The sequence below is a fragment of the Prionailurus bengalensis genome, chromosome C1 (genome assembly GCF_016509475.1).
Source record: "Prionailurus bengalensis isolate Pbe53 chromosome C1, Fcat_Pben_1.1_paternal_pri, whole genome shotgun sequence".
NCBI classification, from domain to species: domain Eukaryota; kingdom Metazoa; phylum Chordata; class Mammalia; order Carnivora; family Felidae; genus Prionailurus; species Prionailurus bengalensis.
This window is the reverse complement of record NC_057345.1, coordinates 194,072,648-194,207,264: the sequence shown is the minus strand read 5'-3', so window position 1 is coordinate 194,207,264 and position 134,617 is coordinate 194,072,648. Positions and strand designations below refer to the sequence as shown.

Below are 134,617 nucleotides of genomic sequence, written 5' to 3'. Positions count from 1 at the left end.
ACTAGAAAACATTTCTACAGACAAAACTTATTCATACAGCAACTCAAAATCAGTGAAAAGTTTATACGTTTATAAGTTAAACCCATTGGGTGGTTTTAAATATAATCCTCACATAATTGAGTTTCCATAATCCTTGTAGGCAATCTGTTCCAAAGTATGATGGTCAGACATTTCAAGCTTACCTTCAATTATTTGGTTTCAATATAATCCACGATGAATCAGTGACTTTATAGCAAATATGTGTGCTGTCGTATTCTGACATCTTTCTTTTAGTAAACAGCCTACCATCTCACCTTTTCCTTATTTTATCATCCCTTGATTGTTTTTATTGCAGCATCTATTTTCTCAGGCTCTTGGGGTGCCAATTCTGCCATTCACTGTCTCCTGACTTTCTCTCCCGTTGGATCATTTCCTCGTGAGGTCTGTAGTTTTTCATTGTGAGCATATCTTTAGCAAGATGCATTGTTTCTTCTGTTGTTGCATGTGCTTTGAGTCACAAAAGTGCCCTCAAAGAGAGATTTTGCATTTGCTTCTGGCGTGGCTCTCTGGGATTCCATTCCATTCAGGACCCACTTTTGTACTAATTTCTGGGCTCGGAAGCCCCATACCATGTGGACAGTATAAATTTAGATCTTATACTTTTGCACGGGTTTCTATTTCTCAAAGGAAACTCCCTCTTACACACAAAGCACGCAGGGCACGAGCTTCCTGTAGGCCATGGGTGTGGTCTGTCTAACATTCTTGTCACCGAGCGGTCAGCCCTCCCTGGACTCTGCTCTGCAGCAAAGGTTTTGGTTCCAGCTCCCAGCTGGTATGAGCCCTCAGTCACAGCCTTCCTCTTCACAAAGATAGCACTAAAATGCCAGCCCATGGCCATTAGGGCCGACGTCTGGGTAACAGTGTCCCTGGGACTTCTTTGTTGTCTCATACACCAATTGCTCTCATTTTGAGTTCCATCTTTTGTTTTGGTACCTGGCTGTTTCCTTTCAAAGGCCACACACACACACACACTTTTAGGGTTATTACATTTTTATTCAGGAATCCTATGGTGTGGAGTGGAAAGAATTGCCTCAGCTAAATTTCAAGTCCTCAAGAGGTTTTTGGGAGAAGAGCACCTCAGACCGTATCATTAGCACACCCGGTGTGTTGCTGTCCCTTTTGAGAAGACTCACAAGAGACTAGTCATTAACAACAGAGCATCTACGTTTTTCCAATTTTTCACCTTTTAAAATAAGTTCAAGGCTCGAGGAGCCTGGCTGGCTCATCAGTTGAGTGTGTAACTTTTAAAAATCATTATTATTAATGTTTATTTATTTTGGGGGGGGGTGGGGACAGAGGGTGAGCCGGGAGGGGCGGGGAGGGAGAGAGAGAGAGAGACACCGAATGTGAGGCAGGCTCCAGGCTCTGAGCTCTCAGCACAGAGCCCGAGGCGGGGCTCGAACTCACAAGCCATGAGATCATGACCTGAGCTGAAGTCAGACGCTTAATCGACTGAGCCACTCAGGCGCCCAGAGTGTGCGATTCATGCTCTTGGGTATTAAGCTCAAGCCCCACGTTGGGTGGAGAGATTACTTAAAATAAATAAATTAATTAAAAAAAATAAATTCCAGGTTCTTCATGTATGATAATATGATCTTCATTTCCTTAAATTCTTTTGTTAGAATTTTTTTAGTGTTTATTTATTTTTGAGAGAGAGACAGAATACGAGCGAGGGAGGGCAGAGAGAGGGAGACACAGAACCCGAAGTAGGCTCCAGGCTCTGAGCTGTCAGCACAGAACACGATGTGGGGCTCAAGCTCGCAGACCGTGAGATCGTGACCTGAGCAGAAGTCGGATGCCTAACCGACTGCGCCACCCAGGCGCCCCTCCTTAAAATTCTTTACTGGGTAGAAATGCTCTAGGAATGTCATCCTTTATGTGTGTTGAGGTGGGCAAAAAAGCTAAGAAGTTTCTCTGGACTGTATCCACCATCCTCGTAGTATCATCTGAAGACAGCTTCAACACCAAACCATGGTCAAACTAATTCTTAAAAAGTAAATACCAGGCTTCATAATGGCCAGCAGAAAACTAGATTTACTTCCTGCATCTTTCCCAGGATTTTTCTTATGATTAATTCCAAAGGGCAGTGTCACCCAGATGAAACATAATTTATAAAGTATGTGCTGTGGCTGCCCAGGTACCGTAATAGGGAAGTGAACTGGGCTTCCTCCCTCACCGTGAGTTCAACCCTGGCTGAAGGGAAGAGCCCAATAGAGGGAAAATGAAACCTACCTTAATGGGGGCACCTTGTGCCTCTTCTCCAGGCCGGGGGTCAATCTCGCTCCCGAGATCGCTGGCATTTATAGCCACATCCTCCTTATTGGTGGAGAAAAATTTAAGGTGGGGGGGATGCGGGGAATGCTGGATACAGATAAGCACAACCCAGGGGTAATTGATCAATAGGTTCTGATTTTTATCTGCATCAATAAGATGAGTTTTCCTCCAATGCGTGGACACCTCAACAGAGAGTAACGTTTTTCAAAAAGACATAAAACTTGTTTCTTGCTGGGGATAGAACACCACCAAGATTTTTGGAAGCTCTTTTTGCCACCTGTCACCTCGTTGGCTTGTTATCACTCATTTCACTGCAGAAGTTGCCAGGGCTGAAGGCCCCCAGGTGTCCACTGGGCAAAGCCGGGGCACCAAAGTTAGCACTGCCCTGCAACCTTCCCTGACACAAGTTTCCCTTTGCAGCCCTGAAATTGGTTCGGTGCTTCTGTCCAGATTTCCTTGCTCGTAGCTCAGTGGGCGGGTCTAACCCTCTCATTCTGATCCGTCCGTGTCTCCGCTCCATCACTACTGGAATTTCCACTCATATCGCTGCCCTTCCACCGTAAATCTTCCCCTCGTTATTCCTGAACTCAGTCCACATGGGCTTTCACATGAGCCAACAGCACATTTGCCACCTCCGCTTGTGTTAACTATTGGCCGCAATCTTCTAAGTGCCAACAGATGAACCAGTGTGATTCAGGCAGGAAAGGTAGAAACGACTGTGACAGATCTTTGAAAGCCAAACACTACTTGGTACCTCACTTGTGATGGGAAAATATTCTGATACACAAGAGGCATCTGAATTTATTAGGCTGGCACAGCTATAACGTAACTACTGATAGCTGGGGTTTTTCTCACAGTCTGATAACAGCTTTGTTGCATGATAGCCCTTGGTCATTTATTGCTTCCTGTGGCGAGACACACAGAAAAGAGCGTAATTATGCCTTGACTGGCTGACTTGGATTTGTGACTCATTTGATCAGAAATGTGTGCTCTAACCATAGCAGTTTAATTCATAGTCGCAGTTGGCCTGAGAGTAGATTTAAAAACAAGACTAGAGAGCACTTAGGAAAAAGAGCTGCTTCCCTAAGTTAGTGTTTCTGCTTTGCTTACTATTTTAGCCCCAAACACGCTTGAGTTTTGATTTTGGCCCTGTAACTTTGTAAAAGCTATACAGGTAAGTCCAAAGGGCTAAATAGGGGGGCACCTGTGTGGTTCAGTCGGTGGGGCGTCCCATTTCGGGGATGGTTCATGACCTCACGGCTTGTGAGTTCGAGCCTCGCGTTGGGCTCTGTGCTGACAGCTCAGAGCCTGGAGCCCGCTTCGGATTCTTTGCTCTGTCTCTCTCTCTCTCTCAAAAATAAATAAACATTAAAAAAAAAAAAGGGCTAAGTCGGGAATTAAAAGGTCATAAAGTCTCTTCACGTTGCTTCAGCCTGGAGAGATGGACCTGTCCAGGATCTCCCATGTGTGAAGAGCAAGAAACAGCAGGGAGTGGAAGAGGAAGGGGTCGTGAGCAACAGGTCTGTGGTACAAAGATGAACGTAGCTGTGTCAGTGACAGAAAATGGGCAGAGAGGAGACAGACCAGGTCCCCGGCTTTGCCCCACGCCCGGGCACAGGAACGGTGGTACAGCATCGGCCCCAAGAGAAGATGAGAAACCCAGATCCGCAAGGTCATGGCGCTGAGAGGTCGCTGGTGTGGAACATTCGTAGGGTTGGTCTGGGATCATCTGAGGATCCCAGCGGCGAGCAACTGAATCTGGCGGGAAAATAACTGTGAGTGGAATTATTGATTTCTTGACCACACTTTGTAGATATACTGGATGTTGTTTCATCCAGTTGTTTGTTGTTTCAATCAGAGGATTGAAGTCAAGACAAGGGCTTGTGAGAATGGGTGGGAAATCTGGAGTCGGCACGTAGAGGTCCTTATTCAGAAATCTCATAAAAATCAGGAGTAGACACAAGATAGAAACATGAGGCACGTTGACAAGGACGAGCTGAAAAACGGTGAAGAGGTCAAAAGATAAGACACTGAACACCCTTCAAATGGGATTTCTCCCCGCATTTGAACTTTTTGAAATCTCACTATCCTCAGGCAATCCTCAAAGAACATAATTTATTTTCTACTTAATGACTGACAAAGGGGCTATCAATTTCCCATAGAGGCCATGTGATGGTGAATTTTATGTGTCAACATGACCAAGCTAAAGGATGCCCACGTAGCTGGTAAAACATTATTCTGGGTGTGTCTGTGAGGGCATCTCTGGAGGAGATCAGTATCTGATTCCATAGACTGCATAAAGGAGATTCATCCTCACCGGTGTGGGTGGGCAACATCCAATCTGCAGAGGGACTGAATGGGACAAAAAGGCAAAGGAAGAACAAATTCTTGGCTTTTTCTTTTTGAGCTGAGGTGCTCACCTGCCCTTGGCCATGAGCGCTCTTGGCCTCAGGCCTTTGGACTCCAGGACTTACACCAGGTCCACCCCTACCCACTACACACAGTTTACAGGCCTTCAGACTCAGACTCAATTATACCACTGTTTGTCCTGGTTCTCTGGCTTGCAGAGGACTGATCATGGGACTTCTTGACCCCCATAGTTACGTGAGCCAATTCTTAGAATTCCCCAAATTCCTATGATGTATATTATGATCTATACATTCACACATTTCATATCCTATTGGTTCTGTTTCTCCAGAGAACTCTAATGCAGGCCATTTCTTCACATAAAGTCTTCTATTATAGGGAGAATAAAACCACATTTAAAAATACAACCAGGCTTCTTCTTCTATTCCCTTTCCTTCTTTTCTCTTCTCTTCCTCAACAGTTCAGTCTTAAAGCCATGGGGTGAGCAAAACAAGAGATGTGTCTGTGGGAGTAGGGGGCCGAGTGGGGAATGGCCCAGGGTGGGGTACCAGAGTCTGCACGGAGAGAGCAGGTACCCCGTTAGAGGGGTAGCCTGGCACAAATGTCAGAGCCCTCGTGGTGTGCCAAGGCTATCCCGTGGAGACCAGTTTTGGTATAGTGGAGGTGGAGGTTCTAGCCTGAGTAGGGTGAGGAGGTAAGGTTGCCAGATTTAGCAACAAAACAAAACAAAACAAAACACACCAAAAAAAAAAAAAAACCCACCCCCCCCCGAAAAAAAACCCAAAACAAAACATGACACTTGGTTAAGTTTGAAGTTCAGATAAACAGTAAGTAATATTTTTAGTATGAATATCTTGCATGAATTCTTTGAAATTTCTCTGAAATTCAAATTTAACTGGACATCCTATATTTTGCCTGGTAACGGGATGATGGGGGACATCGACCCAGAGGGTGGCCTGGCGTGGGGGTGTTGGAGCTTGAGTGGGGTGGGGAGGGCATCCATGAGGATGGGGAAGTGGCCCAAAAGGAGGGGGTCAGAGCTGGAGTAGGGAAAGGAGGCCCTTGGCGTGGGAAGTGGAATGGCAGAGGAGTTGTGAGGTTCTTGGGGCTGCTGTAACAAATGACCACAGATCTGGGAGCTTCATGCAACAGAAATCTATTCTCCCCCAGATCTGAAGGGCAGGGGTCTGAAATCAAGATGTCTGCTGGCAGTGCCACATCCAAATACTCTAGGGGAGAATCCTTCCTTGCCCCTTGCCTCTTCCAGCTTTGGGTGGCCACAGGCATATTTCGCGGCTTGTGGCCGCACAACTCCAATCCCTGCCTGGGTCTCTATGTGGCTTTCCCCTCTTCTCCCTGTGTGTCTCTCCCCTGTGTGCATATCCTTTCTAAATTTATTTATTTTTGAGAGATAGAGAGAGAGAGCATGAGCAGGGGAGGGGCAGAGAGAGAGGGAGACACAGAATCCAAAGCAGGCTCCAGGCTCTGAGCTGTCAGCACAGAGCCCGATGTGGGGCTCGAACCCACGAGCCATGAGATCATGACCTGAGCCGAAGTCGGACGCTTGACCAACTCAGCCACCCAGGTGTCCATGTGTATATCCTTTCTAAAGACAGTGGTCATTGGATTTAGGCCTCACTCATAATCCCCAAGCCCCCTTTTCCAAATAAAGTCACATTCACAGGTTTTAGGGGTTAGGATGTGGACATGCCTTTGCGGGGTGGGGGGGAGGGGGAGCAACCATTCAACCCAGTCTAGTAACATATAGGGAACTGATCAAATAAGAAAATATTTTAAAGATAATGCAAGTCTGGGGGTGCCTGGGTGGCTCGGTTGATTAAGTGTCCGACTTGGCTCAGGTCAGAATCTCACAGCTCGTGAGTTCAAGCCCCACATCGGGCTCTGTGCTGACAGCTCAGAGCCTAGAGCCTACTTCGGATTTTCTGTCTCCCTCTCTCTGTCCCTCCTCTGCTTGTGCACTCTCTCTCTGTCTCTCTTTCTCTCTCAAAACTAAATAAACATTTTAAAAAATTTTTAAAAAGATAATGCAAGGTGTAAGAAAGTGGTCTGGTTTCATTCTTCTGCATGTTGCTGTCCAGTTCTCCCAGCACCATTTGCTAAAAAGACTGTCTTTTTTCTATTGGATACTCTTTTTTGCTTTGTCAAAAATTAGTTGGCCATATATTTGTGGGTCCAATTCTAGGTTCTCTATTCTATTCCATTGGTCTATGTGTCTGTTTTTGTGTCGATACCTTACAGTCTTGATGATTACAGCTTTGTAGCAGAGGCTAAAGTCTGGGATTGTGATGCCTCCCAGTTTGGTTTTCTTCTTCAATTAATAAACTCAAAATGTATGAAAGACCTAAATGTGGGACAGGAAACCATCAAAACCCTAGAGGAGAAAGCAGGCAACAACCTCTCTGACCTTACCGCAGCAATTTCTTGTTCAACACATCTCCAAAGGCAAGGGAATTAAAAGCAAAAATGAACTATTGGGACCTCATCAAGGTAAAAGCTTCTTCACTGCAAAGGAAACAATCAACAAAACTAAAAGGCAACCGACAGAATGGGAAAAGATATTTGCAAATGACATATCGGATAAAGGACTAGTATCGAAAATCTGTAAAGAACTTACCAAACTCCACACCTGAAAAACAAATAAACCAGTGAAGAAATGGGCAGAAGACATGAATAGACACTTTTCCAAAGAAGACATTCAGATGGCCAACGGACACATGAAAAGATGCTCATCATCACTCATCATCAGGGAAATACAAATCAAAGCCACACTGAGATACCACCTCACACACGTCAGAGTGACTAAAATGAACAAATCAGGAAACTATAGATGCTGGCGAGGATGTGGAGAAATGGGAACCCTCTTGCACTGCTGGTGGGAAAGCAAGCTGGTGCAGCCATTCTGGAAAACAGTGTGGAGGTTCCTCAAAAAATTAAAAATAGAACTACACTTCAACCGAGTGATAGCACTACTAGGAATTTATCCAAAGGATACAGGAGTGCTGATTCATAGGGACACATATACCCCAATGTTTATAGCAGTGCTTTCAACAATAGCCAAATTATGAAAAGAGTCTAAGTGTCCATCAACTGATGAATGGATAAAGAAGTTGTGGTTTATATATACAATGGAATACTACTTGGCAATGAGAAAGAATGAAATCATGCCATTTGCAGCAACATGGATGGAACTGAAGGGTATTATGCTGAGTGAAATAAGTCAGTCAGAGAAGGACAAATATCATACATTTTCACTCATATGTGGATCTTGAGAAACTTAACAGAAGTCCATGGGGGAGGGGAAGGGGAAAAATAGTTACAAACAGAGAGGGAGGGAGGCAAACCACAAGAGACTCTTAATACCGAGAACAAACTGAGGGTGGATGGGGAGTGGAGAAGAGGAGAAAATGGGTGATGGGCATTGAGGCGGGCACTTGTTGAGATGAGCACTGGGTGTTGTATGTAAGCCGATTTGACAATTATATTAAAAAAATAAAAAATAAATATGCACCCTTAACAAAAAAAGATAATGCAAGCCTGGTTTTTCCTACAGAATAGTTTGAAAAGACATTGAATTGGAATTGGGTGTATCACTGTTAACTGATGGTTTTCAATATATATAGGTAAGGTCAGAAATAATTCTAGATGTAAATGTCTGCCTGTGGGTGTGTTTGTGCTGTCTACTGGCCAGTGACACCCCAGGAGCAAGAAGTACATCCAGTGACCAGATCTTGCCTTCCAAACACCATTTCCCAGTAAAGGAAATCAGGTTTCCTTGGAGAAATAGTTGATTCCAGGGCTGGTACAAGGAAAGTACAAAGCAAGCCTAGAATATTTTGCTATACCAGAAAACAAAAAGGTACTTAAAGAATAAAGTGGTCGTGTTAAGGACACAAAAGTCAGCTGGACAGCTTCCAACTACCAAATCAGGGACAATTTGAGCATCAACACAAATGATGAAAAAAGTGAATTACAATGCAACATCTAAAACAAGAATCCACAAGTCCACACTGGTATACATGGATGAATAAATCAATTGCAAGTTTAATAAGAAATGGGATTTTTTTCATACTTTTAAAGGACCATCCCACAAGATATTTATCAGCTACAAAGGGGAAAAGAGCAATTTTACAATGAAGAGGTCTGGCAGACACTATCTTAATCAAATGATCAAAGTGGCCGTCATCAGTAACGGGACAGAGTTACATCATGCACCACCTGGTAGGATGCAGAGAGAACTCAGCATCAGTTCTGTGCTCTTCTTGCCAAAAATCCATGCTAATCTTAAGTTTAATCATGAGGAAACAGCAATTAAACCCAAATCGAGGATCATTCTACAACATAGCGGTCTTGGACTCTTCCACAGTGTGAAGCCAATGAGAATAAAAAAAGGCTGCACCAGGGGCTCCTGGGTGGCTCAGTCAGTTAAGCATCTGACTTCAGCTCAGGTCATGATCTCAAGGTTCGTGGGTTCAAGCCATGCATCGAGCTCTCTGCTGACAGGTCAGAGCCTGGAGCCTGCTTCAGATTCTGTGTCTCCCTCTCTCACTGTTCCTCCCAGCTCATGCTCTGTCTCTGTCTCTCAAAAATAAATAAATGTTTAAAAAAAAGAAAAGGCCGAACCAATGTTCCAGGATGTAGGCCACTAAAGAGATACGGCAACCACATGTAATACCTGATTTGGAATTGGATGCTTCTGCTGTAATGGAATGGTTGGAATGTAATTTTGGTCAAACTTGAATGAGCTCTAAGTATTATTTTTTTTAATGTTTATTTTTGATAGAGAGAGACAGAGCATGAGTGGGAGAGGGGAAGAGAGAGAGGGAGACACAGAATCCAAAGCAGGCTCCAGGCTCCGAGCTGTCAGCACAGGGCTAGACGTGGGGCTCGAACTCACAGACCGCAAGATCATGACCTGAGCCGAAGTCGGACACTCAACCGACTGAGCCACCCAGGCACTCTGAGCTGTAAGTATCATTAAGTGGTAGTGGAGTATCAGTGTTAATTTCTGGATTTTGGTTGTTATTTTATGGTCATGTAGGAGAGTGTTCTTAGGAAAACACACAGAGAAATATTTAGGGGTGATGTGCTAGCAGGTTGATATCAACTTACTCTCATGATTAGGGGAAATAAAATTTTTTGAACAGTACTTGCAATTTTCCTGTAATTGTTTCAAAAATTTAAATCTATTGTTATTTCAAAATTTCACAACTGAAAAACATACAGCTGGAAAGGCCAAGAATTCTGTTCATATATGTTCACTGCAGCGTTACTTACAATATCAGAAAACTAAAAACAATGAAAATGTGTAACAATTTGTACAGAATGATTTCAACTGTATTTAAAAAGATGGAAAAAAAGATTAGAAGGAAATGTATGAAAATGTCAAGATTATGTTATCTATCCGGAAGGGTTTCCTTTTTTTGCAGGGGCATGTACAATATACAGAAAGGTTCACTAGGACTAGATAGTTGAAATTAATCACAGGCTGAACAGAAGTGAGGAAAGTGATGAAGTGAAATAATCTGAGGTAAATAGAAGAATTTAACAAGACTATGTAATCGCATCATGTATGTCTTTAATTTCTGACAAGTCAACTCTGCACACTCAAATTGTATTTTTCACACAATCTAGGGCTGAAGTGCAAGCCAACAACTTCATCTGTTACCCTAGCAATAGAAACAGTGATGGACTCCTGAAAGAAAAGCTGGCTGTGCTACATTTATTAAGAAATGGTAAAGGGGCGCCTGGGTGGCACAGTCGGTTAAGCGTCCGACTTCAGCCAGGTCACGATCTTGCGGTCCGGGAGTTCGAGCCCCGCGTCAGGCTCTGGGCTGATGGCTCAGAGCCTGGAGCCTGTTTCCGATTCTGTGTTTCCCTCTCTCTCTGCCCCTCCCCCGTTCATGCTCTGTCTCTCTCTGTCCCAAAAATAAATAAACGTTGAGAGAAAAAAAAAATTTAAAAAATAAAAGAAATGGTAAAGGGGGCACCTGGGTGGTTCAGTTGGTTAAGCGTCCGACTTCGACTAAGGTCATGATCTTGCAATTCATGAGTTTGAGCCCCTTGTCAGGTCTGTGCTGACAGCTCAGAGCCTGGAGTCTGCTTCAGATTCTCTGTCTCCCTCTCTCTCTGCCCCTCTCCCACTCATTCTCTCTCTCTCAAAAAAGAAAAAAAAATTAAAAAAAAAGAAATGGTAAAGAATATCCTAATCCTGACTATTACTATACCCTGGGCAAGTCAAGGGATTTTCCAGAGTGATTGTCATACAGCAGATACAATTTTCGTTTGACATGCTGTGTAAAATGAAACCTTTGTTGAAACAGTGACTCTTGTCTTGATTTTAGAGTACATTTCAACATTGACTTTAATTCCTTCTGGGGTTCTTAACTAAATAGCCTGAACTTGTTTTTAAGTTGAGATATAATTCACATAGCATAAAATATATTCTTTTAAGGTATATATTTGGTTTTAATGATCAGTTTAACATGGCACAAGAGAACTACAGAGCAAAGAGAAATTTCATTTTAAGTAATTCTACAGATTTTCTTAAAGAAAAGGACATTCAGATTCTAACATTTGGACAGGAAAGACCAAGCCGATGGGGAAAGATCTGACTGGCCCCTTCACTGACATGGCAGGGGCTCCTCTGAGCCTGGCGACCCTGAGCCAAAGTAGACGTACACAAAATTTGTTTTTAGTGCCCCTCACCCCTCACCCCTCCACTCTCTTTTTCTCCTTCCCTCTCTCTTCCCTCACTTTCTTCCATTTTGCCTGGCCTCTGGACAAACACTCTTTCCCTGACCAGAATCCACCTTGGGGTGAGGAAGAATGTGTGGAATCACAGGTAAGGCTGGAGCGACATTTTGTCATTGGTGTTATTTTCCGACAATCAGTGCTGACTGGGCAGCCACTGTGTCTGAGGCATTCTGTCCTGGAGCTGTGGGGATTCACACTCCATGGGGCTACACACCTCGGAATCAAGTCCCTACCTGTCCTGCCCAGGCCACTTCATGGTCTCCCCAGTGCCAGAGGCAGCCTGGCACCCAGAGAGGGCAGCAGTCTGGGGGTCAGGTAGGACTGGCTGGAACTTTGCTTCGTGGTTTGCTGTGTATAAGATCCTGGCCGATTGCACTCTCTCTCCAAGCCTCACTTTCTTCCCGGTAAAATGGTAGTAAGGGTAGTCCCAGCTTCTAAAAGATGTAGATTTTTTAAAGGATCCCTCAATGTTACTTCTGTTTTGTATTAGTTTCCTGTTGCTGCTGAAACAAATTACCAAACAACACAACTTTGTTGTCTTATAGTTCTGCAAGTTAGTTTAACATGGGTCTCACTGGGCTAAGACCAAAGTGTTGGCAGGGCCACATTCCTTCTGGAGGCTCTAGAAAAGAATCCATTTCCTTGCCTCTTCCAGCTTCTAGAGGCTGCTTGCATTCTGTGGCTCATTGCCTCTTCCCCCCATCCCTCCAGCCTCTGCTTCTGTGGTCACATCTCCTTCTTTGACCCTCTTGACTCCCTCTTGTATACAAGGACCCTTGTGACTGCACCGGGCCCAGCCTGATAATCCAGGACGATCTCTCCCTCTCAAGAGCCTCAACTAACTCACACATGTAAAGCTCCATTTGCCATGGAAGGTGACATATTCACAGAATCTGGGGATTAGAACATGAACATCTTGGGGGGGAGGGGGCATTATTCTGCCTACCATACTTTTTCTTCCCTCCCACATTTCCTAACCCCACGGGTGTCCCCAACCTGGCCCAAACCTCCCTTGACTGCTTGACTTCTCTTAGGTTCCTACTCATGCCTTTGCACTTCCAGCCATCACCTTCTCTTTCTCTTCCAGTCCAAATCTGACACATTCCATGAGTCCCACCAAATCATGAGTACTCTGGCGATGCCTTCCCAGGCCATCCAACCCACAAACACGGCTTCCTAAACCCCACCACATGGAGTTAGCAGCACCATTCATTTGGTAAACCCTCTGCCTTCCTGTCATGTATTCATGCCACACAAGTGCTGCAAAAGTGTTGAATGATTGGAAGAAGCTCCACCACCAGACTCATTAGCAAATTGAGAGCCATGCCTTTTCGCCCCAGCTTTATTGCGATGTAATTGACATATAACATTGTGTTAGTTTAAGGTGAACAGTGGTATGATATGATATAGGTATATATTGCAAAATGATCAACATAATTAGGTTAATTAATGCATCCATCACCTCACATAATTACCATTTGTGTGTGTGCATGTGTGAGAATAGTTAAGATCTGCTCTTTTAGCAATTTTCAAATACACAATGTGGGGCTCGAACTCACAAACTGTGAGATATGACCCGAGACGAAGTCAGACACGCAACCGACCGAGCCACCCAGGTGTGCCTGTTTCTTTAGTTTAGAGCAACCCCAACTCACCTCTTGCAAAAACATACCTAGGGCATACCTTCTTTTTCATTTGGCGTTAATGACAACCTTCAGTAACAATTTTGCCTCAACCTTTCCTATCCAACTTCTTATGGTGTCTGGATTTGATACCCATGTGTATGGTCAATAGAAGCTCTTCTAGGAATACTTGTGGCACCCCTGAGAAGTGCTCTGGAGGCCACCATGGCCTGTGGGGGGTGGGGGAGAAGTCAGAAGTGAGAAGCCTCCTTAAACCTTCTCATTCTACTGCAGGATGACCTTCTTCAAAATGTGTGGCCTTCCTTAGTTTACACGTTGCTAGTGTATTACTTAGGCTAACTTATTTTTCATTTTTTAAGGGTTTTGGAAAAGGGGCTCAGTGACTGTGCATCTATTATTCTATCTTACCCCCAAAAGAGGGATATCACTGTTTCATGCGTCATTTGGCTTTTCTAGACCAGGAAAATCACTTTCTGTGTGTATGTATTCTACATGTTTTTCCTTTGCTATTCATATTTTGAAAAATACCTTTACTAGAACTTTTTCATCATCGGCTAATTCCATTTATTGGGCAACACTTTCTCCCAGTCAAGGAAAGGGACAGGGCATTTCTGGGTTGCTCGTGGCCTTAGGATTCTAACTATAAGCCATAAATTCACATCAATGTGCACCTCATAAAACACTACTTGTTGTCTCCCAATTTTGAAAGATGAGTTGAAACCTTTTTAATATAATTCGGCAAACATTTACTCCAGGAACATTTTGCTGGGATTTTGTGGAATAAATAGATGAATAAGAGCCAGTCCTGGCCATCCTAGGGAGATAAGACACAAACACAGATAACTGCACATGAACTATTTCAGGCATCCCTTCTGACTCACCACTGTTGATACACTGGGCCTGAGACCAAGAAAAATTGAACCCAAGATTTAAGAAAAAAAAAAAAAGCCCTTTCAACTTAACTACAGATTTCTCAGGTTTTAAATAACATCACAAAGACTCCTGACCGCTTGGAACTTGGCTTTTCTAAGCAATACAAAACCGAGCAATAGAAAACAGCATTGCTTCTGTGACTGTGTTTTACAGTGGAGCACAGGTGTGGGGTTTTGCTGGTGTTCAACCACAGAAGACGAATATGTAATGTTCCCCCTTCCCTTTAAGGAAAAAAAAATCAGGAAGGAACTTAAATACAAGGCTTTTCCTCCCATTTTACATTCAAACATGCCTTGCAGGAAATGAACAAATAGTCATTCTCAAATGTAACATTGTGCTCCTTGCACTGTAGCACAGAAAGAGCTTTACAGGAATTTCGTGTGTTCCGGAAGTTGAGTTTTTAAGGACAAACGTGGAACTTGGATTGTCACTTCCTGTAGTGTTGAAATGCCAAATTCTTGAGCCCAACACGTAAGATCTCCAAAATCTCATCCCGACTCGTTGCCGGCCTCCTGTGTGTGTCCTTCTTACTCCACCAACCCTGCCATGTTTTCATTAAAAACTAAAAACTAAACACTACTTAATAGCTTTCAAATAAAACTTGAACATAGCTTTTTGAAAAGGGCAAGAGGTTCTTTCAGAAACAAAGATATGGTACATTTGTGCCTTTAAATACTTTCACCAATAAGAAAAAGAGAGATGGAAATTCTAGCCAACATAGGAAACAGTAACAAGATAGAGTTGTCCCGTGGACCACCAATAATTATTTCTAAGAAATAAAGGAAAAAAGAAAAAGAAAAAGAAAGAATTAAAAAGCTAGAATTACCTTTAAAAATGAATGTAGCCCAGAAGAAAAAAATCAAAACCATTTTAAAGGGAGATTTAAAAAATGACATATTGGGGGCACCTGGGTGGCTCAGTCGGTTAAGCATCTGACTTCAGCTCAGGTCATGATTTCATAGTCCGTGAGTTCGAGCCCCATGTCGGGCCCTGTGTTGACAGCTCAGAGGCTGGAGCCTGCTTCAGATTCTGTGTCTCCCTCTCTCTCTGCCTCTCCCCCGCTCATGCTCTGTCTCTCTCACTCTCAAAAATGAATAAATGTTAAAGAAAAAATTTAAAAAATAACATATTAATGTATGTCATGCTCCTATAAATTTTCCTCCAATTTAGTACAAATATTTATTTTGTATTTGGCTAGTTCTACCTGATATTAAAATAAATAAAAGCTGCAATAATTCAAGCAGATGTTATTGGAAAATGACTGGAGAAGTAAGTTAATAGAACGGAACAGATAGCTCAGAAATAGATCCTAGTACATAGAATACTTTAGAAATTTATGAAAAAAGAGAGGATTTTTCAATAAAGGGGGTTGAGAAGATCTTAGCTCTTTAAGAAGAAATTCCTCATCTCATACTCTATAATCAAATGTGTTCCAAGTGGTATTTAAAAACGAAAGGTTCAAATAAAATAGTAAAGCCTGCAGACAAAGTAGACAAAGTGAACATTTATCCAACATCAGGAGGAGAGGGTTCTTTGAGTTCGGAAGTATGAAGAGGAATCAAAAGAAGAGCAGCGTAATATTTGATCACAGAACTCCCAAACTTCGCATATTAAATTCAAGCAGAAGTAAACAACCAATGTCCAGTCAAGTGGTGCAGCAACCTCATGCTTGACAAGCTGTCCCCTCCTACCTCTGTCCCCACACCCGTTACAACCCACAGCAATAGTAAATAGGACATTAAAAGGGAAAATGGGTGCCTGCGTGGCTCAGTCGGTTAAATGTCGGACTCCTGATGTGGCTCAGGTCATGACCTCACAGTCTGTGAGATACCCAAGGCTTCAGCTCCCGCAGGTTCATGAAGACTAACCACCTCTAGCAGATCTTTGAGGACACAGACCAAGCTGGAGCTCCCCCTTGTCATAGGAGACTGAAGGAAGGTTGCTCACACATTGCTTAGAGGTATGGATTCATTAAAAAGCTGCAAATGTTGGGAAGTAGGAATTCAGACAAGCTTGGTGTTGAGAGGGAATCTGTGACATCCACGATAACAAAGTTAACCAGGAATACCAAAATACTACTGTGTAGTCAGTTCTGAATTGGGGGTGCCGGGGTGCTGTGAGGCACAAAAGCAATATAGTCACACAGGAAGGCGTGATCATGGAGGGAAAGAGAAGGAAAGAAAATAAAAGATTAAGCACTTTTCTATTAAAAATGAACCTCCTGAAAAATAAAATTCCAAAACCATATTAAAATATCTAACATAAGAAAGAGTGTGAGTCCTACCTTCCCACTCTAGATAAAATTGATTTTATGAAATTATTCAACAAGGAATTCAAAATAAAAAATGCTGATGATGCACTAAGAGATAAGTGAAAGTAACCTTTGTATTCAAAAAGAACAGGGGTGCCTGGGTGGCTCAGCTGGTTAAGCATCTGACTTTGGCTCAGGTCATGATCTCATGGTTTGTGAGTCAGAGCCCTGCGTCCAAGTTCTGTGCTTAGAGCGCAGAGCCTGCTTCAGACTCTCTGTCCCCCTCTCTCTGCCCCTCCCCTACTCATTCTCTCCCTCTCTTTCTCTCTCTCTCTCAAAAATAAACAATAAAAAGCACAAAAATTTGAAACAAAAAAATCAATAATGAAACAAGAAACAGGTGGATCTGAAAGAGAAAAAATAGAAATAGAAAATACAGACATTAAAATTAAAAGATCAATTGAAAGGATGAATTTTAGGCTGGAAATATTTAGAGAGAGAATTGGAAGAGAAAAATTCACCCAGTTCCTGGCCAAAGAAAAGAAAAATAGGAAAGAATGATGAAGCAGTACTGAGGATCTATTGCAAGGATTCCAGAAGAAGAAAAATGAAGGGAAAGAGCCAAAATCCTCAGACTGAAAGTGTATTGTACGTACCAAAAAGATAAAAAAGTTAAATTGCAGGGTGAGTTCAAAACAGCAAAGACAACAAGAAAATCTTAAGGGCTATCATAAGTAAAAGACAGGGTGTGCAATTAGGCAACAGTCTTCCCATCAGATGACCCAAAAAAGCCAGTGAAGTAATAGCTTCAAGGAACTGAGAAACATAGATGTCTACACTGCTAAACTCTTGCTATGTGTATGCAAAAATGAAACCATTTCAAATAACCAAGTGTAAGACCAAGAGATTAGCCACCTGCAGACCGGGGCTGATATTTATCCAGTATGGCACTGGCGTGAGCAAAGAGGCTGCTTATGGTTAGTGTCTGTTACTGTTGATGAGTACCCATGCTATTCTAGGATGTGATATCTTTAATATCACCTCTGAACACTTCCTTACTGGTTAGTAAATACTGTTGCCCCAAACACTCAGGTGCGCTCCGGCCATCTCAATCCTGCTCAGACCTATCCACGATTTTACAGCTAAAGCCTTAATGGCCAGTAACCCAGACAGAAGATCCGACTTTGGCTCAGGTCATGATCTCACGGTTTGTGAGTTCAAGCCCCATGTTGGGCCCTCTGCTGTCAGCACAGAGCCTGCTTCGGATCCTCTGTCTCCCTTTCTCTCTGCCCCTTCCCCACTAGTTCTCTCTGTCTCTCTGTCTCTCTCTCTCTCTCAAAATAAATAAATAAACTTAAAAAAAAGAAGAAAATCTAGTCACATGCTACAACATGGATCAACCTTGAGGCCGTTATGCTAAGCAAAAGAAACCAGTTGCAAAAGACAAATATTGTATGATTCCACTAACGTAGTTAAACTCATAAAAACAGAAAGCAGACTGGTAGTTGCCAGGGGCTGGGTGGGTAGGGGGAAATGGGGAGATGTTGTTTAATAGAATTTCAGTTTTGTCAGATGAAAAAGTTCTGGAGATCCATCACATAACAAGGTGAATATACTTAACACTACTGAACTGCGTACTTAAAAATGGGTTCAGATGATAGATTTTATGTTATTTGTTTTTTGTTTTTTGTTGTTGTTGTTGTTGTTGTTTTTACCACAGTACAAAACAAAACAAAACAAACCTAAGCAATTCTAACTTAGTATCTTTGGGGACAGGTGGAGTGCAGGGAGGGTAGGCGGTGAATATTTTTAAAAACCTCTCGGGTGATTTTTAATGTGCTGCTAAGGTGAAAGCCACTGAATTATGCCTAAAATTAAACCATATGGAATTTGAAAGAAAAAAAAAGAGAATGGGAAAGAGAGCAGAGAGATTAAAGACAAAGAGAGAAAAAGGGGAAATACTGTTTTTAAAAGCCCGTGCAGCAGTTACAGTCTTAGACAAAATAGAATATGAAGCAAACCCTTAGATAAGCTGGGATGCCACACCAGGATCAAGGGGGAAAGCCATGTGCCATCATGAATGGTATGGGCTCAACAACATAGTTACTACATATGGGAAGCAGGGACTGACAGAATGGTAGGAGACAGTTACAAATCTAAAATCATGGTGGGAAATGTTCAACGCCTTGTTCAGAAACTACTAGATCAAGAAGACAAAAATTTTGGGCAAGGATAAAGAATATTTAGAAAGTAAAGCTAGCAATCTTGATCTAGTAGGGATAGGGAGAACCTGGAAGGGTAAAAACAGAGACGGTTTCTTCTTTTCGCAAGCACATGAAGTGATTATAAAAACTGGCAACATACACAGAGGAAGGCTCCAACAAATTTCAAAAAAATATCATATAGATTACAAAAATCGGTAATTTGTAATTTTTCATTCTTAAATTTTTTTTTCAACGTTTATTTATTTTTGGGACAGAGAGAGACAGAGCATGAACGGGGGAGGCTCAGAGAGAGAGGGAGCCTCAGAGTCGGAAACAGGCTCCAGGCTCTGAGCCATCAGCCCAGAGCCTGACGCGGGGCTCGAACTCACAGACCGCGAGATCGTGACCTGGCTGAAGTCGGACGCTTAACCGACTGCGCCACCCAGGCGCCCCTGTAATTTTTCATTCTTGAGACGTTTCTGAAGTTGCAGCAAAATATTATTTGATTAAGTTGGATGTAGGTTCATGAGTGCTTGCTCTATTATTCTCTAGAGGCTTCTTTATGTTTGCAACATATGAATAAAATATTTTTAAAAATTCAAACCACTAGAAAGGTATGTTTCCAACAAATACAACAGCAAGTTAATACCACTTTATATAAAGAGCCCACAAAAAGATAAGAACAAACTCTAAAGGGTTTATATTCAAGTGCACAAAAGACATGGACTAATATTGAACATGAAAAACAAGTACTTAAATGGAAAGACATTCTTTCTGAGTAGAGTCAAAGAAGTAAAAATTAAAATTGTGAAGTGCTGTGCTAACCAAGTTTAAAAGACCAGTTTAAAAAACTGATGATACCTACTGTTGGCAAGGAGGTGATAGTACATTCCCCGTCATTCGCTTGAGGTGGGAATCTAATTTGGTTAAAACATTTTGGAAAACAATTTAATAATACGCAACAAGAGCTACAAAATTTCCCCTGTGTTTTGACTCTGTAATTCCATTTCTGAAAATCTGGCATAGTGAGATGGTCCGAAATATATTAAAATCTTTATGTACAATGATGCTCAGAGCCATGTTATTTATAAGAATTAGTAACAAATTAAATACACAAATATCAGGAAAACAATCCCATCAATTATGACATATCCTCTAGAAATATCTTGTAGCCATTACAATCTTGCCTACTAAGGTTAGGTAATAACAGAGAACATGCTCACAACAGCACGTCAAGTGAAAAGACAGAATTCAAAACCATTCGTTATGATTATTAATATTTGTAAGAGTGACGACATCAAAATGTTAGACCTGGTTATTTTTTTGGATGATGGGCCATCCTTTTTCTATTATTCTTATTTTCCTATTGTTCTTTGTGTTGATATTACTTTAATAATAAACTTTACACGGGCTGCTTTAATGTTCCTGCATTTTTCCCAGGTCGTGACTGATTGGCAGATTGTTAAATATAAACTGTGGACTTTCTCCCCTTGTGAGGCGCCTACCAGGACCTTAGCAAAACAAAGGCTCCTTCTTCGGGATCACGGTTTTCCCCTGTTGGTGGAACACGTTGAGGCCCTGGCTTGGACTCAGGTCCTCAGCTGGCTGCAGGTGACAGCCATGGCCTCAACCCTCCATTTGCAATGGACGTAATCGCCCTGCTTCTGACCTGGGATGGGAGAGGGGAGACGGATTTGCACATGTGTTCAGGTGGAAGACAGGGAATCTTGAAACTCAGGCTATACGGGCTCCCACGTGATGAAATGTGAAAGTTAAATCATTCCCGTAATTTAGAACAAAGCAGCAAGTCAAAGGATCCTAAAAGGATTTTAATTACTGCAAGAGTACAGAGTCCCTCCACATAGATTCCTTTTCTAAAAACTCTGGGGGTGTAAATGTAATACTGAGACCACACAGAAAAGTGAGATTACAAAAGAGAACTAAGTAATTTAAACAAAAATTTTCCACAAAAAGCATCTTTTCTTTTCAAGTCATCAAAATATTTTGGCCTGTCTTCGCGACATTCTTGGACATTTTCCCCATGGTTTTCTCTAAAGAGAGACGGCATCTCCCAGGCAAGAAATTATATTTTGCAAGCATTTGAATGAAAACACTTTCCGAATCAAACATTTGTTTTGTCTTAATGATTGAAATAGGTTCTCGTTTCATAAAGGTGTATTTGATCCTCCTACCAAATAAAGCATGTTTTGATTATTACAATGTTTGCCAATGTAGCTATAGTCCGAAAGAACACGTCCAGTGGCTGAAATCAGCTTTCCTCTCTCCCTCTCTTCCTTCCTTTCTTCTTTCCTGTCTTTGCTGTCTTCCTTGAGTTACAAACTCAAACCAGTGTAGGGAGTGAGGGGGCAACGGTGAAGCAGACAGCACGGGCCCCACGGAAAGTGGGAACTCACTGGTCAGCAAGAGCCACTAGGCGCCTTGCAGGAACGCAGGCCCAGCTCCTTAGCCCAGGCTAAGAGGCTGTCCCATTTTTTTTTTTTTTTACAAAAGAACAGGATTCTAGATAGTCTATCAGGTTTGTAAATGGCTGAAACTAATTCAAATATTTGTTTCAACTGAGCAGGCCAATAGTGAATGGCCAGTTTGCAGTTTCTCACTTGACCTGTTTAAGCTGAACAGTCCCTTGCAAATCATGGGGTTATTATATGGATTAATACTTTTTAAAAATAACAAAAGCTATATTCATTAAGTATTTACTTTGTGCTAGGCCATTTTTTTTTAAGTTTATTTACTTTGAGAGAGACAGAGAGAGTGAGAGAGGGGAGGGGTGGGGGGGAGAATCCCAAGTTGGCTCTGCGCACTGACTGCACACTGCAGAGAGCCCTACGCAAGGCTCGAATGCATGAAACCATGAGATCATGACCTGAGCCGAAATCAAGAGTAGGACTCTTACCGACTGAGCCACCCAGGCGCCCCCTCCCCTTTCGGTTTTTTTTTTTTTTAATTTTAGAGACAGAGCGCACGAGCAGAGGAGAGGGGCAGAGGGGGGTGTGTGGGGAGAGAGAGAGAGACTTAAAAAAATTTTTTTTAATGTTAATTTATCTTTGAGAGAGAGAGGGAGACAGGGAGTGAGCGGGGAAGGGGCAGAGAGGGAGGGAGACACAGAATCCGAAGCAGGTTCCAAGCTGTCAGCACAGAGCCCAACACGGGGCTCGAACTCGCGAACTGTCAGAACGCTTAACCAAAGTCAAATGCTTAACTGACTGAGCCACCCAGGTGCCCCTGGTGAGAGAGGATCTTAAGCGGGCTCCACGCTCAGCATGGAGCCCGATCCAGGGCTCAATCCCAAGACCCTGGGATCATGACCTGAGCTGAAATCAAGAGTCGGATGCTCAGCTGACTGAGCCCCCCAGGTGCTCCATGTCCTAAACAATGTTTGAAGTGCTTTACAGGTATTCATTTTGTCCTCATATCTACCCTATGATGAAAGTAGCTTGTAGCCTCATTTGGTAAGAAATTGAGGTACAGAACAGATGAGATGATGCACATCAGCATGCTTATGAACATCAGACTGTGTTACAGGAACACAAGGCAGTACTATAATTCTAACGGAGGAGAAGACGACTCTTTTGAAGCATTTGAGGGAAAGTTGAACAACAGTATTCTGAAAAGCAGGGTCTAGATGTGTTCTAGTTATCTTGCTGTGTAACAAATCACCTCAAAACTTAGTGGATTAAAACAACAATTTATTGTTATCTCTCATGGTTTGGGGTTTGATGGACTCATCTGGGAAGTTCTTCTTGGGGTCACTCATGCAGTTATAGTCAGATGGCTTCTGAGAGTAGACTCATAGGAAGGATTCTTCACTCACAGGTTAGTCACTTGGGCCAGGATGGCTAGGAGAGCTGGGTGCTGTTTGGGCATGTTTCTCCACAGGATCTCTCCAGGTGGTTAGCTTCAGCTTCCTCACAGCATGGCGGCCTCCAGGTAGCTGGACTTAAATGGTGGTTCAGAGCTCCAAGAGTGCACCTTCCAAGAGACAAGAAGCAGAAGCTGCCAATCTGTGAAGACCTAGGCACTGAAACTGACATGGTCACTTCCATTTATTCTATCAGGGAAGGGACATATTGCCCAGATTGAAGGAAAGGAACATAGACTCTGCCTCCTGATGAGAAGGCTGATATAGAATGAGTGGCCATCTTTAATCTGCCAAGAAATGGCAGCTGAATGGCCAATCTCCATTATCCTAGTGGATAGGTTACCACTGGGATGAGTCACTGGCAATTTTTGGCCTTGTTCTGTCTGAGTTCTATCTCCATGAGAGTGTGATTATCCAGGCCAAGGAAGGGTAGGCCCCCTTGATCACAGTCCAACCAAGGACATACAATAGCAGAGCTGTGGTTCCTCAGAAGAAAATCAATGTGTTCTCAACACGAAAAGGATGAATGGATGCTACAGAGGTTAAAAACAATGTTTGCTTCCAGCATTTATTGTTTTAAATCTATTTTTGTCCGACAGGAGAATCTTCACACAAACCCACGCATCTCACTTCATCCCCTTCACGCTCATAACTTATTCTCTGTGTTCCTTGTTTGATTCAAATAACAAATGTCTACTTGCAGCAACACTAGGCAGGTGTAGGCTCTGTCAGGGGGATCAGAGATGAGTCAGACCTGGAGCTTGCCCTCCAGTTGTTCACTCTCCAGTATGGGGAAAAGAAAGTAACAGTAACATCAGTGAGAAAAGGGCAAGCGCCATAAGAGGCATAGATAAAGCGCTCTGGAAATTCAGAGGAGAGAGAGAGATTACTTCCAGCTACCCTTAATCACATACTGCCTCACAACATCTCTTGTATTGTTGTCTTGTCTGGTTATTAAATCCTGTATTATTGAACAACAGCAAACCAGTCATGCTGAATAATTCACGGAATCGCTCCTTCCTCTGCCTCCAGAGCGTCAGCTCCTCTGAGGCAGGGGAGAAGAACTGACAGGCATGTGGCAGGGGCTAATACCTTAAGAATATACTTAAGAATCCCAGCTTCAACAGAAGAGAACATCAATAAAATATTATCTGAATAAAGCCTTTCTAGCCCCATAAATATAGACCTTTATTAGGTTACGAAAATTTCTCCAACGAATTAAACAAAATAAGAAATTCAAAGGTTGCCTTTCTCCATTGTCCCTACTTTTATTTTCCCGGTAGGAGGAAATGTCTTTCTATTGGCATCTCCTTCCAGTTACTGACATCTTAGTTGCGTGTGTTCTCCCACCTTGGCTACGTAGAAATGCCAAATAAAGGTGACTGACTGCAATAGTAAAACACATATTGGCGATGGCTCTAGAAGTCATCTACATGTAGTTAATCCCAGAATTCTTCGCAGGAAGTCCTTTTGTGTGTGTAGCATCACAGTATTGCCTTTTGGCATCACATCCAAGTCCTTCTGGAAAGTGTACTGTTTTCTTTTTTTCTTCTTCTTCTTATTTTTAAATGACAGATGGTTAAGAAATATCTTCTGCACTCTTATAATTATTTTCCTCAGTTTTTCTCCATTAAACGGCAATTACCTTCATGCATAATCTTTCTAAGTAGTTATTTTCTAGCTCCTGAAGAGAATAATCACAGTGAAGGCATTCATCTTCTGTACTTCATGGTTTTTCTCAGCATGAAACTTCTATTGAATATAATTTGTACCACAGTAACTAACACAGACACTTAAACATGCTTGGCAGTTAATTTTTTTAAGTGGACCAAGTTTTCAGATGAAACATTCATCTGTTTTACAAAGGGTAGTTCTCCTGGATTCTATCCAAAATTTCCTTCAAAGAAAATTAGGTATATGACTGCTGTACTTTAAATATTTTCCAAGGGAGATGTGGAGTGAAAACATTTTTTCCCCATGGGTTAAATTTATACTGTGCTAAGCATTTTACAAAACATGCAAATGATCTGCTTTCTAGAGAAGGAAAACTCCCTTTGGATTTACTTCTTGGTGCTAGCAATATTGAAAAATGATTTAATTTACATTACACCAAAAAACCCACTTTAGATAGATTTGACAGTTAAACATATAAATCAAGTCATAGCAAAGTAGCAGAAAACAGAAACTAGTAGTTATGATATCTTTAGAGGAACTGTAATTTACCTAAGCTTGGAAGAAATAAATGAAATATCAAAGGACAAAAACAAGAAATTTGATAATTTGTAAATTGTAATATTAAATATGATTTTAACAAGCAATGTTATTTTACCAAGGTCACTCATGATTAATTTAGAAGAAATTATTCTTGGCATTTGGTATTCAGTGATGTCCACATTTCATAAGTAATTCCAAAAGCCAACAACATAAAGAACTATGCTATTTTGTTGAGGCAAAATATGAATTGTGCTGAGAACATGGTATGCCTGACAGAGTCCCTCACTGGAAAGTATCCTGACCCCCAGCACCTGACTTTGAGGGTGGCCTCATCCTTCAAGACGCCCACTGACTGGGACACACCCAGTCTCAGAAATCACATGTTAATGCATTGGTATGAAGGGAAACATTCACTACAATGGTTTTTCTCAAATGTGGAGATTCAAAAAGCTTTCACCCAGGATGCATTTCTGGAGGATGATATAATCACTGGAAAATTCCCTAGAATCAGATAGAAGAGAAATAAATAGAAAGTTACCGAATTTCTAGAGATATTTCCTGAATTAAGACTCTCTTTAGCTGGCTTTAGGAGAGTTGCAACTTTGAATATGAAAGATGATGTACTAGGGAATCGGTACTACTGTTAAAAAAAAAAAAAAAACAGAAAAAAGGGAAAAAAGGAAGAGAGGGAATTATAGTGGAGAGAGGACCCTGTCTCGGAATCATAGAGAACAACCACCACAAGCAGTTAACGTGATTCCTGGCAGGAAGTCCTCACGATCTCTTTGGGCAATATACTAACACACCAAGTTGGACAATGCCCAGAATTGCGCAGGCGGAATAATGATAGTGTTCCCAGCCATACCTGCATTCCTTCGTACTGCCACATCTCCTTCCTGTTTCTTTCTGAGCTTGTCACACTCTCATCAGCCCATGTCTGGACCCTCAAAGTCCCTCCAGCTGGTCTCCCCAGGCTCCAGTCTGTTCTATCACTGATCTGGAAAACGCTTTCCCCAGAGGCTACTACGGAAAATTCAAGTGTGGCCATGTGTCTCCCAGCTTTAAAATGCTCCAGGGAATGGTCCACTGCCTTCAAGAGACTGTTTCCAATCCTCTCTTTTTTATTGTGGTAAAAAACACATGACATGAACTTTGCCATCTTAGTCATTTTTCGGTGTACAATACTTAAGTGTTAACTATATTCACATTGTTGTGTGATGATAGATCTCTAGAACTTTTTCACCTTGCAAAATCGAAACTGTACCCATGAAACAATAACTCCCTCCTGTCTCCCCATAGTTCCTGGCAACCACCATTCTATTTCTATGAGCCTGACAACTTTAGATACCTCACATAAATGGGGTCATGCGGTATCTGTGCTCGTTACTGGTATATTCCACTTAGCACAGTGTCCTCAACATTCATCCATGTGGTAGCCTGTGTCAGAATTTCCTTCCTCTTTAAGGCTGAATAATATTCCATTGTACATGTTTGCCACATGTTGCTTAGCTATTCACCCACGGATGGACATTTGGGTTGTTCCTACCTCTTGGCTATGGTGACCAATGCTGCTGTGAGTGTAGGGGTATCAATACTTCTCCAAGATTCTGCTCTCAATTCTTGTGGATAAATACCAAGAAGTGGGATTGCTGGATCATACGGTAATTCCATTTTTTAATTTTTTGAGGAATTGCCATCCTGTTTTCCATGGTGGCTATTCTATTTTACATTCCTGCCAACAGTGCACAAAGGTCTTAAGTTTTCCACATTCTCACCAACACTTCTATTATCCTCACTAATTGTCACCCCCTGGTGACTTTTGAAATGGAACATCTTTTCATGTTTGTTGCCCATTCGTATGTTTTCTTTGGAGAAATGTCTATTCAAGTCCCTTGTCCATTCTTTAATCGGCTTTTTTGTTTTCTTGTTGTTGAGTTGTCATTCCTAATTCTTAAGCCTGGTCTGCATCCCCCATGATCTGGTTGCAAGCCTCATTTCCCTTCTCTCTGTACCTCATATGCTTCTCTGTGGGGAGCTCATTTTCATGAGGTCTTCTAATGGAGGAGCCGTGTTTTGATCTTTTCACATGTTGTTCCTGACAGGGTGCTCCCCTCCCTACCTCAAACACATCTTGACTACTGGAGCAAAATCTATCCCTGCCAGAAAGAAAAATTACCTTGAGGGAATTGTCCTGGGTAGGACTTCTGTCACCACGTCCTGAAGCGCACTCTTTCCTCCAACCACTGTGTTCTCTCACTTCTGGACCATCAATTTACCCTGTGTGCAGGGCTGATGAGGTGGGTTTGCGATTTTTATTATCTGTCTCTCCTACCAGACAATAAGCTACCTAAGGTCAGAGTCAGTATCTTATTTAATATTCAAACTCTGATGCCAACCATGGAGACTGCCACGTAGTGGCAATATTTTCTGAAGGAAGGGAGGAGAGAAGGAAGAAGGTCTGGCAGGCAGGTGAGCAAGCCAGCACGGAGGCAAACACATAACCAGGCTTCTCCTCTGTGCTTTGACTCCCTGCGCTGCCCACTTCTTTTCCCACTGGACAAGAGAACTCCAGAGACCCAGTGACATGGCCTGCCATATTCGGGTCCCGCCCGAACCGCTGTCTCAACTTCCCAAAGCTGAAATGGCTCAGCCCTCACAAAGCTTACCCTCTGCTTCTGATGCAGGGTCCAAAATGGGAGTTTAGATCCAGGGACTACAAACTGATGACGGTCCAGTGCGGTCTGGCAGATAGACGACCAGGTCTTGGATTACTGTGTAAAGTATCATTTAGGAAGCATCTACCCCAAGGCAGCCAGCATGCAAAGGCCTTCAGATTTGTTGCCACTTTTCAACCCCTTTCCAATCCTTTGACAGAAGAGTTATTACCCTCATTTTTCTAATGAGGGAAGTGACACCCGGCCAGGATGGTAGCCAAGTTACTTTTAATGCTAAGGCTCTCTCTTCGTTATATCGTGAACCTCAAGGTCAGAGTTGTTTTAGATTTACAATAGACATGGTCGTTGTTTTGATAATCATTTATTAGGTATGTGCTATACGGTTCACAGCCTTAGAGTCTTTTAAGCCTGAGAGACACCTTAGAGAACATCAAGTCTAATCCCCTCAATTTACAAATGAGGAAGCTGACCTGACTACAGTGAATAAAATGATATAATCATGCTCTTCAGAGATTTTTCTATTTGATTTTTAAGGTTCTTTTCTGAATTTAAAAGCAGTACAAGCTCAGTGCTGAGAAACCGAAATTTAAATGAGAAAGATTTTAAATCCATAATTCATATTCCAACAACCCTAACACTTATTGATAGACATGATTTTAGACTTAGCTCATTGGTACCTCATTTTCAGCCTTAGAAAATAGATGTATCTATTAGACAAATGACTATATATTTGTATGTATACACATGTACAAATATAAGTTGATATTATATTCTTTATAAAACATGGTATTGTTCTCACTGAATATATTTATTTTATTAAAATTATTTATAAATATTCTTAAATGATGGAAAGAATTTTTACCATAATCATAAAAATAATACTTTCTCAGTGGGGATAAAATTTTTAAATATAATTCCAAAGTAAAAACTACCTATTATCCCATCATCAAGGGATAACCATCATTAAGGTCCCCCCCCAACCCCCCTCCCCCCCCACACACACCGTGGAGAATGTTTTCTGCTCTGTGTGTGTGCATAATTGAGATAAATGGAATAGATGTATGTATGTATGTATGTATGTATGTATGTATTTATTATTTATTTTAGAGAGAGAGTGTGCATGAGTGGGGAAGAGGGGCAGAGGGAGAGAGAGACAGAGAGATTCCATGACCCTGGAATCATGACCTGAGCCGAAATCAAGTTGGATGCTCAACCAGCTAAGCCACTCAGGCACCCCCGAATAGACATTTTAAACCCTTGATACATTTTGCCAAATTGCTTTCCAGAAAGTTTGTGCTTATTTAAATCAATAGCATCAGTGAATGACTGTGTTCATCTCACAATGTCCTCACCAACTTTAGATATTTAAAAAAAATCTTTTGCTTATTTTATGATGGGAAAAATGCTTATGAATGTGAACTCATTAACATATTGTTGTGAAAATTATTGCTTTTAATTGTCTCATTTTATCAGGCAAATAAGAGCTCTGTATAAATTAAGAGCTCTGTATAACTAAACTGTAGCTTCTATCATGCCTATTTAGACTATGTTTTTAATGTTTATTTATTTTTGAGAGAGAGTACAAGCAGGGGAAGGGCAGAGGGGGCGGGGACAGAGGATCTGAAGCAGGCTCTGTGCTGACAGCAAGGAGCCCGATGTGGGGCTCAAACTCACAAATCGTGAGATCAGGATCTCAGCTGGAGTCGGAGGCTCAACTGACAGAGCCACCTAGGTGCCCCTATTTAGACTATTTTCAACCAAAGTAACAATGGCTTAAAAACAGTTTTGCAGGGGTGCCTGGGTGGCTCAGTCGGTTGGGTGTCCGACCTTGGCTCAGATCACGATCTCGTGGTTCATGGGCTCAAGCCCCCCATCGGGCTCTGTGCTGACAGCTCAGAGCCTGGAACCTGCTTTGTGGATTCTGTCTCCCTCTCTCTCTGCCCCTCCCGTGCTCATGCTCTGTCTCCCTCTCTCTCAAAAATAAATAAAACATTAAAAAAAAAAGTTTTGCAATAATCACATTACATTAAATGAAAGTCAACAAAATAGGTACCAGGTAACAACATAGGTCAAAGAGCTTCAAGAACAAATGCTATAGAAGATGAAGGCTGCACGTCTCTGTAGTCTGTCTGTCTGCCTCTTTTTCTCTACCTCATTCCAAAAAGGGAAGATACGTGAGCACAATGAAGACAGAGCCCACCTGCAATCAGAATTTCTTAAACAGCCCATTTGTGTATATTTTAAAGCCACTGCCAACTTTAAAGCCACAGGGATATACAGCAAAGTCACGATTCACACGACACTACAGTTAGAAACCTAAATTTAAGCCTATAGAAAAACTTCAGCTTCTGGTCCAGTTACTGCTTTCCTGAAGCTCCCCAACGTCATTGGATGTGCCCCTCCTGTCCCTTTGCATCTGAATGTTTTTAGACAAAATATTTCTACCGGTTAAATTTCCGGTATGATTTATGTGTCAGCGTTGATCCTGACATTGTAACTACAATGCCTGTTGAAGATGAAGGGAAATCCCATTTATGGAGCATGTAGTGACTGGGGTTGGTATTGACGAGAGAAAAACTCTCTACAGACCTGACATATAAGGAAAGCCACTTTAGGTTTCTAAGTCAGCATGAATGTACATAAACTTTATACCAAAAGCCTGATTTATGGCCCACCAAGCATATATTGCACATTTGCTTTGTCAGCGAGTGCCCTAGAGGAAAACCATCCTGTCCTTACAATATCGACCGATGCTCTCCCACTCCCCGCATTCCTTGATGTTAGAACTTGTGATTCCTGCTTATATGTTCATCTATAATCTTTTGAGTTTTCATAAGATGTAAAAAAGCATAGAGTTCTGTTAATACTATTCATTCTCCGGAGCACTTGCTTCCCTGTAAAGAGGATGTTTCCTGGGCAGCTGTCCTAACTTGGGCTCAAATAAGACTTTCTTACTTTTTAGAGATTCTAAAAATGTTTGTTCATTTTGTGTCAACAGTATTCAGACCTCACAGCCCTGGAAAGGTCTTCTGCCCCACCCAAGGGGAGGTGCCTGCTGATTTGTGATGCCAGCCTGTAAAGCTACCCTCAGCGTCTCTAGATAACTATGTGAGATAATCCTGGGTGAAGGAGCAAGGGTGAAATGGAAATGTTTGGATTGTATTTTGCAAATAGCAAGACACATGGGAACAGATGCAAACTTCTGAAATCTTTTACAGCCTGTGAATGTAATATGATGCTGTCATTAGTGTTACCATTTGAAAAATGAAATTCTTTCACAGTGAATGTATTGTCTGGTCTGTGACTGTTACTTGTTGGTGATTAATGCTATCATTGTTTTGGAAACTTTGTGTTAAAAATGCATGATAATCATGATAAAGGAAGCATAGAATTCCAACTCTTTATCCCGACATTCAGGACCTTACATAACCGTGACCTAACAAAACTTTTAAGCTTGATCTCTCCCCTATGCAAATCTATGTTCCAGGAAAAGCAGTTACCCAACATTCCCTCCTCACCTCCATGCTTTGTTAGTGACAATCACACCATCCAGAACGCCCCTCTTACCAACACGGTCTGGCAGGTCTGTCAATCGAAGATCATCCCAAATGCCACCTCCTGCATGACATTTCTCTCCAGTGGACTTTTTTCTCTACTCTGACAAAGGTTCTTTGAAGATAGAAACTACATCTTACACAATAGGAATAACAGAACTCTCCCCTCCTTCCTGAGTATAAAGTTGTTGCAAGGAAGTGACTATCCAGCCAGGGACCATATTGGCCAATATCCTACATACAGGTCTGCCCAAGTGACTTGTTCTTACCAGTTGAATGCCAGTGGAAATGACAGGTGTTGCATGTGGGCTGGGTGTTTTAAGAAGTGTGCATTCTTTCTTTACTCTCCTACCTCTTAGGCAATTTGAAGCAAAGATTCTGATGTGCTAGGGGTTGGCAGGAGCTCAAGACAGAAGGAGCCCAAATCCCTGAATCACCAGGTGGAAGAAAGTTGCCTGCTGACGTAGGACAGCATCATTGAGCTCTTAAGTGAGCGTGAAATTAACTTCCATTAGGTTAAGCCACTGAAATCTGATGTTTTCTTTCTTATAGAGCTAGAGCCATTTCCTGACCAATATAGCTTGGTAGCCTTTTAGTGTTTGGCTCATTCTATTTTATACAGCAGGTGCTCAAAAAGTATTTGTTAAATTGAAGGGAAAATTCAGAGACAAACACAAAAATTATGAATTATATTGTTAGAACACAGTTTGAGATATCTGTTGACATCAAAATGCTCTTCCAACCCTATCTTCTTAAAAAATACTCCCCGCTCAAGTCATTTGTTTTACATGATGAGTGCTTCCACGTTGAGATCAGTTGTCACTTTGTTCTTGGCAAAGAGAAAATAGGATGTTTTGAAAATTGACGGTCATTCTAGTTGGATGTGGATGCCAAGTTTCTTCTGGTTATATGAGCCAGATGGCATAACTGTGAACAAATAATGGTAAAATGAAAGATAATCCTCTTTGATTGTCAGATTCTTGGGTCAGGTTTTCCAATAAGACATAACTAGTAGATAGGAACCTTGGCCACTAGCACTTCTGTTCATACTCCCAATTAGACTTTCATTGTAACATGATGATGTTATTATTGCTGGTGTTACTTCTTAGGTTGTGCTAAGTCATACAAAAGGGAGCGGTTAGCTCTAAGCTCCAATTGCCACCAAGTCAAAACAAGTATGGGTCATCAGCTCTCCAAATGGAACTTCAGGCTGATTCAATATAACTGGGTATTTATTGGATATCGCATTTAAAAATCAGTGTGTAAAGCTTGACGAGTAAGAAGGTGATAAGGTAACCAGAAATTTGTTATGTCTGGCCTTTTTCTCCATATTTCTAGTACTCAGTATGGTCAAGGGTGAGATCTTTATCTCATCATGTGGATTCAGTTACTGTCCAGGGTCATTGCGTATAGCCCTCAGGACTCTCTGGACCGTTTCTTGCAGGGCAGGTCTACTAGTGACAAATTTTCTCAGGATTCTGTTTATATTTGTGTATTTGAATGTCTTCCAGTAGTACATTTTTGAAGGGTAGTTTGCTGGATGTACAATTCTGTTGTTTTTGTTTCAGCACTTTGAATAGGTCACCCCATGGACTACCGGCCTCCAGTTTCGGGCAAGTCTGTTGTTAATTCACGAAGGGTCACTTGTACATAATGTGTCATTTCTCTCTTGCTGTTTTCAAGATTCTCTCATCTTTGGCTTTAGAGAGTTTGTCTATGATGTATTTCTGTGTGGATCTCTTTGGGTTGATCCCATTTAGAGTCTGTTTCTAGGATGTGCAGATTAATCCTTTCCATCAAATTTAGGAAATGTGAGCCATTATTTCAAGTATTCTTGCTGCTTCTTTTTTCTCTGTCTCCTTGTGGACTCCCATTATACATGTGCTGGTTAATTTCCATTTCCATATTAAATTTTTTTCATGCAGGTATAAATACTCCTATAGGTATATCCCTATAGATAAAATTGCTAGGTTATGGCAGTGACATTAAGAGTTTTGATAGATACTGCTAAGTGCCTTCTCGAAAGCTTGTAATAAAGGTGCCCTTGTACCAACAATGTCTGAGTAAGCCCATTTCTCTTAGGGACTTTTTATTGATTTTGCTGGAGATTCTTTTTAATATTGGATGAGATACTTATTTTTAGTTGGGCAGTAGTTCCTTACATAGTCTTACTGCCTCTGAGAATCTTCCATCAATGCCATTGTTACCTGCTTTGCTAGTTTCTCCTTGAGTCATCCTCAGAAAACATTCATGAAATAGGAAAAATGATGGGCATATTTCCCAATGCTTTGTTGTTCTATTTTGTTTCTCACTAAAAAGAAGTCTGTTCATTCTAAATTACCTCTGTCTCAAATGCTAGGCTAAACTGTGACCCTTCTCTGGGCACTCAAGGCCGTGATGAGACATACAATGTACACACAGTTTTGATAACTGTTTTTTTCCCCAAACCACCTGATGTGAACACTTTACAGTGTCTTCTACGATATAGTTTCTAATGGTTGCACAGGAATTCATAACTGCAAAACAACAAACAACACTGATTTTGGTCATTTCGTCAGTTTCTGATTTTTGCCTATTATAAATAACACTGTAATAATGATCATTAATGATCTTTAGGAGAGCAGAGCCCTATTTTATTTTTTTGTTGTGTGACAGCATCTAGCACAGAGTCTGCCTCAAAAAAGATACCAGTGTGTGTAGAATTAAAAAGTGGAGAAAAAAATAAGCTTTTATGTATTTAAACCTTTATTTATACAAAGTTGATTATTTTCTTCAAAAAGTGCCTAGAGGAGAAATTGATGGTTAGGGAGATCTGTGTATTTTTCAAACTCTTGGTCAGTATTTTCAAATTGCCAACAGAAAGTTTTCGCCCATTTACGTACCCACCGGGCGTGCAGGGATTGCCTGTTTCTGCACCCTGGCCGACTAGTGATTTGTTGAAATCTATGTAGTTGATGGTTGAAGAACAGGGTATTCTTATTAGTTTTAATGCACATTTCTTGTAGGACAAGTGATGTTGAACTTTTTAAATGTCTTTTATTATTTGCTCCTTTGACCAGCAAAATTTATTGCTTGGGAAGGAGGGCTGGTCTCTCTCAGGGTCCTGGGGGCCACAGCCCAGGGCTACTCAGGTAACAAAGCGGCAGTTCTGTGACTCACAATCCACCTGCTTCTCAGGCAGTTTCACAGGGTATCATCCTCAGTGGGAAAAAGAAAAGCAGGGAGACGTCCAATTGTACCTTGCTTCTGGCAGGTTCACTTCTCCCTGCACCGTGACCCAGGCAATTTGAGTTTATTTTTTGGATCTTAGGAATCCAGGGGCAAGCTTTTGTCACCACCTCCTCTGATACTCACCTTCCTCTAGGCAGAGAGGCCCCAAGATTTTTTGGTTTTGCACCTATGTTGGCAATTTTCAAGCATGTTTTTCCAGCTTACATCTACTAACAAAATCTATGCATGTATTATAATACCCATGTATTAAGTACATATAAACCTATTACATGAAACTCAAAATTTTAAAGGGTGAGATTAAAAAGACATAGAGAACTGGCAGTTCCAATGTTCCTTCTTGCTGCTCAGTGATACTGTCTTTTGGGCTCTGCACGTTAGAATGCAGCCCTCTAGGGTACTTGCAGGAAAGTGGGTTGTCTCCTGTCTGAGCAGGTGGACTATTTATACATTTCTTAGGCAGCTAGACCTCCTCTACCGCCGAGCAGCTGGCTGTATAAGTAGGCACTTTCTATGGGGTGCTGTAGATGGACACTTTTTTTTTTCACATTTATTCATTTTTGAGTGACAGAGAGAGACAGGGCGTGAGCGGGGGAGGGGCAGAAAGAGAGGGAGACACAAAATCCAAAGCAGGCTTCAGGCTCTGAGCTGTCAGCACAGGACCCAACGTGGGACTCGAACTCATGAACTGTGAGATCATGACCTGAGCCAACGTTGGACACTTGACCAACTGAGCCACCCAGGCACCCCTAGACGGGCACTTTAAACTACTGTTCAGTAAAATGAATGCTGTGCCCTCTGATGCAAACTTTCTATGAGGGCCAAGTCCAGAGAAGCCGGACTACCAGAAGCCTTTCTCGCTCTACTTATTCTCTGCTATCTAGCAATCAGTGGCTAATCTGCTTGTTCAAAGACTGCCTTGACATTTGAGTAAAGGAAAGTGAAGCAGAAGCACCATGAGGACCCACCCTTCGAGGTTAGATTTTGCATCAGAATGATCCAAGTGAGTGAAGTATTTATTGTGCAAACATGTGAAGTCTCTGTACAGAGAAGGAATGAGAAAGTCAGGCCCAGGGCCTGCTGATGCCACCCTGAAGGGCCATGCGGTATCTGAAAGGGCAAGGGTCTTTGGAGCCAGACAACTGGATTGGAACTAGCTTTGGATCGCAAGCCTGCCGTATGCTGGCAATATAACCTTTGATATTGAGGTTTTTCAGTCTCCAGGGAGGGGAGAAATCATCTCATCTTAGCAACATCATGAAGGTCAAACAAGAGGATGCCTGTCACCCATTCAGCATGTGGTAGCTGCTCAATACATAGTTGTTCATTCCCTCCTCACCCTCACTGGGCCATGGAAATTTCTTTCATGCCTGCAACGTGCCCTAACTTCAGGGTTTGCTTCGTTTTTCTTTCAGCATTAATGATGTAACTCATTTCTCAGAGTTGCTTTAGCTACCTAAAAAATGCCCTTAATATGAAACTCCTATTAAAATTTTTTTTTAATGTTCACTTATTTTTGAGAGAGAGAAAGAGACAGAGCACAAGCAGGGGAGGGGCAGAGAGAGAGGGAGACACAGAATGCGAAGCAGGCTCCAGGCTCTGAGCTGTCGGCACAGAGCCCGACGTGGGGCTCGAACCCACAACCATGAGATCATGACCTGAGCTGAAGTCGGACGCTTAACCAACTGAGCCACCCAGGCACCCCTGGAACTTCTATTTTAAAAGTCTGTGCTCCATTTGATCATGTCTATGTCTGTAATACAATCAAGTGGGTTTCTTTCCTTTTTTAATGTTTATTATATCTTGAGAGAAAGAGCACAAGCAGGGGAGGGGCAAAGAGAGAGAGGGAGAGAATACCAGGCAGGCTCCTCTCGGTCAGTGCAGAGCCTGACCTGGGGGCTTGATACCAGGAACCATGAGATCGTGACCTGAGCCGAAAGCAAGAGTCAGATGCTCAACTGACTGAGCCACTGAGGCACCCCCCCACAGGGGTTTATCTCTGATGAAGTTAGTGGCCTCAGGCACTTCCATAATATGACTGGCATCAGAACTATTTTTGGCATCAGAAGCTGTTCTTTGTTTGTTTGTTCAATTACAGGCAACTCTAGTGTTCTACAAATTCACATATACTGCAAAATGCACACTCACACCCACTGAAAAAAACCTGTTTTAGGAGAAAACTTCTCCATCCAGCTTTCTGTTCGGCTTTCCATTGCTCCTTATTCCGTTCTGTAAATACAGGTTTATATTTAGCCCTTTTTTTGATTCCCCATATGTTCCTTCTAAAAACATTCCCTGTTAAGGGATTTTCCCTAGTTGATCTCTTGGAGAACCACTGAGTGAACACAACCCTGTGTAGGTATGACTGAGGTTTGCATGCTGGCGGCCTCACAAATAAACCAAGAGTCAAGGAAGCTCTGACAACAAAATCGTGCCCCATAGCTCTCCCTCTTTTGTGGAAAACTTGCTGCTGATGGAGCAGAGGGTCAAACACCGTGTGTGTGGAGGCCGATTTCATGCCCTTTTCCCCATGTCTGTTCTGTGGGGAGTGGGCAGCCAGAGGGTGGGAAAGGTCAGGTCACAGCATCACAGACCCCAGGTAGCCAGCGTATCAGCAGGGAGAGGCCAGGGCCAGCAGCAGGGCAGGCTGCAGTTCCCAGTTCCCAGCCCTGTCAGGGCTCTGACCCAGCCCTGTCAGGGCTCTGACTCAGCCCTGCAGCTCTCTGAAGGCCCTGCCTTGGCCACCTCGCTGGCCTCAGCCTGCCCCTGCACTCGGGGAAGCAGCTTACTCTTGGCCAAAAGGACAGGCAGGGAGGGGGAAAGGGCTTTGGAGCCGTTGACACTGGCCCTGCAATCCCTCCACTGGCCCCATCAGATCAATCACTCGGGGCCTCGGTTTCTTCATCTCTCAAGGGGTTAACGTTACGTACTTGGCACGGTTGGGAATGTGTGTGGCTCTTACCAGCCCTCAATGAACAAGCTTATGCCTCCGTGACCGGCCCCCAGACTCTACTGGTGGCCAGTCTATGTTGGGGCTCTCTCTTGTTTTCCTGCAAGTTTAGTGCCTATATCATAAAGTACATCTTGGATTCCCTTTCAGTTCTTTGTCTTTTTATTCTATTGTTCTTGTTTTCAATGCCTTTCATTCCAGTTGATTTACCCCAGTAGATGGTGAGTGCTGCTTCTTTCTTTCCAGAAACTTTGTTTCCATGGTTGCTGAAGGTTGCCACATTTACTTACCTTGATCTAAGGGCCCCCTGAAGAAAATCACCACAAGCATGGGAGCACATCCCGAGTTCTATGCTTAGCTTGTCGAGACAAGGAATCTTCCTCCAGCCTTCATCAGTCCCAGTGCCTTTGAGGGCCAGGTCAGTGAGGAGTGCTCCCTCCCTCCTCTGGCAGTTCCTTGACTGCCATGCTCTCTGCCCTCTGACGTGCTCCGCGAAGACAAAACTCCTGACATGTGGATCGGTTCTGTCCCTTTTCTCCTGGGGGGGGGGGGGGGGGGGGGGGGGGGGGGGGGCAGGCGTGCACGCAGAACCTCAGCTCTCTGCCTCTGCTCCATGCTGTAAGAATGACGTGGGAGGCCTGTCCTGATCCAGCGACCCCTGAACGTAGCCGGCTGAGTCAGCTTGGTTTTGCCTGACATAAGCCATGCCTTCCAACTGCTTCGTTCTCAGTGAATAAAGGAGATGTTTTTTGCTTCCAGTTTTATATACTGTCTTATTTCTCAGCTTGTTTAGGACCCAAGGAAGAGCAGAGATGCTATTTATTGGGGTCCCTTCACAAACCCCAACAGTATTGTCAGTGAATGAAGGCGGCTAAGGGCAAAGCAATAAGGAACGGGGATGGGGGGGGGCGGGTATTGCAGCAAACTGAAGAGACAGTGTACCGTCCAGTGAGGGCAGGGCCGGCTCAGCTCTAGCTCGTCGCTATCTTGGGCATTTGGACCCACTTTGGCCAGATATTTCAAAATTTTTAAAGAAAGCCCAAGACCCTGATTTTTACCTGATACCTCCCTACTCTTAAATGTTGACAATAAAACTAAAAAAACAAAACACCATGGTGTCGGAGATACAAAAGGCCTCTGTAGGCCAAAGCTGTCTGAAGGTTGTGGACAGCTGCCTGCGTCCTGCCCTGGACCCTCAGGGCCCCATCCTCCCTGGTCACATGTGCACGTGACTCTACCTCCATCATCCCACCTGGAAAACATCCTTATACCCATCAGGAAACTCCAAATGCCCTGCATCTTCTGAGGAGGGGCGCTGCTGTGAGTTATTTACATGAGAGAGGGAGGGCAGAGAGAGAGAGAGAGAGGGAGAGAGAGAATCCCAAGCAGGTTCTGAGCTGCGGGCACAGAGCCCAACTCGGGGCTCAAACTCGTGAAACTGTGAGATCATGACCTGAGCGGAAGCCAAAAGTCATCTGCTTAACGGATTGAACCACCCAGGTGCCCTGATGACCTCTTTTGATCTCATGTAAAATGTATCCACTTTGATGGTTACACATAAATTAACAAGCACAGGCAAATGAAAGGCCAATGGTTTCATCTCTTTCCCCAGAATCATCAAAAGATAAAGTTAACAGTTCCTTACCCAAACGGCACCACCCCATGGGTATTGCTGAACCCCAGGCTGTTAAAACACGTGTAAAAGATGAAAGCTGTTACGAACTCTTAGGCACCGTTGACTCAGAAGTGTCTAATAAGTGGAATCTGAACTAAACACCTTTGAAGTAAGGTGGGCAGTAATGTGGTATGATGGTTCTGGTTCTGAATCGTAACATTCATTCCTTCGTTCATTCATTCAACAGATATTTACTCAGCAGTTCTTTCAATACCATAGCTGTGTTTTCGAAACCCACCGGGACGCAACACTGAAAACTTCCCCAAGTTGCTGCCTCCATTGTGCTGAAGAAGGAGAACATGGGGCTCACGGGCCAAAAGGCTGTGAACAGGTGTTCCTTCCCTGGCAGAATGAAAAACCCACACGTTGCTATTACGTTGCACATTCCCTCAGAGCACGCTGCTGGGTGGCTCCCCTCTGCTCTGCGGCAGTGAGGCCCTATGAAAACTTGGACACTGAGAAGCTACAGAACTTGAGAAGGACGGTGGTGAATGTGGTAATGCCGGGACTATATACGCTTATCTTTTACTGACACCAACCCGATCTTTATTCCTTAGGCTTCGTGCATGTGCTTAAGACCGTCACTGTTTGAGTGTAGATGAGTGTCATCCAGGGCAGCCAGCCTCACCCCGCGGTGTCACGCAGGGCTCTGTGGCTCCCACAGAGGGTCTGGGTAGATGATGCAGAGACGTTTCTCCCACCTGCTGCAAGCTGTTAGTGGGGTTTGGGGACCACAAAGGTTTCAGTGGGACTTAGTCTTCACAGTGGTCTCATGCCATGTCCCCCTTGATTGAGACTGGTCTCTGGAAAGTTTCTCCGCTTGGCCGGGGATGGGGGTCAGGGTGCGGGGGTGAGGGAGGCTTTTGCATTTTCTATTCCATGGCTGGGAATGCCTCCCTGCCCCCACTTTTAGGGAGACTTTTCCTTCAAATCTTCTACGCTCTGAAACTTCTAATCTTTTATTTTTATTTATTTGTTTGTTTGTTTGTTTATTTATTTATTTATTTATTTATTTATTTTAACATTTATTTATTTTTGGGAAGAGAGAGACAGAGCATGAGTGGAGGAGGAGGAGAGAGAGAGGGAGACACAGAATCTGAAGCAGGCTCCAAGCTCTGAGCTGTCAGCACAGAGCCCGACGTGGGGCTCAAACTCATGGACCATGAGATCATGACCTGAGCCGAAGTCGGACGCTTAACCGACTGAGCCACCCAGGCACCCCAACTAATCTTTTAAACTTCCATTGAAATGTCATCCCCTTAGAGTCCTCTCCTTCCACTCACATGGCCGGTCCTTGTGTATTAGTGAAGAGAAGCCAGGCAACAAACATTGCAATAGTGAGTAAACTCCAAAATTTCAGTGGTTTACCACAACAAAGGTTTATTTCTTGCTCACGTCACAATCCAGGGACTCAGAAATCCAGCTCCTCTAGTTTGTCCGCCTCTGAGGGTGTGAAATGGGCAAGAGAGGGCTTGGGGTGAGGGATGTGACATGGCCCTCATCCTAGTGGCCACAGCCCAGCTACACGGCCCCAAGTTACCTGGGAGGGGGCTGGGAAAGCCCTTCCCTTACAGAGATTATTTCAGTTAATCCTTACAACAAGCCTCTGAGGTCAATGGGAATAGCCTGTTCATTTTATAGACAGGATACTGAGGTTGAGATGCTACATGACTCCCTCAAGGCCATGCAGTTAAGTGGCAGACCTGGGATTAGAACCCAGGACACCAGCTTCCAGAGTCCCCTCAGACACAAACTCTTGTGTTGCCTATGTTGTTTCCATGTTAAAGAGAACAGGAAAATTGATAACATATCTAATATATATATATATATATATATATATATATATATTTAGTGTTAGAAGCTCAGAGTTTTACAAGTATTCTTATTATTTATTCCTTAGAAGCAGTAGTTTGGACAAAAAACACAGTTTTGCTATGCAGATGTAGGAATGGTTTAGATGAATGGTTCTCAAAGTCTGGCCTTCAGCTCCTGGGGAATCCTGAGACCTTTCTAGAGAGTCCACAAGATCAAGACGATTTTCATAATAATACTAAGATGTTTGTTATTTTGCTCATTCTCTCAAGAGTATACTATGGAGTCTTCCAGAAGTGCTCTACACACGATGATGTCATTGCTGTGATGCTAATGTGTAACAGAAGTCAAATTGTTACCTTAAAATGAATTAACAATATAATTTACCATGTTGGGTTTTTTTTAATTTTTTGTAATGGTTACTTATTTTTGAGCGAGCCAGAGGGGGGGGGGAGGGGCAGAGAGCGAGGGAGACACAGAAGCTGAAGCAGGTTCCAGGCTCTGAGCTGTCAGCACAGAACCCGACACGGGACTCAAACCCACGAATCGTGAGATCACAACCCGAACTGAAGTCGGACGCCTGACTGAGCCACCCAGGAGCCACCGCGTTAAGTTTTAATTTCTTAAAACTTAAAATTTCTAATATGATAAGTATCAGTAGATACAACCCATACAAAGAAAAGTTCTTTGGGGTCCTTAATAATTTTAAAGAGCATAAAGGATCTCGAGACCAAAATGTTTGAGAAGTGCTACTGGGTTAGAAGTTAAAGGCAATGTGTTTTTTGATAACACTTTAAACTCTAGTGTATGGCAATTAAGAGTCTCAGATTAAAAAATATCTTTTGAGGGGCACCTGGGTGGCTCAGTCAGTTACGCATCTGACTTTGGCTGAGGTCATAATCTCGCAGTTTGTGGGTTCGAAGCCCGCATCAGGCTCTGTGCTGACAGCTGGGAGCCTGAAGCCTGCTTCAGATCTGTGTCTCCTTCTCTCTCTGCCTCTCCCTGGCTCACGCTCTTTCTCTGTCTCTCAAAAATAAATAAATGTTAAAAAAAAAAATCTTTTGAAAATGTCTATGTCTCAATTTATCTTTCTACTCTTTTAAAATTTTTTTTACTTTTTTATTTTAGAGACAGAGTATGCACACATTGAGGAAGGGCATAGAGAGACAGGGAGAGAATCTCAAACAGGCTTCCTGCTCAGCGAGGAGCCCAATGCGGACTCCATTCCACGACCCTGGGATCATGACCTGAGCCAAAATCAAGTGTTGGACACTCAACTGACTGTATTACCCAGGCGCCCCTCAATTTCTTTATCTTTAAAATGAGGTTATAGTACAACTATAATACTAATCTATATTACGTTAAATAAAAGATTAACCCAAAACCTTCATCATAGTAGCCTGGATTAGAATCAAGCATTCTAAAAAATATGGAGAGGAACATTAACAATAAATTTAAAGAAATTTCTTCAATTTTCTGTTCCTTTTCTCAACTCCATGCTTTCTCAAGAATAGTAGAAAAATGTGTCCAATTTGCTTTCACAACATTCAGTCCCTGAAGGCTTATACTTTTTGGAGATTAGTAGTCTAACCAATTTGTCTTGGCCCACATTCGTGAAAAAAATCACCACAGGTGAAATTTCACGGTAACAAAATTCATTTTAACTGCATACTGTGTAGACAGCTCTTGAACTTGGGTGATGGCTTGGTGTTGTCTCATGCTGCTATCATTATGGCAAATTTCAGTTTAAATAAATCAAGTGGCCACTCTCTTCCTGTTCACTGCAGTGGCTATACAATGCCACAATGGCTTGATATTTATAGTCCATTTTACCTTCACATAGAGGGTTACCCATGTGAGCAGATCATTCACTGTAATAGAATCCAATGTCAAAAGAACTTGATATTTATAATCCCTGTTGCTTTAACAGAAGGGGAACACAGAGTAGCCCATTTACAAAATGACAGATAAGACCTGCCTAAGCGCACAATAATGTTTTGATTTAAGGCTGTTAACAGAGTGGATTTATTTAAAGTGTTCTTGTTTTTGGAAATTTTAAGATTCTAAATGAGAAATGGAAAAAAGTAAACCAGAATAGTCAAATACTGCTGAGTTAATAATAGATGGTCTTATTAAGAGATTACTATATGCAGGGGTGCCTGCGTGGCTCAGTCGGCTAAGTGTCTGACTTTGGCTCAGGTCATGATCTCACAGTTCGTGGGTTTGAGCCCCGTGTTGGGCTCTGTGCTGACAGCTCGGAGCCTGGAGCCTGCTTCAGATTCTGTGTCTCCTTCTCTCTCTGCCCCTCCCCCACTCACACTCTGTCTCTCTCAAAAATGAATAAACATCAAAAAAATTTTTTAAAAAGATTACATGCAGGTATTGTATGTGGTGATTGATGTTATAGCTCACTGACCACCCCCTCCTCCAAACAGTCCAATGATGTGGGCATTACTATTATTCTACTTTGACAAAAAGGAAGGAAACAGATCTTTGCAGGATTTCAACTCAGACACTATGACCCAATAACCCACATTCTCAACCACTATCCTATTCCAGTTTCCACTACAAAATGGTGAGTTTTAGTCAAATCCAGAGTTAAAAAACGCTTTTCGTTGAATTTTTGTCCTCATTTGTTCTTGCTGCTTTGGCTGTTATGGGTTGAATGGTGTCCTCTCAAAAGATATGCTGAAGCCTTAACATCCAGGACCTGTGAATGTGACCTTATTTGGAAATGGGGTCTTTGCAGATTTACTTAAAGATGAGGTCGTACTGCATTAGGGTGAGCCCTAAATCCAATGACTGGTGTCCTTATAAAGACTGGGAGAGTTGGAGACAGAGCCCCAGGGCGAAGACGGCCACACGAAGATGGAGGCAGAGCCCTGGGGTACGCTGCCACGAGGCAAGGAAGGCCACGGGCCACAAGAAGCTGGAAGAGGCAAGGATGATTCTTCCCATAGAGCCTTTGGAGGGGCTATGGCTGGCCTACACCTTGATTTCAGACTCAGCCTCCAGAACTGGGAGGCTGTGTTTTGTAAGTTACCCAGTTAGTGGTCCCTTATTATGGCAGCTCTCAGCAACTAATACACTGACTTCATGGGCTGGAGGCCCAGCTGAACCAAGACCCTAAGACTGAGGTCTCAACTGCAGTCCTGTGCCCAGCACAGAGTAGATGCCCCCTGGAGAGATCCCCTTCAAACCAACAGATGACAGGACCAAACTGAGCTAATAATTTGGTATGAGTTCTAAAACTATTTTGAAGGTCTAGTTTTATAGTGAGATCATGGAGAATATTAAAAAAAAAGAAAGAGAGAGAGAGAGATACTGCCTTAAATATTTTCTGGAACAAGGCAGAATATAAAGGAAAACAAATGAGGTCTTTGAATTTTGATGCAGTGAACTTGTAGGTAATGGAGAACCACTAAAATGCATAGCTATAAAGATCATGTGCGGGCCGAGTGATGGCAGTGGGCTTCTAGAAGGAGAGGTGGCAGGGTCATCCAGCAAGACAGGGCACTGACCCATGCGGTGGTGGGGTGCTGGCTGGGGAGTCAGGCCTCAGGCAGGCAGCCAAGCAGTACTCCAGTGTGTGTGTGTGTGTGTGTGTGTGTGTGTGTGTGTGTGTGTGTGTTGTTTGTTTTTAATTAATTAATTTTTGAGAGAGAGAGAGAGAGGAGAGAGAGTGCGCACGCAAGCAAGCAGGGGAGGGCAGAGAGAGAGGGAGACACAGAATCCAAAGCAGGCTCCAGGCTCTGAGCTGTCAACACAGAACTGGACAGGGGCTCAAACTCACCAATGGTGAGATCATGACCTAAGCCGAAGTTGGAGCCACCCAGGTGCCCCCCAACCTCCCAACTCTTGCACTGCACTGCGGTGGAGGTGGCACTTTTGGTATAGGGAGGGGCCACCTCTTCCTCCTAGAATGGGCAGAAAGATGTCTCCGGAGATCATGCTTCCATTCCACCAACATTTATCAAAGTCTGTGCTAACTCTGGTCATCTGTTGACAGTGAGTGTGGAGAGGAGACTTTTGTCTTTCAAACACATGTTCATCTACTAGGATCGTTATCTGTTGTTTGGCAAGTACGACAGTAAGCTAGCTATGGCTAAATTATACACCGGGATCTTACAGAATGTTTACATTGGTCTACTTTGCACTTTCTAAAAACAAACAACAGAAAACATACTACTCATCATGACTCTTGTGTGCATCAGGCACTCAAGCCAGCTTAAGCAAGAGAAGGGAATGTATCATCAGGTTACACTTGTGGCCCATGGGCCCTGGGAACCCAGGTGCAGCCAGGAAAGGCTGTGGACAGGAGAGCCCCCAGCTGCTCTCTGCAACCCCATACACACTCCACGCACACCATGCTGATGGACTTTACATCTCCTTTGTTCAATGGTCCAGCCCAGACTGAATGCGTCAGGATTGTTTTGCTTCTGCAGGGGACAAAAGAAAGCAGTTCAACCTGGCTTAAGCTAATTAGGGAATTGAACAGCTCAAATAACTGAAAATTCCCAGCCAGCTGGATCCTGGTGGTCACAGGGCACTGTAAGAGGCAGCCTCCCCCTCCTCTGCTGGCTCAGCCCTCTTGGGACCAGGTGACCAACAGGACCTCCAGACTTTATATCCTTTGCCAACACTCTGCTTTTTGGAGAGTCCCAGCAGGTCTTAGGAACCGCTGTAGGTAAGCCCAGCTTTGGTCACATGCCCGCTTCTGGACCACCCACAGGCAGGTGGAAGGAAATGCTCATTGCCCAGGCCTGGAGCCGGGGCCAAGGTCAGCCCTACCCCAAACATATTAACAGCAAATGCTACATGAAGTTGACTGTTGGGTATGGTACTTTAGATAAGTTAAATTGTTTTAAACTCAGCATCATGTCTGTTTACTAATTGAATCGACACTTTATCCCCTTTTATAGGTGGGGAAATTGAGGCACTTATGAATGCATCTTGGTCAAGGCCTCAGAGTTGTAAGCTGCAAGAGCTGGGGTTTGACCTAGACTCCCAGGCCACAAAGGCCGGGCTCTTGACCACTAGCAGAAGGGATCTGCTACCAGCCAAATGGGACATGGATGCTGGGCTGATCACAATAACAGATGTCCAATAGCCATTCTGAACTCTCGCTCTGTGGAGAGAACTACGTCCCCAGCCTGCTGGCCCAGGGTGATATCATGTTGTACCAAGGTGGCCGCTTCTGCTATGACCTAGTACATGGACTAGTTCCAAAAAACAGAAGGGACAATACAATAAGCACTCTTCCATCATTATTCTCTGGGGAGGTGGTTGGGAAAAGGCAATTTCATCATGGGGATCAAAAGAAAAAGCTATCAACCCTAGGCCTCTGGGTGTACTTACTTATATTTTATCCCATCCAAAGTTTTGTCTCCTACAAGGGGGTGCGTGGTCATGAAGAGGCCAACAGTCTAGGCCAACAGTCTGCATAGGGAACCCACTGGGCTGGAGGAGATGCCCAAACACGTTCCCTTTTCAGTTGTCTGGGTCCAGGAGGGGACCCAGAAAAGAATCCCAGTTCCCCTTGCTGTTAGGAAAAAGCACAATCATTTACAGATTGTTATGGTTGAACTGCACTTTGAAATTTGGATCATGGAGAAAGTGAATCTATTTTTTGCATATCCCCAGCAAGACTGTCAGGAGAACTGTCTTCAGGTCTTAGAATCCCGGATGGATAAAGGTGGTCTGTAGTCTTAGCTGATGCTGCCACTGGGGGCCCAGGAGTCATTATGAGCTAGGCAGAGCTCCAAAACAAGATCTACTTTACTGGAAAGCTAAACTACGCCACCCACTCAAAACTTCTACCTAATGCTTGAAATTTCCATCTCTTTCACACCTGTGTTCTGTCAGCTTCTGCTATTCGATGTACTGAGAAAAAGTGAACGACAGCTTCTAGATAAACTGTAAGTAAATACAATCAGACAAACGTCCTATGTGAGTGGAGTGCTGGAGAGGTTGTGAAGGTTTTGTTTTGTAAAGCCTTCGGTGTGATTTGAGAATCAACAGCAGAGAGGAGGGAGAAGGAAGGAAGGAGGGGCCAGGCTTTATATACGAGGAGCCTGGGGTCTAGGGAGCTTTAGGAGTTACTTGTCATCCCAATTAAAGTATTAGAGGCAGAATTTACATTTTCACCATCTTTCTTGTGCCCCATCCTGGTTCCCCACAGGAAAGGGACAAAGAGAGAGAAGAAGAAAATGAGAAGAGAGGAAAGCTGAGAGGCAGTAGCAGCACAGAGACGTAGAGGAGGTAAGAGAGAAAGGAGACCCCAGGAGAGGGAAAAGGAGAGGGAGAGAAGCCCAGACAAGAAAAAATAATATTGAAGGAGAAGGCAGTTGGAGGACTGCCTCCCTGACTTCAGACTTACTATAAGCTGCAATAATCAAGACAGAGAGGTACTGGTGAAAGAACAGACCAACAGATTAGTGGAATGGAGAGCCCACAAACAGACCTACATAAATATAATCAACTGATCTTGGACAAAGATCTTGGAAATGACAATACAATGAAGAAAAGACAGTCTTTTCAACAAATGGTGCTGGAACAACTGGACATCCACATACAAAAACATGAGTCTAGACACAGACCTTGCACCCTGCATAAAAATTAACTCAAAATGGACCACAAACCTAAATTAAAATGCAAAGCAATAAAACTACAAGATAACACAACAGGAAATGCAGATAACCTTGGATTTGGCGATGCCTTTTTAGATGCAATGCCAAAGGCATTATCCATGAAAGTAAGAATTGGTAAGGTGGACTTTATTATAACAAAAATTTCTGCTCTGCAAAAGACACTGTCAAGAGAATTAAAAGACCAGCCACAGACTTGGAGAAAATATTTGCAAAAGACATATCTGATAGAAGATTGTTATCCAAAATATACAAAGAACTCTTAAAACTCAACAATAAGCAAATCATCAGATTAAAAATGGAGGGCGCCTGGGTGGCTCAGGCAGTTAAGCATCTGACTTCAGCTCTGGTCACGATCTCACAGTTCATGGGTTCAGCCCCACATCGGGCTCTGTGCTAACAGCTCAGAGCCTGGAGCCTGCTTCAGATTCTGTTTCTCCCTCTCTCTCTGCCTCTCCCCCCCTCAAAAAGATGAATAAACATTAAAATATTTAAAAAAAAAAGGGGCCAAACAACAGGTACATGAAAAGATGCTCAGCATCACTACTCATCAGGGAAATGCAAATCAAAAGCATTCTGAGATATCACCACACATCTGTTAGAGTGGCAATTACCAAAAAGACAAGTGATAACAAGTGTTGGAGAGGATGTGGAGAAAAGGGAACCTTAGTGCACTGTTGGTGGGAATACAATTTGGTACAGCCACTACGGAAAACAATATGAACAGTGTGGAAAGCTCCTCAAAAAGTTAAACAGAGAGCTACCTGTGATCCGGTAATCCCACTTCTGGGTTTATATCTGAAGGAAACAAAATCACTATCTGAAAAGATACCTGCACCCTCATTATTTACAGCATTGCAAATATTACTTATTGCAGCATCATTTACAATGTCCGAGACATGGAAACCTAGTTCTGTTGACAGACGAATGAATAAAGAAAATGTGGTGTATGGTGTGACATATATATCATATAATATATATCATATGTATTAGAATATTATTCATCCATAAAAAAGAAAGAAATCCTGCTATTGGCAACAACACGGTTGGGTCTTGAGGGCCCTATGCTAAGTGATGGAAGCTAGACTAACATTCTATAATATGACTTATATGTGGTATCTATTTTTATTTTTAAATTTTTTTTTCAACGTTTATTTATTTTTGGGACAGAGAGAGACAGAGCATGAACGGGGGAGGGGCAGAGAGAGAGGGAGACACAGAATCGGAAACAGGCTCCAGGCTCTGAGCCATCAGCCCAGAGCCTGACGCGGGGCTCGAACTCACGGACTGTGAGATCTTGACCTGGCTGAAGTCGGACGCTTAACCGACTGCGCCACCCAGGCACCCCATGTGGTATCTATTTTTAAAAAAGCCAAACTCATAGAAACACAGAGTGGAATGATGGTTGCCAGGAGCTGGGGGTGGCGGAAACGAGGAGATGCTGTTCAGAGGGTACAAAGTTATAGGATGAATAAATTCTAGGCATCTAATATTCAGCATGGTGATTACAGTTAACAATATTGTATTATGTACTGGATAGTTGCTAAGACCGTAAATCTTAAATGCTCTCACCACACAGATGCACAAAATTATAACTATGTGAGATGGTGGATGTGTTAACTAACCTTACTGTAGTCATCATTTTGCAGTACATACATGTATCAAATCATCACCCTGTGTACCTTCAACTTAAATATGTCAATGATACCTCAAAAGAGCTGGAAAACAAATAAGATAGGATAAAGAAAAAAGTGGGTCAAAGACTTAGCAGACACTTCATTAAAGAAGATACACAGTGGCAAATAAGCATATGAAAAGATGCTCCACAACCGTAGGTCATTAGGGGATTGCAAATTACGACAACCACAACACACCCACCAGAATGGCTAAAATTCACAACACTGACAACGCCTGAATACTGACAAGGATGTGGGGCAACAGGAACTCCAGGAACTGTCATTCGTTGCCAGTGGGAATGCAAAATGGTACGACCAGTTGGGAAGTCTGGTGGCTTCTTATAAAACTCAACATTCCTTTACCATAAGATCCAGTAATCGCACTCTTTTGTATGGACCTATCATAGGAGTTGAGTAAAAAGATCAGGGGTTACGGAGGAGGGAGGGAGAGAAATGGGTGGAGCACGGGTTTTTTTAGGGAAGCGACACTTTTCTACATGATGCTATAATGGTGGATATATGCCATCATAGATTTGTCCAAACTCATAAAATGCTCAATACCAAGAACGAACCCTAAGATAAACTATGGACTTTGGGTGATAGTGATGTGTCAATGGAGGTTAATGAATTGTAAAAATGTCCCACTTTGCTAGGGGATATTGATAATGGGGGGAGGCTCTGCATGTGCTGGGGCTGGGAGTGAATGGGAAATCTGCACCTTCTTTCCAATTTTGTTGTGAACTTAAGACTGCTTCAAAAATAAATTCTCTTACAGAAAAATTTTTTAAATAAAAATAAACTGAGCAAAGAAAAAAAAAAGTTGGTAAAAGACCTTCACTGCTGATCTTGGAAGTTCACTTAAGTCCGCTTTGCAGCCCCAGCCTTCTGCTGGAAGGTTAAAGAAATGCCTACAGAGGCCGGCCCGCCCCCTGCAGGAGGGGAGGGGTGAGGTGAGGCGAGGGGATGGTTTAGGGTTGGCCTGAGGCTCTTAGAGCCGGTCTCAAGCGGAATTACCAGGAAGCTCTTAAAAGTACCAGTGCTCGGGTCTCCTCACACTGAGACTTAACCTTGGCAGAGTCCAGGCAGGGGGAGGTGAAAAGCGCTCTCCTACATTCTAACGTGCAGCCGGGGCTGAGAATCGCCGTGACCGAGCGGCGGTGGGTGGGGGACGGGGCTGGAGGTCAGAGTACTGGAAGGAAAGGAAACCTTTCCCGAGAAGAGGACACCGCTGCCCGCGCTGTCGCACGCTTGGGTGCTCACTCCAGCCGCGCTTTCCAAGGGCCAGCAGCCTAGGTCAGTGGCTTTCACGTCAAACACAGGTGTCGCATCGGCAGGTGCACCAACGTGAGCACTGGAAGGAGGGAGACTAGAGCCTTGGGACTGCAGCAACGCCCGGGACCGGGTGTGGGGCCAATTGCGCGTCCCCCGGCTTCCCTGCGCCCCCGGAGCCCGTTTTACTATGGAGGCCCAGGCGCCGCGTGCGGACTCTGAGTTCGCGCTCTAGTTGACAAGGGCTTTGTCACTTTTCCTACTCTGTTGCCACCAAGCGGTGATGACGCCGCTTCGGTCCTCACTTTGGTGACGCGAGGACAAATGGGTGACCACGTATACTTCGGAGCAAACTTTCTCCTACACCTGCTAACTGGCCACCTTTAACAGGAAAAACAGGAGAGCACACAAACTAGAAAAAAACCAAAACCAAACCACGCAAATACACACAGGCACACATACACACACAGTGCGCGCGCGCCTGCGCAGGGGTGAGAACGAGCTCACAGGAAGGTGGAACCAGCGCAAGACCTTAGCGCCAGGTTGGTGGTCTCCCTCTCACCGGCCGCCAGAGCACCCCGCGCCTTCTCCGCGCACCTACCCGCGGCTCCACACCTCGCTGCCTTCGCCCACGCTGCCCTCGGCGGCCGGGAAACCGATTTGGTGGTCTGAATACTTTGGGAACCCACCGGAGGGAGGCCTGATGCCCTCTCCCCCAGCGTCCTCCTCCAGGGCGCGGCCAGCACACCTGCGACGCTGCGCGCCCCAGAGCTCGGGAAACACCTGTCTGGGGGAGGTGAGACCGGAAACGCGTGTCTCCTGGCGCGCGCCGCCCACCCCCGCCGCCTGCCGCGCTGCAGGCGCCCGGCGGTCTCTCGGGTCCGGGCCCTTTAAGGCGGGTGGTTGCGGCAGCCGCGCTCGGGGCGGGGCAAACAATGCGCGCCACGCGGGGCCGGATCCGCAGCGGTAAGTAGGGGCGAGGCCCGCCTCGGGCTGGGCTGTGTCACTGCACTCCCGGTGTAGGAGCCGTCCCACGTGGCTGGGGGTGCCGAAGGGCCCAGTGGACCGGCTGCCCGATCCCCACTTCCACCGGTTCCCGGAGCACTGGGGCCCGCCGGAAGCGAGTGCGTACCTGTCGGCCCTTAGGAGGGGACCGGGGGGGGGGGGGGCGAGTTCGGGGGACTCGGGGCAGGCCTCCGAGCCGCGGACGCCCGAGTCCACCCCGGACCCGGGCTCTCGCTCTCCCCGCCGGCGACTCGGAATCCGCCAGTGTGTTTCACTTCCAGTCTCGGCGAGCTGGAGCTGCGTCGACCGTGTATATCCAGCTGGTGTCAAAAAGCTGGATAATCAAACCGTTAACACCCAGTCCAAGTGCTGGTTCGGGTCCTCAGCCGTAACTAGTGAACGCACTGAATTTAGAGGGGGTGGAGGGAACACCTAAGCAAAACAGCAGGAACTACCCTGCCGGCCGCAGCGGGCGGTAGCTGCAGTCTGCGTGGGCCTGGCCAGTTTAGAAAGAGCAGCGTTCTCCGCGGCCCTGGGCTGTCAGCGCCGCTCCGCTCCGCTTCGCTTCTAACGCGGCTGGGTTCGGAATTCACCCAGTGGTGACAGCAGAGTGCGTAGGGCATCCTGCAGGAATTGCACGGTCTTGGGTTCTTGTGCCCAAAGACACCTTTTAGCATGGATTCAGGATTAAATTTCTCTCCCCAGAAGGGAAGAGCCATGCAAAAGGAATTAGACAAAGGTTCCCCCCACCTGTGTTTCTTCTTTTGAACATGTAAAACGACCTTAAAAAAAAACATTTGGAGCGATTTTAAAAGAGAATGAGTATTTCTGGCCCTAGCGTCACGCGAGATTCTTTTCCCCAACAGCTTTGAGGGAGCAGAGAGCTGGATGCAGGTGACATGGCCCTGGTGCCCTACGAGGAGACAGCGGTAATGGGCTTGCAGAAATTCCACAAACCTCTTGCCACCTTCTCCTTTGCGAACCACACGATCCGGATCCGGCAGGACTGGAGACAGCTGGGAGTCGCCGCGGTGGTTTGGGACGCGGTAAGTAAGACCCTGGGGCCTCTGACCACAATTGATTTTAAGACTGGCTTTCTTCTTCTTCCTTTTTTTTTTAATAACAGATTTATTGAGATATAATTTATATACCATACATTTCACCAGTTTATACAATTCTGTGATTTTTTTAAAAAGTAAATTCACCGAGAGGTGTAACCATCACCATGGTCTATTTTTTTTTTTTTTTTTTTAATTTTTTTTTTTTTTTTCAACTTTTATTTATTTTTGGGACAGAGAGAGAGAGAGCATGAATGGGGGAGGGGCAGAGAGAGAGGGAGACGCAGAATCGGAAGCAGGCTCCAGGCTCCGAGCCATCAGCCCAGAGCCCGACGCGGGGCTCGAACTCACGGACCGCGAGATCGTGACCTGGCTGAAGTCGGACGCCCAACCGACTGCGCCACCCAGGCGCCCCCACCATGGTCTATTTTAAAAACATTTTCATCCCCCAGCCCCTCCAAAAATACTTATACCCATTGGAATCTCTTACTTCCCTGCTCCCTCCCCCAACCCCAAAAGATTGCATTTTGAGGGTGAATAAAGGAAAGCTGAGGGAAAGTAAATTACTTGCCAGTAATATACCCAACAGGAAAGAGGGAGGGAGAGCTGGAAGGAAGGCAGGAAGCCCCTAACTGCTTTGGACTCTCATTAAGTTAATTTTTCACTTAAGTTTCATTTTGAAAATATTGCACAAAGAATACTGTAAAAAGTGGGAGAGCCCAAAGTGAAGATCACATGTTTTCCTGAAGTTTTCCATAGTTGTAATGGTCACAAAATTATACTATTAGTTGCTTTGTTTTACTTCTTCCTCTCACAGCACTGTGACAGTGCTTTTGTGACAGTGACTTGCCCTTAAGCAGCTTGCAGTGGGAACTCATTTAATGTTGGATAAATGATAGATGTAATTTTGTGGTCTTAACATTGCGTTAGGGATGCTAGAGAAACATTCAGGTGTAAACATCTCAATGTATTGTAGCCTCTTCTAGGAATCTAGTCCAAGGTGATTACATGGAAAGTATTCCCAGAACGACTAATAGGGCACATAATAGTGAGGAATGGGTGAGCCTTTTGAATGCTCACCAAGAAGAGGAATTGTTACTTATGCTACTAGTATGTGGCTGTGAAAGACAAATTCTATTTAAAAATTATGTTAACAACATACAATGCTTTAAAAAAAAAATGTTTATTTTAGAGAGAGAGAGGGAGACAGGATCTGTGCTGACAGCACAGAGCCGAATGCGGGGCTTGAACCCGTGAACCGAACCATGAGATCATGACCTGAGCCAAAGTTGGACGCTTAACCGACTGAGCCACCCAGGCGCTCCTACAATGCTTTTATAGAATTGTATGCAAATGCTAACTCATGCATCAGGTGTCCAAAACTTTGGCCCAAACTTCCTTTCCCATGCCTGATAATATGTGGTGAGGGCCCCCAGTGATGCAGGACAACACGAGAGAAGCACCCAGCTCCAGGAGCCCCGGGCAGGAGCCACTCTGCCTCTTCCTTTGGGTGACATCGTGGCCTAGCTGCCTTGAACTTGGGTTAGGAACTGGACATTCCTTTAAGCAAAATCACAGAGACTGTTCATGTAAGCTCCACTGGGGTCGTTTTGTAAACTTTAAGTGACACAGTAAGAAATGAAACTTCCCAGATTGAGCAGCACCCTATGTTGTGTGGGCAGCGTCATCGACCCCTGCTGTCCCCAGGAGGGACCTCGGTGGGGCCTAGACTGCGTTCGCTCTAGGGTCATCTCCCAGCAGCAGCCGAATTTCTGTGTGTGTTGTTAAACTGGGACTGCAACCTTGCAGTGGGAGAGAGGGTGTGATGTCTTCCTGCCAGTGTAAAGCCCGCCCTAAACCCTTGGGGTCCTCGGCACGGCACTCGTTGACACGCAATGCTGTGTTTTGACTCAGGCCGTCGTTCTCTCCGCGTATCTGGAGATGGGAGCTGTGGAGCTGAGGGGCCGCCGTGCAGTGGAGCTGGGGGCCGGCACCGGGCTGGTGGGCATAGTGGCTGCCCTGCTGGGTGAGTGCCGTATGCTGGCTCCCTCCTTTGCGAGTGGAGCTCATTGACAGGTGTGTTTGCTGCTTCCCTGACACAGACCCAGACCGGTTTTTCCCTTACTGGATGTTCTGTCCCCTGTACTTATGAGTCACCTGCTGGTGTCTTTAACTCCAGTAAGCCTCGTTTCTTCTCTCTCTCTCGCTCTCGCTCTTTCTCTCATCCTGTTGTTTATACTTCCCATGAAAGACTGATTTGCCCCCTTCGGTTGTTTGTTTGTTTGTTTGTTTGTTTTTGTTTTGTTTAAGCAAACACACGTTTATTGGGGCATTTAGAATTGCAATTCAGGAGACAATTGGGTTGTCTGAATTAGGTCCCTGCCCCTTTCAGTTTTATGCCAACAGTATGATCAGAAGGCAGTTTTCAGTTCAAAGAAAATTGTATTCATGTACATAGTTTTTTACACTTTAGGGGCCTTCTTGTACTCTGTTGGATTTAACCCTGCGAGGCAGGTAGAACAGATAGTCTCATTCATTGCTGAGGAAACTTTGCTGGTTCGTCTCTTCTGAGAAGGGCCGGCCCTGCTGTAGTTTGTACTGACATCTTATGTTTAAAAATTCTCTTTGCGGTATACAGTTCTGAATTGGTATCGAGGTTTGTCATTTTTTTTTTGTTTGGTATACAGATATTAATTTAGGCCTACAGTATTTTTAAGCTTTGTTTTTATTTTGTTATTTATTGTTGACTCCTTTCTTCAGCTTCTGGCTCATGCCGTTCAAGCCACCCAGTGGGTAGACCAGCCTCTAACATACAATATATAACATTCATCACTTCAACATCGTCACCCAGTGCTCTTGTCAAAATGCAGCTTCTGCTTCTGTAGGTTGGGGTCAGGCCTGAGAACCTGCATATCTAACAAGCTCCCAGGGGATGATGATGCAGACGCTGTGTTGGTACTCAGGCCACACTTTGGTGGTGAGGAGCTAGAATTCCATTCCATTGTGGACAGGTGCTCGAGGACCCACTTAAGCCCCTCCTTTATTGTGTCCTCTTTCCGGTAACTTATTTCTTTTTTTAGTATTCTTTTCTGTGTTTAGATCTAGCCTTCCAAAATGTGGTGGGGAACATGGGCAGCGTGGTAGTTAACGGTGTGTAAATGGATCTAGGTCTCCATCCAACACCACGGCACCTTCAGGTACTGATGAGGCCCTCGCTCGTACACTGCCTTTTGTTCTCCTCAGGTTAGCCTTACGGCATTCCCGTGGGTGTTAGGTTTCATTTTTTTATTTTGTTTTACTTTATTTTATTATTTACTTTATTATGTTATGTTATTTTTACAGAAAGAGAGCAAGTGTGCGTATGAGCATGAGAGGGGCAGAGAGAGAGAGAGAGAGAAAGAGAGAGAGAATTTCAAGCAGGTTCCATGCCCATCGAGGAGCCCAACTCCGTTCCATCTCACAACTGCGAGATCATGACCTGAGCTGAAATCCAGAGTCCGATGCTTAAACTGACTGATCCACCCAGGCGCCCCACACTTAAAAATTTTTCATTTTGCCGGTGAAACTGGGGTTCTGGGAGGTTAAGTCACTTTGTGGAGTCCTGGTCAGTGGAGACCTGAGGACTCAAACCAGGTGCATCAGGCACTTACTGTCTTTCCTTAACACTAAGTTTGCTGATGTGGGAGGAGTTAACTGGAAGGGAAATGAGGTTTCTTCTGTTTCCCCTGGACAAGCGGGTCTTCATGCAGAGCTGCGTCGGCTGGTGCAGAGACTTGCTAGTTGGCAAAGTGCATAGGTTTAGAGTTATACTTGGTTTTGACACCTTTTCTAACTCTTTTTTTTTTTTTTTTTAAATTTTTTTTTTTTCAACGTTTATTTATTTTTGGGACAGAGAGAGACAGAGCATGAACGGGGGAGGGGCAGAGAGAGAGGGACACACAGAATCGGAAACAGGCTCCAGGCTCTGAGCCATCAGCCCAGAGCCTGACGCGGGGCTGGAACTCCCAGACCGCGAGATCGTGACCTGGCTGAAGTCGGACGCTTAACCGACTGCGCCACCCAGGCGCCCCTTCACCTTTTCTAACTCTTACTAGCTGTGTGACCTTGGGCAAGTTGCTTAATCTCTCCACTTCAGTTTCCCTATAAAATGGGGATAAAAATCAGTTCCTGCCACATTGAGGATCCAATGAGATCATGCACAGAAATCAGCTCCTTGACTAGCACAAAGTAAATGCTCAATAAATGTTAATTGCTCCTCTGAGTATATCTGTTTGTGATCTAGAAATGCGGGAGATCATGCACAGAAATCAGCTCCTTGACTAGCACAAAGTAAATGCTCAATAAATGTTAATTGCTCCTCTGAGTATATCTGTTTGTGATCTAGAAATGCGGATCTGTGAGGTTGGGTAAAACAGGATGATGAGGTTCTTTAAAGACTAGCACAGAGTGGGGACTAGGTAGTTGTCGCCCCACAAGACGATCGGCTTTGGGAGTGGGCTGGGACAGAACAGCAGGGTGTTCTCTCGTGACTGGGGGAGGTGCGCTTCCTGGCCTAGCTTCACCGCCCCCTCTTTCAATCCTTTCCTGCCGCAGAGCAGAATTCATTGCTGCCTTATTTCTTCTCCCCACAGCCCTTGGTATATTTGCCATGTTGTCCCGGCCTTTCTTACAAGCCGGTGTTTCTTGTGTCTGTCTCTCCTGGCAGGCTGAAGCTCCCGAGGCTTGGGACTGTGTCTCATCCTGTGTGTCCTTGGCCCCAGCCAGACCCCACTTGCCATGCAGTAGATACTCAAATAGTTCTGGAATAAGAGTTGGGCAAACTAGAAAATCATGAAAAGTAATGTTTCTATTACAAAAGTGATGTAACTCTTTTCAAAAATAGCCCTAGAAATAGAATAAAGGGGGAAAAGCCTAAAACATTCTAGTTATTCATGACTCTGCAACAGAAGTACTGTTAGCATTTTGGTTTATTTCCTTCCATTCTTTTGCTTCCACTTGTATTTTTTTTTTTAATTTTTTCTTTTTTAATGTTTATTTACTTTTGAGAGAGACAGAGACAGAATGCGAGTGGGTTGGGGCAGAGAAAGAGGGGGACACAGATCTGAAGCAGGATCCAGGCTCTACTAAGCTGTCAGCACAGAGCTCAACGCGGGGCTCGAACTCACGAGCTGTGAGATCCTGACCTGAGCTGAAGTCGGACGCTCCACCCACTGAGCCCCCCAGGCGCCCCTCCACTTGTATATTTAATCACAGTTGTAATTGTGGTTATAGAGGTGTGTGTATGTGTGTGTAGGCACCTATGTATGTACGTACACATATGTGTGTCTCATTTCATGTTCTGTCGTGCGCACCTCTCTGCACTATGTGATTTGCACACCCGTTATTGTTGTGACTGCAAAGTATAAGGCATTGCTTTTTAGGGTGAGACCTGAGGGTAAGAAAAAGTTACTCTCTTTAGAATGGAGGCAGCGAGAACTAGAATAGGTGGTGATTTTGAACGTGTCAGGGGTTGATTGTTCTCCTTTTTAAAAAAGTATTTTCATTTTTCATAACCCGAATCATTTATTCCCAAATTCAGGGAACACCCACCATATGCCAGGCCTGAGTTTAGGTGCTGAGGCTTCCGGTCTTCTCAGGAAGCTTCCATTCTAATTCTGATGGGGAGGAAGGAAAAGACAGATTCTATTAAAAAGCCAGGGAAAAAAAACCGGTAAGTTCTATGCAGAACTTGAATAATGGGTGATGAGATTTTCCTATTAAAAGAACAAAACAGCTTTTAATTCCTGGGCAGTTCCTTCATTCTGTCTATTTAGTCTGTCCTTCTCACCACGCCCCCCTGCCTGGTGGGTAGGTCTACTTGGAGCTCTCTTCCCCTTGGGAAATGAAGGCTTAACAGAGGTTAGGTAACTTGCACAAGGTCACAACACTCCTGGATTGTGGAGTTAGAATTGGAATGCTGTTCTGACTCCCACCCTCGTCCTTAGTTTGAAAATCTCTTTATACTGTGTGAAAAGTATTCTTAGAAAAAAATCATCCCATTTTAAAGATAGGGTTCTGTAAGTTGGGGTGGGGTCAGGGAATGTGGGTTGTTTTTTTTTTTTTAATTAAAAAAAATTTTTTTTTCTTTTTGGTGTTTATTTTTGAGAGAGCACAAGCAAGGGAGGGACAGAGAGAGGGAGACAGAATGTGAAGCAGGCACCAGGCTCCAAGCTGTCAGCATGGAGCTCGATGTGGGGCTCGAACCCACAAACCATGAGATCGTGACCTGAGCTGAAGTCGGACCCTTAAACACTTAACTGACTGAGCCACCCAGGCCCCTGGGAATCTGGGTTTTAAAGGCTTCTGAGGTGATTTGATGCTCAACCAAGTCTGGGGAAGAGTCTTAAAATATGCTCAGGAAGAAGTTGTCTTTTAGTTTTCTGTACTTGTAGTGTAAATCTCCACTGAGCTTTCCACTTGTGTGTATGTTTCACTGAAGGCTGGGCATCTCTACCTGCCTGTTTCTCAGTGCCTCAAACAGTATGTGTGTTTAAACTTGAACTCTTCTTCCCTTTGCAAACTCGACCTTTTGTTCTCTTGAGTTAGTGTGGCCATCCAAGTATGCACTCAGGCCCACCCCTTGACCCGCGCCCCCCACCCCTTGTCCATACCCCCCCACCCCCCACCCCCCACCCCCCCCCCCCGCCAGCCCCGCTGACCCATCTTCTAAGGATTTCTTGATTCCAGTTCTCCCTTTGCGCTGCCCCCGCCCGGCTGGAGCTCTCAGCATCTGTCTCCTCTGTGAGGCTCTGCAGGTCCCCACCACCTGACCTCTCTGCCTCTGCTTTGTCTTCTCAGAGCCACTTCCCAGTAGACTGAAGTGGCCCATCCATGATGCAGACGTGCTGGGTGGCCGGTGCTTAAACACCCCTCTGCCTCCCCACGGCCGAACACCCCTGAGGCTCTCACCTCATTCTGACGGGCTGTCAGGCTAGCTTTGCAGATCCGCACGCTGTTTGCGGTTCCAGGGACGCACACGCTGCTTCTGGTCCGTCCCTTCTGCCTCGGATGCCCTTTCTTCACCCTTTCCCCTGGTTAGTGCCACGTCTTTCCAGTGTAAGCTCAGATTTCCGTTCCTTCCAAATCCTTTCTTTGACCTCTGGCCCTCTCGGAGAATTTCTCCCTTGTGAAACTCACCTGGCACCCCAGGTTACCATATTTTACTCCCCACAGTGTATCACAGTTGTGTTTCTGGGTCTCTCCCTCATGAGGCTGAGCTCCTAGAGGCCGAGCATCTTCTTGCTCGTCTCTGTGTCTCTAGTACATAGCACGTGTTCAAAATGTTCCAATAAGGTGTTGCTCACAGAAGTGCAAATGGGAAGTGATGGTAAGCGTTTGCGTGTTCTCGGTCCATTACCAAGTGAGAGGCCATGGGGTGTGTGGTGCCGGGTCCCTGCCCATTAGTCCTCATGAAGTCAGCCTTGCCTCGGAGGGCACCTGCATGAACACCTTGTGAACGAACCTCCCTGGGTGGGGGGTGGGGGGGGGGGCATTTCCTCCGTCTTCAGTCGCGGGGGCTCTGCCCTTCCCCGCTTCTCCCGTAGGCTAACCTCCAGGCGAAGGGCGGTCCTCTGCTTGTTCCAGGCCTGTGACTGTGCGGCCCAATGTGGCTGCAGGCAACACAACAGCTGCCCGGTCTCTCTTCACCTTGAGGATCCAGGAATGTTGAGGGGGGGAGGGGAAAGTGGGGGGGGGGGCAGTGGATGCTACTGTGCTTCCTCTCCTACTCTTCTAGCGTCCTCCCACCCTCTTCCTCCATCCACCCTCCCAGCCAGAGACGTGTCTTCTCATTTCACTGAGGAGACTGATGCGGTCAGAAGAGAACTTCTGTACCTCCCTCACTGCCTCCAGCCCTGCTGTGCCCCACAGTCTCTGCCTTTGCTCCTGATGTGCTTGCAGCCAGCCCCCCCCCGCCCCCCCCTTCCACGCACACACTGTCTCTTTTCTTCCCTCTTTCTGCCTGGCCCTTCCCATAAGCCTGCAAACTGGCTGGCTCCCATCTAAAAACAGAAAACAACAACAAAATGTTTTTGAGAGAGAGAGAGGTGCAAGTGAGTGAGGGGCAGAGAGAGAAAGGGAGAGAGAGAGAGGGAGAGAAGCAGGGCTCGAGCTCACCCGAAGTGGGGCTTAAGCTCACCCAATGTGGGACTTGAACTCAGGAGCCAGGAGCTGAAGTCAGATGCTTAAGGACTGGGCCACCCAGGTACCCAAAACAAAAAGTTTTGACAGTGTCTAACAGAAATGTATTTTCTGTAGCGGGAAATGTGTAAGATGGACCTGGGATATCTTGTCCCACCAGATAGCAAGGAGGCTAACAAGGACGACATGGGGTTGTGTCAAAAGTCTGCCGGCAGTATTTGAACATCAATATTGATAATGGCACTGGATCCAAATATATCAAATATGTTTAATCCGTGAGTTGATGATACAACAACAGAATAAACCCCATCAGTCATCTCTGGAGGCTGCTTTGGAGTCCAGTTTATAAAAGGGGAGGGAGGAGCAAAATTTATCCTGCCTTTCCTATTCAGTTCCTATACAAAATGAGTAACAAACTATAATCGAAAGAAACTATCCTTTATAGAAATTTCTCAACAAACAAATGCAAAAGGAATGTAGTGAATTAAAGATCTGGGCATTGGGTATTCATGCCTGTTCACGTCACAAAAGTACAGCTTACCAGGTACTACATACCCCTTGATGAAGAACATATCACCACCTCTGAAATAGCCTTGCTCAAAAAAGTCCAATTTACCGGAGATACAGAGGAGAGAGGAACAGACTAAACTATATAAAATGGCACGGTCGGTGAAATCCAGATTGTGGGAAACTACAGGACAAATGATTTGTTTCTTCCCCAAACTGAAAGGGGAAACAAAAGATTGTAGGGAAATTGATAGATTAAAAGACACTTAAGACATCCCTGTGCTCCTGTCCGTAAACAAACACCCAAAAGGAAACCACAGGCAGGGCTGCCGTGTTCAGGGACGGACGTCTGGGAGACGAAACGTGAGTGGGTGGTAAGGAAGAGCTTCCCGGCAGAGTCAGGGTTGGCTGCTCTTGGGTGGGCGTATTTGGGAGCTGGCCCCGGGGTGGGTGCGTGGCGTGGTTACAGCAAGGGGCACACCACCAGCCTCCTTCACCTGGGTCACTGTGGGGGCCTCGTCACAAGGCCCCTTGCTTCCGGCCTGGCCCTACTGCTAGAAAGTCTGTTAAAGCCTAACCTCATTGGCGCTTCCGCTCAGCACTCTCCATTAGCTTCTCCTCTCAGAAAAAGCCAAAGCCTTTCTGAAACCTGACGTGTGCGGCCCTCGGTGGTCTGCCTCCTGCCTGTTACTCCTTTGGCCTCATCTTCTGCTTTGTCCCTCCGGCACCCTCCGGCACTACCATTCTGGCTGCCCTGGGCTGCCCACCGCGGGCCTGTGTACCCGCTCTTCTGCCTGCTGGGGATACTGCCCCTCCTGCGATGCACTTCGCCTAAGTCACTGTCTCGGTGAGGCCTTCCCTTATTGTTCAGTCAGCAATGTCCCACCCGCTTTCCTTACCTCTGGACATCTGTCTCTCTTTCCTGCTTTATTTTTGCCCTAGGGAGTGAGTATCTCCAACTAACGTACTAGTCATTCTGATTCCAAAAACACCTCTTATTGCCTGTCTCTTCACTTGAATCTAAGCTCTGAGGTAGGGGTTTTTGTCCCGTGGTCGATAGCAGCCACTTGGATATTTATGCAGTTGACAGAGGAGTGGCCAAGTCGCATCAAACTCCTGGAACACCTAGCAGATTAGAAGTAGCCTCAGAACCTCAGAAACCCTCCGAGACAGGCGTTGGAAAGGTCTACGTGCAAGAAGTATTCAAATGAACACCGAGGTGATCTACAAAAGACTAGATCACTCCAGTATTGCCAGCAAATACAGACCGTTGTTACGAAATCCAGACATAAATTTCTAAGTCAAACCAGGAAAAGGCTGTCTGTGAACTTGACTGTCGGGGGTGACGGGAAGTGACTCCGCGTTCTCGTCGAGGCAGCGCACTGCTCGGCCAGAATGGTCAACGCAGTAGGTGCGTGCTTGTAAAGTCCAGCAACCGTAGCACCTTTGTCAGGGTCACACGGAGCACCGTAAACGTCAGATTGAATTCCACCAGCTGCCGCTGAGGGGGTGCTTGCCGTAGCCGGTGTGGAACCCTGTAGGGGCGTGACCCACGAAGGTCACAAACTACAGAAGGCACGGAAGCGAGAATCTTATGAAAGAATGGAAATTACGTTAAATTTCAGAAGTTACAAAGTCAGAACTGAACAGGGTTATGCATACGGTTCCTGCAGCGCAGATGAGGTACTTCAGGGCCGGCCTTAGCTAGTTGCTTCACTGCTGTCAGGGTGACTACAGTTCGGTCTTCTCCCAGCCGTATTGGTTCACGGCAAACATTTAGTTCATGGTAAACAACTCGTGAGAAACGTTAATGAAATACTGCCTCCTTTGCCGTATGCACGCAGGAACTTAGCATTTAGTAAACATGATCTCACGTTTTTAACCTACAGTACTTTAGTACAATCTAGGAATTTCTAAGTTTAACCACTTTTCAAAATATATACATATATGTGTGTACATACATACATATATGTATATAACTTACGTGTATATACATACGTGTGTGTGTGTGTGTGTGTGTGTGTGTGTGTGTGTATATATATATATATATAAAACTTAAATACATACAGGTTGGCTGCTTCCTAACAGCATAAGGAGACGTGGACTGGGATTTCTTAATAGCCAATTAATCCCTCCTTGACTCTTTTTAAAGCTTAGACCTGAGAAAGTAGCCTTTCCCTGTTTTTGGTATCTTGTCGTCTTTATAATCATTTGCTCCTAGGTTTTTCTTTTGTGGATTCCATTTTACCTTCAGGTCTGACTCGAAGATCATAAGCTAATGAATAAAACGTAGTGGTAGATACCTGTGGGAGGTGGGCCAGTTCCACCTGCAGAATCCAGAAGCTTCAGTGTAGGGTCACTGGGGGGCTCTGCACTTCAGAGGCACAACTTAGCAAACAGATGTGTCAGAGGGGCAAATCCAAAGTTCACTTTCACCAGTAAGCGGTGCAGAGCTGCTGCTGGTCATTTTCTGATCGTTTGCAGCCATCCCTGAAGGGCATGAGCTTCTGGATTTCGGGTGGAATATTAGAGACACTCCCCCCCCACCCCCCGCTTGACTTGACACCCCTACCTGTTGTATTGATGTGCACATGACTCTCTCTCTCTGTCCCACATTCTAGGTGCTCATGTGACTATCACGGATCGAAAAGTAGCATTAGAATTTCTTAAATCAAATGTTCAAGCCAACTTACCTCCCCATATCCAACCCAAAGCTGTTGTTAAGGAGCTGACTTGGGGACAAAATTTGGGGAGTTATTCACCTGGAGAATTTGACCTGATACTTGGAGCTGATATCATATATTTAGAAGAAACATTCACAGATCTTCTTCAGACTTTGGAACATCTCTGTAGCAACCGCTCCGTGATTCTTTTAGCTTGCCGAATTCGCTATGAACGGGATAACGACTTCTTGGCGATGCTGGAGAGGCAGTTTACTGTGACTAAGGTTCACTACGATCCTGACAAAGACGTACATATTTACAAAGCACAGAAGAGAAACCAGAGGGAGGACTTCTAGTTGGCTGTAATTTTTAGGAATGTTGTTATTGAGCGTGTCGGTGAAGGTCTTAGCCTGGGAATTGAACCACATTTGATGAAATGGCTCCTGAACAAAAAGTCTAACCAACCAAAGGTTCCCAAGGGACAAAGCACATGTGCCGTTTGAAAACAAAGTGGCACTTTGTCCCACTGCCGTGACTTCATAGTCCTATTTTACTCTGAAAAATCCAACTAGCGTTAAAGGAATGTATGAGATATCTGTATCTCATACTGCCCCCTCTTGGTAAACAATTTTCACTGGTGATAGAATGAAGGGCTGGTGTAAAAGGGCCTTCAAAGCAGTGAGCTTGTTTTGGTGAGGCTAACCCATGCAAATTCTATTAAATACATTCTGAGATACATGTTTAGCCCAGTTTTCTAATTTTCTGAATATAAAGCCAGAGGCTTAATGTATATTCCCTGAGCTGTTGATGCTCTCGAAATCTTTTGTCTGCCCCATTTAGGTTTTAAGCATTACTTTTGGTTACTTGAGATTAGGATGTGAGTTCCCTGAGGTCTCATTTCATGCTTTTTGGCTTCATTTCCGAATTAGGCATACAAACAAATGAAGTAAAAGTAAAAGTTGAGTTACGTCTTGAAACCACCATGTGCTGTGCCTGGGATGTCGTCTTCAATGGCTGTAGTTTTCCCCTGGCACTCCCCTTTCTCAGATGTTGTGTTTGTATTTCTTTCCTAGGCTTTCCCCTCCTTCGTGTAATGCATAAGATGACGTTGAAAACAGTTCGAAATCTCACCCCTTCATGGGAGGAGCTCCCCGAGAAGCTCCTTCCACGTTGTGCTCGTAATTGCTTATTCCGTGTCTGGATCCCCCAGAAGATGGGGAGCTTCTGGGGGCCAGGACTGGTGCCTCCTCCAGGGCTGCGTCCCAGCAGCCAGTGTCTCAGGGCCAAATATTCACTGAATGAAAAACTGCATTCCATTTAGAGGGTACTGGTATTTGGGTTAAATGACTGCTACATTGTTTTATGATTATCTTTGACAGACTTTATGAATGAAGTCTCTCTCTCTGTCTCCCTCACACACACACCTTTTTTTTTTTTTTTTAAGCAATGTAAAAGCTTAACAGTTTAAACAAATTCAGATGACAAGAATTAAAACCTCAGTATGGTCGAGGGTACTGGAGATAGATCTTTGTAAATCATCGGAAACAAGACCTCCTTCCTCTGAACCTTTTAATGACTACCTTGGATGTGAAAATACCCAATACATTATTTTCTACATATATTTTAGAGGTTTTACTTTTAATAAAGATGAATTATGAATTAAACGTTCTGAGCATTCTGTGACGTACAGGTTCAACACAATTTTGATAAATGCACGTGACATAGAAATATCCATAGTCCAGCCAATCCGTAAAACGCCAATACCGTGCTATGAACATGGAAGGTCTTTTAAAACAAGTAAAACACAAGCCCTGCAGTATCAACACTGTAATGAAATGAAAGGCCGGTCCCCCACTCAGGTATGTTCTTCGAAATGAGTATTTTAATTGGGGTTCAGCTCCTTTAATATCCCTGACTTTGCAGAACAGACATTAAAGTGGTTTTGGGTGGGGATGGAAAACTTCAAGATGTCTGGGTGCTCTACCGAGTGAATGAAGCATTAATTGGTGGTGTTGCATGTTCATAAAACATTGAGGGTCAGAAAAGGTTGAAGGTAATTTTTTTTTCTTAATAGATGTCAATAAAAGGCAAGAAAAATTCAACAGGAATAGTTTGGTGTTTAAGTGAAAAATCAAATGATTTTTTTTTGTGTGTGTGTGTTTGGGTTTAAAATGTTGTCTCAGGCCAAGTTCCCTGGGGAAATACACTCAGAGATGGACATTAGGGTGTAGAAAGTTTAAATGGGAATGATTTCAAGGTCGACATCTCTGAGGTAGTAAAAGTAGTAGGATTGGGAACTAGGGGGAAATTAGGCTGGGAGGCAGTCAGGAGTCCTCAGAAACGAGAGCTAGGATGGCCCTGTAGTTGGGCCATACTAAGCCAAGAGGGCAGGGTTTTATATCCCTGCATAGATTAGTCATGTGATCTAAGGGGCATACCCTTAGGATGAAGAAAAGACCTGGAGAGAACGCAGCTTAGAGCCATCATCCAACATTGCCAGAAGCTGGGGAAGTGAGTGCTTAATGGGTGTGTGGGGGTGAGGGATGGGGCTGGGGGCAGACGTTATATCTGGATAGTATGCCACAGTGTCCGCTATAAATGTCAGGAAAGCTGTGATGGCTTTCTCTTATGTTAAAGGATTGACCTCAGGAACGTGCATTCTAAGTGTGCCTGTCTTATCCTCAAGGATAGAAACCTAGTCTAAACCAACTATATGCTAAGCATTGATTTTCACACTGCTCAGTTTTAGAACTCTTAGTTCTCCAGTGACTTTTCCCACAATTAAGATCAAATACTGGTGCCAAGATGCTACGTTCAAATATATGTAGGACGTCAGGTTCTTAGAACTACCACTATAAAGTACGCTGTCATTCCCTGTGCAGATTACTTATTTTTTTTAATGTTCATTTATTTTTGAGAGAGACCGAGTGTGAGCAGGGGAGGGGCAGAGAGAGGGAGACACAGAATCCGAAGCAGGCTCCAGGCTCTGAGCTGTAAGTACAGAGCCTGATGCGGGGCTCAAAGCCACGATCATGACCTGAGCCGAAGTCCCTGACGCTCAACTGATTGAGCCACCCAGCTGCCCCAAGATAGCAGTTTTTAAATCAGGAAGAGGGGCACCTGGGTGGCTCAGTTGGTTGAGTGTCTGACTCTTGATTTCAGCTCAGGTCATGACCCTAGGGTTGTGGGATTGAGCCCTGTGTTGGGCTCCACTCTGAGTGTGGAGCCTGCTTGAGATCCTCTCTGCCCCTCTTGCCCACCCTCTCTCTCTCTCAAGATAAAAATTTTAAAGTAATTTTAAAAACCACTTTTTAATATACCAGCATGGGGCCTGACATCATAGTTGGTGAAATAGTCCTGTGATTTATTGTTGTGTCAGAGACATGGTCGTAATTGTACTGCTACCCCAGAACCTCTACCTAGACATAAGCAGCATTCTTTTTTTTTAATTTAAATTTTTAATATTTATTTCTGAAAGGGCAAATGGGAGAGCAGGGCGGGAGGGGCAGAGAATCCGAATTGGGCTCACGCTGATAGTAGCTGGCCCGACCTGGGGCTTGAATCCACAAACCATGGGATCATGACCCGAGCCAGAGTCAGAGGCTTAACCCTGAGTCATCCAGATGCCCCGAAAAGTAGCATTTTCAAGGTCTTTAAGGAGAACGAGGCAACATGTTGCAGTGAGTACGGAGAGCCTTGTTCTGGGAAAAAGAAACTGACAAGAACTGCATGAAATCAGGGCAGAACTCCGTTCTTTTTTTGTGACTTTAAAAATTGAGGATTTGTTAGCTCTGACGTTTCTTTCCTATCTTCAATCATATTAAGCTTTTCTTTCTACAGCCAGGAAGTGTTATAACTTAACACTAGAAGACATGGTATGCTGAAAAATTAAGTTTCCTACCTGAGAACTGTTTCTGTGGTAGAGGGGAAATCCCTATAACAGAGGTGTGAAAAGGGGGGCCTATCTGCTACAAAACCTTGTGTTGAGGATGGCTCTGCCACTTCTAACTCCTAAAAATTACATACACTATAAAGCTTGACATTAAAAAAATAGCAACGTGATCTTTTTATTAATTTCGCAAATTATTAATGCTTAGGAAGCAACCTTCAAATATGAAAACCATACTTAATAAACATTCCCACTTCTCAGTATCTATCCTAAGGATAAACTAGCTTATATTTATACTAACTTGTGTGTATCTGGAAGAGTCAAAAGTAACAACCTACATGTTCACAAAAGAGGGTGCTTATTAAACTATGATACATCTACACAATGGGATACCACACATCCGTTAGAAGGACTGAGGCAGATGTACATAAACTGAAATAGAACTGTCAAGACACATTCAGTGAAAAAGTACCATTTATGTAAAAAGGGGAGAGGAGAGAATAGACATTACATTTGCATGTATATGCACAGATTGTCTCTAAAAGGATACACAAGAAACTGCTTTTTACTGCTTCCCCATTTGTCATATTTTCCAAACGTACATACTACTTAAGGAAACGAAGTTAAAAAATGAGGACACTATGGAGAAAGTGAAACGAAAACTTAAGAGAATGGGAGAAAATAATGACAAATCGTACTACCTGGTGAGGCTCTGGTATCCAGAATATGTAAGAAACTCATAAAACTCAACAACAAAAAACACCATTAAAAAATGAGCAAAGGACTTGAACAGACATTCTGAGCATTCTGATGATTCTCCAAATAACCACAGACACATGACGATACGCGACATCGTTAAACGTTAGAGTTGCAAATACGATTGACAACGAGCTAGCTCTTCACACCTGTAAAGAGGGGCATAATTAAAACCAACGTTGGTCCGCGCACGGAGAAATTGGGACGCTCACATATCAATCATCATTGGCAGGAATGTAAAGTGGTGCGGCAGCTCAGGAGAAATTTGGCAGTTCCTTAGAAAGTAAACATAGAACTACCATATGGCCCAGCAATTCCACTCCTGGGTATGTATTCAGAACTGAAAGCAGGGACTCCAATACCTGCACGTGAATGTTCATAGCGGCATATTCACAAAAACCAAATAGCGGAAATATCCCAATGTCCATCAGTGGATAAATGAATAAACTGTGGCATATATGATGGATTATTCAGCCATAAGAAGGAATGAAGTACTGATAAGTGATTTTGAGGAACCTCAAAAACATGCTAAGTGAAAGAAGCCAGGCACAAAAGGTCACATATGATCCTATACGTAAGAAACAATAGGTAACTATAGAAATGGAAAGCAGATTCATGGTTGCCTGGGGATAGAGGGAGGGGAAAATAATAACTCTCTAATAGATGGAAGGTTTGATTTTGGAGTGACGATTTGGACCTAGATATGCAGTTGGCGGTAGCTAGCACAACGTTGAGAAGGGACTAAGTGCTACCGAATTGTTCACTTAAAAATGGTCAATGTTATGTGAATTGCACCTCAATTAAAAAAAAAAATAGCAAAAAATAGCATTGAAGTGCCTGGAAATACCTTACCTCTTCACTTGTTAGGACCTCATCAGAATCCTAAGCCCCAGTTTGGTCAATATGCAAAAGAAAGATGTGGAGAAATGAAAAATGCACAGTGGAAGGTAACACTAAGGCAGTGATTTTCTGGGGTTTTGCCTTTAGCAGCGTAGTGGAATAGTGGCATCATTTACAAGATGGAAAAAGCCAGCTGAGAGATGAACGGATTTAGAGGAGAAATGAGAGGTTCTGTTTTGCAATCTGAGTGGAGATGACAAATAGGAGAGTGTAGCACCAGAGCTAAAGTTGTGTGACCGTCTTAGAATGGTTTCTTCGGCTGTCCTAGAGCTTCTTGAGGACAGGTACTTCTTAGTGCTCAAGTATTGGTGAAATAAGCAAGTGACCACAAAGGTATGGATAAAGAGAAGAGAGGCACTCTGTCCTTTTATTGGAGGCTCAAGCACCTGGACACGGGTTACAAGGAGGGTGACTAAAGGTCCCCATTTGCTCAGCACAATCCTGGTTTACACCTGTTGTCCCTATTAACGTCACCCTTTCACTCTCAAAAATGTCTGCTTGTACAATCACCTTAAGTGGTCACGCTTTGTAGAAGAGAAAGAATAAAATGTGTGCAATTCCTTCAATACAATAGCAGGTGTAACAAGCTTAATAAATACGTCATGGCAATTTTTTAAAAAAGTACCTTAGAATAAATGCAACTGCTTATTTTCAGAAATTAAATCAACAGGAGAGAATCTTTTATTATGCTTTAAGCAAAGAGCAGATTAACCACACCTCCTCCCATTTCCTATGATCACAGAACTTTAGAATCACAAGGGGGCCTGACAAGTCAGCTATTCTCATTGTTCTTCCAATTAAAACATGTATTTTCTGACACTGGAGACAGCTGGTCATATGTCTCCATTGGTTTTCTCAATAGGGCGGTAACATCTCCACATCTTCAAATAGGCACTGTTCAATCTTTCTGAACAAAGAAATCTTGTGCTAAAAATGAGGAATACAGTAAAATTAAATAACTGAAGATATGTTCTGGTTTCTCAAATTAGTTTTCCGTTGCCGTGCAACACAAGCTTGTGATATAGTCTAACATAAACTTTGCTCATTTAACAAAAGTAATAAACTGAAGTCCCAGAAAATAACGGCTTAACACTACTGGCAGAAACCAAAATCGAGAGATCCCATCCCCAAAAAAGAGACTTACAGAGTTTTTAAAAGCATGTTTATGTGACTGCACATAAATGTGTGTAAAAAGGGCATTAGGACAGTTGATACCACAAAGATTACAGTAAGAAAAAGCACTTTCTGACAATATTTCACAAATTCACAAGGATCACTTTAATATACAAAGCAATTGCTACCATTCTGAACACAAAGCAGCTACTATGTACATAGTGTTAATAAAATGCATTATAACTCAGTACATTTTCTCTCTTTACACAGATAGAGCACAAAAAGATTTAGGTAAAAAAATTAAAACAGGGATGTTTCTAGAATGTAGGGAATTTTATTAGAAATGTATTTCCCTCATTATATTTACTTAATATTCAACTCCAATAGTAACATCAGAGTTAAAAATCGATACCCTGTTTTGTGCTGATAGTTTTGGGGGGAGGTATTCTTTACCCCAATCCTCAAGGAAAAATTAAAACAAAAACAAACACCATCTTTCTCTCTAGAAACTTCCCTGATTATTTTGTTTCTAAAAAGTCTCAAGTGATACATCTAGGTTAGAAATAATTGCTTTTTTGGGTGGGGGGGACAAATGACATGTGGACAAATCAGCTGGGGACGACTCTACATGGAAAACTGCTAACTAGCACTCCTCTTTGCCACCCCTCCATAAATCCATACTCACAGAACAATGGTGACAAATTATTTCCCACTTTTAATATAAATAATTTTTATTACATACACAAATTGGAGTGGCACCTGGATAAAAATATGTCTATAAAGCATTTACCAATTCAATTTTAAAAACGTAAGAAAATAAAACCTCCCAAACACAAAGATAGATCATTTCACTTGGCCAACTAACATAAGATTACTATCTGCAGGGATTTTCTTCCTTCCCTACCAATTTTTCAACTATCTCAGATTGACTCTTAATTTCTGAGATGCTCCTTGGAAGCTTGGAAACGCCCATACTTCTGTAGGCAAGTATCACATAATGCCTGTATAAAGGAGGTAAAATCTGATTTTCCTACCATTTGCCCCTTTTCAAAGACATTTCCCAAAGATTGTTCATTTTCCTTTTACTTGCTGGTGAGAATAATTAAAAATGTATCAGGTTATATACCCAGCTAGGACCTGCACCCACAGTACCAGAATGCAGACAGGTCAATATTTTCTCTCTGTGCTAAAACAACTCTGCCTGTTTATATCATCTTCACAGGCTTTGTTCTATTTTTTTTTTCTATTTTTATTTTTTTAAAAAATAAATTTCAAGCTAAAACACCTGAAATATAATCCCTCCACTCAAACGTTATCTGGTCCCTCTTAAAGTTTGCCCCCCTGAGGACACATACAAAGGCTTAAGCTACATTCACTAATCAGTACGAACTTATCAGAAGCATATGAGACAGATGGAACTTCAGCACCCTGTTTGATTTATTTGAAATTCTTCCATACTGACTCAGCTTCATGATATGTTCAACCCCTCAGGGATTAGTGCCTCTCCTAGCCATTGATTCGAGAAAGTCAAGGAAACCAGTTCCTAGTACATACAGTGACTGTGCAGTCAACTTAAAAAAAGTCAACATATCAACATTAAAAGTATTCAAGATGTAGGCAAACCATCCAACAAAAGTTCTAGTTGTGCTTTGTACAACAGAGTGAGCAAATGTATCCCTCAACTCTTCACCTCCAGGCAGCTTACCAAAGCGCGTTGCGCTTTCCCTTCTCACCGGACCTCAGTCCGATTTACGTGTTTGATGGTAACAAAGCCAATTTTAAGTGAAAAAACCTCAGTCAAATCATTCCATGTGGTCTCCATGAATTAACTGCCTTGAAAACTATTTTACTGTTCTAGATAAATTGATGGCTATCTTGGCACCCTACAGACAACACTAATGTTGGAATGGGAATACAGTCTCATTTAAAATTGAAAATAAGTATCAATTTACTCCAGTTGCTTTTCCTTCTATCTTTATCCATGATGTAAAAGAATCCCATTGCGTTCAAACTCATCTTTTAATTAACTGGGCTAGTCAAATCTAATTTCCTGTTACTTTTCTTTCACAGCTATTTATAAGGCTAGCCTTTAGGTGCTAAAATATTTTAATGAAATTTTCCATTTAAAAAAGTCACATGATTTGAAGAGAGGAAAATGACATAAAAAGCCAGTTGACAATCAATTGATGAGGGAACTTTTCTCAAGTTGCTAACACCCAACAGGGTCATTTTTTAAAAGTGCAAGTTACACCAAACATTTACAAAGAATATAATGTAAATATAATCCAAATAAATACACAACTTTTGTATCAGGTCAACGGGAAACAGCATACCAAAAGTTTTCAGAGCCAAAAAGGCAACAAAATGAAGCCTCTTACAAATAACTGAAAAGGTGTGTAATGACTGTTCTAAAACCCCACTTTAATTCAAAAATCGTAACTTTATATTCGCCTTATTTAATCCTGCAAAATGAAGCAGACTTTTTGATCTTCGAAATAAAGAGACCAATTTATGCTAATAAATTGACTGTTGCTGATCACAAAATTAAAAACATTTTTAAAATGTAAAGAAGAAATCTAGATTGAAGTCACTTCAAGTAAGTAAAAGCATCCTGGTTTAAACACACTGGTGGTTTCTTCCTAAGCCTTTGTATGATTCCACATGTCACCCCAAGTGGTCAAAATGATAGTAGGGATTAGGCCTGAGAGACAGAGATAAACTTCAGCCAGATGACTTCTGATCGGACAGCCTGCCTGACTGGTATTGTGCTTTCAGATTCTAGCACTGCTGCTGACCTACCATCAAAACACATTTTTTCTGAAAAAAATCCCTGCTCAAATGAAAACACCCAAATTCCTCCCCCAGGATGAGTTTTGAAAAATCAGTGGTACCTTTTAGAAACTATCTGCAAAATGTTCTTACCACTGTTATAGCTGCCAGAGACAAAGCATAAAAACCAAATACTTTGGGGGCGGGGGAGTTTTCAAGTGACTAGTAACATACATAAAAGTATCAAGCCAAAGAAAACGAACAGTAAAAATAAAATACTTGGAAGAAAATTAGAAGACAAAAATCAATCATGAGTGCTGGAGTAATGCAGTCCAAGAAACTACCAAACGGGATGCAACAGAACACGCAAAGATGTAAAATTTCATCTGACCTCAATATACTATAATACTCAGCATTCCTGACTTAGGAGCTCTCAGAGCTTCAGATTATATACTGTATGTATTTATATATATGTACACATATATTATACAAATGCCATTTCCCCCCCCAATAATATCTAAACGAACAGAGCACCTATGACAATATGATGGTTGCCAATATGGTACTTGAGTTTGAAAAGAATGAAATTAAAATTAGATCTGATATCAATTTTTTAATAAGGTGGACACATTGGATCTAGCCCTTTCTAAACCACTTTTCAGCTAAACACTATCAAAGTTTGAAAACTCGTAAGAGTAATATATCAAAAATAAACCCCTCCCACTTCATTTTTATTAGAGTTAATCTGTCCTATAGATAAAAGTGCCACATGGCCCTATATTTGCAAAGTAAGCGATACCAAACTTGCTATTTTCTAGGCAAATCAGTAGCATATGTACAGATTCCTATGATGACATTTTCATTCCCTTTTGGCCAATATGAGGAGAAAAAAAACATTTATTACTGGTAATGTGGCCATATATGTTCTTGGCTACAAGATTTTTTTTTTAAATTATGTCATTTCCTTATTAAAGATTCTCAAAGTTGCATGCTTAAAAACAAACACCTTTTTTCCAATTCTTGTTAAAAAAAAAAAAAGTCTGCACAAAAGATGCTTAATTTCTATCTGTATAAACTGAAATTTTCAAGTCTCTTTATGGGTCTAAAACAGATTTAGCAACAGAATAGATTTCTTACCTCACCATTAAGTAACTGACTTCAAACCAGTGCAATCATCCTCAAGGTACAAAGGACCTGGTGTTTGTAAAAACTTACAAATTCAACCAGCTAATATGGATGTGACTGCCTTGATTCATCAGGGACTAAGAGGACCACCAACTTTTCTAACTAAACAGAATGCCTCAACTTTTGGAAACATTTTACTTTGGAGAATACAACTTGCTAAATACTAGGCAATTTTCATTTATAAAGTTTATGACATTCGAAACATTTTGACTCATTAAGAAAGAATTCTAGTTTGTGAAAAGATTTGTCACTTTGCTTGGTTTCTGCTGAAGTTTTGGAAAATGACACATCTATGCTGGTATACAAATAATTTTTATGCTACAACTTTCCCCATTAGCTCAGCAGGATAAACATCAAACTTTACAGTCGTTTGAAAGCCTTCTTGAGAATCTGGTGAATTGTCCAAATATAAGACTACATCACTCAATTCTTAGAATGATGCTCCTTCATAAACTCTGTTCATCCTTGAAAAGAGACAATGGTTTGTTACAAACAAAAATAAACCATTTACAAATATTAATTAAAAACCTTACTTTTCAAAAGGGACCCAACAATTAACACCCACATCTGTATATTTTGTTAATACATTAACAAACTTTTAAAAATAACCCATGACTAAATATAAAACATTAATTTTCTACACTCTTCTTTTAAAAGGAATAACCTTTTCAAATGAGAAATTATATCTAACATTATGTCAGTTTCCAATTTTTAAAATCCACCTTAGTCCTATTTTTTTAAAGGGTAACTTTTGTAAAGATTTATCAAGCTTAGTGAATGAGTAATTAATAGTTAGAAGTAGTATTGGAAACAATGTATGATACATATAAGTACAGACTGGTATAGTCAGGGGTTAAAACAGGTAGCTCCTTTGCAGAACAACAAAGGCTATACAGCATATTGGAAAGCTCAAGCACAACTATCCTTTTTAGGAGAAAACCAAAAAAAAAAAAAAAAAAAAAAAAAAGTTTTGTAAGAATGACAATCCAAATATTGTAGTACAGCAGTCATTCAAATACGTCTGAAGAAAATAACTCTCGTGTACATCTAATACTGTACTTTTTATAACTATATCCTTACACTTTCATTAAAAAATTCACTAAGGATACTCTGTTAAAGTATGTTAATATGGAAAAGATTTAAAATCAGTATTTTTCTACAACACAACATTTTATAAACAAAGATAACGCTTTGTTTTATTTAACATCTTGAAGGCTTTCCTGTTGGTGGTATAGTGTAAGTGCAAATGGGAACAGTTTAATTAGAAATATCTTTTTAAGTAAATGAGTGACATAAGTATTTTTGAAGGCGATGACAAAAACATTTATTTAAAAACCTTGTTATGTAACTCAAGGGGCTGGTTTACTAATGAGCATCTTTTTACTAAGAATTTAGTACTAACTAAAACAAGCTTTGTACTTTTATTTACTTCAGTTTAATTTAAAATTCAAATACCATGCTTTTTCATTCAGTTGGTTACTTCTTTTAATGTATTCAAGAATGTTGAACACATACAGAACTGAAATAAGAAGCAACAACTGCCCTACGGAAGAGCTACAGTTAATACAGAAGGTCAAGGACAAGTTGTCAGTATTGAAGAAGAGAATGTACATAGAAAGCACTTCGAATTCATTCTTAATTTCTTCAACACCACACTAAAACTCTTTTTTAGAGGGTATATCTCTTTGCAATTTTACATAATTCACAATGAAAATGTGAAAACACGTCAATTTGGCAATCAACACTTCTTCATTGCACCTTACTTACTTTATGCATGCGGCCCACACATTACTTCAGCTCAAGAGGCTGGGGTAATTCTGTCCCTAAGGCAATCAAGGAGCTCAGCACAAACCTTGAAATCATTTAAAAAAAGATTTTCTTTTCCTCATTTCCCCCATCAATTTACAAGTAAACAAATTATTACTTCTTGAAGAGGGTGGGGGATGAAAAGCAGAAGTCTCTTCATGATTCCTGGTGCTGAAAATTTCTTGAGGGGAGACGTGGAGGCAGGTGTTGGAACATTCACAGTTTAATGCAAAAGCACAAATGAATGAAATTCTGTAGTTGCTTTCAGGCAGTTTTGCGCATAGAAAAAAAGAAATGTTTAGAAAATAAAATGTTTATTTTGTCTTTCTGCTTGAGGCCAAGCCAGTCCTTTTCCACCATGACAGGTGAAATTTAAATCCCAAATTAATCTGATTTGTGGCAGTAAAGGTCCTTAAGTGCTTTTAGCTCCTCAATGAGAGTCTTATTTTGGTTTTCAAGCACTGCCACTCTGTTTTCTAAACATTTCACATATTCTTTCTTCTTTCTACGACACTCTCGTGCTGCTTCCCTAGGAGCAAAGGAGGACAGGAAAAATTATGCAACATTTATTTCTATATCACTTATTTTGGCTTAGAATGCTTTTAGATATTTAGCTCAAAGCAACAAATATTTTAATATACATTAGGCATTTGAAAAAACTACACAGAAGGACTTGGAAATTGCCTCATGTAAAATTTTAATATACCATAGATGTTTGATTTAAAAAAAGAACCCCGAATGTGAAAACCCCACAAACAACCCAAAGGGCTGAATGATCACTTAAAATTATATCTCTGGTTATTGACAGGATCTGCCTCATACCTATAAAACTTGAAATTCTATAAATATCAATAACTAAGAAAATACCAAAGCTAAATGTCAGTGTGCAAAACATCGTAAATTGAACAGAAAATTCTCACAAACTCATCATTTCAGGGAATTAAAAAAAGACAACAACAATCTAACATGAGTCTCTTCCACACATGATGTTGAGAACACTGTATATCCACATGCAAGAGAATGAAGTTGGACCCTTAATTATGCCATGTACAAAAACTAATTGAAAATGGATTGAAGATCTAAATGTAAGACCTAAAACTATAAAACTTCTAGAAGAAAACACAGGAGAAAAGCTTCAAGACGCTGGACTTGGCAGCGCTTTCTTGGCTATGCCACCAAAAGTATAGACAACAAAAGCAAAAATAAACAAATTGGGTCACATCAAACTTAAAAAATTCTGTTCATGAAAGGGCACAATCAACAGAGTGAAAAGGCAACCTATGAATTGGGAGAAGATATTTGCGAATCATATATATATCTAACAGGGAGTTAATATCCAGGATATAATCCAGAAATTTTACAACTTACAAATCAAAACCACAATGAGATACCACCTCACATCCATTAGGATGGCTACTATTTAAAAAACAAAAACTTAAACAGAAAACAGCGAGGGTTGACAAGGATGAGAAGACATTTGAACCCTGTGCACTGCTGGTGGAATGTAAAATTGCCCAGCCACTACAGAAAACACTACAGTGATTCCTTAAAAAACTAAAAATAGGATTACCTTGTGATCCAAGAATCCTACTTTTGGATATATATCCAAAGAACACAGGACATGATATTAAAGAGATATGGGCAAGCCTCCATCCATAACAGCATTATTCATAATAGTCAACATGCAGAGGCAACCCAAGTACTCATCAACAGACGGATACACTGAAAAAATGTGGTACACATACAATGGAATACTATTCTGCCTTAAAAGGAAGGACATACCACCACACACTACAACGTGGATGAACTTTGAGGACATAATGCAGCAAAATAAGCCAGTCACGAAAAGGACAACTGTGGATTCCACTTATTTCAAGTATCTAAAGTAGTCAAACTCGTAAAAACAGATAGTAGAGTGGTGACTGCCAAGGACTCACAGAAGGGGAAAATGAGGGAAGCTGCTTTTAACAGAGGTTCAGTTTTGCAAGGCAAAAAAGTTCTGGAGATCTGTTGCACAATACTGTGTACATATTTAACACTACTGAACTGTATGTATACTTAAAAATGGTTAAGATGGTAAATTTTAAATTTTTTAGCACAATTAAAAAATTACTAAAAAAAAGTTAACACTAAGAATAAAATATTTTCTAGCAAGCTATGAAGGCTAAACTAGTAAATAAACTCTTATTTTAACTCTATGTGAATAAGGACCATATATTATATGCTCAGTCACTAGGACTGGCATGAGGTAGGTCCTTATGACTAAGTGAACCAAGAGTTGAAAGCAGAACAGTCCTAAGTCTTTAAACAATGGAAAAAAGCAGCAATTTCTAATCACTCATTTGCAGCAGTGGCAGTACTTAGGAGCAGTATTATCTTCAGTGTCCGGTTCTTAGGTTTAAGTGGTTACTTCTTACCAATTACATGGCCACAAGCAAATTATTTAACTTTAGTTACCAGACTGTGAAACAGGTAATATTACCTACTTCAAAAGTTTTATGAGGATTAAAGGAGTTAATCTGTAAAAAGTGCATGAAATGGTGGCTGGCACTTCCTAAATGCTACTACATATGTGTTAGCAATGACTGTTTCTAGAGAACTCTAATGTCTTCATGCCCACATAGCCTACTGGTTCAGAAAAAAGGAGCAAACTGACTTTTGGAATAAAAAAAGCTGCACCTGATGATGTATTATCCATGACAGATACAGACAATATATGATCCACTGCATCACTGTACCACTGGTGAAAATTTTTTTGGAAAGAAGTTAAAAATGGCCCAACATTCAAATGCATGATGGAGATCACAAGTCGAGAAGTGCTACGAGGCCAAGAGTGATCTAAAGGGTCACAGTGGGCTTGATTCAGAGGTCAGGCTGGATGTTCTGTGTATGGAGTAAATTCTAACAAAGAGAAAGCATGTATTATGTATATACACATTTACAAATCTCATTTTATCCAGGGCTGACTCATCTTGTTTTCCTTGCTTTCTCCTTCTCCATCATCTGAGAATTTACAGTCCACAAGTGCTCATAGGAATGCTATATCTACATGCTAGTTTCCAAAAGCTAAACTAACATGATCCTATAGGTTAGTATCTCCTAACTTTGTTGTACAAAAATCAGTATACTACAGTGTTGTGAAAGATTAGACTAGGATTCTAAAAAAAAAAAAAAAAAAAAAAAAGAACACTGGGCTATGAAAATTAACTGCTTTCTTTCATCTAAGACTTCTGATCCTTTCCATATACTAATGTGAATTGAGACTCTCTCCAAAGAGCAATTCTAACTAGCATGTCCTAAACTGAACGTGAGTATACAATACTTTTTTGCAGGGGGCGGCGGGAAGATACCAAATAAATTTCAAGTAACACACTGTCTTGCAGACCGATGCTCAAGTTAGGCTCAAGTTAGGCACGGTTTAAAATAAACAAACTTGGATACAAATTTGGATACAGTATGACATATTAGCAAGAATCCTAAACTGAAAATCAGAAATCTTGGGTTCAGATTCTGGCTTTGAAACTAACTAGTTGAGTAGCTTCCAATAGGTCCCATGCAAGAACTGTTTCTTCATCTGTTTTTTTTTTTTTTTTTAACGTTTATTTATTTTTGAGACAGAGACAGAGCATGAACGGGGGAGGGTCAGAGAGAGGGAGACACAGAATCTGAAACACGCTCCAGGCTCTGAGCTGTTAGCACAGAGCCCAATGCGGGGCTCGAACTCACGGACCGCGAGATCATGACCTGAGCCGAAGTCGGCCGCTTAACTGAGCCACCAGGACTAATCAAGATGCCTCCAACTAGGACTGTTAGGTTCGTATTAAGGAGTTTGCAAAATCAGGGAATAAACGTGGCATGTCATTCTAAAGCACCAATTTTGATTAACGGGTCAGAGGGGTGGCAAGCATTTTCATGTTAAAATAAGCATTACTGTATTTTGGAGTAGAATACAAAATACAAATGAGCTTTAAATAAAAATTTTAAAGAAATCCTTAGCTCGGAGAATGCTTCTTAAAGCTTCTCAAAAATTTCTAGCTAAATATTTTTTAAAAAACAGAAGAAAGTGATAGGACTCTCCCAGTGGATTGGTCTGACACAGTGTGAAGATTAAATTGACCACTGAATGTTTCTTCCAGTAGAGAAACAGGATTTTAGGAGTTTAAGCATTCATGCAAACAGATGGCTTATAGATTCTGAAATTGATGTGATAGGCATATTTTTAGAAAAAAGTTCTTTCACATAATGTGTCTCAACATCCTCCTCCATTCACTGACCTAATTCTTTGCCTCCATATGATACTCTTATTCTGTCTCACTTACTCTTTCCATTTTCAGCATCTTCAGTAATTCCAAACTACCTGATTTTTTTCTTTTGTCTTCAAAGAAGTTTATCAATTGTACTTTTTCTTTTTTAACAACCAATTTTTTGTTTCGCTGATTTTCCTCTATTGGTTTTCTCTTCAGTTTTATTGATTTTAATTTGCTCTTTTTCCCCCTAGTTTCTTTTTTTTTTTTTTAATTTTTTTTTTCAACGTTTTTATTTATTTTTGGGACAGAGAGAGACAGAGCATGAACGGGGGAGGGGCAGAGAGAGAGGGAGACACAGAATCGGAAACAGGCTCCAGGCTCTGAGCCATCAGCCCAGAGCCCAACGCGGGGCTCGAACTCACGGACCGCGAGATCGTGACCTGGCTGAAGTCGGACGCTTAACCGACTGCGCCACCCAGGCGCCCCTCCCCCTAGTTTCTTAAGACAGAAGTTAGGTTGGCAAACATTTTTTTGGCTTTTTGGACCAAATGGACTCTGTCACAACTACTGCTGTTGTAGCATGGAAGCAGCCATGGATAACACATAATTGAATGAACATGGCTGTGTTCCAAATAAAACTTTTTTTTAAGTTTCCTTGTAAATTTATTTGAGAGAGAGAGAGAGAGAGAGAGAGAGAGAGAGAGAGAGAGAGGAGAGAATATATCAATCTCAACCAGGCTCCGCACCGCCACCACAAAGCCTGATGCAGGGCTCAAACTCACAAACTGTGAGATCATGACCTGAGCCAAGATCTAGAATTGGACACTTAACCGACTAAGCTACCCAGATGCCCCTCAATAAAAGTTTATAAAAACAGGCAATGAGGTACAGTTTGCCAACCCCTGCCTGACACAGAGGATTCTTTTCTAATATTAAGTGTTTAAGGATACAAATTTCCCCCTAAGCCCTGACTGAACTGTATCCCACAAATTTTTGTTGTTTTTTAATTTGCACTTAGTTCAAAATATTTATTTCCTTTAAGACTTCCTTTTGACCTATAGATTTAGAAATGTTTGATACTTAATTTCCACACAATTGGGGATATTCCCAGATGTTTTATGGGCCAAGCACATACTTTATATTATTTCTATTCTTTTTTTAAAAAAAGTATTTATTTATTTCGAGGGAGAGAAAGAGACAGCAAGTAGGAGAGGGGCAGAGACAGAATCCCAAGCAGGCTCTCCTCCATCAGTGCAGAGCCCAACAGAGAGCTCAAACTTACAGACCATGAGACCATGACCTGAGCCAAGATCGAGTCAGATGCTGACTCGACTGAGCCACCCAGGCACCTCTATTTCTATTCTTTCAGATTAACAAGTGTCATAAAAATGCCAAATAGGTATAACTGGTTAATGTCATTCAGGTTGTATCTTTATTTTCTATCATTATTGAAGAAAAGAATGCCGAAGTTTTCAACTATGATTACAGATTTGTTCCATTCTCTGTTTAGTGTCATCAGCCCTGGCCTACTGTATGTTAAAATTGTTAGGAACATACACCTACTCTAGTAGAATTAGAGGCCTACGATAATAATGATATTATTATTAAAGGCCTATAATGATAATAATTTTATCATTATACAATGTCCTTTATCACTGACAATGTTCCAGCTTCCTTTAGATTGTTATTTGCATGGCCTACCCTATTCTACCCCTTTCCTTCCAATCTACCTATGCTTCATATTTGAAAGGAGATTCTTATAAATAATGTATAGTTAGGTCTTGGTTTTTTAATCTGGTTTGTCTTTTACTTGGGTTAGACCATAGTTAGCAACCTGTGACCCATGGGTCAAATCCTCATAGTCTGTTTTTAATAATTTATAAATTTCTAGCCAGACTAACCAAGTAAGTGTGTGTGTGTGTGTGTGTGTGTGTGTGAGAGAGAGAGAGAGAGAGAGAGAGAGAGAAAACCCACAGATTTTCTTTTTTTTTTTTTTTTTTAATTTTTTTTTTTTAACGTTTATTTTTTTTGGGACAGAGAGACAGAGCATGAGTGGGGGAGGGGCAGAGAGAGAGGGAGACACAGAATCGGAAACAGGCTCCAGGCTCTGAGCCATCAGCCCAGAGCCTGACGCGGGGCTCGAACTCACGGACCGCGAGATCGTGACCTGGCTGAAGTCGGACGCTTAACCGACTGCGCCACCCAGGCGCCCCCACAGATTTTTCAATATTAGGAATCAAATCCCTACTAGTCTTCTATACCCGTCAAGAAAACCAAAACCAAAAATCCAGAAGTATTTAGTTATAAATCTAACAAAATGTATGTAGGATCTATATGCTAAAAAATGTAATTGTATTCATAGAATGGAAGACACATACTTTGAAAATGCAAAGGAAAGAGAACAGTCCAAGCAATTCTGTAAAAGAGCAAAGTTGGAGGACTCACATTATCAAATTCAAAACTTACTATGAACTACACTAATCAAGACAGCATGGCATCAGTGAAAGCATAAACACAAAGACCAATGAAACAAGCTAGCCAGAAATAGACCCACACAAATACAGATAGATGATTTTTGACAAAAGTACAACGGGAGTTCAACAAAGGATAATCTTTTTAACAACTGATGCTGGAACAAATGGATGTCCACACACAAAACATGAATCTTGATACACCTCACACCTTATACAAAAGTTAACTCAATAGGGATCACAGACCTAAACGTAAAACATACATTGTAACACTGAATAGAGATCAAGTAGAACTCTCAAACACTGCTGGTGGGAATGCCAAATGATACAGCCACTTTGGAAAACAATCTGGCAGTTTCTTGTAAAGTTAGATATACACTTACCATTCCAGCTGGCCAGCCCGCTCCTAGATATTTACTCAAGTGAACTGAAAGTTCATATTAACACCTGTATATATTTATAGTAACTTCATTCATAATGCTCCAAAACTGGAAACTATGATGAACGTCAAGGTCAATGGACAAACAAACCACAGTAAAATCATACAAGGCAGTACCAGGGGTAAAACCAACTACTGATCCACGCAAGATAATCAATGAATCTTGAATGCATTCTGCCAAGTCAAAGAAGCCAGATCCTAAAGGCTACACACTGTATGATTCCATTTATATGAGATTCTGGAAAAAGCAAAATCCAAAGGATAGAAAATAGTTCAGTGGTTTTGAGGGTATGGGAAAGCGGGTAGAAGAGGATTAGCATGTGGGTATTACATGGGATTCTTTCTAGGATGGTATAACAGTTCTGTAAGGCACTGTGGGGGTAGAAACCTGGTACCATACATCTGTCAAAACCAACAGAAGATAAAAAGTAAACTACATGCAATCCCAGAACTGAATGAAGATGATGACAAATCTAACCATACTCTAAGTGTGATATAACCTCACTGAAGAAGGTAAAGAAAAAAGGAAGAGACCCAACTCAATAGCTTTGAAAACACTGGTACTTTAAGGCTAAGAACAAAAAGAACTGCACATACTGTATTGTAATTGGTGAATCTGTTTCTCATGGATGTACAAGTTAGCAATTCAGTAACTATTTTAAATGTATACTACACTTAAACAATTGTGTAAATATACTTAATGGGAAGCCAAGTTTCTGGTCAGAGAAAGAAGTTATAAATAAGCAAAGTGGAGGAGACTAAAATGAACCCTGTGTCTATAGATCAGAGTCAGAGAAGCTAGTATGAATTCATATTTATTTTAGTAATATACAAATACAGAAATTTAGATGTGTGCATACATCAGCTAGTACACATACATATTTAGTGACACCACCTTTTGAGAGGGCCCAGAAGTGCGATACCTGGTAGCAAAGAGCATAGGTGATGCCCTCTTCTTGATTTCTATGTACCATTTTCCAATAAAAGGAACTTAGGAAGAAATGGTTAGTTCCAAGGCTAAGGCAGGGAACACACAAATAAGAAGCTGAATCTGGACAATCTTGTAGTGTCAGACAATAAGGACATGTTTTAAAAAAAGGGGACATGTCAAAAGGATAAAAGGAAACCAACTTGTAAGAGCTCTCAAAAGTCAAAGCTGGAATAATCTGAACATAAATAAATAGTATAAGTTATAGTGCAATTTATAAAGTAAATATCCACAATATATTTATTTATACATATAAGTAAGTAGGGAAGAAGGGACAGATTTTCCTTATAAAAGAATTCCAGTTAATAAATGTATTAGGGACAGGGGAAATAGAAAAACCCTCATCTGAATATCACTAGTGAATACTAAAATTAATGGGCAAAACTTTAAAGAGAAATAAGGTATCTGCACAGCCTTCAAGTCTCTCCCCTCAAATATACCAATTACTATGGTGGTTTTTTGCCTATGACCATAAATTCTTTGATATTCTCCTTTTTGACTTTCATCTCTCTTTGAATGTGGGCTAGATTTAGTGATCTGCTTCTAAGGAATAGAGTGTAAAACTAGAAAAATGGTAACTCTGCAGGAGACACCTGGACCCCACTTTAACCAAGGAATCAAAGTTAACATCACCACCACTAACAAGTCATACTGGTATGCGCTACCTCAATACAGTATGACAAGAAAGGCACGTTACACCTCTGTGGTATTATCCCTCCAAATCCATTACCTCAGTCTGTAAGAAAATGTCACATAAGCCCACCCAAACTGAGGGATATTCTAAAAGAAACCTGACCACTACTCTTCAAAAGTGACAAGGCCATGAAAGTCAAAAGAGAAAGCATCACAGTTTGCAGGACATGAGTAGGCATGGTGACTAAATGCAGTGGGTAGGTACCCTGGACTGGATTCTGGAAGAGAAAAGGAATATAAGTGGAATAACTGAGGATATCCGAATAAAGTGTACAGTCTGTTTAATAGTATAGTATTATGGTATACAACACTACGTTGTATACTACACCATATAACATATTGACTGTGTTAATATAACATATAATATGCTGTCATATGCCCATAGTATATGACAGATGTTAGCTTCTTAGTTTTGGTAACTGAAGCCTGGTTATGTCATATGCTAAAATCAGAGAAAGCTGGATAAAGAGTATCTAGAATTCTGTACTACTTTCACAACCCTTCTGTAACCTAAAATTATTTAAAAATAAAAAATTAAGAACTATACATTAAAAATATATTATTTATTTTTGCACATATATATTAGGGAAAAAATTATACTCCAGAATGTTAACATTTTGGGTGGCACAATTAGTGATTAAATTTTTAGCTTATGTTTTCTAATGTTCTTGTATAATTAGCATGTTTCACATGTGTAATAAAAACAAAAGTAGGGGGCACTTGGGTGGCTTGGTCAGTTAAGCGTCAGACTTCAGCTCAGGTCATGATCTCATGGTTCATGAGTTCAAGCCCTGCATTGGGCTCTGTGCTGACAGCTTGGAGCCTGGAGCCTGGAGCTTGGAGCCTGCTTTGGATTCTATGTCTCCCTCCCTCTCTCTGCCCCTCCGCTGCTGGTGCTCTCTCTCTCTCTCTCAAAAATAAACATTAAAAAAAATAATAAAAACAAACAAACTCGCCCCCACCACCCAAACAAAGTGGGATTATACATACTCTCTGGTAACCTGCTTTTTTCCACTATGAACATCTTCCTATCTCAATAAAAATGCCATCTATATATTCTTAAATTTATTTTTTTTTAAGTTTATTTGAAAGAAAGTGTGCGCGCGTGAGAGAGCGTGAGTATGAGTGGGGGAGGGGCAGAGAGAGAGAGAATCCCAAGCAATCGCCAAGCTAGAAGCATGGAGCCGGATGAGGGGGCTGATCTCATGAACTGTGAGATCATGATCATGAAACCAAAAGATGCTTAAGTGACTGAGCCACCCAGGCGCTCCCCTCCCCCCATCTCTATTCATTCTTAAAGGTTGATTGTATGTGGCTGAATGTATACAATGTGTACAATGAACATGCCTTAATTTACATGGCATACCCTTCAACTGTCTGGAATTTTTCCAAAACTATTTTTTTTTTTTACCTCATTTCTAATTCATTTTCTATGAATTTGCCTATTCATATCCTTAACTCTCTTCTGACCTGTCAAATGTTCCTAGTTTGTTTGCTTTGCTACTGTATCTTTTGCTTGGCTAAACAGGGGTTTTATATTTTCATACATGTAGTCAAACCTATGTAACCTTTACGTTTATTACTTCTGCCTTTAGGAAATCTATTAAAATCCTCCTGCATTCTAAAATTATACAACAAGGATAGTGAATTGTATTACTGTCATAATTTTTTACTCCTCCCTCCCCAAGCGAAGAATACACAAGTGGATGCCATGTTCACCCCCAGCAAGCAGATGATTTAAAAAGCATTGCCGGGGCGCCTGGGTGGCGCAGTCGGTTAAGCGTCCGACTTCAGCCAGGTCACGATCTCGCGGTCCGTGAGTTCGAGCCCCGCGTCAGGCTCTGGGCTGATGGCTCAGAGCCTGGAGCCTGTTTCCGATTCTGTGTCTCCCTCTCTCTCTGCCCCTCCCCCGTTCATGCTCTGTCTCTCTCTGTCCCAAAAATAAATAAAAACGTTGAAAAAAAATTAAAAAAAAAAAAATAAAAAGCATTGCCTTTTCCCCTTTGCTACACAAGTGACATGCTTTGTCAGAAAAGGTGCTTCTCCTTTAGTTGGGAGCATGTGGAAGAGGGCCAAGCAGCTGGCTAGCAGCTGTCAAATGTAATGTGAGGAAGAGGCTTTGTTGTTCTCAGACACTGAGATTTGGGGTTTTTTGTTATTGTTACTGCAGCAACAAAAAGTAAAATAATAACCATCTGTCCTTTCTTTTAGACTTCTTATCACTTATCTTCATTTTTGAGTAAATGGTAACTTGGACGGTGTAGAATTTAGGGAATGACAACTCTTCTCATCAAAGTTCAATTTAAGACAGGCTGTGTTTGAGGTACATAAGGGCCATTGATCCTAGGGAGTATGCTCAGGACAGCGCTCCTCTAACTTTTCCACCGAAGTACCCTTAATGGGCAGAGCAAGCTAAAAATGGGGATTCTGGGGACACAAGCCAAAATACCACTGCTGGTGTGAATTTCTTTTAAATTTCTTACCTTACAAATGTTTATTTTGCTCAAATTTTTGTGAACTAAACACTGGAGGAAAGCATTCCAAGTTTACTTCTTGGGGCTACGTATATCTCAGCACACTGGCATGTGCTCTGGTTTGAGAGGCACAGCAGGAGAGAGCTGCAGGCTGGAATCCGAGAAGCACCATGCCCACAGGCTTTTGCGCCAGACATAATAGGCTCAAATCTCAGCTCTACCAAGTTTTCTGTTTGTTTTTTTTTTAAAGATTTTATTTTTAAGCAATCTCCACACCCAATGTGGGGCTTGAACTCACACCCTCAAGATGAAAAAGAGTCGCATGCTTTACTGACTGAGCCAGCCAGGCACCCCTGCACCAATTTCTTAAAAGGTGTGACCTTGGCAAGACAGTTAACTTCTCTCTGAAGTATAGCTCCTCTGTGAAGTGGAGATAAGCTTCTACTCATTATAGGTAGAACTAATATGTAAAGAAACTAGGTACAGTGTCCAGCATAAACTGGCCCCTAATATTAAAAGTACCTCAGGAAAAAGGTCAAAGCCAAAATATAGAATCAGGAGATAGCAACATATAGGTGATACCTGAAATAAATACACGGGTATAAATGAACGTCTCAAAGGAAAACTTCAAAAGTAGTCAGAAAACCAGGTGAATAAACCAAAGAAGAGTTCAGGAGAAAAAGTAGATAGACAAAAATGTCAAATATTCCATAAAGGTAAAATGAAAAGAGAATACTAGATTGCCAAGTGAGAAGGAATCTGTATCTTTTAAAGACGTAAGAGTGGTGTGGTGGTCACAGAAGCCACATTCTAATGAATGGAAGTTGGAAAAGTAGCAGCAGCAGTAACATGGGAATAAAGGGAAAAGGGAACCATAGCAGAGTCAATGGGAAGTTTCCTTATAGTGAAACTAAATCCAAGACAAAGTATTTTATTAAAGAGTCCGTGGTAAGTCAGGTAGCTTCCCTGAAGATCCCAGGCCAGCAAAGGTTGTTAGGAACTGCAGCTATGTATGTCCTGTCCCTAACTTGGGGTGTATGTATATGGGGGGAGGGGAGAGGGTGGGAGAGGAAGGGGCGAGACATAAATTACATGGATAAAAAAGGAAATTTAGTCTGCCAGCCAAATTAACAAGTTTTCATACATAGGCAGCTCTCTGCTGTATACAAGAGAGCAGACAAGAAGCTATATGGTGCTGCCTCCTTACCCACTGATTACACCGCCTATTTCTATATACTATATTTAGTATACTATATTTAGTATATTCTATATACTATATTTCTATAATATATATATATTCTATTTCTGTATATATATTACACCTCTTTTCTATATAAGGGGAAACATTTCTGGCCCACAGAGCCCAACTACATAGACACAACATGAAGTCCTTCTGTTGTTTTTATCATCAAGAGGGTTTATCTTCCATCGGATTGCTCTACTGTGTCTTGATTAGAACTGGTTTCTTTACTAAGCGCTACTGTTTTAAATTTTACAACCTGGCCTTTACTAAAGACTTCTTAATCGGACTTACTTCAAATTGTTGAAAGGGTTAAACATTTCTTTACAAACATTTTAAAACTGAAAAGATTTAAATACAAAGTTTAATTTATATTTTAAAATGTATTTAAATGAATGCAACTTTTAATGCTTCTGTTATAATTCCTAAGGAAAATCACAGACTGATGGAGCACAAATAAAATAAGCCACTTGGCATATTTTGAACTCTTTTCCTAATATCCCAGAAAAAGCCCTGCCATTTCTCATAGCTTAGATGTAATTTACTAACACTCTATAACAGCTAAGAATATTTTAGGAACAAAAGAGGTTGAACTGAACAGAAACAGGAAACTTCATAAAAACAAATATTTCGAGGGGTGCCTGAGTGGCTCAGTCAATTAAGTGTCGACTCTTGGTTTCAACTCAGGTCGTGATCTTATGGTTCGTGAGATTGAGCCCAGCATCAGGCTCTGCGCTTGACGGTGTGGAGCCTGCTTGGGATTCTCTCTCCCTCTCTCTCTCTCTCTCTCTCTCAAAATAAATAAATAAATAAGTAGGTAAATAAACATTAAAAAAAAAATTTCAACTGAACATTGCAGTTACAAAGTGCCTTTAGAGGAATAGGATACTTGTCTCATAGAGCAGCCCTTTGGGCAGGTGGTGGAATCTCGTTTTACAAAGAAGAAAACTGCAGCTGAGAGGGTTAATGTATTCTTCCAAAGTCACAGCAAAAAGGGCAGTCCAGGACTTGCATCCAGACAATCTAAATTCAATCCCTACATTTCTTTGATCTCATCACAGTGTTTGAAAAATCTTGGGATGAACAGCAGAGGAATATTTTCGCCAATATCAAATGTTTAGATCTTTATATATACCTTTATTTTCATTCTCTTTGCTTTGTCTTAAAGTCATTTCCATATTAAATCCTAAGCTAAATAAATAAAAAATACTAAAGTAAATATAATAAAAACATCTTACTGTTTTTTTATTGACAAAACTACTTACAGCTATGAATTTATGAGAATTACTTTACCCACATTTCATAGATTTTGATACGTAGCAATTTCATTGTTGAAGACTAACTCTAAGATTTTATCTAAGAACCAGGTATTAGAATTAATCTATTTCTGAAGAAACCTTTAGGTGTTAAACTGTTAATTTTCAATAAAGATGGTCTTCATTAAAACAGTGGCCATCATACATTTACTTTATTACAAGTAACTTACTATAAATGAAACAATTTTAATATCCATACTTGAACCTCTTGATCTTCTCGAATAAGACTTGTCATGAAAAGAAACAATATTTAAATAACCTAGCTAGTTGGTTAGAGCATAGTGAAAATATAGCAGAGTTGTGTATTAAATCTCTCATGGAGAAATTGCACAAAAGAAAACCATGAGTAAAGACTGACCCATAATCCCATTAACCATTTCGTAAGTGCTGCTTATTAAATAAAGAAGTTTCAGCAACATCCATCAATTCTACCAGAAAAAAAGCTCAACACCAAGATCATATTCTCAGCAGACTTAAAGACACACGTCTGGCGGAATCTGAAGACGACCTGACCTCCCACAATCTGAGTAAATGCACTGTATGTACCTGTTCTTCATGAGGCGAACCTCTCTCTTTCGTGCTGCTTCTTCAGCAGGCTGCGTAGGAAGTGCTGGGGAGGATGCCATAACAACTCCGGGGGCAATGGTGCTAGTGGGTGCTGTGCGAATCTGGTATGTCTGTACATCTCCAGAGGCAGCTGAGAAGAAAAACCGTGAACGTGGTGTAAAGACACTGAAGCACCGTGACTTGGTAAAACTACGCTGTGTCAATCATCAATCTAAACATACATTTTGGATTGCAAGGGAAAAAAAAGAAGGAATGTGATTGTAACTAAAACATTGAACTAATCAGCCCTCTTTGGGTCATTACTGACAAATAATTTCCAATTTAATGTATTTATTAGTATAGACACGTGGGTGAAAGAGGCCTTCACCTATGTCTTCGGGGTCTTGTATTTATCTTTCATTGGAATGCAGTTCTATTCTGTTAACATGCTTACCAACCTTAAGTCTAAAAGGTAAGTAGGGCACAGCATGGATGATCTTCCTAGATAGAGTATACTCCTCAATGTCTTCCTTTGATATTGGTAAATTCATATTAAAAAATTTCAAGTAGACTCTTGCCACGACATAAAAACGACCATGATTTTTCATAAAATAGCAAAATGGAAGAGAAAATAAAGCATTATGGTCAACTATTATAAATTTCTAATTGAAACAAAACTGTAAGTATGAAAACGTGTACCACGTGATGCCAATTATATTACTTGTTTTAATGTAAATGCTAATGGCTAAATAAACCGAAGTTTATTTTTCTACCTAAATGATCTATCACTTGTGAAAAGAAACACAACCATTATTTGTCAAACTGCTTCTAGAAACAGCTTAGGAATATGCCCTCCTAAGAATAAAGAACCTAACACTATCTGAGAGAATTTAAAGGTCTGTATAAAATTAGCCATGTTAGTCATTAATTTCAATTAAAATGTGTAGTCTGAGTGGAAAAGATTTATATACTAAACATGTTACCATCTTCAAACTGACGTTCAGAATTCAAATTCACTGACATCCTGCTTTACAATTTTTGAGTACCTGCATGTAAAGTGAAAAGGTGTTTTACTCCCATTAATAAACAAAATATTATCTTCTTCAAATATTATTTGTTTAGTAATAGAATATATTCTGTAAATACATTAGGGCCTTTTAAATAAATGATGACTCTCTAGTTGGGTGTTTTAGGATTATTCAAAAATTATCATCTATGGTGAAGGGGTAAGATGGTCACTACCTAACAGAGGCAAAATATATTATTATTAATAAAAATATTTTTAGAAACAGATTTTAAAAGTATTTCCTCAACATGCAAGTTTCAAGCTGGCATAAATCATACTCTTAAAATATTCAAATAGATTCAAAGAAAAACGGTCAACTCCTATCCGTAAAGATTCCTAAGACCAATAAATTATTTAATTTAAAAACTAAAACAAAGCAAAAAAAGCTATTTCTACAGTCATCAAGGATTTAACTACTACTTCTTCTCTATAGACCAGTAGACTTACAAACTGGTATAAGATATTTCAGAACATACTGCTTTCATTTGAAATAAAAAATGATGATCTTAGAAATTAGGATGTCAATTTCTTGAGTAAGAAGTAGAGAAACAGATTAGTTAGTAAGTTCTATACCCAATGTGGGGCTTGAACTCACAATCCTGAGATCAAGATTGCATGCTCTACCAACTGAGGCAGCAAGGTGCTTGGAACCTCTGATGATTCTTAGCAGTGATTTAATAAAACTCTTATTTGACACATGAATAAAAATGAGGCCCAGAGAGGTGAGTCCTACTCAAGATCACACAGCAAAACTATGCAGTTAGATCTAGAATCTAGCTTTCCTAACTCCTGATTTCACTATCTTTCCTTGTAACCTACCCTTGTTTCTCCTATCCCCAAATGCTGGAAGTGTTAAGGAGGTTATATTTTTTAAACTGAAAATAGTTGTTTTTATGCCATGACATTTGGGTCCAACTGGAAAAATAGAAGAGTTTATGGAGAACATTATCTATAATGAAAACAAAATTAACTACATTTTCACAGTGCTCTGCAGTATCATACTTACTTTATCTGAGTTTATAAAATTTTTACCCTTTCGAAGAATTTACCACACCTATGAATTCTGAATTCTCTTACCTTGAACAACAACTTGGTTGCTGGGCACTAAGATCTGCTGTCCGTCAGTGGTCTGTGCATACTGTAGAATGGTAGTGCCCGGCTGAGTGGCAGCTGCATTGGTCATGGTTAATGTTTGCAGGCCCTGTACCCCATCGGTACCATTGTTAGCCAGCTGTATTGCTCCTCCCTGGGTAATGGCAACTAAAACCCAATGGATTTTATGGTTATCAGTTTAATTAATACCATATCAAACTTTTACAACACACTACATTCAGTAGAATAATGTGTAAGACCTGATCTAGGAGAAGTTATTATAGCAAATGACACGGCCAAGAAGGATTTGGTAGGATTTGGTAGACTCAAGTAACTTTCTGCTCAGGAGACCCATATCCTATTGCTAGAATATAAATGCACTCTATGAACCATATTGTAATTTATAGTAACACCTGTTAATAATTTTTTAAAAAATGAATGAAAAATGTTAAATTCCTTTGTAAGTGGTTGGTTCAGAGGAGGTACCACTTTGTGATCCATATTTCCTTTATTCTAGTCTTAATTACGCAATATTTTAATTGTTTAATATTCGCTATCCCACTAGAAAGTAAATTTCTTGAAGGCAGAAAATGTGATTTTTCTTCTCTATTTTCACATAGTTAGCAAAGAAATGGGCAGTAAAAGGCACCCAATAAATGGCTGTTTTAATACACAATTAATAAAGCAGTTCAGTAGCGCATTCTGTTCTCTAACTCAGTGAGCAATGCTTAAACTGTAACAAACGTCCACTCAGCGAAACTGATACATCCTGTGAGACTCATTTATCATAGAGTATCTCGCAAAGTTAAAAATTAGTGCTCAAGATCAATCATTTAGAAAAACTATTTAACTGCCATTTCTGTTACATATCCAAGCATCTCATACAGGATCCTTTGATTATTCACTAACTAACCACACTTGTCATTCACCTGTTATGAAGTAATCAACTTTGGCTCATACTAAAAGATATTTCACTTTATTAAAAAAAAAATGAATTCACCTTCATACTACAGTAGATGGAAAAGTTAAGAGAAAGAGGTAGGTTATTATTTTATTCGAACAAAGCAATCCTTTAGCTACCAGCATTAAGTTGGTGGTTGGATCCTCTCGAGATACTCTCCCTCTTAAAAGTTTTCCAGAAAGAGGACTAAAATCACAATATTACATATAAAATTGCATAATGGATTTTAACTGAATAAGTCAACATGTCTGACTTATGCATTTTACTTTTTTATTTTGTCTGTTAGAAGGGAGTTATTTGGGATCAATTATCTGCCAGCTCTAAGAAACTAATATGCTGAGTCATCTGTATGAGCAACATTGATTAACTACTGTTCAGTCAAGAAATAATAACAGTAAGTAGCTATGATTTGCTTTAGCAAATGATAAATGATACCTATTGGAAATTAAGATACTGGCATTTATAATCCATCTACTTTAGCTAAGTCTGTAAGTTTTACTTCTCTTAGGCAATTAAAAAAAAGGAATATGTAAGAACTGTATTGAGATTAAAATGGCAGGTAACTTGAAAGAATCAGAAGGGGAACAATCAAACCACAATTTCTTCTTGGCTACATACCAATGAACTCAAGGTGGGAGAAAAGAAGTAGGAAACTAGGTATCAGCAGATCTGGGTTCTAGTCCAGGTTCCATCAGTACACTGTTATTTGAATCTGTCATCTCTTCTGTAAAAATATCCGGTTCTAGCCATACTAACTACAACTATAAAAATCAAATGAAGTCATATATATGAAAGTACTCTGAAAACAAAAGTCTGATCCTATCAGACATGTTTTTCTCTGTACTATTTATTTATATACTTGATTATTCCAAAAGGATTTGGGATGGCTTTCAATAAAACTAAATTCATTAAAACAAGAAGAAAAAGATAGAAGTCAAGTAACTGATGTGTCTCTACCACAGAGATTCTACCAGAAAATCTAGAGGAAGAATACAATTAAACATAAACTCAGCTGAGATTCTGAGTAAAGTGAACACGAGGAAAACATCATAGGTTATAGTTGTATTTAGTGAAACAAAAGATTCAAGTTCCAAATGATAGACACTTGTGTTTCTAACTTAGAATTCCTCAAAAAAGACTTTACTAGGAACTGTGAACAAAGTAATGGATAAAACTACTAACAGCATTAAATTAAAAAAAAAAAAAACACAAAAAAACAATGTATGGAAGGAATACAAACTGGTGCAGCCACTGGGATGTGCTTTGATTCGACAATTGCACTCTTTTTAAAAAAAAATTTTTTTTAATGTTTATTTATTTTTGAGAGGGAGAGATAGCATAATATGGGGCTCAAACCGGGAGATCATGATCTGAGCCTAAGTTAGACACTTAACCGACTATGCCATCCAAGTGCCCCAACAATTCCACTCTTTGGATGCTATCCCACTGAGACCTTATCACATATATAAGAATGTTCATGTCTTACTGTTTAAAACAATAGAAATGTCCTAAATGTTTACCAATGTGTGTGTGTACGTATATGTGTGGGGGCGGGGGATGTTTAAATAAAAGTTACATTTATATAGTGAAACACAATGTAGCTGTTGAAGAAATTATATATATAGTACATAAGTAATGTAGGTCTCACTTGTATAAAAATACTGTACATGGTAACATTTATGTATAAATAAAATGAGAAAGAATGGACAGATATATACCAAACTCTTACTACTGGGGAGAGATGAAAAGGATTAAGTTAAGAAACATATAAATGTTGTATATGTGTCAAGAACATAATGTTAAATCAATTCCATCAAGGAAATAGGTGTATACTCTATGAGAATAATGGATAATGCAATAAAATTTTAAAAATCTCAAAGTATGAACTTTCTAAAACTAGCAATTTTCACTTGCTGGGACAGAGTGGTATGCCAAATTAAACATCTACATTTCTGAATTTGCCTTCCCTATTTGAGATTCTATATGCCTTTTCTCTAAAGAGCATGCTTTCTAGTTCAAGTGAGATTCCCTGCACAACTGAATTACTGTTACTAACAGGAGTGTGGTGTATCCCTCAGGTTTCTGTTGAAGTACAGAGAAAAGTAAATGTCATATATCAATGTCTCAGAACACACATCTTGAATACTTCAAATTATTTGGATATAAGTGTTACAAAACACACAGACATGTATATAGATGGTACCTGTTTGTCTCCGCCAACAAAGAACTCAAGAAGGAGAAAAGGTGACTGAACTCCAGTAAGCACAGTGTGAACAAGAAGCTTAGTCAAAAAAATGCTTTCCTTCTACTCACTTTCAAAAGTTTCAGCTTCAGGACAGCTAAAAAGTCTGCTACTTAGGAATCTGTTTTTAATACAGTTGGAATGCAAATTAGTTATGTAAACAAAGGCTGAACTATACAAAAACTGTTAATTTGGGACTCAAACTTTTATACACATTCCTGACACAGACCACCCCTGGGCATTAGAAAATTAATGCAACAAGGGAGTGTCAATGAGTACATTTAATTTGCAATAAGGAAGAAAGGGGGGGAAACTACATAATGGCAAGCAATGGATTTTTTTCAACTTTATTTTGAGACAGAAACAACACGTGTGGTAGGGGTAGAGAGAGAGAATCCCAAGCAGACTCCACACTGTGAGTGTGAAGCCCAATGCGGGGCTCAGACTCACAAACCGTGAGGTCATGACCTGAGCTGAAATCAGGAGTTGGACGCTTAACCGACTGAGCCACCCAGGTGCCCTTAGGAAGTACTGGATTTAATGAACACATCAAAATGAAGAAATCTACGTGTGAGGCACTTAAGGAGGCAACAGATACTGGGAAAAGACAGAAAAACACACCATTCACACAAATGCCTCTGATCAAACAAAAGCAGAGCTCAAAAGTACTCTGTAACAGATTTGGGTGAAAGATAAGGAGAGAGACCTAAGTGTCAGATAGAGACATGACAGAAATGGAAACTTTGATAATTCTGCAAAAGAAATCTTTGCGTTCTCTGAGCCCAAAGGCCAACTGTGCTCTAATTTTGGCAGTCCTTATGTTTATGCTATCATAATTCACTATATTACCTTTTACATTAAAAAGAATAATGATTTGAATGTGTTGGTAGACTATAACCAAGCCTGTCGACATCCACCACAAAACATTAAATATGATTTTAAAATGCTACTTTTAGAACAGAAAGTGAATAAAAATAAACCGTTTTTATCCTTAAACATAATCAGAGAATGGTTATCTTATCTGAAAAAGTATGTCCTCTATGACCATCATATATCACACGAGGACTACAATCTAGAGCTCCAAGCAGCAATTCAAAAAACTTTCAAGACTCTCCCGGTGTCTGCACAAAACAAAGGACCACCTAAAGGGCTAAAGTGCTTGAGTCATCCCAACAAAAACCCCGAAGAAAAGAAAATACTTCTGTTCCAGAAGTCTGCACAGTGAACAGTAAAGGAAGTGTAATTGATCACATCCAAGACTGAGGAAAGAGTTGGTACTTGCAGGATTCCTTTAAGGAGAATGCAGCCATTAGTGTTTTGGTCTCACTTTCCAAAGCAGAAATATCTTCTACTCACTGTACTGTCCGCTGCTCGTTTGGTAAATCGGAGTTGGCACCGTTACGGTGGTGATGGCAGGTGCTGAGGTCTCCTCTTCAGACTTCTCTTCTTCAATCCTTGGCACTCCTGGTGCATCTGAAGACAAGTCATTCAAAATTTTCCTAGAAAAAGAGAGAACTGTATTAACTAAAATAAAAGTAACATTTACTGGCTAAATACAAATAACAGGAAAGGAAAATGAGTGGAAAGCTGCTAGTGCTTAGGACAGCAGTTTAAAATGTAAGAACAAGAATAAACCATAAACGGATGAGGAATCAATGTGTCAAAATGAAATCATACAAGGACTAGAAAAAACGATGAATTTCTCTTTAATTTGAATGTAAAGGGAAGCAATCATTCAAAATCTAGGTGTAAGCAGAGGTTAATAAACTTGATTACAGAAAAAAAAACACACAAAAAACCAAAACAAAATAACCTTTTGTAGGGCAAAGAACACCAAAACCAAAGTCAAAAGATGATCAACAACACTAAGAAAAAAATGTTTACATATATTACAGATGAAGGAGCAATAGCCCCAATATATAAAGAACTCTTAAAAATTTAGAGAGGGTGCCTGGGTGGCTCAGTTGGTCGAGCGTCCGACTTTGGCTCAGGTCATGATCTCATGGTTCATGAGTTTGAGCCCTGCATCAGGCTCTCTGCTGTCAGCGTAGAGACTGCTTTGGATCCTCTGTTCCCCTCTCTCTCTGTCCCACCTCACTCGCTCAAGCTCTCCTTCTCAAAAATAAACATTAAAAAAATTGAGGCCAAAAAAAAAAAAAAAAAAAAAAAAAGAATTAAAAACCTGACTTTAAATGTCTCAACTTTCAGATTGGTAAAAAGTAAAAAACCTGTGAGAAAACAGACACTCTCATTGGTGTGAGTATAAAATTGGCGTACAACCCTTATGGAATGAATGTGATGATGTAACAAAAGTATGTTTACACAGCAATCTTACTTGTAGGAACTTACCCTTAAGATATACTTCCTACAGTACAAAAATACATACACGTAAGGTTATTCATGGTAGCGCTGTTTGTAACTGCAAAATACTGAAGACTATATGCCAACACGTTGGAGAGTGGCTGAATAAACTAGAGCTCATCCAGGTGAGGAGTAAAGCACATACGTTTTGTATATGAAAGAAAGTGAAATAACATGTTTGTTCTGCTATTCTAGAAAAAACTCAGAAAGGATAAACCAGATAGGGTTTCATGAAATTACTTAATCTACTGGGGATGGGTAAGAAAGAAGTAAAAAAAGAAAAAATTGGGAAGGGGCACTTATAAGTGTGTGGATGTTTTTGTACAATTGTGACTTTTGGAACCATGTTCATGTTTTGCATATTAAAAAATAGTATCAACAAGGATGGAGGAAACATTCTAAAAAGGAATACAAATAAAAGCAAATTAACCTTATTGTTATTTCAAACGAGTAACATAATCACAGAGGAGGGGAAAAAACTCAACTCATGCAATTTTTGACATCTTAAATTTCTACGTTCCATCCAAACTCTGCGCACACATTTTGAATTAGTACTGGTCTTTAGAGCAGCATTTTTCAAACTCAGGTCACAACCCGTATGTGGACCATGGAAATGGTTATGTATGTTGTAACCAACGTAAAACAAAAAACAACTGAACATCACACGTAATACGGTGCTGTATTATTTGCTTCAGATGCCTATATATGTGTGTACCTGTATATATATACACCTATGTGTATATGAATATGAATTTGAAATAATAGTATGTATACAGAGAGAAAACTATAAAGATTTTTTCTTATTGTGGATTGTAGTAAAAAAATAAAAGTTTCAAAGCTACTACTTTAGACCTGCATATAATATAAATCTACTTCTCTTTTGCCTGAAGCTAGTAATCATCCTTGTCTTCTCTTTCCAGTTTCTAATATTGTTGCTCCAGACCGTCTTGGTCATTCTTGTATCACAGAGATACAATTCACTTTCTCTTAAAGTAGATTCGAGGGGCGCCTGGGTGGCGCAGCCGGTTGAGCGTCCGACTTCAGCCAGGTCACGATCTTGCGGTCCGTGAGTTCGAGCCCCGCGTCGGGCTCTGGGCTGATGGCTCAGAGCCTGGAGCCTGTTTCCGATTCTGTGTCTCCCTCTCTCTCTGCCCTTCCCCCGTTCATGCTCTGTCTCTCTCTGTCCCAAAAATAAATAAACGTTGAAAAGAAAAATTTTAAAGTAGATTCGAGATGTGGTCTGAGCAGTGGGATTAATTCCTTCCCTTAATCTAGACATTAGGTTTTTACCAATGTAGCCTTATGTTATATTGGCTTTTTTTGGGCAACTGTATGTATCTGTTAATGATAATTAAATAACATAATTACGTTTCTAAAACAATTTTTTTTTTTTTTTTTGAGAGACAGAGAGGGAGGGAGGGAGGAAAGGAAGCAGGGAGGAAGGGAGAGAGAGAGAGAGGACATGCTTGAGTGCAAGTGTGCACCAGGGAGGGGCAGAAGGAGAGGGAGAGAGAGAATCCTAAGCAGGCAGGGCTCGATCTCATGACCATGAGATCATGACCTGACTGAGCCACCCAGGTGTCCTGAGAACAAATTCTTAATCTAGAATCTTGCACTTGAATAACTGGTTTGATTTTATTTTATTTTATTTTATTTTTTTAATTTTTTTTTCATTTTTTATTTATTTTTGGGACAGAGAGAGACAGAGCATGAATGGGGGAGGGGCAGAGAGAGAGGGAGACACAGAATCGGAAACAGGCTCCAGGCTCTGAGCCATCAGCCCAGAGCCTGACGCGGGGCTCGAACTCACGGACCGCGAGATCGTGACCTGGCTGAAGTCGGACGCTTAACCGACTGCGCCACCCAGGCGCCCCACTGGTTTGATTTTAAACTCAAGTTCAGAAATTCTGTAATTATCACCAACAACTGACAGTCTGTTTCCCCGGGCAGCTATGATCCTTCAAAGTACTTGTTCTCCCACCCATTAGGGTATTTCTCCCCTAACGTTCTGTCACTTGCAAAGGTGATGAGCTGGCTTTTCTGTTTTTCAGGTGAACTGCTGGTAAAAATACCAAACCAGGTGAGACCAAGTAAGAGTGCTGTAAGAACTTCCTCTGAGTATAAATTGATCACTACAAAGCTGGGTTGTTCTAAGAAAAACTTATCTTGAATTATCAACTAATCCCCATTTCTCCAATCTTACAAAAGCATATCATAAGGACTCTGTTAAAGATCTCATTGGAGTCAAGACATAAAAGCTAGGTTTCAAGAATTTACAAGCTTAAAACAAAATAACAGATACACAATGACTATAAGGAAAGATACAGTATTTCTCATGAATGTAGCCCCTTCTCTGCATGTGCGCATCTCAGACATTGTTTATTTGATTACGAATTAAGGTGTTACTATTTAAGTGATCTTTGCTAGGATACAGGCTACAACAAAAATATTTTCTTTCCACACAGAGCTCTTATTTTATAAGGTCTACTACTAGAATCTACAGAATTTATTTACAACTATTTGCCTGGAATTTATAGACAGAGAAGCCAAGTGGCTCGTCAACACCTGGTTGGATCCGCTTCAGGATCAAATGTGTTAAAATACTAACACGGGATGTATTTTGAAGTTCAAATCTAAAACTAGATGTATTTAGGAAAAAAAGAAATGAGCATAAATGCATACAACACATACTTGGTAATATAAAATTTCTTAAGATCTCAAAATCAGTTTATTGGTATTCATTTAGGATCCCTCATTTAATTGAGAAAAGGGCTAGCATAGGAGCCAAGTGGAAAAAAAAATTTAACCATTCACTGAAAAACAGAAATACCTTAGGCTAGTAACAAGAAAGAATATTAGAAGTTTGAAATTTATTAAACTCTCAAGTAAGCTTACAAAGATTTATGGAATTGCTCTTCCTGGAGATACTGAGCATGGAGACAGTTTCTACATATAAAAAAATGGTTTGGGTCCATGATAGAGGCAAAGCAACCTCTATAGCTGAACACAGAAACTATAGTAAGGTGTCCCTAAAATTAGGGAATATCAGCAAAGTGTCACGCTGCAATAAGGATTACATTAATAAACAGTTATTTACTAAGTACCATGGCGTGAGAAATGGTCTGCAAATGTGATGCTAGGTAGATAAATAGTGTAGTGTGTCAGAACTGACAAACGAGAAGTGCTATAATCCTATCAAATATTCCAAACTTTTTAACATAAAAGCAGCAGCTGGCATGGTTTACAAAAACAGAAGCAAAAAAGAAAAAAAAAAATTGTTTATCCAGGACTGTTCAGAGTAAAAAGTTCTCTTATTCTGTACGATAAACTTCAACTTGAGAAGTAACTCAAGATGAAGAGAAGTAACCTAGACGGTCCTAAATTGAGCAGCTAATTGGTCTTCCGACATCTTTTCATCTGCAACTACCTAAAGCTTCCTGACATCTTTGATTCTGAATCTTTTAACTATTAAATTCCATACCTGTAGGAAGGCCTCCTTGAAAGAATTTCTCTTCGTTTTTGGGAATCAGTTACACTATCCACTGACTCCTGTGAATCTTCACTTTCTGCAATAGTTGAAATCTGAAAACAAAGAAGAACTTTATCTTGATAATCGAATTTAGTTCCCATAAAGTTTTTATGAACTTTAAGAAAAAAATCAAATATAAAGCGATGTACATAAACCTTGCACATGCTTCAGTAGAAAAAAATCAATTTTTATGGGAGACAACCACACCAATCACATTCTTCTCCCCTTTACTTATCCTATAGAAGTCAGTTAGTCTTAAGATTTTTTTGGTCAAAACCAAACTTTTGTGATATACAAATTCAGCTTCATCTCTTCCAGGACTTCATGTAACCAATCTTGAACGCATCAATATTACTGTCAGTTGTTTTCTTAAAATTGTTAGAACAAAACTACCAAGTGAAATAAGACTTCTGACATGAAGAAAAGAATAAATGACTAAATATTTGGTTATAAGTCTATACAGTGACATACAAGTATTATCCTTTACTGTTAAACACTTGTGACTATATTTATAACTGCACAAATAAGATTGGTGATCCCCCAGATGGTTGTTTCTAGCAACTTAGTCTACATATAGACCTTCAAAGTTTTTACTATGCAAAAACTCAAGGTAAAGAACTGTGTATTTCTGGAAAGTATCCCTGGACTGAAAAGTAATGAAGTTGAACAAAGATTTTACATGGGATAATAATAATGATAATGGTAACAGCAACTAGCATTTATTGAGAACTTACTATGTGCCAGGTACAATGGTAAAACACACAATGGTAAAGTATTATATTAATACTCACTAATACAATAACATCAGGTACTAGCTAAGTACAGTATTTAAACCCATTTCATAGATAGAAGAACTCAAGGTACAAAGAGGTTAAGTAACTCACCCAAGTCACAAAGCTAGTAAGTAGTGGAGCCACTGTCAATAGTTGGCATCTCAGTTTTAGACATCCTTACCAGCATCAAAATCTTGTTGGTTCCAATCTCAAACCAGTTTTGTCAGAAGCAGCAACCCAGAGGTGTTTTTAGACCACTCTCAGACTACAGTTCACTCGCCTAATAGGTAAGCCTGTCTGTCAAGATGATATAGCCGAGCTTCTCTAGTCTGCTTCATTCAGCTTCCCTTCTCATCAGCAGGGGCCTCCTGCTCCTTCCTGAACTAGGTGTGCATGATGCTATCAGAGTGAGAATTCGGTTTAATGAAGGCAAAAGAGTCTGTGTGGCTCAGCTCCATGTCAAAATTTAGGGCAATTGCAACAAGAAAAAACATATTCAGAGGAACCTGACAAATCCCACAGGTACTCTGTATGTGGTCTGGGCCTATGGGTTTTGGAGAGTGGGGGCTCATCTTGACAGGGCACTTTGTAATAGGCACTCACTCTCAAATGAAATTAGGTAAATGTAGCAATTTTTCACAAAATTTATCTACAATAAAGTAATGTGCCCCATCCAAACACTTTCAAATGTAAGAACTTTAAAGACCTACACGTTAACAGGCAACACTTAACGAATCCAGAAATGACAGATAAAAAGCTGTGTCAGAGGCTGAATTTAGTCTGTGATTCTCTGCAGAGTAATAATGCTACGGTTACAGCACAGAGAACACTCCCACTAATCTGTAGCTGCTGTAACTAGCCCGCTCAGCATAGTCTCTGCACAGACTTTCTCAGATACACAGCAGATGAGGAGCTACGAAAAGACCTTAGCAGACTGTCAGGATTTCCAGGAATAACAAGACTCAACTCAAAGTGGACAGTACTATCACGAGTGTTTACCTTCATTAATACTTCTCAGAATCTCAGTTCCTCTGTTCTTTCTGCCTCCTTTGCATGACCCTCATCCTTACAACCTTCTTGTAAGGACAGATAGTGACTTAGGCATACTCTTTGAAGTTGAAAGTCATTAAAACAACAGTTTTAAAACATACTGTATAAACCACCCATAAGGGAAGTTGTGAAATGAAATAAATTAATTCTGCTTTTTAACATGTGACCTTTAATCCTAACACCCCCTCCCCCCCCCCCCAAACTCGGTGGTTCTATTGCTCTTAGCAGGAAAAAAGCCTCCCTTCCTCTGATCTGTAAGATTTTGGCAATTGAGTCAAAAGGAAATTAACTTATCACTATGTAGTGATTATAACCATTTTAATGTAAAGGGAGTTCAGAATTACTCAATAAAAATAATAACAACAAGTGTTAACATTTCCTCTTTGGGAATACTATCCAGGGAGAACTTAAGAGCTATGAAGTCAATTCCTATGGACTATCTACCAAAACAAACAAAAACAAAAACAAAAATCCCAAACACACATTGGATCCACATTTCTGAGACTAATGAAAATCATGTCAAAACTCCTTTTTATAAGTAAAAACTATTAATTATAGTTTAATATATATTTAATAGGTTATTAAAAATAACCATATGAAAAATTATATTCCAAACTACCACTACCACATTCCAATGATAGAGACCCTTCCTCTGGCCCTTACCTCTTATCACCTCTCTTATTAGCCCTTTCCTCAGATCCTTATATAGGTCTTTAACCTTGGCCACTTACAAGTTGAGACATTTTCAAAAAGTCAAACCACCATGTGTAGATGTAAAGTTTTAGATCTGTATTCCTCAACTTTCTTTAGTTTATTAAAAACCTGCACCTCCTATTAGTAAGAGGGGAAAATCTTCCTATTTTGAAGTTACTTGAAATTTTAAAATGAAACATACAGTGCCAAAACCAAATCAGATGCTTTTTCAAATAATTATTAAATTAAATTATTATTAAATGTAATTGAATATGCTTAAGAAATCATTTAATAGTTCATAACAGTGACTCAAACATCTAAGCTTGGGCTTTTTAAAACATGATTTAACATTTGCCATTGTTGAAAAAGAGAACTCATGAAAAAGTAAGTGCATTTTTGGCTGGGCTTACTAAATACTAAATCAGTTTTCATTTTCATCTATCAATTATACAAACTTTTGATGAGATTTACCTAGTATATTTTCATCTCCCTGGCTCTCAGTTATTGTATGCTAATAATAGGTGTTACAATGTTATATTTATTTTAACAAATAAGTGCAACAACTACTGAAACTCTAGAAGACACCTGAATAGTTTAGGGAATTCTATTTACAGGGTCTAAAAGTATATAGATGTGAGTTTTTAGGTGACAAATTTATAGTGTTTGCAGTTTAAAAAAAACAAAAAAACTATGAATACATTTCCAAACTTCTTTCCAAATGGTCTCTCCACGGCACGACTTTCTTTCAAAAACGTCACTTTATCCCAGGATAGTTGAAAGGGATTTCTTTTTTTCAAAAATATGTTAGGTAATATATCCCTTGCAAATCCTTGCTTACCATCACCGAAAAGATCAGAAACTCTGGAACATTTGTCTCATAAAAAACAAACCAGCAACTCATCCTTATGTTAGATAACTCTTAAGTACTTTGCTGCATGAGAGCCACTGAATCCCTGTGTTGCACAAAAGGTTATTATTGTTCCCATCATATTATAAAGTATTGTGAAGATTTTATCACGTTTCATCTAACCACTCTCCCTCTTGCTCTATTGGAGCACATCTTTTTACTATTCCTTGATATGTAAAACATATTCTTACTCCTAAGCCTTCAGACTTGCTTTTACTATTTGCATGGTTTAGCATTCTGCACTGGCTTCTGGTTTCTGTTCACTGTGTTCCCTGACCACCCTACATAAAAGAGAACACCCTTCCCTCCACATTATCTATCCCTTTCCCCTGCTTCAATCATCTTCCCAGCACTTATCCTCACCTGACATATTTTATTTTCTCATTGTCTCTCTTCGCTCAAATGTGATCTTCATGAGAATAGAGAAGTATTATTTGTTCACTGCTGTCTTTCATAGCACCTAGAACAGTGACTGGCACATAGCATGTGATCAATAAAAATTCAGTGAAGGAATGAATTTAATAATTTAAGGTAACATAATCCATAAATCCTGACATGTTTAAGCTGCACTGTATTAAAAATGCATTCAAAATTAACAAAGGAAAAGTGAAGATGCCACTGTTAACTTCTATCCATTTGCATAAATCCCATTATTTTGGGGGGATTCTGACATAATCTGTGAGACATGATAATATATATAAGGATAAAGGTAGGGCACTAATGTCAAGTCATAAATGAAACAGGAGTACAGCATAACTTCTAATATTTTTAGAATAAAGAATATAAAGAGATGCTAATATCTAACTCTCACATCAAGACAAATGTGTCTTGTAGATTTTGAAAAGGCTGTTCTACACTACTCGTATTTTCCCATCTAGAAGTTTGAGGGACCATTTCTCTCCTTGTTTGAACATCTCTTCTGATGTACACTACTTCCTAATTACTAATATACTAATCACAGCTAACCAGCGGAAATGGCCATTAAAGTCTAATATATTCTCCCTGGTTATTTTCCTTTAAAGAAAAAAAATAAAATAAAAAATTTAAAGAAGTAAAAAAAAAAAAGTTTGTGTCTCTCTATTCATAGAATTCAGGCTTTCAATTATAAGCATAGCCCACCTCAACAGAAAAATGTGCTCTAGAAAAGATGAATAAGTATTTCTATAAAGTTAATAGCCATACAACCCTCAGATCCAAATTATTACTGTCACAAAGATTAAAATTAAAAATATAATCAATAATTAAATATCACATATTATGACCAAAAATTATAATTTTAACAAATTTGGTAATTTTGGTATATTCTTTATAACACACCAAACTCTTATTACAAGTGAAAAAGAGAAAGTGATGAATCTATGTCTTCTGACTAGCAGGTCAGGTTCTTTCTACTGTTATCAAGAAGAAAACATGAGTGGGGAATTAGTAATGGCAAAGTATAGAAAATAGTAAGGTAGCATTCAATGAAATAAAAACTGAGACAAAAGATAGAAGACTACTGTTCAGTAGTGCGATTCCACAGAAATACCAAATACTTCGATTGTCACTGGGACAACACTGTCTCCATCTTGTTAACAAGTTCGGTCCCCAGTGTCTTTCATTATGGAAATTCATATACCTTGATTTTTTTTTTTAAGTTTATTTATTTATTTTGAGAGAGAGAGAGTGAGAGAGCACGTGAGAGTGGGGGAAGGGGCAGAGAGAGGGAGTGAGAACATCCTAAACAGGCTCTGCGCTGTCAGCGTGAGCCTGATGCGGGGCTCAATCTTACCAACTGTGAGATCATGACCTGAGCCGAAATTAAGAGTCAGATGCTTAACCGACTGAGCCACCCAGGCGCCCCTACCTTGATGTTTTCACATGAAAACATTTTTTCCCCCCACATAAGTGTCCAAGCAAACCAAAAGCACCAGAACAGAATGAAGTAGAGGTAGGGAACAGTGGCTAAATGACTCAATAGTATAATATGGCTGACTGGATCTAGTATGCCCTTTGAGGACATTAACAGAACGCTTCCAGAGCAGAGGAGGCACTTCTCCCTCTACAAATATCAATCAGTCTGGCTATACCATACTCAAGGAAAACACAACAGCTCTCCTCCACAGGAAGATAGCAAGGATGGTCAGGAGCAATCAGAGATATACCATATAATAAATGGCTGAAGAAAAACAGACATTTGTTTAGTCTGGGCATTTTTGTAAAGTAGGAAGGGTGTGGGAGATAAGGGAGAGGGAGTGGTCCAACAGAAAAGGAATTAAATTTGCTTAACTAGTTTCTGAGGATGGAACTGGGCCCACTAAATAGAAGTTTTAGAAAGGTATATTCTGATTCACTACAGGAAGAACAGTTTAGCAATGACCCCTATTTATAAACTGTTTAACTCAGGAGACACAGCTTCCTTTCTCAAAGTAATGCTGGACTACCATTTGGAGGAGAGAAGAAAGGATACACAGGGAAATTAAGCAACACACTAAGGGCTGCGCAGGTTAACAAGTTTGGCCTAGACCTAGAAGATCTCTAAAATCTTTATGCAAACCTTAAACTGCATGTTTATAGAAGGAAAAAGACATAAAGAATAATTTCTCACCTTCCTTTCTAAAAATAGTTCTCTCCAAATCTAGGACCTAGGACTCACCTGAGTTCCGGAGAAAAGTCTTTTTAAGTCCTTACAGGAAGACTGTGAAGCAAAAAATATGAAATGGGAGGCTGGGGTTATGGCCTACTTGAATGAACGTTCAAGTCTTTTTTTTTCTTTCAATAAGCTCACTGCAAAGATGTATACTGCTCTAGGTTCCAGTTCAGCAGTCACCTGCGGAGCTCTAGGTGCCTTTATTCCCCATGGATTCAATCCAAAGGAACAAGGTCTCCAAAGAATTAGGTAACGTGCATAGTGTAATCCCTGACCCTTAAGGTGATCTTTCTGAATATATAATTATTTCAAAGTTATATACTCCAACTTACATGCCTAGACATAGCTGGTTTTACAATGCTTTAAATGATCTCAAAATTCAGGTAATAGCTTAGGTAAGGTTATTAATTTTGACAAGGGTTTAGTTTTTTCCAATGGCACGTTTAGAAAATAATTACTAAGTTATTATTTTGGTATCTTAATTTTCCTGAACTAAGGTATATCAGGTTAGTCTTTCCCAAACATTTCCACTTTATCCCACGTAGTTAATGATTTCCCCAATCAATTCTTTTTCCTCCATATCTTAAGAAAAAGTCTTTTAATTAGGTCTGTTCTTGTGTATATATATATGTTCCTATACGTAAGGTGACTATACAGACGCAGCATATTCCTTACTGTAAAATGAAATGAACTCTGAACTAGATATGTATCTATTTTCATAACTACTGAAAGGAGAGAGATATGGCTATAAACGACAGTTACGAAAGTAGATGCAGAACTTTTTATACACATACCTGAACTGTCTGGACTTGTGGAGACTGAATAACTGATGGCTGGGCCGCCTGAATAACGCCATGGACTTGAACTGTCTGCCCATTGGGCAGCTGTACTAAAGTTACGGTGGGAGCAGATGATGTTGCATGAGCTGCTGGCATAGATACCTATGGTGTTGAACATGGAAAAAAATTACCATCACAGATAACCTCCTTCGAGGTAGTCATGCTCAATATGCACCAATTTTTTAGCAGGAAAAAGATGACCTTTTTGCTAGATAAGTATTTCACTGGTGTGAAAGAAACTAATGATTAAATTTAATATTCTTAAAAAAAAAAAAGACCATAAATGCCCCCTCCCTTTCAAATCCTTCCAAATGACAAAAAACCAAAAAACTATTATTTTAATGCAGTATCAAAATTTGTAACACAGACTTCCTCTGAATACTAAATACACTTTAATTGTATGGTGCTTTACATTTTACATTTTCCTACCTGCTTTCATGTCCAGTTTCTCCTTTTGTTCTTCGAAGAAATCAAGACTGGGTAATAAGGATTATCTCCATTTTAGAGACAAAAACATCAAGTGCTCAAGAGATTAAGTAACTTACCCAAGGTCAAGAGATATGCTAGCTTTGAAGAAATATAGAAGTCTTCAGAATATTGTGTGTTAAATAAGCCATATTCTAAAATATACCTGCTCTCAAACTTAGGCAAAACTTCTCTAAGTCTAGAACAAATATACATCTTAAAATATACAGCATAGTTTTCTCTCTTTAACTACAAGCATGCCTTTCATTAGTGAGAAAGTATGAATACGTATTATAAACTCAAAGTGCCCACTCCCCCAAATCAAACTGGTATGATACTTGGTATTTTAAGGATTTATTTTCCTCTTGAAGGAATAAAAGCAGAATTGAGGGAATATAAGAGATACTAATTTTCTCCTGAGGCACAAAGGCAATTTTAATGAGTCAATATCCAGGTTCAAAGGGTTCTTATGTCATATGTGTCTATTAGATGGTATTTACTGTTCCTATGTTTGAATACATTCAGGGATTCATTATTTTTTGTTCATTCACTAAACAGTTATTGGGGACCCAGGTGCCAAGGGTGGTGTCAGAACTGAAACTACAAACATGAAGAAAATAACTGGGGCTACATGTGTGAAGGCATCAGGAAAAGAACATAAATAAGTATAATCCAGTGAAATAATAAGGCTTGCCAAAAGAAAAATGAACACACTGAGGAGAGCTACCCACTGGCACCTAAGAGGAGGGGAGGCAAGGATGTGAATTTGAAACAAAGAATATACATTAGGTATATTATGACTCCCTGGGACAGAGACAGACTTTCAGGGAGAGAGGGATGGAAAGCAGTCAGTACTACTAGACTGACCACCTAAGTGTGTTACTTTATGAACGTAGGAACCGGGAAGAGAGAACACCGTAACAAAGGAAGGTTGGGGCTAGATGAGCTAGTCATGAAAAGCCACCTATGTGTCACCTTAAAGAACGTGCATTTTTTCCTGAGACTGGGAAAGACACTGAAGAATTTTTGAACTCTGGAGTACCATGGTGAGGTTTGCATTTTAGATACATCACTTCAGTGGCAGTATGAAAGATGTTCATTTCAGAGAAAGAAAAAAGTGGAGGTGAGGGGATTGAGAAAGATTATACAGTAGTTAAGGTGAGATGATAAAGCCAGAAGTAAAGCACTAGTGGTAGGGAGGGGGAATGAGAGAAGTGATTTAATGAAAATTCAGGAGGCAGACTAGAAAGGGCTTTACGAATGATTGGTTGAAGGAGGTGAGAGAGGAAATCAAGGATGACCCACATAATTCATGTTTCGGTAAAAATTGGTAAACTATGCCATCAACTCAAACAGAGAACACAAGAAGTAAGCTTTGGGGTGATTGGGGTGGTTGGGGGCGGGGCAAAGGGGGATGGTGGAATTGATCTGATATCCAAGAAAGTAGAGATTAAAACCATTAAGCACCCATGTTTGGACAGTTAGGAAGTCCCTCCTCATTAATCATTTTCTCTCTGACTGACATAAATCTTATCTAGTTTTACGTGGTCCTCAAAATGTGGTCCATGGACTGCCTCCATTAGCATTACACAGGATGCCTCTTTACAAAGTCAGAATCTCAGTGGACCCAAGGACACTTTCCCCTGCACTTAAGTTTGAGAATCACAGCTTAAGTTACTCAGAATATCTCCTTTTAGTTCCATACAAAAGCTCTTCTGATATTTGAAGCAATTATTATATCTTCTCTATTTTATAGAATAAACGTAGCAGCTAACTCAATGAATAATCCCTATTCTACCCTGATCATTCTATATACTGGCTCCTCTCATCACAAGTTTACAAACAGTACAGATAGACAAAGTAAGATAAAAATCACTTCTGTTCCTACCATCCACAGCTAATCGCTGTTAATATTTTTTGCTGTAGATATATAGCTGTTTTTATAACATACTATCATGGAATCTATTTTATTTTTTGAATCCATTATAAATATCTTTCCATACCAGTAATAATTTTCTTTAGTGGTTATAATGGCTGCACAATAAAATCACACACTTTGTTTAATAAATTCATTATTAGATATTTAGGTTTTCAAATTTGCCTATCACAAAAAGATTCAATGATCATCCTTTTACTTCTTTAGTTAAATCCATAAAAATTTACATTCTCATAGTCAAAACCAAGATTATTTTTTTCCTTTCCACTTTAAAAAATCTCTGTTAAATTCTCAAAGTAAAATGAGGCCTCTCATTATTGTTTTAGATTGATTTTCTTCCTTTACTAGTTGGGCTGAAATTTTTTCTGTTCCTTGACCACTATAATCATGGATTTGACAATTTTTATTATATTCTGATATTAAATATGACAATAAAAAATACTGGGTATTAGACTTATGAAAGGAAACTATGACAAAAATGTGAAACGTATGTGTTAAGGACATGGATGAGCAAATGAAAAAAACTCTGTAATTAAGAATAAAAAAACCAAAAACTATACAAATGGGAAGAGAAAGAAAACTAGCTTTCCTAAAGCTCAAACATCATGTCATTCTGTTCTAGGTCAATCCTAGAGGACTGCCTGATGAGGATGACAAATCAAACATACGCATGTAATTTTGCTCCTTCCTAATCTCCAATTAAACTTCATAAAATTGACTCTGTTTTTACAGGCATAATCACATGAGCAAAGAATGAGAAAGGAGGCAACAGGAAGAGTTTCGGAGGCTGGAAAGATGGATGAATGGTACTAAAAAAGGCCAACTCATGAGGTAGATGCAGGGAAAGCCAGATCTGCACCACAAAATCCTTCAGAGGTTCAGGATCTAAGTAAGTCACCCTGGAAGGTGGAGTAAAGGGAGAGCTGAAAATAAGGAAGGCTGGTTGAAGGCTCTTTGAGAAGCAATTGGATCCCCTCTCCATAACTCCCTGTGGAAGAATAATTAATCTACCCCATGCTGACAGAAAAATGGAGATTTAATTTCTGGATAGGGGAAATTACACCAGACACTGCTGAAGGTGGGGTAACTAACTTTCAGTCTTCTTCTCTCACTTAGCTCCCAGGCCTTTACCCTGTAAGCAAGAGATTAGTAAAGCTTTCCCCGAGGAACTTAACCAACCACAAGGGGCTTGAATAAAGACTTGAAAGATACTGACACTGGGAAGGCCATAATCACCCTACACTGAAAGCTCACAACTTATAGGCATCAGGCCCCAAACATATCCAGAGCTTCTGGTACAGTTTTGCGGTCCCCTACTTTAAACCTGAGCAGACAAGCGCAAATTATAAAACATCTGAGGAAAGCTTCTTCTAACATTAAAGATGGAGAGACCAAAACAAATTGAAGGGCAAAAATCTATACAGAGAAAAATCTATATGGGGAGAAGAAAACTTAAAACCTAATTAATATTCTCAGAAATGAACGAAAATATTTCCTTTGTGAAACATAAACAGGATGCTATTAAAACACAAAAGGACAACAACAACAACAAAACACAAAAGGACTATTCAGAGAACAAAAGGAACTGTTGGAAACATGACAGCAGAAATAAAAAATTCAACAAATGGGTTGGAACACGAAGCTGAAGAAATGTCCCAGAAAACAAAGCAAAAAGACAAAGAGAAAGAGGAGGGAAAAGAGAGTTAGAGAAACAATCCTATAGTGTAGCATCTAGATCACAAGGATCCTAGAGAAAAAAAATCTTCAACCAAATAATTTACACTGCTCAGAATCGAAGACATGAGTTCCACTATAAAAGGGAACATTGAATATATATATATAGCACAATGGATGAAAACTATTTAAGCCAAGGTCCTAATAATGAAATGGTGAAGCACTGTGAAGAGATACCAGAGAGAGAAAAAAAGTGGTTCAGTCCTTTCAAACAGCAACACTGCTTGGTGATTGTGGATCAATGCCTTCAAACTTCGAAAGAAAAAGGATTTCTTTACCAAGACTTCTTTACCCAAACTTGCTTAAGAAACCACTGGAAAACGTGCTTTACTATGTCAAGAACACAAACTCGATTAAGAGAAAGACACTAAGGGGAAAGGAATTTCCAAGAATGCATTATATAGCAGACTCAGAGGACAACCAGATCAGACACAATAGTGCCACCCAAGAGACAGATAAGTGGAAGGTTTTCATCACCAAGATCCCTGCTGGCACTGTACCTTCTTTTTACCAGGCCAAATGGTTGGATAAATCCAGACTCTCACCTCTGCATGTTTGCCTTGACCACGTTTTGACGAAGCCCTGGATTTTCCCCCTATGTTTCTGCACCTGCCTCATCCAAGTATTTACTTCACCCCCAGATATATTCTGCTTTGCCTTAACTCCTGAGGGGTGGAGGTGGGCCCTAGTAATCAGGAGAAAACAGACAGCAGCCCACTCCTTGTGACTCTGTCCTGCTGGAGCTCCAGTATTTGGCCCACACTTTGGTTTAGTGTAGTAGCCCCCCCTTAGTCTGTGGTTAGCCCCCTATTCTCCAAGACCCATTCAAACTCAGGGACTCCCCTAGGAAGGCTTTTCAGTTCTTCAGGACGCTGAAGTTCAACATCCCAGAGCCTCTGCTAGGATCATATTCTCCTGGGAGCCTTTATCAGAAAGAGACAGTATCACACTCTTTTATCTAGCAGGTTTATGTCTTATATTAACTACCTTTCTCACTTATATGCAAATAATGGTTAATATTATTTAAAATATTTGAGGAAAAATACACCAGAACAAAAAATAAGGATGAGAGAATATGACTTTAGAGATAGAATGTTTAAGACAAAGACAAAGTTAAAGAATCGTGAATTATGTTTAAAGGATACAGGAAACAAAAACCATTATCATCCTTGAAATTTACTTGTGTGTCAGTTTGTTTATCCTATTTTTTAGTTTAAGCACATGGAAAACTTAGCCTCTCAGATTATCTATATTCTCATGCCTCAGAATAAATCTGTGTGATATGAAAAAAAAAAAAACAAAAAACAAAAAACCAAAACGAAATAGTTAACATTACCAGGTTTTCTTCCTTGGTTTAAGAGAGACAATCTACCCATTATTAAAATGTCATTATTCTGAATCAGGTCACTACAAACAGATAACTAGTGTTTAAAAATACGGTTTTCTGTTATGTTACTAAATTAATTATATCATTTCTAAAATTAGGCTAATAATACTAAGTAAACAGGAACTTTGATACCCTAAGAACCTCTGCTCGTTCTATGCTTATCTCTATAATAAGAACTAAATCTTCCTGTCTGAAACATACTCCTCTTAGAAGAGACATAACTTGGAATCTCTCCATGTATTTTATACCTGGGCTAATGTGGCAATCTGTGGCTGGGCTTGAACTGTCATTTGTTGGTTTTCAGCTTCTGTTACAGCCGCATCTCCACTCTGCTGGTTCTCTGCTCCAGATTCCATGGTCATTTAGTTACCTACAATAACATGGAACAGTGTTACAAGCACTACAGTGCTTTGTGCTTTTGTGACTTTAAAGGCAAATTTCAGGTTATGAATAGGTATATGTACTGGTTACATTAGCAAATGCACTCAAATCTAGTTCAAAAAAAATAGTAACCTAGCTGAAATACTGTCAAACTCATCCAAATCTGCTGAGCTGTATAAGTTCTAGTTCCTTCAAAAAGGAAAAAAAACAACCACCTGTCTTTTCACTTGTCACTTCTTCCTAACGGGACAGTATTCCATCTAGAAAGAAGGGATTCCTCCCTTCCATGAATCTCCTCTATGAACAAGGGGAGGAGCGTACCAGTAAAACTGTAATTTTTTCAAACTGTACTAATTAGGTATGGAAAGAAAGTAGAGAGTAGAAGTGAGCTGATGACAGGGTCTGTGAGATGTATCGGCTTCATGGTACCTCCTATGAGGGTATTCCCTCCTATTATAGGGAAGAAGCAGAAAATTATATGCTACTTCCACAGGAAATGTTGGGACAAAATCAGCCCAACTTGTGGGGTATCGAGATAGAAAGGTGGGATAAACATCCACAGAGCCAAATTAGAGGCCGCAGACACTGCAAGTATTAGTGTTCTGACTCCTCACCCTGTGTATAGTGTGCCACACTACACATGTACACATACAGGAAACAAAACTGAGTAAGTTAATGAAGGCTGCTCTTTTTTACTTTGGGACCCTACTTTGCTGGTATATTTGCTGGGTAATCTGGCACTGACTGGCAGCATAGGTAAGCAGAGAACAATCCCTAGCAGCAGCTACATGCTGAGGAAAGATTTCTGACAACAGAAATAAATTTCTGGTAATAATTGTGTCTAAAGGATTCACAATCAAAGAGATTACTTCTTACTTGTGTACCACTGTTATCATTTAGTGCCTGGCATATTACCTGTCAAAAATGAATTTACTAAAAATAATGACTACCTACTGTGATTCCATAAATAACACAAAAGCCCCAATGCTTTTCCAGAATTTATTATATTTATTTTATAACTCTGAAACTGATAGATCATCAGAACTGTGACTGATCCTTATGTGATTATTACATGCCATCATAATGTATAATATACGAATACATTTTGCCATCATTCAGAGTTCTAGAAAAAGTCTTACAAGTGACAGTTAAAAAAAGGAAGTAAAAATATCTCTGTGGAAATGAGTATAAATAATATAGAAATATAGAATCCACAAAGGAGATTACAAATGAAAAGATCCACAGACTTAACTGCATAGTTATTTAAAACATTCATATGACAAAAGACACTAAGACAAGTGCATAGGGAGAAAACATCTGCATATATAATTGACACAGTAACATCTAGAATACAGAGAAACTACTAGTCAACAAGAAACTCCTTCATTATTGACTAGTTCACAAAAATACATGCTCAAGAATATTCACTGTACTGTTTTTTGTAACACTGAAAAACTGGAAACAAGTATCCATTATCACAAGGACCATTAAAGAAATTACAACAATGAAAAAGGAGTCTGTACTATAACGACAGATAAAGCTTTCCAAGGCTGAGTGGAAGCGCAAGTCACAGAACACACCGTAAAGGAGAATTCCACTTATGTAGAAAAACAAGTCACACTGTTGTAAAACACGCCGTATGTAGGCATCGAACAAGTATGGGAAGTTACATACTAAACTGTAAGCGGCAGCTCTGGACAGAGGAAGACGTGGTGGAACTGGATAGGATGACGACTTTCACCTTGTACTTTTTACATAGTTTAGTATTTTGTTTTCTTCCCATCAGCATCACTTCAGAATTACTTGTACAATTTAAAAGATTTTAATTCCAGAAGTCATGAACAACATTTTGAAAACTATGAACCAAAAAACCGTATTTCAATCATGATTTTGAGATACCTGTTGAAAAAAAATTTTTAATCTGATATTTTTATATGAATTTACTATTTTTATTAAATCTTGCCTCAATTGCTTACCCCATATTTCTAAACAGCAGAAATACTATTCTTAAAAATTATCAAGTAACTTTATGATCACTTGTGATAACTGAGTTATATACTTACAGTCTGTGCTCTTTTAAACTAAAAAATTTAAGAAAGACATTAACAACAAGGCAACATCAACAACAAAATGGTTTTTGTACCCTAAATGTTGTCCATACTTTTGGTCAGCAAGAAAATAGCATGTGAAAACCACCTAATCGCAATAACATGCAAGTGAATCCATTTGAGGACAAGACTGAACTGAGTCAAGCTAAGTATGGGCAGAAATCCATAAACTTTTCTCCGTCTTCTCCCCCATGTCATCATTTTAATGCGAATAAAGATAAATATAACTTTATCATCATACCTCCTTTGTAGACAGAGTATACACCAACCATTTTTAAAAAAACTTTATTCCAGGCCATATTTTTTTTTTAAACCTGTGCTGTCATCTATATAGTTTCAATCCCCCATTTGATTAAAAGCAATCTAAGGTACGGATCATGTATCTTTTTTCCCCCCACTATACAACATCAGGACTACTTAATTTTTTTCTGACATTTGAGGTATAGAACATCTTTATAACTTTTTGTTGCAGAAAAGAAAATATAATAAACAAAACCACTAGTTAACATCAATGATTATAGCTACAAGGACACATTCAAATAAGAATGGGACTTTCATCCTTCTTCCCTCCCCAACTAGGTAATATTCTTAAAAAACAAAAACAAAAGTGTAATATTTTCAACAGGTAGGATTCTCTCATCTAAACTGCCACTGTTTTATTTTCATTTCTTTCATCCAGAAAGACTACCAATCTTTTTCAGATATGGGGACAGCCTTCTTAATGTTTATAACTCTTAGCTTAAGTAGCTATCAACATCTCAAGCAACAGCACAAATACTGTCTTTCATCAGAAAATTCTCAACGTGCTCTTCTCAAAGTGTAGGTGAGAATTGTTTAAGTAATAACAATTTGTTTCGGACTAGAAACTCACTGACTGAACTGAATCAGACACTATTTTACCATCAAGGTACTGAAATAGCAGTCTCTCAACTAGACTAAACTAACACTTGAAGTTGGTGCATTCTTTCTGGACTCTGAAAACTTTTGCTCTTTTTTGTTTGTATCTTCAGGTGGAGAGAGAAGAGATGTTACAGTATCATATGTACAATCTTCAATTTTGCTAACATCCCAGGAGCAGTCTAGCCAGAAGTGCAGTATGCGGACACAGGATCAATGACTACAGCCAATATGTGGGTGTCCAAAGTCGTTTGAAGAAAGGAGATTCTTAATTCATTACACAAATGAATGCTTTTCAGGAATACAAAAATTAAGAACGACTGAATACTGCTATGAAATAAGTAAAAGATTAGGTACATATAAGCTCAGAGAGAATGTTGTATAAATACAGGGCCTGGAACATCAGTAACAGAATGGATCTCAGATATCACTGAAAATGTAGTATCAGCTTGACAGTCTGGGGGTTCTTCCAATACTTTCACAATTATAAAACTCTGGGTTACTGATATTTAAAATTTGGAGATTTTCCTGATTTTTCCCTAAAAATTAATATAATCCTTTGGAAACCCTAAGTTTATAACAAATTTCAAAACAGTATCATGCCTAAAAGAATCAAAAATATTTAAGCCAATTCACAAGGATACATACCATTTTGCTATAATGTTTTCTAGAGTTCTGCCTCTCATTATGAAAAATAAAAACTGAAGTGATTCTTTGCATTATTCACCCAATGTTCAGAGAAATAAACAATGCGGCTGTGAGTAGTGGGGAAAGGGAGCCTAACACTTGGTGGGAAGCTGGATCTGTCACCAAGCAGTCACTGGAAAAATTAAACTTTTTGATTTTCAGTTTCCTCATCTATGAAAACAAGGAAGATGAATTAAAAAGTTCTTTCAATTTTAAATGCTCTGACCCTGAGAAATGACACAAGATACATGTACGCACACGTAATTATGCAGGCCACTTAATATAAATGAAGTATTTCCTTTTACTATATAATAATATTTACACAGTAAAAGAAGACAGATTTACTAGGAATAGGTCACCTAGCCTGCCTCTTGATCTTGGATTAGGACAGAGCTATTACCACTTACTGATTTATAAAATCATGAGAATGCAATACAACTTGAGATAATTAGCAGTACTTAACAACAACAACAACAAAAAAAAATGCTACAAGACCAGACTACTAGTCAACAAAGATTCTCTTTCAATGTTGGACAGCGTCTCTTTTATCATTACATTGCTCTGGTCACATTTATTGTTAGTTATCAACTAAATAGTTATTAAATAGTTTTATAGTCCCCTTTCTTAATTCTCAAAGAGGATAAAGAAGTTTTTCCTTTCCACCTTACAAAGCTTCAAGAAATTTATCTAAGATGGTATCGCTTTGTACCCTTTACATGGTAAAGACAGCAGATACCGAAAACTTCACAATGTAGTTTAGAAAAACATCCCAGTAAAGCGTCAAATGAGTGCTTCCATGACATTTAAAGGAAAAGAAAATGTTCTGCAATAGTCAAGAGTGGGGGAACTCCAAAGCAGCACTGAGGATGGACACAGAATTCAAAAATGTGGGGAAGGAGGGTAACTTTTTTGGTAAGAAAAATGGTATGAGCCAAGGCTGACATTATAGTATGCTTTTAGAGAAATGAGTGAATCAGTGGCTGGGGTCAGATTCTGTACAGAAGCAAGGAGAGAAGACAAATGATAACAGAATAGTCACTCTAAAGCTATCAGCAATCACCTACTAGGACAAAATGAGAATTGAGAATGATGTCTCTTTAAAGTTACTGGGTTTAGAATTTCTATATTGCAGTGAATTTCACTTCTACTCTATATAGCAATATATCCTGAGAGAATTCACCACAAGTAACTAAATAAAACCAACAACATCTCCAATTTTCACAACTTACATTATATACGTTATACTTTTATTAGGATATCAGACCTGAACACTTACAAGCCAGGCACTGTCAAATCACTCGGGAAAAAGAAATACACAAATTTTTAAAAACACTTTCCTTTTGTGGAACTTACATTCTAGTGTGTGGGAGCAGGGAGAGAAGGTAAGTAAAATGTATAATAAATCAGATGGTGAGAGGTAGTGTATAAAAAATAAAGCTGAGAAGGATGTTGCAGGGATTTCCAAGATTCTAAAAGCTGAGCAGTGAAAGCGTCATTAATAAAGCAGCATTTAATTCACTCAGATTAGCTAGACCCAGTATATCATGTATACATTAGTGGTAATTTTTTAAATCAAATTGTCTGAACTTGTCAGGAATTACCTTCTAAATAACTGTCATAGGAATCAATATTATGGGAATTACCTGAAACTGAAATTTGGTAATGAGTTTTAATGAAAATAAATTAATTAATTAATTCATGTACTTAGCACCTCTACAGAACTATACTGAATCAGGGACAGATTTCTGGCAGCTCTATGTTCATATCTATGTGCCTCTGTCAATTTAAGCAAAGCTCAGCAAACAAGAAAGCAAGTTCATATTGTCACTTTTGCTGAAAAGTCATTACAAAAGGAATGAATGCTGCAGATTTTACCTTGTTCTGCTTCCCAAAATATTTTGACCTTCAAGAAGTGCCCCAGTCCTTACAATCCTAAACATTCTATTCAGGTTCAACTTTATAAAAAATAAACCCATCTCCTCCACAATCTAGTTTACTTTTTAATTCCTTAAATCTATGACCAATTTAATCCAGGATTTTGATATATGAATAACGCGGCCATAACTAATGGAACATAAGATTACATGCTGTGATTTTTTTTTAAATGCAAATGACCTTAATTATAAATGAGAAAAAAACCTCACCCTTACCCTAACAAGTGGCTGATGCCTCCTAAACTCAAAGCCCAGGGATTTAAGGAAAGCACAACCCTAAAGTCTCCAGGGTAACCTCCTTGATGTGCAAAAGGTACATTTGGGCACATGATTTTAAAACTATATGATTATTTTGGGGCGCCTGGGTGGTTCAGTAGGTTGAGCGCCCCACTTCAGCTCAGGCCATGATCTTGTGGTTTGTGAGTTCCAGCCCCGCTTTGGGCTCTGTGCTAACAGCTTGGAGCCTGGAGCCCGCTTCAGATTCTGTGTCTCCTTCTCTCTCTGCCCCTCCCAAGCTCATGCTCTGTCTCTCTCTCAGTAATAAATGAACATTAAAAAAAAAAAAAAAACCCAAAAAACTATATGATTATTTTGTTGTCATAGTCAAATATATTACTAGAAATATTTTGCAGAAGTATAAGTAGAAACATCTATGGACGATACTGAATACTCTCTACATGTTTTGTAGCTCTTATTTCGTTTTTAGGATATTATGACTATTTAAAAGCATTCTAACACATTCTTAACAACTCCAGCATGTCTTGATTAATTCTCTAAAGTGTTGTGATTAATTTACTAAAGAAAGTAATGAAATGTTCAGGTGGTACACAAGACTTCGGCTTTCCAACAGTCAAGAACTATGCTGTACTGCCGTTTTTTCTTCTATTTTTTTTCCCCGTACATTTTTTGGGGATTGTTAACTTTGAAGTACTTGTCATGTCACTCTTTAATATGCTCAATCTAGTGGAATGGAGACGTATGCAATCAATACTGGAAATTTAGCAATGCTTCAGGTTTCTGATGCTAGTAGTAAATGGTCGTTTGGTATTAAAAAAATATCTTCACTAAAACCAGAGAGGAAAACAGCATATTCAAATGCTGTATGTGTATACATAATGCATGTAGGTACGTATATATGTACCTACACACATATACCCCCCTCCAACAGGTATCAACTTCAACTGTAAAATTTTATTAGAATAATCACACCCTAACAAAATGAAATTATACATTTTTTGAAAAAGAGTATGAATGGGAAATGTGACAAACTAAAATAAATTGCTGTCTTTATCAAGTTAAGTAAATTCTAACACAGTTTTCAGAAACAGTTTGCTCTGTGCTCCTACCAAGGTCTTCCTTAATTGGGAGAATAAATCTGCCTCTAGTCCAGATATTAGAGGAAGGCAAGAAGTTGTACATGAAGTTAACTCTGTGTGATTTGAACTCAATGAATTTTAAACATTTTTAATACAAAAATAAAAGCCTAAAGATTGCTTATATATTTTTATAAATTCTTTTTATCAGTAGTAAATATCAGTATAACCCAACCACCACTACCAAAAAACGAAGGCAGCATACAGCAAAGGGAAATCTTTCCAATTTTATTTAAAATTAACTCCTTATTTGTTTATTGGACTCAACTCAGAGAAACTGCTTTAAGTTAAATATTTGTATTTTATTATTTATTGCAGTTTTATAATTACCACAGTATTTGGATGCTATTTTTAAAGTCATTTTTAAATGTGTAGCATGTGCTACAAGAAAGACACTGTTCTCAAAGTACTTACCATGGTGAATTAGAAAAATGTTACATGATTTATAGAAATGCACTGCACGATGACAGCCTTCCTAGGACTAATTCTATAGTACCTTTCAACAGAAAAGCTTTAGTGTTTTCTCAAACCAAAGTCATTATTTTTTAAGTATTGGCAAAATGTATCTGCCTCGCTTGCCTTCAAGTAAGACTACTTACGGCTCTCAAACAAGCCTTCATGTATCTGGTCACCAAGAGACAAACAGTGTTGCTTAGCAAGGAAGCAACCATGACTGTGCATTATTTTAGATAACATTTTATCCCATTACTTCCCATTCTCCTTTCTTTCCCATGCAATACTATGTTTACAGCTTTTTACACCTAAGCATTTCAAAGAAGTGAGCCTATATAAACTTCTACATATGAAGTTCCACTAAATGGATTTTTTGGAGCTGAATTTTTTTTAAAGGACTTAAGGATAAAAGGATTACACACCTCCTACATGCAGTTACTTTTAGAAAAGCAATTTCTGTGTTGACTAAAGAGTGAAACTCTTAACATTTTAAGTTGATTCATAAACTAGCTCAATGCTAAAACTGTAAGGACCCACAAAAGTTATGCTCTGAAGTTAAATATTTAAAGCCTACTACTTCATTTACTCAATAAAACCTGAGAGACTATGTGAAAATCACTACATTCAAATGGAAAATGAATATCCAAGTGTGTTTATAAAGTTAAACATTTATCATTTTGACCGCTCTGTTTTGAACTAAATTTTGAAATGCTATTCTTGGTGAATTATTTACAAATTAGACATGGAAGAGTGAAAATTCACTTTTCCTGAAGTGAGACAGCACATGTTACAGGAGAAGTCATAAGACAGGAATCCTGCTTTTAGTTCTGACTTCACAGATGGAGAACTAGACATGTTGAGAGATTTGCAAGGAATCTGCAAGACTGTGCAGGGCTATACCACACAGCCTCCAATATTAGAAAATGCGAAGAATTCTTTGTATATTTGGCAATGGAACTGCATGAACAATTAAGCCACGTGCTAAGCATTTTTATTATGTTTTGCTCACTAGAAAAAGCCTGGCACCTAAGGGACCAAGGACACACTGGACTACACTGAAAAATTAGCCATGGTTGGGGCGCCTGGGTGGCTCAGTCATTTGGATGGCCGATTGCGGCTTTGTGATTTCGAGCCCCACATCGGGCTCTCTGGTGTCAGCACAGAGCCTGCTTCGGATCCTCTGTCCACCCCCGCCGGCTCACGTGCTCATGCTCTCTCTCTCAAAAACTTAAAAAAATAAAAATAAACATTAGCCATGGTTAAGCTACAAAGCTGATAAATTACAAACAGACAACAGCAAAGTTTTACTTAAAGATTCACTTCAATTTTATGTATCTTTATTTTTACTCCTAAAAGAATCAACATGAAGTCCAATTTTTCAGGTAGATGTATTATTTTAAGTTTATTTATTTATTTTGAGAGACACAGCATGAGTGAGGGAACAGGAGAGAGGGAGAAAGAGGGAGGGAGGGAGGGAGGGAGGGAGGGAGGGAGAGAGAGAGAGAGAAAGAGAGAGAGAGAGAGAGAGAGAGAGAGAGAGAGAGAGAGAGAGAGAATATCCCAAGCAGGGCTCCAGGGGCTTGAACTCATGAACCGCAAGATCATGACCTAAGCCAAAACCAAGAGTCAGACGCTCAACCGACTGAGCCACCCAGGAGCCCCTTTTTATAAAGCTTACTTATTTTATTTTACTTATTTATTTTTTACTGACCTAGTAGTGATTTCTGGTAAGGTCATCTTGATTTATACAATCTTATGCCATTTCTCAAGTCTCAGAGGCAAAAAGTATTAGTAAGGCATCAGAGGTTCATGAAAACTCAAAGTGGAAAAACTTCTTTTTAAGCTATGGAAAAATGAGCATAATTTCCTTGGCTTTAAAAAAATAAATCTTTAACTTCAGTAAGTTTTAATTATCTAAAGCATGTATGTCTGCTTCCTTTAATCTGAGCAACTCTACAGGAACTGTTTTTAATCCTGCCTTTCAAAGCTGTGACCATCCCAAGAGGGAATCATTCATTAAACAAATACGTTTTCTGTGCCTATTACATAAGAAGTGTTCCATCAAAAACTATGGGGACTACAGTTTAAAACGGACAAGAAACTTTCTCTCAAAGAGCTTACAAGCTAATAACAGATAAAATATGTGTTATATACAAAAGGGCTAGGCAATTATAAACTAATCATTATGACCAGTTTGCCTATAAATTCCCCCCCAAAAATATTTAATAACAATGATTTAAAACCATAAACTTCCAGTTTGAAATGACAGAAATACAACAAATTATGGAAAAAAACAAATCATGTCTTTCTACTGATGTAGATCTAATTAGTAAGATAACAGTATATTTTTTTAATACCTTGGCTAGAATATTTCTTCCAAGTGAACTTTTATATACCTATTTATACAACTACTATATAGTACTATTATTTAGAAACAAAAATTCTAGACCATTAATAAAGCTAGAAACGTGAAAACTTTCATCACAAAAAGACAATGCTACAAAAAAGTGATGAAGCCTATGCTTTACTGTTATTTCTTGCTCAGAGAAGAGGCTCTTCCAGCAAATAAATCATTTAAGTTCTCCAGAGCTCAGTTTAGTCATCTGCAAAAAATGAAGGAGTTACTCCCTCCCTTAATGGTAAAAGTTTGTTAAGCGTGAATTCCCCCAATATGGTGGAGTATTATGAGTAATACACTATACTCATACAAGCATCATAATAAATTCTTCATAAGAAATAATTCTCAAATATAGTGCTTCAAATGAAAATGTTTCATTCAAAGTTGTTATTTCTTGATTTATACCTCATTCTACTTCCATGTCTTCATTTTGGTTGTCCTTACCACTGCCTAGAACACATTGCCTTTCAATGCTACCTATCCAAGTTCTTCAGTATTCAGTTTAAATTCTGTCTTTCTCATAAAACTTTTCCTCACCAAACTCTTTCTCTTCTAAACTGTATAGCCCTTCAAGACAGTAGTGAAAAATTGATATTCCGTCATGTATAAATCCTTCTTTCTTACATGATTTTTGTCATCTCTACTATACTGTAGGTTCCTGAAGGTTCTCCAGCTTTACTGTTTACAGCAACTAGCATGACACTTCATTTAACATCTACAAAAATACTTAACTGAATAAATCTTCTTATGATTATTTCACTCACTTTAAAGTCAATGGTCAATAAATGTTCACTGAATAAATGACTAGGCTGATAAACGACAGTAAGTAAAACCAGAGCATCATTATTATTCGTCACAGCAAACAAAGCTGCTACTGATAACTTTTAAAGAAATGATACCCCTTTAAGAATACAAATAGTTCGGAACAAGCAATAATTTTCACTTCAGTGATATTTCTGAGTCTCCTATTGCCAACCATCTACACAAATAGGGATAATGGCCCTCAGAAATAATGGTTATTCAGCTTTGGCTGAATTACAAACATTTTTAGTTACATTTATATGGTCATAAAATCATAACCAGAAACTCACACAGATAACCAGCTCATTAGATATACTCTTAAAGTTGAAGAAAGCAATCTCAGTTTCAGAGAAGATTCACTAACCTTTCGGAAAGAAATTTCCTATTACCATTGGTGTAAGTCAACTTTCAGACCTACCCTCTACTCCTACACCAACATCATTATCAATTTTAACTTCCTACTGAATTGTCTCTTCTACAACAAAAGGTCAGTCTTTACTTCTCTCCTTGAGGCAGGAAACTCACCAATGATCCCTCAGACCTTTTACTCTCCCAATCTTGCTCTTTGTTAGATTATTCAGAGATCCTAGATTAATCCAACAGCAGAAAGAAAACTGATAAATGCTTTTCATCTTTGTTCAGACAGCCCATCACATTCGTGGTAAACTCCTTTTTTACTTTTACCCCAGCATAAGAAAAAGCAACTCAGACATTTAAAAGTTTATCAAGAAGTACTACTTTTTTTAAATTGAAATTCATGAGCTAGCCCCAAGAACTGATTAAATATATATTGAAGGTCATTTTTCATCACTGGAGATGTAAAATACTGTCTTCTACTTGTCTACAGGAATACATACCAGAATATGAATGACTAACCTTTTTCCCCCTCTTCTTTCTGATAAACTAGAAAACAGGTGAGTAAAACTCTAGGTAAAATATAACATAACTTATCTTTATGAGGCCACATCTGGCAGAGCTAAGAATGCAAAACAAAACAGAGGAGTATGTATACGTTAAGGGGGAGAAGCATTCTGAATGTGAAGAAAATCCAATGGCTACTCTATCCAAGTTACAAACATGTCTCAAAACCTACATTTACAGATATTATGGTATAGAATAAGATTGAAACCATCTTTTCTTCTTACGGATTCAGAAAGGTGACCAGGGTTCACCTCTTAAACCATGACTGAGTTAGCACGTAAAACTGGCAGCGGAAAACAGTCATTTTCACATTATCAGTTTGTCCATTTAGTTCATGATCTTTACTTCTACCACAAAAGGCAATTTACTGATTTCAGCATACTGTGAGAAATCATTTAATTCCCTGTCACCCACAGATGTGTTCCAGAAGGAAAATTTTCTGCCTTTGCAGATTTCACTAATCTACCTCCAACTCCCCAAACCTGTAAAGATTTGTGCTTTTACTAACTGAGCAGGTAAAAACAGAAGATATTAGTATTTAACATGAAATACTAGTAAATCCTCAAAATAATAGTAGGGCAATATTCTTACACTAAGAACTTCAGCTCAAGTAACTGGCAATGTGAGCATACAAAAAATGAGATACACCACAACAGCTTCATTTAATGACTTGTTTTTCGAAAGATAAGGGCCTTAAGTGTGTCCCTGCTGCAGGATTATTAGTTATCATTTTCTTTCTAAGTTTAATCAACTTAAAATACTTACAGCATGTGTATTTTAAAGATAAATACACTAACATCATGTAAAACGTACCAAATAGTTAAATGCTACCTAGAAGAGCCAAAAAAAAAAAAAAAAAAAAAAGAGAGGTACTGAAACCTGTTTTGTGTTCTAGCTGAAATGAGTATTACTTGGTCCAACTGGATGACCAAGGACTTACACACACACACACACACACACACACACACACACACACACACCATGTAAGCAGTAAAGTCTAAGTAGACAAGCATATAGACAAGCATTCTTTCTATTTATATATTATTAGCTATATTTATTGCTACTTAATTAGGTATAAAATATAAAATTCACTGATAATTACACTAAGAAATACTAGAAAATCATCAAAGAAAAAGTTAATGTGAAAACAAAATGCCACAGGGACACAGCTAGTACTCCAATCATTAGGAGGTAGTAATATCGCATGAGAACAGTCTGCTTAAGCGGAAAAAAAAAAAAAAAAGTACTTGAGGTGTTCTTTCTCATTTAGAGAAAAAACTATAGACACTTTTTTGGTGCAATAATAGAAGTAGTCTGTTCAGGGTGTAAGAATCTCAACAAAGAGTTACATTCAGACTAAACTCACTTTGTGAGTTAACTCTTACCCAACTTACTTGCCTTTTCATGCACATCTGGATCACTTCACTATAACTTTTAAAAACTGGAGCTAAAAAGGTAGTAAGACAGTTCAAATAACCACTTCCTGTCAGAAACTGGTATTTCTTATTCAAAAGAAATGTCTTTCATTTAAAAAAATACAGGCATAATGACAGATTCCCTTAGTATAAAAGGTCATACAAGACCCAAAAATAAAACCAGCTCACTAACCAGTTAATAAACATAGGCACATCCATACGATGAACTGTCTGATTAAAAAAAAAAAAAAAAATGAAGCCCTTAATATACTGAAATAAAACAATCACTCAGGTGTATTAGGTGAAAGAAAGCAAGATACAGGATAGTGTATTTAGTATATAATACCATTTGTAAGAAGAAAAACAATGTGCAACACAGGGCGGGGAGTACATACAATATTTGCCTTTACATGGATAGAATTATCTACAAGGACAAATTGGTAACACTTGAGCAATGGGGATGAGAGTGAGGGTGTATCACATGACCACCTGCTGTATTACATTTTATGGTGAATCATGGACTATCTGAATGAATTACTAAAAAAATTAAATTGAAAATATAAATACATACATTCTGCCTTATTAGTCGTCATGTCCCCCAAAGTTTCCTGAGGATAGAGATAAAACAGTGTAATCCATCTCTGGAGTCTCTGTAGCTTTCGGCCCAGTGGACTAAATGCACTACTGCTACTACTACTGAATAATTTTTAATATTTTAGGCAATATTTGATGAGCACTTGTGAAGTGCCTGACATTTAATATGTATTAACTTATATAATATCTCCATTTCTATGAGGTAGATAGAGTATATTTATGACGAAGGAAACTGAGGAATGGAGAAATCTGAAGGTCCATAGCTAGGAAGTTAAAATAAAGCTTAAAAATGAATAGCTATCATTAATTGAGTCCCTAAGGAGGTACTTTGTAATTATCTCACAGCCCTATAAATTGGGCGGTATTCTAATTAAACAGGTAAGGAAACTAAGGTTGAGAAAGATTAAGGCACTTCGTAGGTCACAAAATTTCCTGAGGGTGGGCACATGACAGCGGTGGCAACAGCAGGAATGAAACCCAGGCCTGTGAGTCCAAACCCCGTGCTCTTTCCACTAACTACACTGTCACAGTAAATGCTAACCAAATATTTGAATTACCACGAACTATTGCCTCAAGTGATTCTGTAGCAGAGATGAGTTCACACAGGACTAAGAAAAAAGAAATCCTTGCATTTTTTTCCATTCGCTGTTCTTAAATTCAGATTTGAGCTCCGCAGCCATCAGGAAAGTGACACTGTACATCCAGGAATACACGTTCGTAAGACTCTGCCACAGGCTGCTGTAAACAAGTCTTTATAACCGTCTCTACAAGTTACTTTATGGAGTAAGTGAAATTATAAATTTCAGCGATACATTGTAAGCATTAAGATACAATTTTCTGTACTGTGGAAAAACAGGAAAAGATTTTTCAAATGAGGTGAAGTAGGGAATACATACTTGGCTTTACTATGACCATATGACATCCAAAAAACAAAACCCAGTGTCTTAGGATGAGAGCTAACATAAAGCGACTTCTCTACAAAAATGAAAAATGCTGTTAATTAGATACAATCAAGAAAATGAATGTCAAAAAGCAGGAAAAGGAAGGTACCATTTTATGGATTGGGTTTCTAAGTTTCCTTAGGCTCTCAGGTGAGGAAAAAAAAAGTCATTCAAAAAGGGGTAACATCGGTTTTAAGTGTCCTTTTAACATTTTTCAGTCTGTCTCTGTCAAAGATTCATTTGCTTTCTGAATACATGTGTCCAATAAAAAAAAAGGTGCAAGCATATTTAACTGTAATTTCTACTGACCTGGGAAGTGACGTTAAGTATAACTTATGGCCATGCTCCAAGTGAACATTCAAATATTAATGAATACAAAAGTTTGAAAAGTTCCACTTGGAATTGCTAAGAATTGCAGATTATCAATCTATAAATAAAACAAAACGTAAAAGATCTTCTGGATACGAGAGGAAAAAAAATCCATCAGGACACTTTTTTTTTTTTTTTTTAATTCACAAAGAGTCATTGTCACACATTCTCTGTAAGGGACAGATAGTCTACTCAACTGATGCTGGCTTGCAGAAAATCTTCAGGACACACAGCAAACTATCGCATCATCAATACTATAATTTCTTCAGTGTTTGGAAGAAAGATCATCTTCCCAATCCTTATGTAAACTCTACTGCATCTTAATAAAGTTTCCCAGCAATGATAAATTTCTAAGGTGGTTTTTTTTTTTTTTTTTTTAAGACTTGCACTAGGATAAAGTAGGTTTTGGAAAAGTGACTTGGATACAGAAAAAAATCAAAAGACAGTGCTTCTATTACCAATCAGTATTTATTCTGAACAAGAAACCTTGTAGTATCCATCACAATGCTATCACACTATGACAGTAAGTATTTTCAAAACAAATAACGTGTTCATTTTTTGTATCACCTAAAATAACCGTTTTGGCTTTACTTTTAAATCAGGAAATGAGCCGTGAGTGCAAAAAGATTTCAATAGCTGGCAACCGAAGTTATCTTTTAAACCAAACCTTTAAGGCAGAACTGATGCAAACGAAGTCTAGGATGAAATTCCAACTTCTTAGGAAGCTATGACAAACTTAAATAGGTCATATTCCAGGTCCCTTAAAAACTGTCTTTTAATCTTTAAGGTGTCAACGACTTTTCTGCGGTTCCTTTTACCAACAGGCAAAGAAAAAACAAGCCTTGTGGCTTCAACTATTGTCCGTCTCCTGCAAGGGTTACTTACTGCATGGGAAGCAAACACTGGACACTTCTAAATGCTTATTTTTAGATTTAGTATTAATCTCTTACTTAAGTTTAGACAGAGCCATGTGGGAAGCTTGGTTGGGGGTGGGAGATCCGGAGGACCAAAACTCGGTTGGCATTGTTGGCCCCCAAAATATAAAAAATAGATGTGAAACAAAAGTGCATCGCCTAATATTCGTTTCAACGAAGTGCTTCAGAATGATAGATCTCAAGTGATTATTACCTTTTTGAAAAGGGTTAAAACCGAAACTGTTTTCAAACACCAGCTTCCCTTTTACAGGATCCCAACAGTTTTTTAAAAAGTTTTACAAATATGTTTTTCTTAGCCCCCCCCTTCCTCCCCGAAAGAATGCATTTCCATGACTACTGCCTTAAAAAAAAAAAAAAAAGAGCGAGGGAAAAGAGTCAAAAATTATATTAAAAAGCACGGCTCTCACCATCTCAACTAAGCAGAAAAGAACAGAAAACAGTATGTCCCCAATGGGGTGGGAGCGGGGGAAAAGGGCATGAATAAAATACAGAACGAGAGGAAACCTTTGGTTTCGAACTTTATTGCACAAAGAGAGTGGAGAGAAGAGTAGGTCAGACGTTGCAGCGCTTCCCCTCGCGAAGCGGGCATGGCAGACACCGAGGCTACCGGGAAGGCAGGCACCTTCACCTCCTCTGCCCTCAACTGTCGCCTTCTTCCTCCTCCACCCCCCGCGGGCACCCCGGCGGCGCTGCCCCGGCGGACGGCCGGGCCAGATCGGGCCGGGCCGGGGGCGAGGCGGGCGGCGGGGGCCGGGCGAGCGGCCGGGCGGCGCGGGGGGCAGCGGCGGGCCGGGCCGGGCGGGCGGCGGGCGGCCTCCCCCGGGGCGGCTCCGGGCTCCCGGCTCCCGGCTCCGCGCCCGGCCCGGCCCGGCGGCGGCGGCGGGAACGCGGGCGCCAGCTCGCCGCGGCCGGCCGCCCGCACACACCCCCGGCCGCCGGCTCCCACCCCGCCCGCCGCCCGCCGCCCCCCGCCATGAGCGCCGCCGCTGGCTGCAGGCAGAGTCGCTGCCGCCCCGGCCGCCGCTGGCTCCAGTCCGCCGCCATTATTCTTTGTTCGCTGCGAGCGGCGGCGATGTTGTGGGGCTCGGGCGGAGGCTCCATCTTTACCGCGGCCCCTCCTGCGAGGGGAAGGCCCCGAGCGCGGGTGTCCGGCGCCTCCCCGTCCCCCCTCCGTCCCCCCGGCTCTCTCCGGCTCCTGCCTCCTCCTCCTGCTCCTCTTACCGGTGGTACAAGCTCCTCCGTCACTGCTTTCGTTCGCGGCCCGGATCTCGCTGGAGTTTTATTCTCTCCCCCACGTAACACACCGCGTCAAACTACACCTCCGCCGCGTCACTCACCAACACTCCGCTTCTCCCAGCCGCCCGGGCCACAGGCAGCAGCAGCCGCCGCCGACTGAGGAGCCGCAGCCAGGGAGCCAGCCAGCGCCGCCCAGTGCCGAGTGCGCAGCGGCCGCGCACGGAAACAGCCGAGCTCGGCCCGGAGGAGCTCGAGCGGCCCCGCCCCCCGCGCTGGAGGCGGAACTCGCCGAAGGCCTTCGGGCTCCTTCGGCCAAGGCGAAGGCGTTCCGCGGGGAGTGGGGGGAGGCGGCGAAGGTGGAAAGGGACGGGCGGGAGGGAGGAGTGGTCTGAGTCCCGCCGCGCCGTTTTGGCGGATAAAAACCCGGCGGCGGAAATTTGCCGGAGGAAGGTGTGTGTGAATGTGGCCCCGTGGGGAATTCCCTAGGGGTGTCGACGGCTGGGTGGAAACCCCCGCGCGGGCCAGCCCCTGCGGCGGTAAGCGGCGGGCTCTAAGGCGGCTGCGGCGGGCCGGCCTGGGCCCTGGACCCTAGCCCCTAGTCCCTAAACGCCGTCGACCCCGGGAACTTTCGAACGCTGCGGGGACGTGGCCGACGCGCCGCGGTGCCGGAGTAGGGCGAGCCGGGAGGAAGGGCGGCGGAGGCTCTGCAAACGCCGCCAAGCCTGGTGCCCGGGGGCCGGGCCGGGTGCTGGGACCCGGGGTCGCTGCGCTGCCCCGGCGTTGTGGTAGCCCGGTGGGAGGGGTTTGCCCGGCCGGCGGCCTCTCCTCTGCGGGAGTGAGCGGAGAAACCTAGAGGCCGCCCGCCCTGCTCTTCGGTCTCCGGGGGATAGCGGGGGGCGGGGGGGGAGGGGGGTTGTAGCTGGAGCTCCAGGGACTTGTGGCACCTCGCAGGGTGCAACCGGGCAGCCAGGCCCGGGAATGATCTGTTCGGTCCTCGGGGGCCTCCGAGCAATCACCTGTCCAGATCAAGGTTGCTCTTGGACACTCCGAAATATGACCTCCCTTCCCCCACCTGCCCGCTTTTTTTGGGGGGGGGGGACCTTACTGGTCGCTGTCTTTTCATAGCCGTTTTCCACCTCAGTGGTTTACACCCATTGTGTCCTTTTCTTCACCACCCCACTCCCACTCTAAACCCGACAGTGTGACTAACGTTCCCTCGACTACCGAAACTGCTATCTCAGAGGTCGCTCAAGGCCACGCTTCTGACTCTTTTTTCTTTTTACTGAACTCTGCGGTCCTCTCCTAGGGCTCATGTCTATTATAATTCTCCTTCTGTCCTCTATCTTTCGGAAACTGAACAAGAGGGTTCAAATCTGAGCCCCACCCCTTACTGGCTTCCTGTTACAAAGAAGAGTTGCTCTTCCCAGTGCTCTAGATCCCCTTCTGCTTTCTCGGGGACTTTGGGCTGAAGAGGGGTCCCCTTTCCTTCTGTTATTTTCAACGCTTCTTTCACTGCTGGCTTTTCTGTTACTTGAACATGCTTAACTCTCTCATTTATTTAAAATGTTTCTCTCCTTCAATCTTTCTCCAGCTATGACTGCAGCTGTCTCTTCCCCAGGGGACATTCTCACGTGTTCCATTCCTCAGCCCTTTCCAGTCTGGGTTCTGTTCCTACCACTCACCTGAAGCGGCTCTGAATTGTCACACGCAAGCTTCCGTCCTCATCTTACAAGACCTCATTCTAGTTTTTGACACTATTGACCACACCCCTCATTTAAATATGCTCTTCCTTCTGCTCTTATAGCAAAGTTTTCTTCTTTTTTTAAAATTTTTTTTTTCAACGTTTATTTATTTTTGGGACAGAGAGAGACAGAGCATGAACGGGGGAGGGGCAGAGAGAGAGGGAGACACAGAATTGGAAACAGGCTCCAGGCTCCGAGCCATCAGCCCAGAGCCTGACGCGGGGCTCGAACTCACGGACCGCGAGATCGTGACCTGGCTGAAGTCGGACGCTTAACCGACTGCGCCACCCAGGCGCCCCGCAAAGTTTTCTTCTTATTTTTCTGATTGTTCTTTGACAACCAGCTTCTCCGTTATCCAGATATTGGAATCCTGCTGAGCTGAGCCCTAATGTGTACGTTGTCGGTGGTCTCATCCGCATCCAGTAGCTTCAGGTTCCCTCTGCCAAAGACTGTCCAGCCCATAACTCAAGCCTAGATCTTGCTCTTGGACTCTGGATTCATATTCCTAACTGACCTTGCTACACTTCCGTTTGGATGACTGCGCCATGTCAAACTCAACCTGTATATCATATTCCCTCCAAAATCCTCTTCCCAAAGCCCTTGGATTAGTAAAGGGCATCTACTCAGTTCAAGCCAGAAACTTAAGATACTTCTGACACACATCAGAACCCCCTAAACTTGTCTGCCTTAGAAAATTGGATTTGTGGCCTCTCTCCTTTCCTGTAGCCACTTTTCATTCCTCTAGTATAAACAATCTTCATTCTTTGAAGTTCCTGCAATAACTACCATCTAGGTCCTGGAGAACTGTTTTTGGGGTATTCCAATCCATTTGCCATACCGTAGCCATAGTAATATTTTTAAAAATATAAATCTGATCTAGTCACTACTCTGCTTGAATTCCTTTAATAGTTTCCCTTTGCTTACTGAACACAGTCTAAGCTCCTTATCATGAACACCAGACCCTCCACCATCTGGGCTTCTCATTCTCCCCAGCTCCCCCAGCTGTCTCCCTAGCTCTCAGCACTCCAGCCATATTATTCTTTTCATTTTTTTTCTAGGCTGTTCCCTCTCTCTCTCTCTCTCTCTCTCTTTTTTTCCCTACTGTAGGCTCTCATTTCAAGGTATACGGTTGTTTTTCCCTACCCTCTGGAATTCTTTTTACTACCCACTCCCCCTACCAAACAGTAGCTTCTCACTTTCTTTTCTGACTCACCATACATACTTATTTGTTTAATGTCCATGTAAGGTAGGCATTATGTCTGTATTGTTTACCACCGGCTTTTTCCCTCCCTTCCCACTCCTAGCACCAGCGCCATTTCTAGAATGTAGCGGTGCTTGTTAAATACTTATTGAATAAAGAATGAATATGAGGGGCGCCTGGGTGGCGCAGTCGGTTAAGCGTCCGACTTCAGCCAGGTCACGATCTCGCGGTCTGTGAGTTCGAGCCCCGCGTCAGGCTC

General features: G+C 40.7%; 2 protein-coding genes and 1 long non-coding RNA gene across 16 annotated transcripts; 1 reads left to right on the top strand and 2 right to left on the bottom strand.

The window, feature by feature from the left end:
• Nucleotides 1–22,171: 22,171 nt before the first annotated feature.
• LOC122481698 lies at nt 22,172–50,867 on the bottom strand. Its single transcript, XR_006296917.1, has 2 exons — nt 50,667–50,867; nt 22,172–22,475 (listed from the first exon to the last, which is right to left on the bottom strand). It is a non-coding gene; the product is annotated as an uncharacterized LOC122481698 (long non-coding RNA).
• Nucleotides 50,868–50,916: 49 nt separating this feature from the next.
• METTL21A (methyltransferase 21A, HSPA lysine) lies at nt 50,917–65,140 on the top strand. Of its 4 annotated transcripts, none has more exons than XM_043577637.1 (4): nt 50,917–51,031; nt 51,937–52,116; nt 54,043–54,154; nt 64,550–65,140. In XM_043577637.1, the coding sequence occupies exons 2-4, from the start codon at nt 51,970–51,972 to the stop codon at nt 64,795–64,797; spliced, it is 507 nt and encodes a 168-aa protein (XP_043433572.1). In that variant the 5' UTR covers nt 50,917–51,031; nt 51,937–51,969; the 3' UTR covers nt 64,798–65,140. The 4 variants fall into 4 exon arrangements, with proteins under 4 accessions (XP_043433572.1, XP_043433570.1, XP_043433573.1 ...); XM_043577635.1 differs by lacking the exon at nt 64,550–65,140 and adding an exon at nt 63,435–64,212; XM_043577638.1 differs by lacking the exon at nt 64,550–65,140 and adding an exon at nt 63,435–63,546 and having other exon boundaries at nt 54,043–54,204.
• A 5,026-nt stretch (nt 65,141–70,166) lies between these two features.
• On the bottom strand, nt 70,167–131,626 carry CREB1 (cAMP responsive element binding protein 1). 11 transcript variants are annotated; one of them, XR_006296912.1, is made up of 10 exons: nt 131,401–131,614; nt 114,221–114,342; nt 108,406–108,552; nt 107,618–107,659; nt 101,512–101,612; nt 97,026–97,168; nt 92,452–92,634; nt 90,309–90,459; nt 75,856–76,423; nt 70,167–74,552 (listed from the first exon to the last, which is right to left on the bottom strand). XR_006296912.1 is itself a non-coding variant. In XM_043577629.1 (9 exons), exons 2-9 carry the CDS (start codon nt 114,332–114,334, stop codon nt 76,279–76,281), a joined length of 1,026 nt encoding a protein of 341 aa, XP_043433564.1. In that variant the 5' UTR covers nt 114,335–114,342; nt 131,517–131,618; the 3' UTR covers nt 70,167–76,278. The 11 variants fall into 11 exon arrangements, 6 of the variants coding, with proteins under 6 accessions (XP_043433564.1, XP_043433562.1, XP_043433565.1 ...); XR_006296914.1 differs by lacking the exon at nt 107,618–107,659 and having other exon boundaries at nt 131,517–131,626; XR_006296913.1 differs by lacking the exon at nt 107,618–107,659 and having other exon boundaries at nt 131,401–131,621.
• Between the last annotated feature and the right edge of the window lie 2,991 nt (nt 131,627–134,617).

Bases quoted from the DNA above. Each gene is read 5' to 3' on its own strand.
- METTL21A (XM_043577634.1), top strand. From the start codon at position 51,970: ATGGCCCTGGTGCCCTACGAGGAGACAGCGGTAATGGGCTTGCAGAAA. The intron at 52,117-54,042 runs GTAAGTAAGACC...GTTTTGACTCAG, and splicing joins CCGCGGTGGTTTGGGACGCG to GCCGTCGTTCTCTCCGCGTA. The intron at 54,155-63,434 runs GTGAGTGCCGTA...CCCACATTCTAG, and splicing joins CATAGTGGCTGCCCTGCTGG to GTGCTCATGTGACTATCACG.
- CREB1 (XM_043577629.1), bottom strand. From the start codon at position 114,334: ATGACCATGGAATCTGGAGCAGAGAACCAGCAGAGTGGAGATGCGGCT. The intron at 108,553-114,220 runs GTATAAAATACA...TCAACACCATAG, and splicing joins AGATTGCCACATTAGCCCAG to GTATCTATGCCAGCAGCTCA. The intron at 107,660-108,405 runs GTATGTGTATAA...TTTGCTTCACAG, and splicing joins CACAAGTCCAGACAGTTCAG to TCTTCCTGTAAGGACTTAAA.